At 42.3% G+C, this 144,179-nt stretch overlaps 3 protein-coding genes, 2 non-coding genes and 1 pseudogene across 9 annotated transcripts; 2 read left to right on the forward strand and 4 right to left on the reverse strand.

Annotated features, from left to right (window-relative positions):
* Positions 1 to 1,486: 1,486 nt before the first annotated feature.
* Positions 1,487 to 65,749, reverse strand: KIF3B (kinesin family member 3B). 4 transcript variants are annotated; one of them, XM_077111669.1, is made up of 9 exons: positions 62,279 to 64,570; positions 35,056 to 36,521; positions 31,268 to 31,369; positions 30,931 to 31,053; positions 30,704 to 30,822; positions 12,083 to 12,196; positions 11,173 to 11,278; positions 6,926 to 7,104; positions 1,487 to 5,983 (listed from the first exon to the last, which is right to left on the reverse strand). In XM_077111669.1, exons 2-9 carry the CDS (start codon positions 36,457 to 36,459, stop codon positions 5,887 to 5,889), a joined length of 2,244 nt encoding a protein of 747 aa, XP_076967784.1. In that variant the 5' UTR covers positions 36,460 to 36,521; positions 62,279 to 64,570; the 3' UTR covers positions 1,487 to 5,886. The 4 variants fall into 4 exon arrangements, with proteins under 4 accessions (XP_076967784.1, XP_076967801.1, XP_076967794.1 ...); XM_077111686.1 differs by lacking the exon at positions 62,279 to 64,570 and adding an exon at positions 46,663 to 47,198; XM_077111679.1 differs by lacking the exon at positions 62,279 to 64,570 and adding an exon at positions 41,856 to 41,936.
* Positions 55,873 to 55,979, forward strand: LOC143653071 (U6 spliceosomal RNA). Its single transcript, XR_013161074.1, has one exon. It is a non-coding gene; the product is annotated as a U6 spliceosomal RNA (small nuclear RNA).
* Positions 65,750 to 87,859: 22,110 nt separating the features above from the next.
* LOC143652846 (U1 spliceosomal RNA) lies at positions 87,860 to 88,021 on the reverse strand. Its single transcript, XR_013160903.1, has one exon. It is a non-coding gene; the product is annotated as a U1 spliceosomal RNA (small nuclear RNA).
* A 2,394-nt stretch (positions 88,022 to 90,415) lies between these two features.
* On the reverse strand, positions 90,416 to 92,219 carry LOC143680196 (uncharacterized; annotated as a pseudogene).
* Positions 92,220 to 97,555: 5,336 nt separating this feature from the next.
* POFUT1 (protein O-fucosyltransferase 1) lies at positions 97,556 to 124,082 on the reverse strand. Its single transcript, XM_077111712.1, has 7 exons — positions 123,861 to 124,082; positions 122,092 to 122,213; positions 114,615 to 114,797; positions 113,364 to 113,476; positions 105,424 to 105,616; positions 103,703 to 103,945; positions 97,556 to 100,871 (listed from the first exon to the last, which is right to left on the reverse strand). Exons 1-7 carry the CDS (start codon positions 123,991 to 123,993, stop codon positions 100,683 to 100,685), a joined length of 1,176 nt encoding a protein of 391 aa, XP_076967827.1. The 5' UTR covers positions 123,994 to 124,082; the 3' UTR covers positions 97,556 to 100,682.
* A 107-nt stretch (positions 124,083 to 124,189) lies between these two features.
* On the forward strand, positions 124,190 to 134,915 carry PLAGL2 (PLAG1 like zinc finger 2). 2 transcript variants are annotated; one of them, XM_077111698.1, is made up of 3 exons: positions 124,190 to 124,294; positions 129,651 to 130,022; positions 132,837 to 134,915. In XM_077111698.1, exons 2-3 carry the CDS (start codon positions 129,763 to 129,765, stop codon positions 134,065 to 134,067), a joined length of 1,491 nt encoding a protein of 496 aa, XP_076967813.1. In that variant the 5' UTR covers positions 124,190 to 124,294; positions 129,651 to 129,762; the 3' UTR covers positions 134,068 to 134,915. The 2 variants fall into 2 exon arrangements, with proteins under 2 accessions (XP_076967813.1, XP_076967816.1); XM_077111701.1 differs by lacking the exon at positions 124,190 to 124,294 and adding an exon at positions 125,099 to 125,222.
* The last annotated feature ends 9,264 nt before the right edge of the window (positions 134,916 to 144,179 follow it).

A 144,179-nucleotide genomic window follows, 5' to 3' on the forward strand; every position in this document is an offset into this window, starting at 1 on the left:
ACTAAAGCAAAGAAATAAATATTTGCAAGTTGGGAAAAGGGCTAAGAAGGAAGCAAGGCATAGTGAGAGAGACTACACAGACAAGAGGAGATGGGAGAAAATGGCTTTAGAATGGTTTAGTATGGTTGGGGAAGGCTTCTCTGAAGAAGTGACATTTAAACTGGTAGCTGCTGGATGAGTCAGTCAAGCAAAGATTAGGGAGAAAAGTTTCCAGGCAGAAGGTACAGCCCATGTGAAAGTGCTGAGGCAGGAAAGAGCGTGGTATAACTCAAGAAGCAAATGGAGGCATGTGTGGTTCCAGCCTCAGGAGGGTTGGGAGAACGGTGTGAAAGATGCAGGCCTTCTCATAGGTATTGCTTGTTCTGAACGACCGTCCTTTGTGTTTCTCCTCCGAAGGGATGGAACATATTCTATTCTTCTGTCTCCAGTACAGAGCAAAACACCTGGTGCACAATAGACATTCAACAAGTGCCTATGAGTGACATTTTCCTGAGACCTCTCACACTGCCCATTCCCCCACCCCAACAGCAAGTCCTCAGCTGGCTCATCTAACTGAAGCACCCAGGGGCCGGTTAACCACAGACTGGTGGTAGAAACAGCAGCAGCTGTGAGAGCTACAGTTAAGTTCTTGATGAATGCCACTGACAACTCAGTTGGCAGAGGTAACCACTACATGGTCCTTGGAGACCTTGGACAGCAGATTCTTGGGGTAAATTTCAACCAGATGGTGACTTCAGTACGAGAGCCTGCCAAAATTATGAGCCCCAAGACTTAAATCAGCAGTTTAAAGTCCCAAGTAGTTTCCAAGGTTTGAATAAGTTTCTTGGTTTCTGTGTGTGTGTGTGTTTGTGTTTAATAATCCAGAAGATGTAAAGACCACTGATGAGTTGGCAGGAATTTCCAAGTTGCCCAGCTGCCCTGCTCTGTACCATCCCTGATAAAACAGCGTCAGGCCTAACCCCAAATTCTATCGTTTTCAATAATACATTCACAGTCTTCAAATCACACTTTGCACTCTGATTTCTGGCTAATGGATTTTGAACAAATCTAAACTAATCAAACTATTTAGGCTAAGCTAAACTATGGCTGTTAATGCTTTTTAGAAAGAAAAGGAGGTAAAGGAACACTATATATCATATGAAGACAGACTATGAGGAAATCCAATTAAGGATCTTTTGCCTAAATCACATAGGCCACTGTTCTCTTTGTGTCCTTTAAATTTCTTGTTGGTACTTTACATCTTTACTCTTATACTGTAATCTTTTCTACAGTAGTTCTCCATGCTTCCCTCTAGTGAAGGTAAAAAAGGACTGCAGAAACTTCTCGTGAAATACTCCTCTATTTACAGAAGACCTTCACAATGCTATTCTCTTCACAAATTCCTTTCCCCTCTCTCTTGCCCAGCTAAATGCTTTTTAGCCTTTAGATCTCACTGTAAATGTCATTTCTTCAGAAAGTCTTTCCTTTACCCACCCACCCCAATTTAAATTATATCCCTATTATTCTCTCATAATATCTTGCAGTATCATTTTTCATGGCATTTTTTTTTCACAATTTGTAATTATTTATCTGTATGCATTTGGTTAACATTTTCCCCCACCTCTTTAAAGGGCAAGCTCTGTGTGGGCAGGGACCAGGTTTGTGTTGCTCACATCAACCTGTGCCTACAACAGCTCAATAAATGTCTGTCAAATGGCTAACAGTTTTTCTATATGGGCTTAGGATTTTCTGGGGATGGTATGCCCAGAACTGGCTTCCAGTTTCTTAGGATACAGGTGATTCATGGTGTCATGTAAATACAGGGCCCCATCACAGAAATAACCACATTTTTTAAAGGTCTACTCTGAACTGCACTACTGTGCTTGTTGCTTTGAATGTATTTTTAATCCTCCTGCAAGGTGGGGATTATCACCCCATTTTACAGACAAGAACCCAAAGGCTCAAAAAGGTAAATTAAATTCCTCGCAGTTACACAGCTACTAAGTAGAGGCAGAACCAGAATTCGAAACCAGCTCATATTTCAGAGTCTCTGTTCCTTTTACTCAGTCTCTGCTTCTCAACTGGGGAACACAAACCCCCAAGGGTAAGCTCCAGCTGGCCTGGGCTTATGAGAAACCAGACAAACATGTGAATTTTTGGTGGTTGTTTTTTCCTGATGGTAAAAAAAGCATAAAATATTTTTGTCTTATATAAAAAACAAACTTAGATATATTTTAAAGTAGAATGTGTAATAAATTTAAAGGAACTTAAAAAACAAAACATAAATTCAAAGAAGTTTCATGCCTGTTGTCCAAGCCCCCGTCTCAGGAAAATCCGTGGAAAAACATGGGAAGTACATATTTGTCACTCTACCTTTCTTCATTTTACGTCCCTTTTCCTTGTTGCTACATATTATTAAATGCAGGCATTTCAACTCCACCTTCAGTTTTCATTCTCCTTTCACCAGAAAAATTAAAATGTTTAAAGAAAGTGGCAATGTGTCAGCCACAAGCATGGTGTTTTCAAAAGTAATAGTCACTTATGAGGACACCTTTTTGTAGGTACAATAAATCTGATTGATTTTTATTACACATCTTAGTTTAGAATCACTTTTACATTCCTAGACAAAGAGATGATACAAATAAATATCAATTGTAAAACTTAGAGCCCCAAGTATTGGCATATTCTTTGTCTAATGGTAGCCAAAGAGAAGGTCAGGATCAATAGTGACTCCAAGGAGCCACGAAGAGCATTGCCCCTGCCAGCCCCAGGATCACTCCTTTCATAATCTCCAAAGCATTTCATTCCAGAAGCAAGGGCACGGAGAAAGTGGCAGATTTCTGAACAGTGCAAGTCAAAGCCTTGCATGATAGATAATAGCCAGGCCCGCTGCTATTCTTATCTAGTTCCCTCCGAGCATTTTTGTTATGGCTTTAGAGTATATTAATAGCCCCATTTGTCCACTGGTGGTGTTCAGATGGTCCAAGGTGATGTTTGCAGTAAGCCTTGACCTCAAGTGGGAAATGTGAGGCAGAACTGATATCCTGCATTAACAGGGAATCGACACTTCTCAGAAACTTGGCAACAATGCTACATTCGGTGATGGAGGGCTTGACAGAGTCAGACAGAAAAAAAAAAAGAGAAGCCCATGCCTGAACTGCAGAATTCTCTGGCGCCCTTGGTCATGGAGGTGTGGTTGGAGCAATTCAAGCAGCATGCAGGCATTAGGGGACAATCCAGCCTTAGGTCAGAGTCTTAAGAAAGTGCTTCATGCCTATGATTTGCGGCCTTGAGTTCTGAATCCAGGGGTCTGAGAAACATGTGACTTTAAAATATAAAGCCAGATACATTCCTACTGGTGAGAGAAAAAAAGGGGTCTGATGAGGGTCACACACACTGTCTCAAACTCCTTCTCCGATGGATCATCTTAAATCCTGTTAGACTTGCTTCTAGACTTCACTAGCTGCTGCTGGCAAGAAGGCCCTCAGATGGCTGGAAACATTCTAGCATGACTGCAGATATGCAAATCTGGTCCCTTAGTGGGCTTGGTAGGTCCTCTACACATTTGGCGCAATTTAGAACCTACAGCAGCAGCTTTCTGGTGGCAGCAAGACATTCTACCATCTGCTTATTAAAATTTTCATCAGATCCATTTTGAGAGAAGAAAAGCACCAGAGACTATTTGGGAGGGGCAACTTCACCTGCCACACAGCTTTCCCTTCACTGTGTTTCCACAGAACAACAGGAGATAAACACAGCCGAGTACAAGGCAAGCTTGTTTTAATAATCCCACCTGTCAACTTAGCTCTCTTCTTAGAAAAGTTCTGAGGGCCACTCAACTAACCTTGGTCAGAATAGCCACCTTGAGACATTAATGTTAAGGTAAAGTGTTATCTGCAGTTTTCAATTCTTGGATTTGCTAGAATGAATATTTTCAGCTACAGAATTTAGACTAGCTTTGAGGAAATGCGTGAGAGACAGTTGTAACCTGCATTTAACCACCTAGGCTATATACCTCATCATTTCATTTCAATTCAAACAGGCAAATTCTTAGTAAACCAGAAAGAAGCAGGGTTTGACCCTGAGAAAAGATGACAGAAGGCTCCATTATGTGCTGGGAACTGCTGACAAGGGCTCTGGGTTCAGAAAGAATGGTTACTAAAAAGGAGACATATCTCCCCTTTGCAGAACACTAAGACATTGCACTTGGTACCTCCTCTTTCCCACAGGTTCTGATCCAGAAATGTGCCCTGGGAACTAAGCAGCTGAGTTAAAATATAACCCAAGACCCACCTGAGTCACCACTTCCTGAGGCACCATGCCAGCAAGGTGCACCAGTGTGGCAGACCTGGGGACTCATACTGTCCCTTCAGGCTTGGCTCGTGGACTCAGACACCCATGTGGGAGTGTTTCCAGCCTGGATTAGCCACTTCATAAGCCTTTAACACAGACAAAAGGCAACAGCCACACATTAGTGTATTTCCAATATTGGGCAAGTTCTCGGTCTCTCTTTCTCTTACAGACACTCATGGGCACACACAGAACACAAGCCACCACTGTGCTCGCACACCCACACACACTTGTGAGCTTCTCTTCGGGGAACAAATGAGTAACACCTAATGACCAACAAAAATGAAAACTCTGAATCTCAATAATACAAAGAACTAAAACTTACAAACCAAACTAGTATATGTAAACAGGAATCTCTAACTTTCCTCTCTAAGCCTATTCAAGCACGTCGGCACTCCTTGCCACCATCTTAGGCTCTTCCTGGAGGGAGCCTGTGATTCTAGAATTGGGAAAGTTTTCTGCTGAAGGAAGGCAGGATTCCTTTGCTTGCATTTGCTATGTCTCCCCTTACCACAGCACAGAATCTCACATCTCCTTATCTGCATCTGCCTTATCACCCTCACACCGATATGGAACAAAATGAGAAACTCAACAGTGCCACTCCACCTCTCCTTCTCCCAACCCTAGTTCCATCAGAGAAGGCGGAGCCAGCCCGTCTTCTGTCATAAAACAGTCCCAGGAAAGAGCTTGCTCTGGAGGCAAAGGTTGGGCCTAGCTAGGAACGCTCAGAGTACACATATATGGGAATAAATGGTAACGAATGAGAGGAAAGCAACATGGTGTGTAGATATGGGATCGGCTTACGGACTTAGATCTTTGACAGGACAGTTACGGTTTTGAGGTTTTAAAGAAGCTTTTCCCCTAAACTCTCAAAGGAGGCAAAAGGAACGTTATTTCTATTGCCTCTTCAGGAGCAGAAACTGGGAGCTTCCTAGAAGATTGCCTCATGCAACAGGTTTCAAAGGCAGATCTACTTGTTAGTGAGGAAACAAGCTCACTGATCATGCCCAGCTGGAACTCGGATCTGAATGAAATTTCTCATTTCCACTTAAGAGAACAAGCACTCATTCAAGATCTGGGGCTTTCACTTTTCAACCTCACTCTCATTTTATCCTGACACTTCAAAGACTTGGTCCTGATAAGGTGACTCTTGATTCTGCCCTATTGTTCAACAAGAAGGAAGCCCAGTATAAAGAACAGGCTGGAAAAAGGAGAGGGGAGAGGACGGGAGGAAAGGAGAAGGGAAAGGAGAAGGTGGCAATGGAGAAGGGAAGCAAGGTCACTGGTCATTCTCTTGCTTTCCACTTCAACTATAGCACTTTACCTTACCCCATGCATTTCTGAGATGCTTATTAAAAGTGGTTTCTCAGAAGAGCTGAGTGCCAGGTTAGGACACCATATTTTGACCAGATTAAGTCAGTTAATCTGCAAAGAGACCATTGCTTCTCCTCAGGGGAACAATTCTGAGTTTGGGCTCAAGTCCTCTCTGCAAGTTTTTGTTTGTCTCTTCTCTCAGAAGCAAATGCTGTTTACGCCCTGGGAGAGAAGGAACTGGCTTTACTTTGGAACCAGTCCCCGAGACTGTGGATAAAGCTGAGATGCGGGGGTTCCTGAGGAAGACGACGTAGATCCCGACTTCCTTCCACTTTTAGGCCTGCAAAAGTCAAACACATGTTTATATCGCATGTCTCCATCTCTGCCCCTGACACAGCTTAGACCCTTTTCCCATTGAGTGTCATTAACATTTCAAGGTGGTCTTTCCCCAACAGCCTGAAAGCCAGTATACTATCAACTATAAAACCACTAGACGGGCCCAGCCTGACCCTCTGGGTGTGGCTGACATGGAATGCCAAAAGAGGTGTGAAATCTCAGGGCAGGGACTTCTATTCTTCCATTAAAATAAAATCTTGACTGTCTTCTCCAAATTGGTAAAAAATACTAAAGTCTGACAGGTACAATTTCTTCCTTTTTTGGTTTTCCATCCAGTTGTTTTCCTTAATCTCTAGTCTTATCCAGAACTTAATAAGATAAGGTTTTAATTTAGCACCAAATTAAGTACTTGGTTATTTTAAAGTATGAGGTAAATTTAGCATTGAAGCTGAGCACCTGGGTTGTAGGTTAAGAAAGACCCAGGTTTGAATCCTGGCTCTGCCACTTACTAATTGGATTTCTTTGGACTTGGCTAGTTTCTCAAATTCTCTAAGTCTTGGTTTTCTTTTCTGTAAAATGGGATGGATGGAAATGTTTACCTCATAGGCTTTTACAAGAAAGCATTAAGGGAATGCTCTTAAAGCACTCAGAACTGCCTGGTTCCTGGTGGGAACTGAAGAACTGACCCCTATTCCACAAGACTACATGCTCCTTATAGGCAAGAACTGGGTGCCTTAGGTTGTCTGGTATTCAGTTTACCTGGCATAGTGCCTGTACCATAAATATTTGTGGAATAAATGAATAAATATAGGAGTAATATGATAACACTTCTTGGTATGGTCTTCTAAGCGTCCAATGATAAATAAGCACTCTTAACACCCTACATCTTGGTCTGTCCTTTTGCAAACATGTTCTGTTCAAACATAGGTCATCAAATGCCATTCACCTGGCCTTGGATTTCTTATTCGCAGTGCTTTCAAAGGATGATGCATCCACCTGTATCTCATCTTCATCCTGCAGCGCTGCATCCAATGCGGCCTGGACTTTGGGGGCTATGGCCGGGCCCTCATAATCTCTGGTGGTCCGGCTGGGCATGTCCAGCTCTAACAGCACGATGTTTTCTGCCTACAGAAGCATAGTTGTAACCATGCATGTTGGCTTCAAATCAGACACAGAAAATACAAGCAAGCTATATCCCCTGTAAGAAAAGAACTGCAAAATGCTGGCCATTCAGAGTCAACCAAAAGCCTATCTAGAAGAAATGATGCCGTTTTATTATTGTTTTCCTGGTGGGATTATTATTTTCTTCCCTATGATATTTAATTTTTTTCAGATTTTTATTTTCTTTTCTGTGTTATTCTATATTTTTTATTCTTTTAAAATAATATGTATTATATCCTCAGGAATAATCAGGGAGAAATGATAAACTAATTAAAACTCATTTACTGCAGACAAGGTGAAAATACAAAAATGCATAAAGAAAAAAATTGGAAATTACCAATAATTTCACCACCCCTAGCAATTTTCATGAACATTTCAGTTGCAGAGGAGCAGGGAGGCAGGTATGGTATGTATATGAGTATGGTAGACTTGACACTGCATGTGCTTGCAACCACATCTTAAGAAATCAGACTGGACACCTGCCATGTGATTAGCCTTGTAGACTGATTACTTCCTAGTTCCTAAACACTTAAAGTGAGTAGAGGGAAGACCACCCAGAGTGAGACATGCCCATCTTCTCCTCTGGCTCCTCCCAGTCAGTGGAGTTCTACTGTTGGATCAGGGTAGGTCCCTGGAAGCCCAACATATCTGAGTTGTGGGCTTTAAAATCGTGTTTTTGGCTTCAGACACAAAATAACTGGCAAGATGCTCAATGTCCCTGGCCGTTAGAGAAATGCAAATCAAAACCACAATGAGATATCATCTCACACCCACCAGAATGGCCATTATCAACAGAACAGAAAATGACAAGTGCTGGAGAGGATGCGGAGAAAGAGGCACACTTATCCACTGTTGGTGGGAATGTCAAATGGTGCAACCACTGTGGAAGGCAGTTTGGCGGTTCCTCAAAAAGCTGAATATAGAATTGCCATACGACCTAGCAATACCATTGCTGGGTATCTACTCAAAGGACTTAAGGGCAAAGACACAAACAGACATTTGCACACCAATGTTTATAGCAGCGTTATGTACAATTGCAAAGAGATGGAAACAGCCAAAATGTCCATCAACAGACGAGTGGCTAAACAAACTGTGGTATATACATACGATGGAATATTATGCAGCTTTAAGACAGAATAAACTTATGAAGCATGTAATAACATGGATGGACCTAGAGAACATTATGCTGAGTGAGTCTAGCCAAAAACTAAAGGACAAATACCGTATGGTCCCACTGATGTGAACCGACATTCGAGAATAAACTTGGAATATGTCATTGGTAACAGAGTCCAGCAGGAGTTAGAAACAGGGTAAGATAATGGGTAATTGGAGCGGAAGGGATACAGACTGTGCAACAGGACTAGATACAAAAGCTCAAAAATGGACAGCACAATAATACCTAATTGTAAAGTAATCATGTTAAAACACTGAATGAAGCTGCATCTGAGCTATAGGTTTTTTTTTGTCTGTATGTTTGTTTGTTTGTCTTTTTTTTGTACTATTATTATTATTATTATTTTCTCTATATTAACATTCTATATCTTTTTCTGTTGTTTTGCTAGTTCTTCTAAATCAATGCAAATGTACTAAGAAATGATGATCATGCATCTATGTGATGATGTTAAGAATTACTGATTGCATATGTAGAATGGAATGATTTCTAAATGTTGGGTTAATTTCTTTTTTTTTCTTTAATTAATAAAAAAAAATTAAAAAAAAAATAACTGGCAAGATATGCACCATCTAAAACTGCCAGAAAAATGCTGCTAAGGATTCTGTCTGATACAACAAACATTTTCCACTGTATAGAGTCCCACTATAAAAATAAATCCTTTTTTCTTTTGCATTTCTTATTTTAAATAACTTAATGGCAGAAAGAACATAATTTGAAGAGCTAACTAGTATTGATATATATATTTTTTGCTATGGCTTCCAAGGGAGACTCAAAAACATTAAGAAAATTTTAAGTGATAATCTTTCACTATGAAAAGAACAGATGATCCTCACTGACTTATAAAATACAGATAAGCCAAAAGAAGAAAATTTTAATTGAGTGTACTTCTACCAACTAGAGATAATCAGTTCAAATTCTGATACATTCTGCACCAGATGGTTTTATTAGTATATACACATCTGGTACAAACTTTTTTTTTTAATTTAATTTAATTTTTTTAAATACAAAAAAACACCAAATAAATGCAAACATTCCTATTTTGATCATTCCGTTCTACATATATAATCAGTAATTCACAATATCATCACATAGCTGCATATTCATCATCATGATCATTTCTTGGAACATTTACATCTATTCAGAAAAAGAAATAAAACGAAAACAGAAAAAAATAAATTATACATACCATACCCCTTACTCCTCCTTTTCACTGATCACTAGCATTTCAAACTAAATTTATTTTAACCTTCATTCCCTCATTATTTATTTTTATTCCATATGTTCTACTCATCTGTTGACAAGGTAGATAAAAGGGGCATCAGACACAAGGTTTCCACAATCACATAGTCACATTGTGAATGCTCTATCATTATACAATCATCTTCAAGAAACACGGCTACTGGAACACAGCTCTACATGTTCAGGCAGTTCCCTCCAGCCTCTCCATTACATCTTGAATAACAAAGTGATATCTACTTAATACTTAAGAATAACCTCCAGGATAACCTCTCGACTCTGTATGGAATTTCTCAGCCATTGATACTTTGTCTCATTTCACTCTTCCCCCTTTTGGTTGAGAAAGTTTTCTCAGTTCCTCAATGCTGAGTCTCAGCTCATTCTAGGGTTTTTCTCAATCTCTTGATGCTGAGTCTCAGCTCAATCAACGTGGGATTTCTGTCCCACGTTGCCAGGAAGGTCCACACCTCTGGGAGTCATGTCCCACGCAGACAGGGGGAGGGTGGTGAGTTTGCTTGTTGTGTTGGCTGGAGAGAGAGGCCACATCTGAACAACAAAAGAGGTTCTCTTGGGAGTGACTCTTAGGCCTAATTTTAAGTAGACTTGACCTATCCTTTCTGGGATTAAGTTTCATATGAACAAACCCCAAGACTGGGGTCTCAGCCTATAGCTTTGGTTGTCTACACTGCTTGTTAGAATATCAAGAATTCAACTTGGGGAAGTTGAATTTCCCCCCTTTCTCACCATTCCCCGAAGGAGACTTGCAATACTTTTTTATTCACTGTTCAAATAACTCCGGGATTTATCGGGGCATCACTCTGGACAAACCAACAAAATCTCATGTCCTACTCAAGGTTCCACATACTTATGGTGTTCAATTACGCTGCCTATATAAGTTATATTAGGAAATGCACTAGTCAAAATACAAATTTTATACGAAATAAACATTTTTTGCTTTAGTCTCACACATAAGTTGAAATCTTACAATATTAATTACCATCTATTTTCAGCACCCTGCAGTAATGACATTCCTTTGATACAAACTATTTTACAACTCGCTTCCTCCACTTAATAATACACTGTGCCTCCTGGTTCCTCCACTTACCAGCAACCTAGCCTTTAAGCAACGGCAATGACTGCATAAAGTAGATGGAAGTCTTCGGTAAATAAGTAGCAAGCACTTACAAATGGAAGCTCAAGATATTTTTACTGTTAAAGATTTTGGGGTCATTAAACAGTGCTCAATTATGTCACTTTCAGTAACTACATGGTATTATGTTAAATGTAAGTATCATTAGTTCTTTAACACAGCTCCATCTCCTGACTTGGACATCATATTCTTTCCAGCTGTCTCACAGAGCTATCATGAGGCTTAGTGTTGATGTTTATTGGCCATTATGGACAGTATGTTTGTACTCTTCTTCTTCCCTAATCCTGATTCACTAAATTACATTCTATTTTACCTTTCTATTTAATATTTTATTATAAAAAAAATTCTCAACCACCTCTGTAAAGAGTCAGGGTACAAACACTCTGATTTTGCACAAAGGTGATTAAGGGTTTATACAAATCTAAATTACTCCAAAAGAGGAAGGAGACAAACCCAACAACAATCTTCTTACCCTGTATCGGGCCTCTGGACGAATCATCATGGACATTCTTGCATGCTGGCTCAATGGTCTCTTGTATCCCACAGCTGAGACTGGACGCTTCATCATCTGCTGGTTCCTGAAATTGAACTGCAGTGGTTAAAGCCCTGGCTGAAGCATGTTCCACAGCCCCAGGACTGGTCCTGTTGAACCAGCACGCAGATGCTTCAGACAGAGCCCAAAGTAAACAATTCCCTAGACTGAGGGCTGATGTTTAAATAAGAAGCTACCTATATTTTCTGTTTGAATTACCTTCTGATTAGATGTGAATGTAATGCCACTTTATTTTTTATATATACATTTCTTTTTTCTTTCCTCATGGACAGGCACCAGGAATTGAACCCAGGTCTCCAACATGGCAAGCGAGAAGTCTGCCACTGAGCTACCATCAAACCACCCTGTCACGCCTCTTTTAAGCTGGAAGGCATTTTAGTCATGACCCAGTTCTTAGATGGCAGACATGAAGTATGACTGTCAACACCCCCATTTCTGCATCTTTGACACACAGCTCCCATTTTTCTAGCATGACAACTGAGAATCCTTCTTAATATATTCTGTCAGACTGGAACTAACACACAAGATAGCACCTATGTACTGCCCCTAATTTGGCCTAACATTCTACATGTTGATAGTTGGGAAAGCTGCAATGCAGGAATTTGGGGAAGGTCATTAGTTCACTGGTGGCAAAGTCTCACAGTTCCCAATAGCATAATCATCAACAGACTTTTACCTTGCGTACCTAAGGTATTGTCTCAGAAATACAAATGATTCAAATTAAAGGAATCCAATGGTTTTCTTACCAGATGCTCTGACCAGGTCCAGCTATCAACATTCTTTCATTCTTTTCCACCCCAAGCCTCCCTAATTAACAACAGTGACTTACTCCAGCCTGGTTATAGGATGTAATTTCCAATGATCTTCCTCTTCATCAAAGAAGGATCTATTCATAATTTTACTTTTTTCTTCCAGAGGGATAAAGTTTTCTATGATAAGATGCCTGTAAGAGCACACAAACATGGATGAATACCAATAGGGAAGGAGGTTTAATTCGACAGTTTTGACTATGTGGCCCCAAACGTAGTAAGCAATTAGGTAAGAGTGAAGCGCCAAGCAAACAATTACTGAGCAGGTGCCATGGGCCCTCGCACCACACAAAGAGCCTGGATACAGATAGAAATGACAAAGGGGTAATAATGTAGCACTCCTAGGTATGACAGGTGCTGAAATGGTCTGCCCTGGGAAAATATAGAGGTCACTTCTCTTGAGGATGTGAAAGGACTGAAGAGGAAGATGATAGCGACCTACACTGGAATGAATGCTCGCTAATCCAAGTATCTTCTGGAGGACCACTGGTGTTGCTTACCCAGGTCATTAGAAACTGCCCTCCTCCAACCCCAGAGATTGCTGCCCTAGCTGGAAAACTCTACATTCTAATCCACCATGACAAAAAGCAGGACCAAAGGGATTTCCGACCTTAGAGTGCTGAGGCTGGAGACATTCCTGAGAAGAGTCTCCACCTGAGAAGTGCCTAGGGAACATGGAAAATGCTGAAACTGGAGCCCATTGAACTACATCTCTACACAGTGACATCTGTCTCCTACCACATCTCTGTCCTCACGCTTTCAAATCTCTGTATAAAACAATGCCAAAGAGGTGTCAACATAGGAGAGGATCAAAACAAAACACCACAGAGGTCGAGGTACTGCTTGTGAGAACAGGTTGGCTCACTATTTATACAAAAGATATAAATAAAAGATATGATAATGAAAATGGATTTCTTAGGGAAAAATACTTGGGGAAGATAAAATTTTATTTCTTTTGTTTGATATTTAAGAAATTATTTTTCATAATATGTAGTTGGATTTTTTCTGATTATAAAGGTCCTACTGACTTGTTTTAGAAAATGTGAAAAAGATATTTATCCATAATTTCCCCATCAGATATAACTATTATTAACATTTTGAAATATTTTTTTCTGATCTTTTTTCTAGGTGTAAGGTAAACACACTGAGAAAGAGGACTCATACACACATTTAATTTTTTACACGGTGAACCGAACCCGGGTCTCCAGCATGGCAGGCAAGAACTATGCCTGCTGAACCACCGTGGCCTACCCCATACATACATTTAATTTTAAGGGTGCTTTCCAAATTCAAAACTTGGCCCTTAAAGAGAATCCCTTTTGAAAGTTCTTCAAAGGAAAATTCCAGCTTATAATGTTAAAGGACTGACACAGAAAAACTCCATCTTGTAACCCCTAATGAAATAATGGTTCCAGACAAAGATCGTTGCTGATTGGCACCATTAGCTCACTTTAACAACACCTACAGAGTTTTTAAAACTATCTTGCTCATGTTGCAAGCAAGACCAATGGTTCTCAAAATGTGTTCAGCAAATAAGCAGAAGAAGCAACAAACCTGGAACTTGTCAGAATTGCAAATTCTTGGGCCCTACCCCAGACTTACTGATCTGAGTCTAACTGGGCCCGGAAATCTGTTTTAAATGTTTAACAAGGTGATTCTGAGGCTTGCTAAAGTTTGAGGACCACAGGCCTAAACCAATTAAATCAGACTCTCTGGGGTGGGACCCAGGCATCACCATTTTTTTTTTTTGAACTCCTCAAACCTCAGTGCTTCAGAGCTAGCATTCAGTTGAAGGAATAAAAGGAAAAGAAACACAAATTAAATGATTTGAAGCAGACTAACAAATCCAGAATGTAGGACTTTTCTTCAGGTGGCTTGACCCAGTTTATTCAGCAAGTAAACTATGGAAAGTTTTTTAAAAGGAAGAAGGGACTGCTCTAGATTAAAATACATAATAACCAAAAGCAATGTGTAGTCCTTATTTAAATCTTGATCTCAAGAAGCCAAGAAAATCTGAATATGGACTGTAAATTTGAGAAATTTAATGTTACTTTCGTTAGATATAAAATACAGCATAGCATAATAAAATTCAATTGTTCTATATACTGGAAAGAAACATTCTGGAAAAATTAAGAAAAAATTCCATTTACAAGAGTATAAAAAATACTTAGATAAATTTAATAAAAGAAGTGTAAGACATACACTAAAAACCACAAAACATTGTTAAAAGGAATTAAAGACCTAAATAAATGGAAAGATATCCCAAGTTCATGGATTGGAAGACTTAAAATTGTGAAGATGATAATACTTTCCAAATTGATTTACAACAGCAACACAATCCCTATCAAAATTCCAGTTGGCTTTTTTTGCAGAAACTAACAAGCTGATCTTGAAATGTGTATGGACATGCAAGGGACCCCAAATCGCCAAAACAAGCTTGAAACAGAAGAACAGAGTTAGAAGACTTATATTTCAAAACGTACTACAAAGCTACAAGACAGTGTAGGACTGCATAAGGACGGACAAAGAGACCAGTGAAATAGTATTTAGGGTCCATAAATCTTTACATTTATGGTCAATTGATTTTCAACAAGGGTGCTGAGACAGTGAATGAGGAAAGAATAACCTTTTTAATAAAAGATGCACTGGTTATCTAAGTGCAAAAGAATGAAGTTGAAACCCTACCTCATACCATACACAAAAGGAATCACAGACCAAAAATTATAAAACTCTTAGAAGAGCCAAAAGAATTCAAAACTTATGGCTACACAAAAACTTGTACATGAATGTTCATAGCAACATTATCCACAATAGCCAAAAGCTGAAAATAACCTAAATTCTACCAACAGAGGAAGGGATAAATAAAATGTGGTATATTCATACAATGGAATATTATTCAGCCATAAAAAGGAAGTACTGATTCATGATACAACATGGACAACCCTTGAAAACATGCTAAGTGAAATACACCAGTTACAAAAGACCACACATATGATAGCCATCTAAATGAAATATCTAGAAAAGGCAAATTTATAGAAACAGAAAATAGATTAGTGCTTGATGATGAACATTCACAGTGCTCCCTGAGGGCAGGGAGGAATGAAGAGTGATTGTTAATGGGTAAAGGGCTTCTTTTGGCGGACACAAAAATGTTCTAAACTTAGATTGTGTTGATGGCTATACAACCCTGTGAAAATATATTTTTAAAACAATTGTTCTAGTTTGCTAGCTGCTGGAATGCAATATACCAGAAACGGAATGGCTTTTAACAAGGGGAATTTAATGAGTTGCTAGTTTACAGATCTAAGGCCGAGAAAATGTCCCAATTAAAACAAGTCTATAGAAATGTCCAATCAAAGGCATCCGGGGAAAGATACCTTGGTTCAAGAAGGCCGATGAAGTTCAGGGTTTCTCTCTCATCTGGAAAGGCACATGGCGAACGCAGTCAGGGCTCCTCTCTCGGCTGGACAGGCACATGGCGAATACGGTATCATCTGCTAGCTTTGTCTCCTGGCTTCCTGTTTCATGAAGCTCCCCGGGAGGCGTTTTCCTTCTTCATCTCCAAAGGTCGCTGGCTGGTGGACTCTCTGCTTCGTGGTGCTGCAGCATTCTCTGCTCTCTCTGAGTCTCTCATTCTCCAAAATGTTTCCTCTTTTATAGGACTTCAGAAACTAATCAAGACCCACTCAGATGGGTGGAGATATGTCATCCCCTAATCCAGTTTAACAACCGTTCTTAACTAAATCTCATCAACCAGGGAGATGATCCCATCACAGTCCCAAATACACAGCATTGAATAGAGACTATTCTACCTTTAAGAAATGGGATTTATATTAAAACATGGCTTTTCTTAGGGGGCATATATCCTTTCAAACCAGCACATTCCACCCTCTGGCCCCTAAAAAAGACATGTTTTTCCCATATACAAATATATTAACTTCATAACAATATCAGAAACCTTAAACCTTTCAGTAGCAATACAATGAAGTACAAAATTAGAGACAGTATAAAATCTCATCAAATCAGTTACAGGCATGGTCTGTCCTAAGGCAAAATTTTCTCCATTTGCTTTGGACCTTTGAAAACTCATAACAAGTTATTTGCTGCCAACATACAAAGAAGGAACATTTACAGGATACATAGACACATTTCCATAGGGAGGAAGGAACACAGGGGTCACTGGACCCATACAGTTTCGAAAACCTGCAGGGCAAAGTCCATTAGAGTTCAAAGTCTGAGAGTCATTTATCCTCAGGGCTTTAGAAAGTGGCAGTCCCACCCTTTCCAAATGCCTACGCCTGCCTCTCTCTGAATGCAACCTTGGGGGATATTGGGGAGACCACCTTTCTCTCGACTCCACCCTCTCCAAGCATGGGGGCCACACCCGGGCTCTCTGCCATCTCCGGGGCATGCACTCAACCCCTCCATGTGGTGGCAGCCAGGCTCTCCCCACACCCCAAGGAATGTGCTTCACCTTCTCCAAGGCCTGAGGCGGCATGACTCTTCCACTGCAACGAGGTGGAAGGCCCATTCTCTGCCTTTGGGGCAAACTCACCCTCTCCACGGGCTTGGGTGGGTCCACTCTCCTGGCCCGAGGCTTCCTGACTTCAGGCCTCAGCCTCCACGGTTTTGCCTCTGAAGTTATTTTTCCTCCAATGTGTCCCTTCTCTGAACCCCTCAGTCCAGACTGGCAGCAGCTCTGTTTATACAGGTCCCACAGCACTCTCGTTGGCTTTCTATGCAGTAGCCTTGGATCATGCCCATCAGACATAAGGAGTTTCCACAAATCTTTCCTGGATAACTCCATGTCCGATCCTGACTTTCTCTGAAATGGCTGGTTGGCTCCACATTTGGTTAAATCCACACTATACTCTGTAGTCTCCCTTTCTGTAGGCCCAGAATTTTCCAGGACCTCAACTTCTGGTTTCTTTTTACTCAAGAGTTCAGTTTTCAGCTTATCTCTTTCCTTTCGCATTTCACTATAAGCTGTGAGGAGAAACCAGGCTGCACTTTCAACACTTAATTTGGAGATCTCTTCTGCTAAATATACAAGCTCATGGCTTTTACAATCTGCCTTCCAGCCAAAGCCACGAGTCAATTTTGCCAGATTATCTGCCATTTTAAAGCAAGGCTCACTTTCCTTCCAGTCTACAATAACGCGTGCCTCATTTCTGTCTAGGGCCTCATCAGAGGTATCTTTAGAGTCCACATTTCTCCCAACAGTCTCTCCAAAGCATTCTAGGCCTTCTCTATCAAGCTTTTCACAACTCTTCCAGAATCTTCCCCATATCCATTTAAAAAGCCACTCCAACATGCTTGGTATTTGCAAACTGCAGCAGCACCCCACTCTCCGGTACCAAAATCTGTTCTAGTTTGCTAGCTGCTGGAATGCAATATACCAGAAACGGAATGGCTTTTAACAAGGGGAATTTAATGAGTTGCTAGTTTACAGATCTAAGGCCGAGAAAATGTCCCAATTAAAACAAGTCTATAGAAATGTCCAATCAAAGGCATCCGGGGAAAGATACCTTGGTTCAAGAAGGCCGATGAAGTTCAGGGTTTCTCTCTCATCTGGAAAGGCACATGGCGAACGCAGTCAGGGCTCCTCTCTCGGCTGGACAGGCACATGGCGAATACGGTATCATCTGCTAGCTTTGTCTCCTGGCTTCCTGTTTCATGAAGCTCCCCGGGAGGCGTTTTCCTTCTTCATCTCCAAAGGTCGCTGGCTGGTGGACTCTCTGCTTCGTGGTGCTGCAGCATTCTCTGCTCTCTCTGAGTCTCTCATTCTCCAAAATGTTTCCTCTTTTATAGGACTTCAGAAACTAATCAAGACCCACTCAGATGGGTGGAGATATGTCATCCCCTAATCCAGTTTAACAACCGTTCTTAACTAAATCTCATCAACCAGGGAGATGATCCCATCACAGTCCCAAATACACAGCATTGAATAGAGACTATTCTACCTTTAAGAAATGGGATTTATATTAAAACATGGCTTTTCTTAGGGGGCATATATCCTTTCAAACCAGCACAACAATGAATTGTACATTTTAAATACGTGAATTGTACAGTATGTGAACTGTATCTCAAAAAAGCTTTTAAAAAACAGCATTATGGTCAAATAACTATTAAGTATATAGAAGTGAAATAACATGAGATCTGAGATTGGCTTTACAATATTTTTATAAAAGACAGGTAACAAAATCTTGCCAATCACTGAATCTGGATGATGGATATATGGAAATTCATTATACCATTCAGAAAATTTCTATAATAAAAAAGCAAGTTAAAAAAAAATTATAGACTTCAGGAAGATGGCAGAATAGGATAGGCTGAGTTGACCCATGCTCCATGGAACAATTACAGAAGTGACAGAAAAATGACCAGGACAGCAGTTTTAGGGTGTGAGTGATCTAATAGGGTCTTCTACACTATATAGGGAGGTCCTAAATGAAAAAGCTTAGGTATTGGGAAACAGAAAACAGGAAGAGATGGCTCGGTTGTGATTCCACTGGGGACAGGATGCTGCAACCAGGAAAGTACCTATCCCCACAACTAGTTTGGGAGATCTGTCCCCTCAGCTCTGCAGCCCAGAGCCCCCTTGGGGAACCTGGAAGCCAGTCCCTGTTCATAGAGACCATCCAGCTAGTGCACAGAGCTACCACTTTCCCTTCCATCCCGGAAGCAAACCTTGCCACATCCATGCACCCCCACCCTAGTGCTGTGCCCTGCTCCATGCCTCCAGCCCCGTGAACCACATCGCACACTGCCCTACCTGAACCCTGCCCCCACAACCCCATCCTACACCCCCACATCCAGGACCCCGTGCCCCCGCACCACACCCTACGCTACTGTGCCCCACACCACACCCAGCTGGCAGGCATTTCCAAGTTGGTTATGGACAGAGGCAGCTGAAATACCTAGTCCCACAGCCCAAGGGCATTACAAGTAGTAACCTGGGGGCCATCAGACCCATCGGGCCCACAGGCAGAATCTCTACCGAGGAGCACATTGTCTAGGCCCCAACTCCAGGGTAGCAGCTTTCAGTGTGCACCGGGACCAGCAGACCTGGGGGGACCTGCACAGGGTCTCCATCCAGCTCGCCCAGCTGCCTCAGTCAAGGAGAGGTGGGCCTGAGGACAAGAGAAGGCCCAAGATCGCCATCTGCTGGGAAGAAACAGCAAGTATACTCTGGCAAACTGCCTATCTGTCTAGCTTCAAAGAGATCCTCAAGCAGAGCTGCAGCCCCTGCATGAGGTCCAGGCCTTGGTTTGAAGGGAAATTCCTGACAAACTAAGTGCAAAAGGAGACCTTTAATACAAACCTAAGCAAATACAAAACTTTAGACTGAGGGAAATCAACATTCAAAATAACCTTATCAAGATATTCAAATGCCTCAAGCCAACAGAGAATCACAAAGAATATGAAGATGCAGACAGATATGCCAGCCAAATGACCAAATTAAAACACTGGAGGAAACACAGAACAACTACTCAAAGATGGTCATACAAATCTCCTAAATAAATTTAATTGATTGGCTAATGACATAAAGGATATCAAGAAGACACCAGAAGAGCATAAAGAAGAATTTGAAAGAATAAATTTTAAAAATAGCAGATATTACAGAGATGAAAGATACTGTAGACAAAATTTTAAATATACTAGACACATAACAGCAGATTCGAAGAGGCAGAAGAAAGAATAAGCGAACTACAGGACAGGACAACTTAATTCAAATGTAAAAAAGAACAAAAAGGAGATAAATGGAAAAATTTGAATTGGATCTCAGGGAAATGATGGACAACACAAAGTGCACAAATAGAAGTATCATTGGTGTCCCAGAAGGAGAAGAGCAGAGTAAAGAGCTAGGGAGATTAGCTGAGGAGATAATAAGAGAAAACTTCACAACCATTATAAAAGATATAAATACACAAATTAAAGAAGCCCAATGAATCCCAAATAGAATAAATCTGAATAGGGCTACTCCAAGACACACACTAATCATTCTGTCAATTGTTGAAGAGAAGCAAGTACAAAGCACAGAGAGCAGCAAGAGAAAAGCAACTCACCATATATACGGGAAGCTACTTGAGACTGAGTTTGGACTATTCAACAGGCACCATAGAGATGAGAAGGCAGTGCTATGATATTTAAAATCCTGAAAGAGAAAGTCCTCTAGCCAAGAATTCTTTATCCAGCCAAGTTCTCCTTCAAAATTGAGGGAGAGGGTGCACGGGTGGTTTGGTGGTAGAATGCTTGCCTTCCATGTGGGAGAACTGGGTTTGATTCCTGGACCATGCACACCTCAAAAAAAGTTTAAAATTGAGGAGAGATTAAAATTTTCACAGGCAGACAAAGGCTGAGAGAAATTGTCAACAGGAGACCATTTCTATAAGAAATACTAAAGGGAGTTCTGTCAGCTGAAAAAAAGTAAAAATACAGGAGAGAGGTCTGGCAGAGGGCACAGGATTCAAGAGGACCAGTAAGGGCAATTCAAAGGATAAAAGAGAAAGAAAGAAAAGAATATATAGACCTGACAAAAAACAAAATATAAGGCGTTAAGTTCAAGAAATCCTTTACAGTAACAATTTTGAATGTTAATGGACCAGACCTACCAATTAAAAGATACAGATCAGCAGAATGGATTAAGAGACAGAATCCATCTCTATGCTGCTTACAAGGGACTCATCTTAGACACGATGATACAAATAGATTGAAAGTGAAAGGATGGAAAAAGATGTTCCATGTAAGCTGTAACATAAGAAAGCAGGAGTAGCTATACAAATATCAGACAAAATAGACTTTAATGACTTTAAAGGTAAAGATATCCTAAGAGACAAGAAAGGATGCTACATATTAATAAAAGGGACAATTCACCAAGAATAAATAACATCCATAAATGCTGATGCTCCCAATCCAGGAGCTCCAAAGTCCATGAGGCAAACATACACAAAGCCGAAGGGAGCAACAGATGTTTCAGCAGTAATAGTGGGAACCTTCAACACACTACTTTCTACAGATAGAACAACCAGACAGAGGATCAACACGGAAACAGAGAACTTAAATGCTAAATGATTCAGACCTAACAGACATATATATATAGATTGTTATACCCCAAAACACCAAGATATACATTCTTTTCTAGTATTCAAGGAACATCCTCCAGGATAGATCACATGCTGGGGCACAAAATAGGTCTTTATAAATTTAAAAACACTGAAATTTTTCAAAGCACTTTCTCTGATCACAATGGAATGAAGCCGGAAATGAATAACCACCAAAGAATGAGAACTTTCACAAATATATGGAGATTAAATAACCTACTCTTAAAAAATCAATGGGTCAAAGAAGAAATTGCTAAATAAATTAATAAATACCTGGAGACAAATGAAAAATTAGAATACAACATATCAGAATTTATGAGATGGGGCAAAGGCAGTGCTGAGGGATATTTATTGTGCTAAACACCTATATAAAGAAAGAAAAATGAGCAAAAATCAAGGATGTAACTGCTCAGCTGGAGGAACTAGAGAAAGAATAGCAAATTAACCCCAAAAAAATAAAAGGAGAGAATTAACAAAGATTACAGCAGAAGTTAATGAATTAGAGAACAACAAAAAAAAACAAGTAGAAAGAATCAATAAAAACAAAGTTGGTTCTTTGAGAAAATCAATAAAATCAAGGGCCACTAGTTAGACCAACAAAGAAAAAAAAGGAGAGAGAATGCAAATAAACAAAATGAAAAATGAGAGGGGGGTTATCACCACGGACCCTGAAGAAATAAAAAAAATTATAAGCTTTCTCCGCCGGCCCGCCCACCCTCCTTCTCCCCTCTCTTTCTCTGCCGGCCCGCAGCGCGGCGCCCATGCCCCGCAGCAGCCGACCCGCCCGCCCTCCTTCTCCCCTCTCTTTCTCCGCCGGCCCGCCGCGCGGCGCCCACGCCCCGCAGCAGCCGACCCGCCCGCCCTCCTTCTCCCCTCTTCCCCCTCCTGCTCCGGCGGCTCTCCAACCACCACGGTGCCCTCTTCCCCCGCCTTCACCAGCTCATCCGCCACCAGCCTCGACAGCCTTGCCGCCCTCACCTTTCCTCCTCCAGAACAGCTACTGGGGGAGTGGAGACAATACAGAGCAGCTCCCGGAGCCACGACGGAGATCAAAGGGACAGCGTAACCCATCCTGGAACGGCTGACTGTCTGGGAGAACCAGCTCCGGTGAGAACACCGAGGGACGCGGGCTTTCCTGGGCGGGACGGCAAGCGGCCGGAGTCCCTCCCTTCCTCCTTCCCAGGCCAGCTGGCAGAATTGGGCAGGCGGTCCCCTCAGGCCGCGGCGGCCGGTGTCCCCACCACGCGAGCCCCCCCGGACCAACTGAAAGAGTTGGGTCAGAAATCCCCAGACTGCGGAGAACGGTGACCGGGGGTCCCTTCCAAACACGTGACTCCCCGGTCCGCCTGGGAACAGTGCACTCTCCCGGGCTGCGACAGCTGGCGCCCTTCCGCCACGCTTGGCGCCCTGGGCCGACTAGGAAATTTGGTCGGGCACTCTCACGTGCTGCGGCGGCCGGCGACCCTCCCCGCGTTTGGACCCCCGGGCCGGCTGGCACTCTTCCAAGACGCTTCGGCTGCCAAACCTCCCCTACGGCGAGAGTTTTCCAGAGTTAAAGGACCCACAGCAACTTTTACTGGTGGATCCCGTAGACAAACGTGTGCCACGAGCGCCACCTACTGGGCAGGATAAGAAAAACAGAACCCAGAGATTTCACAGAAAAATCTTACAACCTGTGGGGTCCAACACTCAGGGAAATCTGACTAAATGCCCAGATGCCAGCAGAAGATAACAGATCATGCTCAGAAAATTGAAAATATGGCCCAGTCAAAGGAACAAACCAATAGTTCAAATGAGATACAGGAGCTGAAACAACTAATGCTGAATATACGAACAGAAATGGAAAACCTCTTCAAAAACGAAATTGATAAATTGAGGGAGGACATGAAGAAGACATGGGCTGAACATAAAGACGAAATAGAAAAACTGAAAAAACAAATCACAGAGCTTATGGAAGTGAAGGATAAAGTAGAAAAGATGGAAAAAACAATGGATACCTACAATGACAGATTTAAAGAGAAAGAAGATAGAATTAGTGATTTGGAGGATACAACATCTGAATTCCAAAAAGTAACAGAAACTATCCGGAAAACAATGGAAAAATTCGAACAGGGTATCAAGGAACTTAAGGACAATATAAACCGCACAAATATACATGTTGTGGGTGTCCCAGAAGAAGAAGAGAAGGGAAAAGGAGGAGAAAAACTAATGGAAGAAATTATCACTGAAAATTTCCCAACTCTTATGAAAGACCTAAAATTACAGATCCAAGAAGTGCAGCGCACCCCAAAGAGATTAGACCCAAATAGGCGTTCCCCAAGATACTTATAAGTTAGAATGTCAGAGGTCAAAGAGAAAGAGAGGATCTTGAAAGCAGCGAGAGAGAAGCAATCCATCACATACAAGGGAAACCCAATAAGACTATGTGTAGATTTCTCAGCAGAAACCATGGAAGCTAGAACACAGTGGGATGATATATTTAAGTTACTAAAAGAGAAAAACTGCCAACCAAGACTCCTATATCCAGCAAAATTGTCCTTCAAAAATGAGGGAGAAATTAAAACATTCTCAGACAAAAAGTCACTGAGAGAATTTGTGAACAAGAGACCAGCTCTGCAAGAAATACTAAAGGGAGCACTAGAGTCAGATACAAAAAGACAGAAGAGAGAGATATGGAGAAGAGTGTAGAAAGAAGGAAAGTCAGATATGATATATATAATACAAAAGACAAAATGGTAGAGGAAAATATTATCCAAACAGTAATAACTCTAAATGTTAATGGACTGAATTCCCAATCAAAAGACATAGACTGGCAGAATGGATTAAAAAACAGGATCCTTCTATATGCTGTCTACAGGAAACGCATCTTAGACCCAAAGATAAATATAGGTTGAAAGTGAGAGGTTGGGAAAAGATATTTCATGCAAATAACAACCAGAAAAGAGCAGGAGTGGCTATACTAATATTCAATAAATTAGACTTCAAATGTAAAACAGTTAAAAGAGACAAAGAAGGACACTATATACTAATAAAAGGAACAATTAAACAAGAAGACATAACAATCATAAATATTTATGCACCGAACCAGAATGCCCCAAAATACGTGAGGAATACACTGCAAACACTGAAAAGGGAAATAGACACATCTACCATAATAGTTGGAGACTTCAATTCACCACTCTCATCAATGGGCAGAACATCTAGACAGAGGATCAATAAAGAAATAGAGAATCTGAATATCACTATAAATGAGCTAGACTTAACAGACATTTATAGGACATTACATCCCACAACAGCAGGATACACCTTTTTTTCAAGTGCTCATGGATCATTCTCAAAGATAGACCATATGCTGGGTCACAAAGCAAGTCTTAACAAATTTAAAAAGATTGAAATCATACACAACACTTTCTCGGATCATAAAGGAATGAAGTTGGAAATCAATAATAGGCGGAGTGCCAGAAAATTCACAAATACATGGAGGCTCAACAACACACTCTTAAACAACAAGTGGGTCAAAGAAGAAATTGCAAGAGAAATTAGTAAATACCTAGAGGCAAATGAAAATGAAAACACAACATATCAAAACTTATGGGACGCAGCAAAGGCAGTGCTAAGAGGGAAATTTATTGCCCTAAATGCCTTTATCAGAAAAGAAGAAAAGGCAAAAATGCAGGAATTAACTGTCCACTTGCAAGAACTGGAGAAAGAACAGCAAACTAATCCCAAAGCAAGCAAAAGGAAAGAAATAACGAAGATTAGAGCAGAAATAAATGAAATTGAAAACATGAAAACAATAGAGAAAATCAATAAGACCAGAAGTTGGTTCTATGAGAAAATCAATAAGATTGATGGGCCCTTAGCAAGATTGACAAAAAGAAGAAGAGAGAGGATGCAAATAAATAAGATCAGAAATGGAAGAGGAGACATAACTACTGACCTCACAGAAATAAAGGAGGTAATAACAGGATACTATGAACAACTTTACGCTAATAAATACAACAATTTAGATGAAATGGACGGGTTCCTGGAAAGACATGAAAAACCAACTTTGATTCAAGAAGAAATAGATGACCTCAACAAACCAATCACAAGTAAAGAGATTGAATTAGTCATTCAAAAGCTCCCTAAAAAGAAAAGTCCAGGACCAGACGGCTTCACATGTGAATTCTATCAAACATTCCAGAAGGAATTAGTACCAACTCTCCTCAAACTCTTCAAAATAATCGAAGTGGAGGGAAAACTACCTAATTCATTCTATGAAGCCAACATCACCCTCATACCGAAACCAGGCAAAGATATTACAAAAAAAGAAAACTACAGACCAATCTCTCTAATGAATATAGATGCAAAAATCCTCAATAAAATTCTAGCAAATTGTATCCAACAACACATTAAAAGAATTATACATCATGACCAAGTAGGATTCATCCCAGGTATGCAAGGATGGTTCAACATAAGAAAATCAATTAATGTAATACACCACATCAACAAATCAAAGCAGAAAAATCACATGATCATCTCAATTGATGCAGAGAAGGCATTTGACAAGATTCAACATCCTTTCCTGTTGAAAACACTTCAAAAGATAGGAATACAAGGGAACTTCCTTAAAATGATAGAGGGAATATATGAAAAACCCACAGCTAATATCATCCTCAATGGGGAAAAATTGAAAACTTTCCCCCTAAGATCAGGAACAAGACAAGGATGTCCACTATCACCACTATTTTTTTTTTTTTTTTTTTAAAGAAAGGGAGGAAGGGAAGGAAAGACAGAGAAGGAAGGAAGGATAGAAGGAAGGAAGGGAGGAAGAAAGGGAAACATTTTCAAACATTTTCTTGTTTTATTATATTTTGTTTGTCCGTTTGTTCTTTACATGGGCTGGGGCCGGGAATCGAACCGGGGTCCTCCGGCACGGCAGGCAAGCACTCTTGCCCGCTGAGCCACCGCGGCCCGCCCCTATCACCACTATTATTCAACATTGTGTTAGAAGTTCTAGCCAAAGCAATTAGACAAGAAAAAGAAATACAAGGCATCAAAATTGGAAAGGAAGAAGTAAACTATCACTGTTTGCAGACGATATGATACTATACGTCGAAAATCCGGAAAAATCCACAACAAAACTACTAGAGCTAATAAATGAGTACAGCAAAGTAGCAGGCTACAAGATCAACATTCAAAAATCTGTAGCTTTTCTATACACTAGTAATGAACAAGCTGAGGGGGAAATCAAGAAACGAATCCCATTTACAATTGCAACTAAAAGAATAAAATACCTAGGAATAAATTTAACCAAAGAGACAAAAAACCTATATAAAGAAAACTACAAAAAACTGCTAAAAGAAATCACAGAAGACCTAAATAGATGGAAGGGCATACCGTGTTCATGGATTGGAAGACTAAATATAATTAAGATGTCAATCCTACCTAAACTGATGTACAGATTCAATGCAATACCAATCAAAATCCCAACAACTTATTTTTCAGAATTAGAAAAACCAATAAGCAAATTTATCTGGAAGGGCAGGGTGCCCCAAATTGCTAAAAACATCTTGAGGAAAAAAAACGAAGCTGGAGGTCTCACGCTGCCGGACTTTAAGGCATATTATGAAGCCACAGTGGTCAAAACAGCATGGTATTGGCATAAAGATAGATATATCAACCAATGGAATCGAATAGAGTGCTCAGATATAGACCCTCTCATCTATGGACATTTGATCTTTGATAAGGCAGACAAGCCAACTCACCTGGGACAGAACAGTCTCTTCAATAAATGGTGCCTAGAGAACTGGATATCCATATGTAAAAGAATGAAAGAAGACCCGCATCTCACACCTTATACAAAAGTTAACTCAAAATGGATCAAAGATCTAAACATTAGGTCTAAGACCATAAAACAGTTAGAGGAAAATGTAGGGAGATATCTTATGAATCTTACAACTGGAGGTGGTTTTATGGACCTTAAACCTAAAGCAAGAGCACTGAAGAAATAAATAAATAAATGGGAGCTCCTCAAAATTAAACACTTTTGTGCATCAAAGAACTTCATCAAGAAAATAGAAAGACAGCCTACACAATGGGAGACAATATTTGGAAATGACATATCAGATAAAGGTCTAGTATCCAGAATATATAAAGAGATTGTTCAACTCAACAACAAAAAGACAGCCAACCCAATTACAAAATGGGAAAAAGACTTGAACAGACACCTACCAGAAGAGGAAATACGGAGGGCCAAGAGGCACATGAAGAAATGCTCAATATCCCTGGCCATTAGAGAAATGCAAATCAAAACCACAATGAGATATCATCTCACACCCACCAGAATGGCCATTATCAACAAAACAGAAAATGACAAGTGCTGGAGAGGATGCGGAGAAAGAGGCACACTTATCCACTGTTGGTGGGAATGTCAAATGGTGCAACCACTGTGGAAGGCAGTTTGGCGGTTCCTCAAAAAGCTGAATATAGAATTGCCATACGACCCAGCAATACCATTGCTAGGCATCTACTCAAAGGACTTAAGGGCAAAGACACAAACGGACATTTGCACACCAATGTTTATAGCAGCGTTATTTACAATTGCAAAGAGATGGAAACAGCCAAAATGTCCATCAACAGAAGAATGGCTAAATAAACTGTGGTATATACGTACGATGGAATATTATGCAGCTTTAAGACAAGATAAACTTATGAGGCATGTAATAACATGGATGGACCTAGAGAATATTATGCTGAGTGAATCCAGCCAAAAACTAAAGGACAAATACTGTATGGTCCCACTGATGTGAACGGACATTCGAGAATAAACTTGAAATATGTCATTGGTAACAGAGTCCAGCAGGAGTTAGAAACAGGGTAAGATAATGGGTAATTGGAGCGGAAGGGATACAGACTGTGCAACAGGACTAGATACAAAAACTCAAAAATGGACAGCACAATAATACCTAATTGTAAATTAATCATGTTAAAACACTGAATGAAGCTGCATCTGAGCTATAGGGTTTTTTTGTTGTTATTTTTTACTATCATTACTACTTTTATTTCTTTTCTCTATATTAACATTTTATATCTTTTTCTGTTGTGTTGATAGTTCCTCTAAACCGATGCAAATGTACTAAGAAACAATGATCATGCATCTATGTGATGATGTTAAGAATTACTGAGTGCATACGTAGAACGGTATGATTTCTAAATGTTGTGTTAATTTCTTTTTTTCTTTTTATTTTTTTTTTATTTTTTTCTTTCTTTCCGTTAATAAAAAAATAAAAAAAAAAGATCTAACATCAGTCCTGCTCAAACTCTTCCAAGAAATTGAGGAAAAAGGAATGCTACATAACCATTTTATGAAGCTAATATCACTCTCATACCAAAACTGAATAAAGATACTAAAAGAAAGGAAAACTACAGACTAATCTCCCTAATGAACATAGATTTTCAACAAAATTTTCAATAAAAATTCTCAACAAAATCCTAGCAAGTCAAATCAAACAACACTTTAAAAGAATTATACATTACAACCAAGTAGGGTTTATCCAAGGAATGCAAGGGCATTTCAACACAAGAAAATCAATCAACATAATACAGGACTTTAACAAACTGAAGGGGGAAAAAATCACATAATCATATCAATTGACGCCAAAATCGCATTCAACAAAATTCAGCATTCTTTCCTGATAAAAACTCATTCAAAAGGTAAAGGTAGGAATCAAAGGAAACTTCCTCAATATCATAAAGGACATATATGAAAAACCCAGGGCAAGCATCATACTCAACGGTGAGAGGACAAAAACACTCCCAAGATTGGGAATGAGACAAGGGTGCCCTCTGTCACCACTATTATTCAACATTGTACTAGAGGTCCTAGCTGCAGGGATTAGACAAGAGAAAGAAATAAATGGCATCCAATTAGGAAAGGAAGAAGTAAAACTTTTATTATTTGCAGCTGACATGATCCTATACTGAAAAAACCCTGAGAAATCTACAACCAAGCTATTTGAGCTAACAAACAAATTCACCAAAGTGGTAGGATACAAGATTGATGTGCCAAAATCAATGTTTCTATACACAAGTAATGACCTATCAGAGAAAACCATTAAGAAAAAAATTCTATTCAAAATAGCAACCAAAAGAATCAGGTATCTAGGAGTAAGGCTAACCAGGATGTCAAGGACTTGTACACAGAAAATTACAAAATACTGCTAAAAGAAATTTAAAATTTTTTATATAGAAATAGATGGAAAGACATTCCAAGCTTATGGATAGAAAGGTTGAATATCATTAAGATGTCATTTTTACCCAAATTGATCTACAAATTCAATGCAATACCAATCAAAATCCCAAAAACCTACTTTGAAGACCTGGAAAAGCTTGTTATCAAATTTATTTGGAAGGGAAAGAGATCCCAAATAGCTCAAGCTATCCTAAAAAAAGAACAGTGAAGTGGGAAGACTAATACTTCTTGACTTTAACCTCACTATAAAGCCACAGGGGTCAAAACAGCATGGTACTGGCAAAAGATAGAAGTATTGAACAGTAGAATAGAATTAAGAGTGCAAAGATAGACCACCAAATCTATGGACAATTGATCTCTGATAAGGCCCCAAATCCACTGAACTGGGACAGAACAGTCTTTTCAATAAATGGACATGGGATAATTGGATATCAATAGCCAAAAGAATGAAAGAGAACCCTTATCTTATATCCTATACAAATATTAATTCAAAATGAATTAAAGACCTAAATGTAACACCCAGTACCATAAAACTTAAAGAAGAAAATATTGGGAAACACTTTCAAGATCTAGTAACACGAGATAGTTTCTTAAACTTTACACCTAAAGCACAAGCAGTGAGAGAAAAAATAGATAAATGGGAACTCCTTAAGATCAAAAGCTTCCATGCCTCCTGAAACCCAAAGGATTCTTCAAGAACATCAACTAGTTCCACCCCCTATTCCATATTATCAACACCTTTTTCCAACACGAAAAAGTTAGAAAGGGCATAGCCCAAATACCCCTAAAGACTGGGAGAAGGATCAAAGGAGAAGGAGGAGTTATAACAGAAAAGTTAGGATTTAACAAATAAGTGTGACTACTAAACCATTATCTTGCTATTTCTTTTAGTCTCCAGTATCTTGAAGCAGCTAGAAGGAAAAAACCTGAAATTGTGGAACAGTAACCTATACCAAACTGAAATCTGTTCTATAACCACTTGTTACAATGTACTGTGAAAATTATTGCTTTTTTGTATATGTTATATTTCACAATAAAAAATGCTAAAAAAAGAATTATAAAGGTGAAGTCAGAGCCTTTAAGAACTTGAAGAAGGTGGAACAAAAGGGAACTATCACCAGGTAAAGTCATTCATTTAACAGATGAGACCCAGAGAGAGAAAGTGACTTTCTCAGGGATAAACAAACAGACAGGGGCAGGAGATGAGCCTAAGAGGGGTAGACGGGATGTTATTTTCTTAGCAAACAAGACCACTGACCCAGCAGGAAGCCTAGGGACACCATGACAGCCTCAGCACTTACTTGAGTTTCAGTTCCCTGGTGAGCTCATTCTGAGTTTGCTCTAGCTCTTGGCGCTCCTTGATATGTTCTTCTTGAAGGTCATGGATCTCAGCCTTCACTGCCTGAAGCTTGGAGAAGAGCTGGAACCAAGGGGGGTGACACATGAGGAGGTCATCCATCCAGAGAATAGAGTTCTCCCTTTCCCCCGGGTTTCAAAGCACCTCTGCCCTGCTACATTCCTTTTATACCTTTTTTAGTTTTTTGGTCTTGATGTCCACCTCTTGCTGCAATGAGCTGTATGTCTCCTTAAGTTCCAAGGTCTCCTCATCTCGACTTTCCATCTGTTGCTGGATTTCTCTTTCTCGACGTTTCTAAGCAACACAACAAAATTCATCAATTTGCCCTAGAGACTATGTCTATATAAGAATGTAAGGCTCACTACTCCAGTTTAGGGTCTTCAGCTGGACAAGGCCAACAATCTTGTTTTCATTGCCTTTTATAGGGAAGTCTAATACAAAACAAACTTACTCTGTAGCATAAATACACCTTTTTCCACCCCTCTCTTCCTAAAGAAGAACAGGTTACCTGCTCGGCAATTTCTTGTCGTTTCTGCTCCAGGATCTTCTGCTGTTCATTTGTATGATCTACAATATTTTTTCCTCCAACAAGCAGCTTACTCTCCATGGCCTGAGTGAAAAACAAAGTAGAATCCAGCACATCAATGGTCTCCCTCAGAACATATCTCCTCATGGGGGCTCCAGGAAAGATAAAGAGCTTAGAACTGAGCCAAAGAGGAAGAGCTCTGAGGAAAAATATACTGTGCTCAGCTGTCCCTCTCCTACCCATGACATCACTGGGGGTGGGGCTGGGGGCAGCTTTAGTGGGGGCTTCACCTTGGTAACACTGGAGATACAGCTTCTCCATACTTAGGTAAATTTCAGCTTTCTTTAAAAATTTTTCCTTGTTTGTTCAAAAATATTAATCCTACTTAAAACACATGAAGTACCTACTATTTGCTAGGCACTGGGGCTGCAAAAGTGAATATGAATCACAAAACTTAAGAGTCCACTGAGGGACACAGACAGGCTCCTACCGTAAGGGTATCAGATGCCATCATGAGGGAAGAACGGGGTAATTAATGGGAGGGAAGGAATTCATATTTTAGGATGGAATCCTGGAAAGCTTCCTGTCTGAAGGAACATCTACCCAGAGAACTGAAGTAAAAACAGTAATTACTAAGGAAAAAAACTTTTGAGAAGCTAGATTAGGGAGTGGTGATACATGAAGCTGGCAAGGCAAGCAGGGATCAGTTCAAAAACCTCAAAAATAATTTTAAGAGAGATCAAATTTGATGCCGAGAGCTTCAAGGAACCACTGATATGTTCTTTATGTGTGAGGATACACAATCAGGTATGTTTTAGAAACATTCCTCTGCTGCAGTGGGAAGAGACTAGAAAAGGGCAGACTGAAGGGACAGCGAGCAGACAGAAGGCTGCTACAGGGGTCTAGGCCTGGGCCAGGGCAGTTGTGGAGGGGGCCAGGGAGGGACAGGCAGCAGGAGAGCAAGTGGTTGGGTCTAAGGAGCCCTGATGAAATAGGACTCAGAGGCCTTGTGGCCTGACTGGTCAAGGGAGAAAAGGAGCAGCTAGCAGCTAGCAAGGATAACCCCAAGGGTACTGGCTTCACTGAGATAAGGCAGGCAGAGGGGTAGGATCTGGGGTCTGGGTACATCTCAGTGGAGATATCCAGTTGGCAGAAGGTTCTTGAGCCTGGATGGTAGCACAGATCTCTGAGCTAGATATATAGATTGGAAGCCTTCAACATTTAGATGGTAGCTGAGGCCATGAGAATGATTTATATCTGAAAAATATGGAAATCTAAAAACTCTGCAACCTTGCTTTTAAGAAAATTAACTGTAGCCCTTCTGCCATCTTTTGGTGAGCCCTTTGAACCTGAGTCATCTCTCAAGATGAAGGGACTGGGATAGATGATTAAGCCCCCTCCCCTCACATCCAGCTACAAAATTCTTTTGTTCTATGATTTTATAACATTCATGCAGGGACTGAGAAAGACAGAACGTCATTCTCCCAGAGACAAAATGTCTACAAGATTAAGTGACCTTGAAGTAATTCTGAGTCTTGCCACAGCTGGCCTCTGAGAGTTCCCCAAACTCCTCAGGTTGTTTAGAAAGTCTAGGTGTTCCTGGCCTGAAATAACAGACGTGATATTTAAAAAAAGGCCTGCAAACCACACAGGGGCAAGTTACACTTCAAATGCAGGAGCATCTGACATAATGGAGCCCCACAGCAAGCCCCTCGAACAAAGTTACCCCCCTAACTGTGCTGTATGTGGCCCCATTTTCACATCAGGTCTAAGGGATTTCAGTCCCGGAAAAGACCTTCAAGGTTTAAAGGCCCCTGCCTCTGAAAGAAAATAGTACCCAGCTCTGTGAAAGGGTTACTGTGAAGCTACAGGTAAACATAGCAACTTCATGTCCTGGGGGCAGGATAGGTGAAGAAAGATATTTTTCCTTCTTAAATTAATAAACACGTATGCATTTTAGAGCAGAAATAAAAGTTGGCATGAATTCTTACTGATTGTATATGTAGAATGGAATGATATCTAAATGTTTTGCTAATTTTTTTTAATTAAAAAAAAAAAAAAAGTTGGCATGAATTCTATGAGAGAGACCCTAACACTTCAAAGGGATTTTGGCTTGTGGTTAGCCCAGGGCTGACCTCACTCCCCCAGGGCCACCTTTTCTCCTCTCCCTCTCCAGGCCCAGAAACCAGCCACAGATGGAATAGCACACTGCCACCAGAAATTTGCCTCAAAGTAACAGGCACCTCCAGACTCTAGACTACTGCTCAGTCACTGGGGAAGACATAAGATAGAGTCCAGAAATACACTAGCACAAAGGGGTTGGAGGCAGGAAGTGGGGGCGGTTTGACCACAAAGGAGGAGCAAGAGAAAATATGGGGGTGATGGAACTGTTCTGTATCTTGTGTAATCAAGGTACTGCATGTTAAAAATCACAATGACATAATATTTTATATTCACCCTATTTGTAAGGATTCAAGCCTGATCATCACAAATGTTGGTAAGGATGAGGAGCAACCAGAGCTCACACGCTGCTGGGAGAAGTGCAATTCCCATCATCACTTTAGAGGACAATTTGTCATTATCTAATAAAGGTGAAGATGCACAAACTCTCCAAGATGTAATGGAGAGGCTGGAGGGAACTGCCTGAAAATGTAGAGCTGTGTTCCAGTAATCATGTTTCTTGATGATGATTGTATAATGATAAAGCTTTCACAGTGTGACTGTGTGATTGTGAAAACCTTGTGTCTGATGCTCTTTTTATCTACCTTGTCAACAGATGAGAGGAACATATGGAATAAAAATAAATAATAGGTGGAACAAATGTTAAAATAGATTTAGTTTGAAATGCTAGTGATCAACCAAAGGGATCAGTAAGGGGTATGGCCTGTAAAATTTTTTTTTTTCTGTTTGTTATATTTTTCTATTGTCTTTTTATTTCTTTTTCTGAATTGATGCTAATGTTCTGGGAATTGATCATGATGATGAATATGCAACTATGTGATGATACTGTGAATGACTGAGTGTATATGTTGGGAATGTTTGTTTCTTGTCATTTTTTTAATTAATAAAAAATTTAAAAAAAAAAAAAGATGCACAAACTCTAGGACCTAACAGCTCCATAGAAGAAACTTGTACATACAGGTTCACTAGAAGCCAAGTACAGGAACATTCAGAGAAAAAGATGGAAATAACCCAAAATAATAGAGAATGGAATTCCACAGAATACTAAGAACAGTAATTATGAATGAACCACAGACACAGGCTTTGATATGGAAAAATCTCATGAACATAACGTTGAGCAAATGCAAGCAAACTGCAGAAGTGGGACTCCATTTATAGTCAGGTAAAATGTTAAGTGAAACTAAACAATTTTTTATTTGAAGACATATGCATAATGGTAAAAATATAAAGAAAAGTAGAGAAATTATAAGCACCAAATATAGGATAATGGTTACCTCTGAAGGAGGGGAATACAAAGAGCTTCTAAAGGTATGGGTGCTGTTCTATTCCTTACACTGGGTGACTGGTACTGGAGTGTCAGATTTATTGTCATTCTTTATATTGTGCACATATGTAATAATTTATTTCAACTACAAACAATATATCCTTTTTAAAAATGTGAAAAAAATCTATTTTATCTTAAGTAAATTAAAAAATGTTCAGTACTGGATATCTGTAAGAGACATCATTTCTTCTTTTTTTTTTTTTTTTTTTTTTTAATAAAACAAAAACCACTGAAAGAGGAAAGGGCCTAAGGAAGGGTATGGTACCTTGATTTTGGCGCCCAGCATCTCAGCAGCATCCTTCTCTCGCCGCAGGTCTTCCATCTTCTTCTCTTTTTCCTTCAGCAGCTTCATCTTCTCCTCTGCAACCAAGCTGTGGTCCTCTACAATGGCCTGCTTCTCAATCTCCAGTTTTTCTTGCTGTTCCCGCCAGTAATCATCCTTATCATCCCCTTCCTCCTCACCCTCTTCTCCCTCCTCCTCCTCCTCTTCCCCACCCCCACCACTGCCACCACCTTCCCTCCGCTTCTCTCGCCTCTTCCTTCTGCCAATGGATCGTTTTTCCAGCTGCGCCTTGAGCCGGGCAATTTCTTCCTGGAATTCTCGAAGGAGGGCATCCTTAGGGTCCTCATTGACCCTTGGCTTGTTCTTAATGTTTTTGGCACGGTTGGCATATCGTAGGGTGGTCAGAGTCTCTTCTATGTTGTAAGATGCAGGCCCCACATTAGCCACCATCACAGTTTTAGCATTGCCACCGAGAGAATCTTGGAGGAGCCTCGTAAGCTTTGAGTCCCGATATGGAATATGAGTGCTTTTGCCGTCCACAAGAGCAGAGATGACATTACCCAAGGCCGAAAGGGAGAGGTTGATCTTGGTTGCTTCCTTCAATCTTTCCCCTTGAGCACCAGTCTTAGCTTGCCGTTCGCTGCCAGCAAGATCTACAAGGTTCAACTTCCCTACACGGATATGGTTTTCACCATCAAGACCCACTTCACTGCACTCAATGGTGATAACGAAGATTGCATGAGAACGTGAACTATGCTCATTCATGTTGGTGGCACCAACTGAACGGTTCTGGTTGCCCACATTCATCACATGTTCTATCTCCTTCACACTCTTAGTGACAAAGGAAGACAGGTCTTTCACATATACTCCAGTGTCAGGCCTCTCTTTGAGCTCAAGCCTTTTGGTTTGATCCTTTGAGAGTAGATCTCGGATCTCCTCCTGGTAGATCTCTAAGTAAGAAGCCCTGACCAGGTACTGTTGATTCTGGGATCGAGAAATGTGGGTGAAGATATGGTCAAACGAATTAGGAATAACCCCTCTTTTTTCAGGGTCACCACGGACACCTTCCATAGTGTAGGTTTTACCAGTCCCAGTCTGTCCATAGGCAAAAATTGTCCCATTGAAACCCTGCAGGACAGAGTCCACAAGCGGTCGGAATGTTTCATCATAAAGTTCAAACTGCTTGGCATTCCAGTCATAGACTGCATCAAAGGTGAAAGTCTTAGGCATTTCATGGGCTGCTCCTTTTGGATTCTTCACAGATACCTGCCCTAGCTTTACATCCACATCCACCACCTTGTCATATGAAGCAGCCTTTTCTTTGCCATTCATGGGCCGACAGCGAACCACCACCCTGACTGACTCTGAGCTTTTTAACTTTGACATGATGAAATCTAGCTGGGTTAATCTTGGCGTTATGAAGCAAAACGACTCAGGATGCTAAGGTCCTAGGAAAAAAACAAAAGTAAGTAAATACAGTACAGATATCTTAGAGGCTGCTTGCAAGCGCCTGATACACCCAAGTCATCTTCATTTCACTACATTTCTCATAGCTATGGTTTTATTATACTGTATTCCCTCATGGGGTCTTAACTAACTTTATCAGGAAAAAGAAAAATTCCAGTCCATCAATATTGTCAACCAGCCTGCCCTCCTTTCAACCAGTATTTTCATCTTATACTACAGATTGAGGTAGCTGCAAACCTTTTAAAAGTCCGGGTGATCTCATACCCTTCTTAGAGTCATCTGGCACAATCAGTCAAAATTTAAAATGCACATACCTTTTGACCTAGCAATTATATTTCTAAGAATTTATCCTATAGATATATGTCTTATACAAAGACATATGTGTAAGGACATTTGTTGTGGCATCATTTGTGTAAGCAATAGACTACAGACAATTCCAATTCCAATCAAAGGGTGACTAATTAAATAAACTAAGTATATTTAATATAAATATACAGGGGAATCCTGTGAAGTTATTTTTTAAAATGTGGTAATCTAAACATAATCCTCTACCAAGATATATGATTAACTGAAAAGAGTAGATGAAAAATAGTGTATATATTTTATACAATGTGTAAAAAAGAAGACAGAAGCACCTTATATGCTTGATATACATGCAATATTTTTAGATGTATACACGCAAAAGTGATAACAGTGGCACCCTCAGCACGGGAACAATGGGCCTAGGGAACTTAGGGTCCAGAAAGAGAAAAGATTTTCTAAAATCATCGTTAAAAATTGGCATGTTAAAATAAACTGGGTAGATGGAAATACTAGTGGTCAGTGAGATGGAGGGGTAAGGAGTATGGTATATATGAGTTTTTTCTTTTTTCTTTTTATTTCTTTTTCTGGAGTGATGCAAATGGTCTAAAAAATGATCATGGTGTTAAATATACAAATATGTGATGATACTGTGAGCCACTAATTGTACACCATGTATGGAATACATGTGTGTGAAGATTTCTCAATAAAAGTATTTTAAAAGATAGCTGATGGAAGTCAAAGATCAGATTTGAAATAAAGTGAATATTATTCAGCCATGAAAAATGAATGAGGTTCTGATACATGCTACAAGATTGAACCTTGAAGACTTCTTATTGAGTGAAATAAGTCAGACACAAAAAGACAAATATTGTATTATTTCTCTTATATGAAATACCTAGAATAAGCAAATTCATAGAGGCAGAAAGTAGATTTTGGTAGTACAAGTTACCAAGGATGGGGTTCAGGAATAAATGGGGAGTTATTTCTTAAAAAGTACACCAATTCCATTTGGGGTGATGAAAAAATTTTGGTAATGGATGGTAGTGATGGTGGCACAATACTGGGAATGATATCACTGAATTATATACATATAAGTGGTTAAAATGGAAAATTTTGTGTTGTATATATGTTACCACAATAAGAATTTGAAAAAGAAAAAAAAATTGACCTGTACTTGTTCTTATGAAACTTAATTCTGTAATGGAGAAACTAAGCCTACCTATAGTTTGCTTAAGAGTTACTTCCAGAAAACTTCTTTGTTGCTCAGATATGGTCTCTCTTTCTCTAAGCCCAACTCTGCAAGGAAAATCACTACCCACCTCACTACGTGGCATATGATATCCAGGGGTGAAAGTCTCCCTGGAAACATGGGACATGACTCCCAACTATGTGCTTGCACTGACACCACAGGATTGACAATGCCTTCCTGACCAAATGGGGGAGAAAAAATGTAATAAAATAAGGTATCAGTGGCTAAGAAAGTCGAGTCTAGAGGCTATTCTGGAGGTTTACTACTCCTCCTACAGTAGTAGGTTTACTACTACTGTCATGGTTTGCCAAACCCCAACCAACATCATTCTTGTTGGGCTCTAGCTGAGATCCTATAAAAGTTGCAGACAGTAAGTTTACTTCTCACAAACCTAAAACCTTCAGATGGTTCCTTCGCCAGATAAGTCCTGAAACCCAGAGGTGCCAGAATCTCCAAGAACATCAACCAGTTCCATCACCCTATCTCATACCAGTGATACCTTTATTCAACATGAAAAAACTTAGAATGGACAAAACCCAAATATCCCTAAACGGTGGGAGAAGGATTTAACAAATGAGTATGACTATTGATCATTATATTGATACTTCTTTTTAGTCTCCAATGTCTTAGAGCAGCTAGAAGGAAAAAATATATATAAATACATATGTTATATTTCACAATAAAAAAGTTTTTAAAAATTGGCCTGTATACCTCTCTCTCTTAGCCAACATGACAAACTCACTGCCCTCCTCCCTCTACGTGGGACATGACTCCCAGGGGTGTAAACCTTCCTGGCAACGTGGGACAGGACTCCTAGAATGAGTTTGGACTCAGCATCAAGGGATTGAGAAAACCTTCTAGACCAAATGGGGAAGAGCGAAATGAAACAAAATAAGGTGTCAATGGCTGAGAGATTCCAAACAGTCAAGAGTTTATCCTGGAGGTTATTCTTATGCATTATACAAATATCACCTTTTTAGTTAAGGTATAATGGAGAGGCTGGAGGGAACTGCCTGAAAGCAGAGCTATGTTCCAGTAGCCATGTTTCTTAAAGATGACTGTCTAATGATATAGCTCTCACAATGTGACTGTGTTACTGTGAAAACCCTGTGCCTGATACTCCTTCTATCTACCTTATGGCAGACGAGTAAAACATGGATTAAAAATAAAAAAATAATAGCAGGAACAAATGTTAAAATAAATTTAGTAGATTGAAATGCTAGTGATCAATGAAAGGAAGGGGTAAGGGGTATGGTACATGTGAATTTTTTTGTTTTCTTTTTATTTCTTTTTCTGAATTGATGCAAGTGTTCTAAGAAATGATCATGATGATGAATATACAACTATGTGATGATATTTGTGAGTTACTGATTATACAACAAGAATAGAATGATCATATGGTAAGAATGTTTGTATTTGCATGTTGTTATGTTTAATTAATTAATTAATTAATTTTAAAAATTGGCCTGTATAAAATGTGTTCAAATAAACATGGATGTGTTTAGAGGTATTATGTATTTGTTCAATCACTAAGTTTAAGTATGAATGCAAATAAAACAGGTGTTAATTTTTTAATGTAAAAACAAAAAAAGAACTTTATGTGGTACTAGAAAACTCAGCAGAAGAAAGGATGATTAAATGGGTTCTTTTTTATTATTAATTTTTAAATTTTTTAAAAAAATATAACAACAAACAAACGCAAACATTCTTAACTTATGATCATTCCGGTCTATAAATATAATCAGTAATTCACAATATCATCACATAGTTGCATATTCATTATCATGATCTAATGGGTCTTTTAGAGAGGTAAAGCAAGGATCAGAGTAAAGAGGTACATAAAAGGATCTGAAATTCGCTGTTTTATATACATAACCTGATATTTAGAGATAAGAACAAACCTGAACAGGTTGGGGTTAAAGTAATTCAGAACATAGGGGTAAGGAAGACAGTATCTATATTTTAGAACCACACATACTCTTTGAGACCAATGGAAGAAAGGTTTATTTGGTCTGGAACTGAAATTTTCTGTAAGGCATAATATAACTCAACCTATCTGTATAGCTCATTTGAACAACTGAAACACAGGGAGCCCAAAATAAGAAAGAGGTCCTTTAATCCTGCATAGAATATTGTAATGCCTGAAAACATCTTGGAGTATATTAACCAGATTATCAAGAAGTATTGGCAAAGTTCCCTGCGGGATGGGAGAAAGAATATGGAACTATTAAACCTTACCATAAGGGAATCCCTTGATGCTGTGTCAAACTTAAGGGACACCCAAATCAATAAGCCAAGCCCTTGATCATGAGGCTTACTCTTGTGAAGCTTATATAGGTAGCGGAGAAGCTTAGACTACCTATAGGTATGCCTAAGAGTTACTTCTGGAGGACCTCTGTTGTTGCTCAGATGTGGCCTCAGTCTCTCTAAGCCCAACTCTGCAAATGAAATAATTGCCATCCCCACTATGTGGGACATGACATCCAGCGATGAAACTCTCCCTGGCAACGTGGGAGATGACTCTGAGGGATGAATCCAGCCCTGGCATGTGGGATCAATAATTCCATCCTGATCAAAAGGGGGTAAAGAAGTGTAGCTAATAAAGAATCAGTAGCAGAGAGAGTTCAAATAAAGTCGAGAGGCTACTCTGTAGGTTGCTCTTATGCAAGCTTCAGTTTGACCGTGCTACCTACCATAACCTGTCAACCCCCAACCAGGACCATTCCAGCCAATCTAAAGAACACTTAGGGAAATATATAAGAGTCCACAAGGGTTCCAGGCACTAGTGTAACTTTTCAGAAACCTACAAGCTCCAGATGGGTCCCTGGTCCAGATAAGTTCTGAAACCTAGCCCAGCCTCTCCAGAACATGAGATAGTTCCATCTCCCTACCCCATATTAGTGACAGACCCTTCCAGTATGAAAAATTATGAGTTGCAATAGCCCAAACACCCCCTAAAGAGAGGGATGGAAAAAAGATCTAACGTGACGGTGGAGTTGTACAGAGAAGATAGGATTTAACAAATGAATATGACTGCTGAATCATTAAATTGTTATCTCTTTTAGTCTCCAGTATTTTAGAGCAGCTAGAAGTAAAAACCTAAAATTGTGGAATTGTAACACATATCAAACTCTGAAATATGTTTTATAATTAATTGTGGTGCTGTGCTTTGAAATTTATAGTACATATGTTATTTTCCACAAAAAAAGATGGAAAAAGTCAATTGTGATGATAAAAAAATATTTAAGCCTTCTAGCCTCCTATATTCTGGAGCAGCTAGAAGGAAAATTCTGAGAGGATCATATAGTAGCCCATGACAAACTTGGGGATCTGTCCTGTAACTATCCATTGAAGGGTACTTTGAAAACTATTCCTTTTTCATGTCATATATGTCATACTACACAATAAAAAAAAGTTTAAATACTTGCAAATCGAAAAAAAAAAAAGGGGGGGGAGCTTAAAGTCCAGAAAAACTCAGTTGCTGTTGTTGTTGTTGTTTTTGGGTACATGGTCCAGGAATCAAACCCAGTCTCCCACATGGAAGGCGAGTATTCTACCACTGAATCATCCGTGCACACTTGTTTTTTTTAATAGACAATTTGTATGGTTCTAGATTCAAACAGCTCTTCAGTGCTAGGCCTCTCTTCCATACCTGTTCTCTAGCCACCCAGTTATCCTGTCCACAGCCAGTGTTATAAGATTCCTCAATCTGTCTTTCCTGAGTTTATACATCACAAGCAAATATGTATTAATGCATACTTACCTTCCTTTTTTGCACACACATGGTAGCATGTTACTCAAGAGTAATATACAATGTCATGCATCTTGCTTTTTTTCACTAAACAACATATCTTGGCATTTGCTCCCTCAGTAAACAGAGAGCTGCTTTATTCTTTATGACAGAAGCACAGTGCTCTACTGTAGGGATGCATCATGAGTTTTTAACCACTACCCTTTGGATGCACTTAGGCTGTTTCTAATCTTCTGCTCTGAAAAACCTAGGACCCCCCATACTTTCATATGGGGGCAAATATATCTGTAGGATAAATTCCTAGAAGTAGTACTGCTGGATCAAAGAATATAAGCATTTGTAATTTAAAAAGCTACTTAAAATGGTAGTAACACTGATTTTTTTTTAGCTATGAGTATTACCCATGAAGATATCTCCTGCTAGCAAAAGGGTGGGAGAACATGAAGCAGTGATGGGCCGCTTTGACCATATATGCTGTAGATTAATAAACTGACAGAGTCAATTTTTCCCCATTGCTCTTATATAAATTGTTCTGATAAGCACATGGCAACACAAAAAGTAGCCTTTCACATTTGTAGTTGCTACATGTAATAAAACAGTGTAGTCTTAGAATGGAAAACCAGAAAACTACTTAATATCTCCACACCTGTTTTCTATAAAATCATTCCTATGGATGATTGTGAGATTAAGAGGTGCTTACAAAGGGGGAAGTTGCTTTGTAAATTAATATAATGTAGGACTAAAGTTAATAATACAGATTCATCCAAAACCTTTATCAAAGGGTCATTCCTGAGATCCAAATAAACTCTAATTTTACGCATTAACCATCACTAGAATAACATTTTTTATTGTTCAGTTCATAGTCATCACCATTAAAAAAAAAAAAACAGACTGAGATCCCAATACTTAACTGATGTTCAGTAAAAACTAAACCTCAAGCCGTTTAAAGAAAATTGCAAAAAGAAAAAGAAAAGGCAGCCCTTCAGTTCATTCATCACCCTCCAGATGCTATTAGAATTTTGCCAGATGAGATCAAAGAACCAGATGTTAGAATGGCCACTTTGTTTACTGTGTGTCCTTTTCATTTCAAGGTGAATGGCCTTTGAGCTGTAGCTGTGGCCAATTCCCTTGCCCGTCTCCTCTTCCATTTCAACAGAGGCCAGCAAAAGCTGGCTGAGACACAAAGCTAAAGGAGCTTCCTTGGGGGAGGTCTCTGCTGCAGTGCAAAGGATGATCAGACAAGATCCTAGACGTGAAGGACAAGAAATGTGAGGGTGGGGGAGGATGGGTCACTGGAGGACTAATTCTTCTGCATTACATCCCCCTGAGGAGGCACAGCTGTTCAACTTTTACCTAATAAAACAATGAGGTCCTAAGTCTGTTTAAAAAAAAAAAAGTGTGCAGCAAGCTGACCATGACATTCAGCTGCTTCTGGTACAGTCTCATATATATTTTTCTAACTCTCTAAAATGGTAAGAACAAAGGAATGACAATGACTTACAATAATCTTTAAAATCTTTTAAAAAGGAAGGAATTCCCAAATGCAGGAGTCCTCTTTAATTAAATCTTCCGGCCTCTGAACACAGAGCATCATTTCTTTTTTGTGCTCACTTCGCTAGACTGGACTAGTCATGTATTATTGACGTACTATTTCAGGAAGATGAACTAATTTAATTTCCTGCCATCAGGGCTTAAAATCTTGTTTTGGGTCCTCCTCGAAGAATAGGGTTTTCTTGGACGAAGGCCCTGACACTCTTTCTTTACTTTATTACATTCCTTATTCTTCTTCTAGTGGATCTAATTACAGTGATAAATCTCTACAGGAGCTCAAAGCACTGGCAGGAAAGAAGGTGCCACAGGTCAGCAGCTCATCGCCTTCATCCTGAATACCTCTGTTGCTAAAACTTGTCATTTTGATGTTAACACCCACTGTCTAAATGGCTATTACATGTGAAAAATTAAGAGTTTTTCCCCAACTTCTTCTCTTTCATCTATTGAAGAAATCAGGTTCACATTTCTCACAACAGCCACCCGCTCTAGACAGTTTTCTAAATCTTTCACGTTTAGATTTGTGTATCCTCACCTTTGCTACCTGTCAGAGCCTTATCACAAATTCTAGAAATAGGTATGATTTACTTTCTCAATAACTGTTGGCTTCCTACAGAGATACGAGGACAGAAGTCACAAACTAGTTACATTCTACTTGAAGTGCTTTATTTGGCCCATTTGGTACTTAAAAAATAAAAATTAAAAAAATCTCAGCAATTCCACTCCTATGTATATATTCTGGTGAAAAACCTTCACACGTGCACAAAGAAACATGGACAAGGATGTCTCCTGTTGTAACAGAAAAATTGGAAACAATCTAAGCATCCATTTATAGGAGATTAGAAACATAAAATAGGGTATAGTCATATTATAGACAGTATACTATTCAGTTGTTAAAAGGAATAAATGAGAATGGGGTCAGCAAACTATGGCCCACGGACCAAATTCAGCCTAGCCTGTTTTTATAAATAAAGTTTTATTGAAACACAGCTACAGCCATTTGTTTATATATACTATCTATGGCTCCTTTTGCTATACAATGCAGAGGTGAGCAAGTACAACAGAGACAGAATGGCCCACAAAACCTAAAATATTTACTATCTGGTCTTTTACATAAAAAATTTGTCAATCCCTGCACTAGAGTTACATATATTGACATGGATAAATAAACAGGTTGAGTGAAAAAGCAAGATGCAGAGTAAAAATTGTGACTAAAAACTTACAAAACAATATGGTGCTTATGGACTTGCATTTTTGTAGGTATAAGTATCAAAAATGGACTGGATATACAACAATTCATGACGGTGACTGCCTGAGCTGGGGAGGGTGACGTGTGGGAAATGGGTCTGAGGATGGGCAAGATATTTCAACTTTACCTGTAATATTTTATCATTTCTCTTCATGAAAAAACAAAACAAAACAGGAAACAGGCCTGAAGCAAATAAGAGAAAATGTTCACTACCATCAATTCTGGATGTTCCTATATTATTCTCTGAATTGCTAAAATTTCTAAAAAAAAAAAACTACCACAAGCAATTTCACATTAAAAAACAAAACAGATTTTCTGCTTTTCTGGAAGGATGGAAATATCTGACAGCCCATGTGGCAACACTAGCAGCTGAACTGCCTCTCTGGTGCACCCAGGCTCTCCAGTCCTTCACAGCTCCCACTCCCTACAGTCTCACACTCATAGTGCTTTGTTCATTTATACTTCCTTCCTGCTCCAGTGGGCCTCTGTGTCTGTGACCAAATTCATGTACACATGATGGAATTTAGAAATTTATCACCCTCCAGCCTGCCATACTAGTTCATCTTTTTCAATGACATTTACCAAGATTCTGTGAAATCATGGAAAATGCTTATCATAAGTGAAAGATAATTTATAAAATTGAATGACAGTACATAATCACAATTATATAGAAATAAGACATACATCAAAACATCAGTAACAGTTCACTCTGGGTGATAGGACAATATGTGATTTCCTCCACTCTTTCAACATTTCTGTATTTTCCAAATTTTTGTTCATGGGCATGGACCTTCAAATGTGAAAAAGCAAAGGTCTGTGAATTCACCAAGAACAGCTCTGCAAGAAGCAATCTGCAAGCACACACAGTGCATACTAATGCATCTCTAATCAATGCATTCCACCTCAATGTCCTCTAGGATCCAGCAGGCAACCACCTGCCAATTGCCTGGCCCCAGATTCAAGGATTCCGAGTGCCTGACATGCAGTCTGAGCCATAGATCACAGCATGGTCCATGAACCATCAGAAAAGCACTGCAACATTTAGGCAAGAGGATAAAAGCAACTCCCTGTTAACCAGTCCAAACCCAACTCTGTGCAGGCTTCTCTCAAGGGAAGCAGCTGTTTCTCCTGTTTCCACCTCACTGCCATCAACATTGCTCTCTTTCACAATCGTTTCTAATTGTTTTGAAGCATCAGGTCTCCTTGTTTGCAATCTCTGAACCACACCAAGAGAGCAAATCCAGTAATGGTTCTTTGGTTCCTATGAGGACCAGTTATCACAATGGGAATTACACACTTTCAAAACAAGATTATTCATCTTCAATTGAAAAATAACACCACTGCCCTGCAGAACTTTAAAACTGACATGAAATTTGTGTCAAAGGAATAGTTCTATATTTGTTTATATGTCAATAAAATATATCTGGGGGGTTAGGCCAGAGCCAGATAACAACTGACTGCCTGTAGGGAGAAGAGCCTAGAGGCTGAGGAGCAAGGGTAGCAGGAAGACTTTTCACTGTACATCCTTTTATACCTCTTGAATTATGATTCATGTGAATGAATACCTGGTCAAAAATAAAATTAAGGAAAAAGAAGATAGAAAAATTTTGTGAAATTAAGTAAACTAATATCCAGGTGTCAAAATTCATTTTTTTCCCATTTTGTCCATCCATTCACGAAATTTTTACTGATCATCATGAATATAAGGTACTAAAAAATTTTTTTTCAAATGATGAACTAAGGGTCATATGAGTAAAATTACTTGTCCTAACTTTATGGTGAAGTTTCATAAAAAGAGAATCTACAAGAACTACGGCAATGGAATTTTTACTTTCTAATATCAACATCTGACGTCATGTAGCCTCAGTCGCAAAAGGCATTCAGAGGAAAGGTGTCAGAATAACAAGCTAATAAATGACACTCTGCTGTTATTGATGGCACTGCATATAAAATATAAGGTCATCTTTTTTATAAGCTCAACAGTTGTATAAACTACCTAAAATGTTTTTAAATGTTTCTTACCACACATATGAGAGCCACAGCATCTTGAACTGGCAGAACTTATTTGAGGGTAGTTGAGTAATCAATACCAAAACTCTGAATGGAACATCCCTTGAAACTCCACTTCTTAGAATTCATTTTAAGGACATAACTGTGTATTGAACACATGTGCAAAGATGTGTGTGCGTGTTTATGTTTATCATAGCACCGTTTCTCACCATGTAAATACTCATCAATAAGGGACTACTGAGATTACAGTACATATATACGAAACTATGCAGTCATGAAGAATGGTGATGAAAGAGGCCTTTAAGTATTTAGATATGGGAAGATATCCAAGACATACTGTTGAGCGAAAAAAAGCAGGCTACACAACAGAGGGATTACTATGATGCAATTTTATGCTTGTGGGTGTACACCCATGTGCAGAGAGAGATGTGGGGAAGATAGAGTCAAGTCATGGGTAAAAACAAAGGTTTTGTGTTCAAAAGATCTGAGGCTGAATCTCTACTCTGCCACTTAAAATCTTGAAAATTATAGTTTCTTCATCTATAAAATGAAGGTAAATAACAATACCTACCTTAAAGTACAGTTAAGGATTAAATGAATAAATGTTAAATGCTCAGCCTATGACAAGGTACATAATAAATAATCAGGAAATGCAAGTGATGTGATCTCTGGGTAGTGAGCTAACAATTTTTTTTCCCTTTGGACTTTTTGATAGGTGCATGTATGCTGTCTTTTATAATCAGGGAAAAATGCAATAAAGCTACTTTCTGTTCAGAAAAAAAAAGTCTAGCACCTCGATTTCAGCTTAAGTATCTTCAGAAGACAAGCTACTTCTCTGGAAAAAAAAGGAGAAAGGTCACAAACAAGAAACATGAACAAATAAATTCCTGCCCTGAATTCAAACCGACACCATGCTTTATTCCCTGTCATCTGATGACATGAACAGGCAAACAAAGAAAGCATTTATCTGGGGTAAAAAAAAGAAGGAAAGAAATCCTTTCTTGTATCTGATGGTGAAATGTTCATAAAAGACATTCAAAAAAATGGATCCGAGTCTGGAGGACAAATCCCATTCAGAATCAATGTGGGTCTAGGATTTTGTTGTATTCAATAGTTATAACTCCAGTGTATCATGAGCTTTATGAGCATTCTACTTTTAATCCACTAAATCACCTTATGAAGAAGGTAAGCATTAACCTCATTTTATAAATAAAGACCAGAGGCTTAGAGAAATTAAGTCATTTACCCAAGGTCACACAGAAATTAAGTGGAACAGTCAGGATTCAAAATCACGTTTGCCTTACTAAAAAACCCCACATATAAACAAACTCACATATTTAAAAAAAAACATTTTCATATATACAGATATACCTACATGCATGTGTGTGTGTATGTCTATGATACACAGGTTAAAACAATTCAAACTGTACAAAGGAACATACAGAGAACAAGTTAATCTCTCTCCTACCCCTGGGAAGATACTTGATGCATTACATATGCATATGTGTACCTATATTACTCAAGTGAAAAGTCTACTATACACCATTCTACATCTGCTTTATAGATCTTGAAAATAACCCTTCCCTCAATAGCTGCTTAGATACCATGGTATGTTTATCTCATAAAGTACTATCAGTCCCCTCTTGAGAGACATTCCAGATTGCTTCTGGGTTTGTTCTTTTCTTTTCTATTTTTTCTACTGCAAACCATGCTGCAGTGAATAACTTGGACATGCATCTTTAGGCACATGTCACATGTGGGTGCAAACTAGTAGAATCCATTCCCTCCCCAGGCTGCGTCACTTATCATCCCACCAGCAAGTGTCCCGGGTTCTCCATACGCTCACCACACAGTCCCTACTCTGAGCCACCACCAAGCTATGAAGCTCAAAAGCCTTCCTGCCAGGAACTTCCTGTTCCATGTACCAATCCAGGAAAGAAATGAAGCTGAGGCCATTTCTCTGCCGAAAATGTACACCACGACTTACATACTCTTTGGGGCCCTTATTTAATCTTGAGTCAAACAAACCAATTGTTAAAAAATTTACAAAACAATCAGGGATATATGGACACAGAAAATTAGATGATGTTAAGGAATTATCGTTCCTGTTTTAGGTGTGGATACGGTAATGTGGTTATGTTTTTTTAAAAAGGTTCTCATCTTTTAGAGGTTAATACAAAAGTATCTTCACATGAACTTATATGCTGACTAGGATCTGTTTCAAAATAAGCCGAGTGTAGGGGGAGAGGGTATAGGTGAACAAAATTACCAAGTGTTGATAAGTGCTGGAGGTGGGTGATGGGTTCATGGCTTCTTATACTATTTTACTTTCATGTATACTTGAAATTTTCCAAGATGAAAAAAAAATTCCCCTCTGACTAATGACTTTTCATTTTAATCAGACTGTTATTCAGCTGAGTAGAGGGCCACAGAAAAATGTGTATTTAAACAGAAGAGACAGGAAAACATCAGCAGCATCACAGCAACAGCAGGATTAAACAAAGTGGGGAAGGACAAAAGTTAAAGAGAGGTTTAGATTTCCTATTTGATGAGGGTGTGTTTATTGGTTATATTTGTCTTGGGAACAATGAAATTATCTAAAATTGAAAGTGTTGATGGACTGTGGACACTGGGCATTGTATATGATGCCTAATGAATGCAGGTGGTTGATGGATGCACTGACTGAGAAGTAGATTGACGAACGATGGTGTATAAATGTGATCGGATATTGTGCTGCTACAAAAAGAAACAAAGTCGTGAGGCATGCAACAATGTGAATGAAACTGTGGAGCATTTGATAAGCAAAATAAGCCAGAAATGAAACAATTATTGTATGATGTCCTTTTTAAAATGCTTATAAGAAAACAGGGGCCTAGATTAAGCTCTTAGAGCAGATACATTTAGTCCAGAGTGGTAATTATTATTTTTGGATTTTGAGAGGCTATTTTATGTATGTATAACCTGGTATTTAGAGATAAGAACGAAGCCAACTGTTCTAGTTTGCTAGCTGCCAGAATGCAATATATCAGAAACAGACTTGCTTTTAAAGGGGAATTGAATAAGTTGCTAGTTTATAGTTCTAAGGCTGAAAAAATGTCCCAATTAAAACAAGTCTATAGAAATGGCCAATCTAAGGCATCCAGGGAAAGACACCTTGGTTCAAGAAGGCCGATGAAGTTCAGGGTTTCTCTCTCAAGTGGGAAGGCACATCCTGAACATATTCAGGGCTTCTCTCTCAGCTGGAAGGGCACATGGTGAACACGGCGTCATCTGGTAGCTTTCTCTCCTGATTTCTGATTTCATGACGCTCCCCAGGAGGCATTTTCCTTCTTCATCTCCAAAGGTCACTGGCTCATGGACTCTTTGCTTCATGGTGCTGCAGCATTCTCTGCTCTCTCTGAATCTCTCATTCTCCAAAATGTTTCCTCTATTACAGGACTTCAGAAGCTAATCAAGACCCACCCAAATAGGTGGAGACACATTTCCCCTAATCCAGTTTAACAATCACTCTTGATTGGGTTACATCTCCAAGGAGATGATCTAATTACATATAGTATTGAATAAGGATTATTCTGCCTTTACAAAATGGGATTTTGATTAAAACATGGTTTTTCAAGGGTACAAACATCCTTTCAAACCAGCACACTGATCATGTCAGCATTAAGGTAATTCAGAACACAGGGTCAAGGAAGACATTGTCTATATTTTAGAACCACACCTACTCTTTGAGACTAAAGGAAGAAAGTTTTATTTTGTCTGGAACCTAAATTTTCTGTAGCACATTAATCTAACTCAACCTGTCTGGATAGCTCATTTGAACAATTGAAACACAGGGAGCCCAGAACAAGAATGAGGGCCTTTAATCCTGTATAGCTTAATGTAATGCCTGGATACATCCTACAATATATTAAGCAGATCATCAAAAAGTATTGGCAAGTACTGGGGAGCGGAGAAAAAATATGGAACTATTAAACTTTACCATAAGGGAATCCTTTGATACTGTGTCAAAAACTACGGACACCCAAATCAATAGGCAAAGCCCTTGATCTTGAGGCTTACTCTGGTGAAGTAGGCAGTGGAGAAGCTTAGCCTACCTATAGGTATGCCTAAGGCTTACTTCTGGAGGACCTCTTTTGTTGCTCGGTTGTGGTCTTCCCCCCTCTAAACCCAACTCTGTAAGTGAAATCATTGCCCTCTCCATTACATGGGACATGACATGTAGGGGTGAGAGTCTACCTGGCAGCGTGGGCGATGACTCCCAGGGATGAGTTCGGCCCTGGCACCATGGGATCAACAATTCCATCCTGACTAAAAGAAGTGTAACTAATAAAGAATCAGTGGTTGAGAGAGTTCAAATAGAGTCGAGAGGCTACTCTGGAGGTTCCTGTTATGCAAGTGTTCTAGTTTGCTAGCTGTCGTAATGCAACACACCAGAGACAGATTGGCTTTTAATAAAAGGGGATTTATTTTGTTAGTTCTTCAGAGGAAAGGCAGCTAACTTTCCACTGCGGTTCTTTCTTACGTGGGAAGGCACAGGATGGTCTCTACTGGTCTTCTCTCCAGGCCCCTGGGTTCCAACAACTTTCCCCAGGGTGACTTCTTTCTGCATCTCCAAAGGCCTGGGCTGAGCTGCGACTGCTGAGATGAGGAATGCCGAGCTGCTTAGGCTGTGCTACGTTGTCTCTCATTTAAGCACCAGCCAATTAAGTCAAACATCCTTCACTGCAGCAGGCACGCCTCCTAGCCAACTGCAGATGTAAATCAGCAACAGATGAGTTCACGTACCATTGGTTCATGTCCGCAGCAACAAAACTAGGTATGCTCACCTGGCCAAGTTGACAACTGGATCTAACTACCACAGCAAGCTTCAGTTAAGACATTGCTACCTATCATAACTTGCCAACCCCCAACCAAAACCATTCCAGCCAATCCTAAAGAACACCCAGGGTAATAAATAAGATTCTACAAAGGTTCCATGCACTAGCATAACTTTTCAGAAACCTACAACTTCCACATGGGTCCCTGGTCCAGATAAGTCCTGAATCCTAGAGAGCCCAGACTCTCAAGAACATGAGCTAGTTCCATCTCTCTACCCCGTATTATTGGCAGCCCCTCCCAACATGAAAAATTTAGAATTCCCATAGCTCAAATACCCCTAAAGAGTGGGATAGAAATTTCAAAGGTGATGGTGGAGTTATACAGAGAAGGTAGGGTGTTCTGGTTTGCTAGCTGCCAGAATGCAAAACACCAGAAACGGATTGGCTTTTAATAAAAGGGGATTTACTTCATTAGTTCTTCAGAGGAAAGGCAGCTAACTTTAACTGAAGCTTGCATAAGAGCGACCTCAAGAGTACCCTCTTGACTCTATTTGAACTCTCTCAGCCACTGATACCTTAGTTGTTACACCTTGTCCTAGTTTGCTAGCTGCTGGAATGCAACACACCAGGGATGGATTGGCTTTTAATAAAAGGGGATTTTCTTCATTAGTTCTTCAGAGGAAAGGCAGCTAACTTTCAACTGAGGTTCTTTCTTATGTAAGAAGGCACAGAATGGTCTCTGCTGGACTTCTCTCCAGGCCTCTGGGTTCCAACAACTTTCCCCAGGGTGATTTCTTTCTGCATCTCCAAAGGCCTGGGCTGAGCTGCGAGTGCTGAGATGAGGTATGCTGAGCTGCTTGGGCTGTGCTACATTGGGCTCTCTCATTTAAGCACCAGCCAATTAAGTCAAACATCATTCACTGCAGCAGGCACACCTCCTAGCCGACTGGAGATGTAATCAGCAACAGGTGAGGTTCATGTACCACTGGCTCATGTCCACAGCAACAGAACTAGGTATGTTCACCTGGCCAAGTTGACAACTGAATCTAACTACCACACAGGGTTTAACAAATAAATATGATTGCTGAATCACAAAGTTGATATTTCTTTTAGTCTCCAGTATCTTAGAGCAGCTAGAAAAAAAACCTAACCCTGTAGAACTGTAACCCATACCAAATTCTTAAATCTGTTCTACAACTAATTGTGCTGTGCTTTAAAATTTATTGCTTTTTTGTAAATATATCATTTTTCACAAAAAAAAGTATTGTGATGATAAAAAATAATATTTTTTCCTTCTAGCCTCCAATGTTCTAGAGCAGCTAGAAGGAAAAATCTGAGATGATGGTATGGTAGCCCATGACAAACTCTGAGATCTATTGTGTAACTACTTGTTGAACAGTGCTTTGAAAACGATTTCTTTTTTTTCTTTGCTTTGTATATATGTTATATTATACACTTCAAAAAGTTAAAAAAGAGACACAGCTTGGAATAACAAAGAAAAGATTCAGACACACCTGAGATTGAAATTCAGCTTTACCACTAGCTCCAGAGCTCCATGCCAGTCTTCACTCTTTTGAGCCTATTCCTTCACCTATAAAATGGGAACAACACTCATACCCTGTTCCCTGCTGTGTGTGAGGATTAAGTGAGAACAAGCACAATAGTACCTGGTTCATGGGAGGTACCTCCTGCTCTGCTCCAGTTTACTGGAGAAAAAACCTGAGACTTTCACAGGGAAATAACATGCACACAGAGTTAAGAAATTGCAAAGCAGGCAGAAACCAGGCCTACCTGGCTCCAAAGTCTATGGTCTTTTCTCCACACCAGCATGTTTCAAATGTCTATCATGTGACTGTCCCCTCACAATTTTTGCAATAGCCATGCACCACCTGTCCTAACCTAAGATTTTTCTTTAAATCAACTTTATTTTTCCCTCTACTATTTAATTTTTAATCCATATTTTTTCATCATTCTCTTTATTTAAAAAAAATTTTAATATTTAATAATGCTTTTAATCAGTTTCACCAGAAATACATTTCTTGCTTTGCAAATGAGGTTTCCCTATCATAGGTGCTTATAGATGGCAATTTTTCTTTTCCCCAGTGAAAATCTTGGGAGGTTGGTTTGATTGGTAAATGATTTTAGAATCATTAATGAATTTTAGTGACTGACAACATAAGGTAAACAAAAACAGTACCGCAATGTGTTTTCTTGGTAAAGTTACTCTAAAAAATGTACACATTTTCTTAAATTTCACTTATTATAGGCAAATATATTTACATTTTGATGTCTAGTTTATGTGATTCCTTGTATAGCCGAACCACTTTAATTGGCATATTCAGAAGTTGTAGAAACCAATAGTACTAAAGAGAAATCCAAGTTATGGCTCACAAGCCATAAAGATCCTTTCAAGTCATGATTAGATTGGGAATTTCAATTAGTTCACTATGGACCACGGATGATAAGATTTTCTGAGAGCAAGCCCACCATCATGGTACCTCTTTCAGTAAGTGTAAACAAAAAACAGCCAGGTATGCCACAGCTGGAAAAGGAGATTAAACAAAGAGAGAATATGATATAAATTATTGTTGAAAAGCAAGATTTTAGGATAAGTTAAGAGTTGGTGCATGTTCAGCATGAACTACCCATATTTCTTAATCTGACCAGTTCTCCCCATGCTCACTATGAGATGCTTCCAGTGGGGATGTCCCAATTGGGTCTTTTTTTTAATTTTTAAAAAATATTTTTATTGATATACCTTCACACACATACAGTCCATCCAAGGTTTACAATCAGTGGCTCACAATATCTCACATAGCTGTTCCTCATTCTGTTGTTTTTTTTTTTTACTTTTTATTGATACAACGTACAAGCACATACATTTTAAACATAGAAACATTCCATACATGGTATACAATCAATGGCTCACAATATCATCACATAGTTGTATATTCATCACCATGATCATGTTTTAGAACATTTGTATCACGCCAAAAAAAGAAATAAAAAAAGAAAAAACTCATACATACCATCCCCCTTACCCCTCCCTCTCATTGACCACTAGTATTTCCATCTATCCAATATATATATTTTTTAATTTTAACATTTGTTTCCCCAATTATTTACTAATTTTTAATCCATATGTTTTACTCATCTGTCCATACCATAGATAAAAGGAGCATCAGACACAAGGTTTCCACAATCATGCAGTCACACTGCAAAAGCTATATCATCATACAGTCATCTTCAAGAAACATGGCCACTGGAACACAGCTCTACATTTTCAGGCACTTTCCTCTAACCTCTCTAATATACCTTAAGCTAAAATGCGTAAGAATAACCTCCAGGATAACCTCTCAACTCTGTTTGAAATCTCTCAACCACTGACACTTTATTTTGTCTCATTTCTCTCTTCCCCCTTGTGGTAGAGAAGATTTTCTCAATCCCTTGATGCTGAGTCCCAGCTCATTCTAAGTTAAATCAATTTAATTTAAATTTTCTTTTTTTTTGCATGGGCAGGCACCAGGAAGCGAACCCAGGTCTCCAGCACAGCAGACAAGAACTCTGCCTGCTGAGCCATAGTGGCCCAAATCAATTTATATTTTAATGCAAATTTATTTTAAAAAGAAACTTTTATGCCACTATCATGAATGAAAACTCAATACCACTAATCATAAATAGAAGGTAACTGTAAAAATAAATAAAAGGACACAAGCCAATATTATTATATTCCAGCTAGATGCTGTAGCTTACCCAAGGCCTGATTTCTCTTTGTTCAAAAGGGAGCACTGCAAATGTTAAGAAACAGACTAGCACCAACCAAATATTCTCCTTGACACAAAAGGCTCAAAAGCGCTTAAAAGGGAATAACTGCCTCACCATCTGATTCAACATAATTTAAGATATTGCGTTTCAGTGTTAGTGAGAATCTTCTGTTCCACCTTGTTGAACCTTGCCAAATCCAAGGTCCCATATCACATCCCCTGAATCAGAATCAGATTTTATCAAGATCCCTGGGACACTCATGTGCACATCTCTGAGAAGCTCTGCTACATAGGCTACTTTTATAGTAGACAGTTCCCAAAGTTGATCAAACAATTTCCTATAAACGACATGATTCATTTCAGTAATATGATGAATTAAAGACTTCTTTTTTAAAAATCCTTCTCCAAGAGTCCATTGGATGGGGGGGCGGGGGACAGTACAGGGTATGGGATGTATGAGTTTTTTCTTTTTATTACTTTTCTGGAGTGATGCAAATGTTCTAAAAATGATCATGGTGATGAATACACAACTATGTGATAACATTATAAGCCACTGATTGGAGTCTGTATGTGTGTAAAGATTTCTCAATAGAAATATATATATATATATATATACACACACACATTAAAAAACACATCGGGTGCTTGCTTCAGCAGCACATATACTAAAATTGGAATGATACAGAGAAGATAAGCATGGTGCCTGCGCAAGGATGACACACAAATTCGTGACGTGTTCCATACTGAAAAAAAAAAAGGAATTGCATTGGTTCACTGACCAATTTCATAATGCAAGCCTTATTCTCACAACTCATACAGTGTACAAAACCGAATACGTACATACTGTATTTCTGGTTAATGTTGCCAAAGAACAGTCTATTCAGAGAATAAAGAATTTAAATGCTAAAGGTCCATATTCTGGGTCCTACTCATAAGAAATCTGCGTGAGAAAGAAAAGTGATTAAAGAAGTAAAAGAAGGCTAAGACCCGATAAATCCCAGAGTGATTTGAACAGTGAATAAAAAAGTATTTGCAAAGTCCCCTGTTCTAGTTTGCTAGCTGCTAGAATGCAATATACCAGAAAAGGAATGGCTTTTAACAAGGGGAATTTAATGAGTTGCTAGTTTACAGTTCTAAGGCCAAGAAAATGTCCCAATTAAAACAAGTCTATAGAAATGTCCAATCAAAGGCATCCGGGGAAAGATACCTTGGTTCAAGAAGGCCGATGAAGTTCAGGGTTTCTCTCTCAAGTGAGAAGGCACGTGGTGAACACAGTCAGGGCTTCTCTCTCAGCTGGAAGGACACATGGCAAACACAGCGTTCATCTGCTAGATTTGTCTCCTGGCTTCCTGTTTCATGAAGCTCCCCGGGAGGCGTTTTCCTTCTTCATCTCCAAAGGTCGCTGGCTGGTGGACTCTCTGCTTCGTGGTGCTGCAGCATTCTCTGCTCTCTCTGAGTCTCTCATTCTCCAAAATGTTTCCTCTTTTATGGGACTTCAGAAACTAATCAAGACCCACTCAGATGGGTGGAGACATGTCATCCCCTAATCCAGTTTAACAACCGTTCTTAACTAAATCTCATCAACCAGGGAGATGATCCCATCACAGTCCCAAATACACAGCATTGAATAGAGACTATTCTACCTTTAAGTAATGAGATTTATATTAAAACATGGCTTTCTTAGGGGGCATATATCCTTTCAAACCAGCACATCCCCTTTGGGGAATGGTGAGAAAGGGGGAAAATTCAACTTCCCCAAGATGAATTCTTGATATTCTCACAAGCAGTGCAGATAACCAAAGCTATAGGGTGAGCCCCCAATCTTGGGGTTTGTTCACATGGAACTTAACCCCACAAAGGATAGGTCAAGTCTACTTAAAATTAGGCCTAACAGTCACCCCCAAGAGAACCTCTTTTGTTGCTCAGATGTGGCCTCTCTCTCCAGCCAACACAACAGGCAAACTCACCACCCTCCCCCTGCTTCATGGGACCTGACTCCCACGGGTGTGGACCTTCCTGGCAACATGGGACAGAAATCCTAGAATGAGCTGGGACTCAGCATTAAGGGATTGAGAAAACCCTGGAATGAGCTGAGACTCACCATCAAGAATTGAGAAAACCTTCTCAACCAAAAGGGGGAAGAGCAAAATGAGACAAAATAAAGTGCCAATGGCTGAGAGAGTCAAAATGGAGTCGAGAGGTTATCCTGGAGGTTATTCTTACGCATTAAGTAGATATCACCTTGTTATTCAAGACGTAATGGAGAGGCTGGAGGGAACTGCCTGAAAATGTAGAGCTGTGTTCCAGTAGCCATGTTTCTTGAAGATGATTGTATAATGATATAGCTTTCACAATCTGACTGTGTGACTGTGAAAACCTTGTGTCTGATGCTCCTTTTATCTACCTTATCAACAGATGAGTAAAACATATGGAATAAAAATAAATAATAGGGGGAACAAATGCTAAAATAAATTTAGATTGAAATGCTAGTGATCAATGAAAGGGAGGGGTAAGGGGTAGGTACATATGAATTTTTTTCTGTTTTTGTTTTATTTCTTTTTCTGAATAGATGCAAATGTTCCAAGAAATGATCATGATGATGAATATGCAACAATGTGATGATATTGTGAATTACTGATTATATACGTAGAATGGAATGATCAAAAGTTAGGAATGTTTCTATTTGTTTGGTGTTTTTTGGTATTTTAAAAATTAATAAAAAAGAAGGCTGAGAAAAACTATTAAAAGGTACTTTATGGTGTACGCATCATATCTCAAGTTGTTTTTTTTTAAAGATCCTTTAAAGGGAGGATCTTAAACAAATTTTAAGGACAATGTACAGTTCTTTAGAATTTTTATCAAGTTCTATCATTTCCCAAAACTTCATTAGAACTGTTCTCTTATGAAACTGAGAGAGAAAAAAAAGATGTCTTTACAGCAATTAAATGTAATTATTAACAAGCTGGATACCACCTAAATACCCAATACTTTATCTGCAAACTATTAAACATGGAAACATGGAAAAATGGTTACAAAATGTTAAGTAAGCATTTCCAAATACAAAATGGGAAACACACTTTGAACACATCTATCTAAAAAATAAACAGCTCCAAGAGGACAAGTAAGCTAAAAACTGTTAGGATACCATTATCATGAGAAATTTCCCCAGCTCCCAATTGCAATTTCTGTCTTTTCAAGGTTATTTATTTAAATGCTGCCGTGTAATAACATAATTTAAAGAGGCTGGCTTTTTAATCAAAATGGTTTAATGATTGAAGCATCTAGTTTAAAGAAATCACCAGACTTGGGAAGGAATAAAAAAATAAAAATCACCAGAAATGTAGGCCAAGTTTCATGCAAGGATAATCATCAAGATGCTCTCTGTAACATTGTTTGGTAACATTAAAATGTTGAAATTAGCCTAAATATCCAACAATTGGGGGGAAAAGGTAAGAAATGTACATACATCCATAAGATAAAATACATATAGAAGTATATTTGCATATGGAGAATAAAGTGTGAACAGTGGTTATTTTTGGGCAGTGGGACTTAAAATGAATATTATTTAATCTTTTCAGGATTTTTCTCATTTTTCCTCAAATGGAAATTTACCATTTTTATAATCAGAGACCTTCTATTTTTAAAAATGCTAGAAACTGCAAAAACAAAGGAGGAAAAACATTGCATATGGTTGTCAGGCTAGAATCTGACACTTTATTGCAAATCTTCAAAACAAGTAACTTTCCACTAAGGATTATCTTCTTGTGGTTATTTTAAGTAATTTGAGCTGATGTTTCATCTCACCTAAATACACTCTTTTATGATTTACCAGCTAGATTTTCGCTTAGGTTCTAAAAATGTGTTATAAATTGTGTCTCCTGAAATCCACTAAGCTGCTGAAGATTGTGTCTATGAGCTCTTAGTTTCTGTTTAATTCATATCACACACAAAACCCCAAGCAAGTTCTTCTTCCTAAAACCACTGCTGAAGGTGATATGGACTCCAGGGTGGGTAACAGTGCATTCAGGTTCCAAAGATCTAAGACACGTTTCTAGTCCACGGAATCCACTTCCGTTTACACACCACCCTCAAGTATAACAAAATGAAGTGCTGCAAAAATTTTCCCAAAAACATTAAATGTAAAGCCACACCGATCACAATCATCAGTTCACTGTCCAATGCAAATTATGATTTAGATAAATCAACATAATAAAGATAGACTTGCCCGTGTGTGAGGAGCTCAATGTTAGCAATCAGTGTGACAATGTGAGGAGACACAATGTGTCATCATGAATAGCTGAGCCTTAAACACCCACATTCCAAGCTGCAGCGCAGATGCATACTGCTGATAAAATGAACAGATTGTAATGCTAATTGCCAAGAAAATCCCTCTACCAGCCCCACCCTGGAAGGTCTGGGAGAAACTCCCTATGAAGTCACCAAGGAAGGTCATCAAGGAAGTCACCCACCTTGAAGCTCAGTTGGAAGGGCCTTGGGAAATGTCCCATATTCTTACTTGGCATGTAGACTGAGGACCAGAAAGGTTGAGTCTTCCCCAGCCCCAAGGTTACAAAGCAAGTGGCAGAATTTCCATTAAAATTCCTGTCTCCTCCCTCATCCCACTGCCTTTCCCTCTAGAATTTCTTGTAACAGCAGAGGCCTGAATCAAGATAGAAATCTTTCTAAGACTCTATGGGGATAAGGACATGTCAATAGAAAAAGTAATGAACATACAGGGCAGAGAAGGAAAATTGAGACACTGGGAGAGTGAATCTTTTTAAATTAGTCAGCAGGTGTTTTTAAAACTTCAGAGCACCCTAACGTTCTCTTCTGTCCTAATGCAGATATTATTCCCAGAATCAGGAAAGAGCTTAGGGCTAAATGACACTGGTTCTCAGATCCTACCTGCTTTAGCTGTTTAGGCCCTGGAGTTAGACTACTAAGAAACATGAGAGGCAGACTTAACCAAATTGAAAATCTGTTTGTTGCCTCATCAGTCAAGTAACTGATCGCGACAGTTATGCTAAAATAGTGCAAAGGTTTTTTTCCCTTGATTTCCTCAAACATTCTTTGAAGTCACTTTTTACATCAGCATTTAAAATTAGTTACCCAGGAACTGAAAAGAAAGGCCTTTGACCAGTCATCCAGGGATGTGATTTTGGCCCACCTAAAAAACAGATGAATGAGTGATAGCAAGAGACTTAGAATCAGTCAATCTGGGGAAGTTATTTGACCTTTCTGTGCCTCTACTTTTCTCTTCTAGAAAACGGGATTAATAATAGTACCCATAATATGCAGCTTTACTGTGAGGATTACATGGGACAACATATGTAAAGTACTTAGAACAGTGCTTGGCTCAGTCCTAGTTTTGCTACTTATTACCTGGAGGAGTGCACCTCAAACTTTAAGGGGCACAGGAAACACCCAGGAATCTTGTTAAAATGCAGACTCCGGTTTATTAGATCTAGGCCGAGATTCTTCATTTCTAACAGGCTCCCACCGGACAGGGTGCTGCTGTCCCACTGAACAAGACAATTTGAGCAGCAAGGGCTGACCTAATCTAACACCCAGCAGGTGCTTAATATTATTGACAGAAATGAATGACTTTTCTACATGTCAATGTCCTTTCCTGTAAATTGGGGATAATACATATTCCACATGATCTCAACTGACTGAAAATAGGTAAATGAGAATGCCCAGGAAAGAGGCTTATAAACTGGAAAGTTATACAAGTGGTAGTGATAGGATTATTTATCTTAAAATTGAGCATGTACTGGGGTTGCAAGAGTAGTTCAGTGGTAGAATTCTCACCTGCCATGCTGGAAACTTGGGTTTGATTCATGGTCCACGCACTTCCCAAAAAACAAACAAATAAAAAACAAACAAACAAAAAAATTCAACAAACAAATGGTGCTGCAATAACAGGATACTCCCATGGAAAAATAATGAGATGTGATCCTGCCATACAGCATACAAAAAAAAAAAAAAAGCATGTACCAATTAGTGCAATTATTGGAATATATGAAAAGGAGACTTGTAGTTAAGGATCCTCTAGGAATTCTGGCAGACTAGAATGGAATTTCAGAAGATTCCCAAAGCAAAAGCTCTGAAACTTTAAATATGTCATTCAGTGGCCAAGGAAAGAACCACTTTGGCAGGGAGTGTGGCATCGAAGGCACCGAGGATGAGTTTCACTAGTGATTCTACTCTCTCTTCCAGAATTGGCCAGCTTTCTTCCAGCCTTCATCAAGCCAAAGATCCTAAGTCAAGACAGCAATGCCAACAGCACAAGACAGATGGGCACTGCCTAGCAAACCCACGCCTGCCTCTCCACAAGCAGGCAAGGAGCCAGCGTGTAAGAAAAGCAGGGTTTAGGAGGCACAGTGAAGGCTTCAATTAGGTGCACCTGGCTGTCTTCCTTTACCTTAATCAGGGATATCCTCCCTAACCGACTATAAGATATGATGTTCATAACTTGATTTCTCCTCCAAGGGGTTCAGAGTAAACAATAGCTAATTCTCCCTTACAGGGCACTTACCAAAAAGCTCTTTCATCATTTTAGAGACAGACGGCACCACCACCATCTACCTGACTGCTCAGGCCAAAAACCCAAAAGTCATCCTTGAGTCCTCTCATTCTCTCCCCTCCCCTTCACCATCCTGCTGGTTCTACCTCCAAGATACATCCTAAATCCATCCATTTATCCTATTCTCACTGCCACCACCCTAGAGGGCCACCATCACCTCCCTCCTGGCCTCCAAACTAACCATCTGGCTGCCACACTTACACCCCTTAAAATTCACTGGTCACATAAAAGTCAAAAAGTAGATCATGTCACTTCCTTTCTTAAAAGCCTTCAATGGCTCCCTAGTGCTTTTAGAATAAAACCCCAACTCCTTACCCTAGCCTACAAGGCTGTATATGATCTGAGACCTCCCAAACCTCCCATGTTCACCCACCTCTTCCTCTTGCCCCTCTCCCCGACTCACTCACTCCAGCCATTGGAACCTCCTTGCAATCCCTGGAATTTACCAAGCTTGTTCCCACCTCAGAGCCTTTATCCTTGCTATTCTGTGTGCCAGATCTTCAAATGGCTGGCCCTTTCTGAGCAGCAAGTCTCAGCAAAAATGTCACCACCTTAAAGAGGGCTTCTCAGACCACCCAATTAAAGAAGCAGTCCTCCACCCCCATCAGGAAGTTACTCTCTATGACATCACTATACTATTGTTTTCATAGCACTTAACCTTATTAGATTACCTTGTTCATTTACTGCTTTGATTGTTTGCTGCTACTAGAATAAAAGCTGATGAGAGCAGCGACTATGCCTACCTCTCCACCATTATGTCCCCAGGGCTTGAACAGAGCCTAAGATATAAGGAGCTCGGCAAATGTTGAGCAAATGAAACTGAGGCAGCATAGTGGCAAGAGCACTGAACTTAGGGCCAGAAGACCTAGATTTCAATCAGAAACGGCCCACCTGCTCGCAACATAACTTCTCTTAAACTCAGGTTCTTCTACTGTACAATGGGGATCTTAATCTGTACCTCACTTCCTCACAGGGTTATTAATAGACCAAATGAATGAAGACACATGTAATTGTAATTTTGCAAGCCATCAGTTACCATACAAACAGAAAGCACTGTATCATTAAACGTCACAAGAGCAGGATCTTTCTCAGGGACCCACAATCAGCAGATAAAAGGTTTAGAGAGCAACCTGAGGATTCTAACCCAGGCATCCAGCAGAATCCTATGGGCACAACAGAAGTCTGAATCAGTGACTTTACAGCCTGAGTAAACACAAGATATTAATTCACTTAAATAAGTCAAATCATTTCAAATGCTAGTTATTTTGCAAATAAAGATCTAGGTTATTTGAAGGATATGGAGATGGGTCTGATCTTCATAGCTCCCACTGTGCTTGACAAAGAGGGCTTTAGTAGATGTTTACTGAACTGGGTGATGGTAACCAAACCTGGCATCTCACAGCAACCCTTTATTCTTCTTTTCAACCCATTCTGGCATGAGATTGCAGGTTCCAGGTACAACCTTAAAATAACAGCTACATTGATATAATACTATGACAGCTACTGGTTCATGCTCCTAATGTCCTTGTAATGTTTACTTTAATTTATTTCATCAAAAATAAATAAAATATAAAGCATGGTACAGATGCTTTGCGAAGCTCAAATAACAATAGTAACAACAGCTAACATTTACCAAATATGCCGGGTACTTTACATGAATTAGGCTCAAATAAATCCTCACAATTGTCATACATGGTTGATACTATTATACCCATTTTAAGATGAATAAACGGCCACACAAGAAGTGAAATAAATTGCTCAGTGACATGCAGCTTGGAAGTGACAGAGCCAAGAGTTGAACCTAGGAAGACTGATTCCATGCCTTTAACCACTAGTTGCAATCAGAATTGTCCAATAGCACGGAAAGGGCCTTTGGATATCATCTAGTCTACTTCCCTCATTTTAAAGAGGAGGGCACTAACGGACAAAGAGTTCCCCTTTTAAATATCCCAGCTCTTTTCTGAGGTAATTACTTATGGTTCACACTCTGGATGCTGTGATGGTTAGGTTTTGTGTCAACTTGGCCAGGTAATGGTGCCCAACTGTCTGGTCAAGCAAGCACTGGCTTAACCATTACTTTAAGGACATTCGTGGACTTAAATCATTAGTAAATTGACTGTTATCTATGTGATTATATTTACGATCAACTAAGGAAAGTGTCATCAGCTATGAGAGACATCTAATCCAATCAGTTGAAGGCTTTAGAAGGAGAAGTCAGAAGAGAATGTTCATCTCTACTTCAGCCAGCTAGCTTCTCCTGGGAAATTCATTGGAGACCTTCATAGGAGTTGCCAGCTTGCAGCCTGCCCTAAGAAATTTGAACTCCTACATCCCATAGTTGCCTTTATAAAATCTCATATTTACAGATATATCCTGTTGGTTCTTTCTCCCTAGAGAACGCTGACTAATACAGATAGTATGTATTTAAATGAAGCTTTATGTGAGATCTTGTTTCCTTGGCACTGGAAGAAAAGCCTCTAGCCATAGCAGTTAGAAGTTATAAAAGAACACTCTTGAGGCTTTGTAACAGCTACTGTTAAGAAATCAGAGAGACATCATGGTGTGGTAGAGAAAATAAAGGATTTGCCTGGAAACATGTCCAGTTCCCTGGAAACATGTCCAGTTCCAACATTTAATAGCTAAGCTTACTGGGCAAGACAACCAGGTTTCTGAAACTCAGTTTTCTCACTTGTGAAATGGGGATGACATCACCACTTGCCCAGCAAAGACTACTTGAAGATTAAATGAGTTAAAAAAAAAAAAGTACCTTCTTAATCATATACTTGTAATAAGCTATTACTGCTCTAAGTACTTTCCAAAAGACATAAAGACACCCCTTTTCTTCTGGAAGGATCAACAAGGCCCAACTAGGAAATAAGAGCATAACCCCAGCCATCTAGGAGGACTTGACCTCAGAGTTTCCCTAACCAAGGCTACTTGCAGAAGTCCACACCACCTTCCTTGCTCTGAGCAGAAAGGAGAAATAAAATTGAGACAGGGGTGTCAGCAGCAGGAAGAAAACCCAAATGAGCTGGCGCTTTACACAGCTAAATCCCACCTATCCCAATGTCATCTTCTGGAAGCCTTGCCTAACCCACCCTTCTAGCCTCATAATAGCTTGTAGAGCACTGACTAGGTGCCAAGTTACTTCACATAATCTGTCTCATTAGGTTCCCACAGTGGTCCATTATCTCATTTTATAAAAAAGGAAAAGACTCAGAGAGAATAAGTAACTTGTCCAAGGCCACACAATTACTAAGCGGAGATGTAGAGGCTCAAACTCATGCACTCAGATTTCAAATTGGACTCTTGGCCTCCATGCTAGGCTGCCCTAAGAATTCTCCCTCTCCCCATTTAGGTCACTTTCACATACACGTCTCATCATCTGAACGACTCAGAGCGGCAAGTGTCAGAACTCCACTGGACAAATAGGTCAACTGAGATCAGAAAAGGAAAGTGACTTGCCCAAGGTCACACAGCAAGCCAAGAGTAGCGCCGAGGTTCGGATCTAGCGCTCTCGTTTCCCCGCCCTTCTCCGAAGCTGGGGTCCTGACCACAGCTTCGGGTCCGCTAGATGGACCCCGACGCCGCATATGGCCGGGTCTGGGAGTCGGGCCGCGGCCCCGCCCGAGGAGAAGGGGCGAGGCCGCCTGGCCAGTGGGAGGATGCCGGAGAGGCAAGACAGAGGATGCTTCGGCGTGCGGAGCTGCAAAGACAGGCGGCGGCACCAGCGCCAGCCGCCGGCAAGACCCCAGGCGGCTGGAGGGACTGGGCCCTGCCCCGCGGACACCCAGGTTCGTCCCCGACTCACCTGCGGCCGGAGCCGAAAGCCGGCTGCGGCGACGGCTGCAGGGTCGGCCAGGTCGGCGGCAAACCCCGGGCTCAGCCATTCCTTTCTGCCCCGGATGGGGAGAGAGGCCTGCTGCTCACTTCCTTAGCAACCCGGCTCAGCGACCCACTTCCTTAGCAACCGGCGTCAATTTCAATAACTTTATTGGTACGTGTGCAGCCTACCAGGAGAGCCGGGCTGGTGGAGCGCTGCCGGGCGGGACCTGGCACCCAGCTGGTACGTAGTAGCTGCCCGAAGCACCTCGGTTCTTCCACCCACCAAAGGTTCAGAGACGAACGCGACGATGCTTGACTCCATCCGCTGGCTATCCCGTGCCTCAGTTTCTCCATTTATAAAATGGAATGCACTGTTTTGGTCGCGCCAAGAGATCTCAGCCGCCTTTTGATCGTTCCCAAAGCGCTGTCATATACATTACCTAACTCGGGTCGCGCAAACTGCCTCTGAGCTAGGTGCCATTTAGGACCCACCCAGGGACTCAAGCCGAAAGCTTAGGAATCATTATTCGTATCGCTTCCCTCTCCGTCGCCCCCCACATCCAGTCAGTCACCATGTCCCTTTGTCCACCTCTCAAATATTTTTCCTAGCTATCAGTTTTCTCCATCTTAAGTACCACCACACCAGCCAGGTCACTCCCATCTCTAGTCTGTCTTCAATGTCTGGCCTCTCGGCTTTTACGCTTTTGTTCAACCCTGACCTGCCAGTCCATTTTCCAGAACGCAGCCAGTGATCTTTTTTAAAACATAAAACAGATCATGTTCCCTTTCCCGCTTAAATCCTTTAGTAGAGTCCCATTGTTCCTAAAATTACATTCAAAAACTCCTTCATATATGCTACAAAAGCCCTACATTTCTGTTCCAGTACACTGGCCTCCCTCGGAAGTCATACCTGCTGTTCCCCCTCCATGAGAGCAGGGTCTGTCTATGTTCGCTGTATTATCTGCCATACTTGGTCCATAGTACCGAATAAATAGGTATTGACTATTGAATGGATGAATACCTGGGATCCTCTTCCCATACCACCACCAACTAACTATATGTCTGGGATGGCAGATATTGCTGTGCACTCTTGAAAACTTTTCTTCCTGCTCCTGGACGCACAGCTAGAATACATTCCCCAGCCTCCCTCACAACTAGGACCAAGTTCTGGCAATTGAATATGATGTGTGCCATTTTCAACCTGATCCATAAAAACCTTCCACACAAAAGCTAAGTATAGAGTTGCCTTACTACCCAGCAATCCCTTTACTCAGGATATACCCAGAAGATCTGAAAGCAGGGACACAAATAGACATTTACACACCAATGTTCACAGTGGCATGATTCACAATTGCCAAAGGATGGAAACAACCCAAGTGTCCATCAACAAATGAATGGATAAACAAAATGCAGTATATGCATAACGATGGAATATTATTCAGCTGTAAGAAGGAATGAAGTCTGAAGCATGCGACAACTAAATGAACCTTGGGAACTCTATATTAAGTGAAATAAGACACAAAAGGTCAAATATTGTATGATCTCACTGATACGAACTAATTATAATATGTAAACTCATAGGCATAAAATACAAAATATAGGTTACCAGAATATAGAATGGAGTCAAAGAATGGGGAACGGTTGATTAATAAGTGCAGAATGTTTAACTGGGTTGAACATAAAGGTTTGGAAATGGACAGAGGTAACAAGATCAAGTTATTGTGAGAATAATTAACATTGCTGAACAGTGTGTGAGTGTGGTGGAAAGGGGAAGTTTAGAGTCATGTATGTCACCAGAAAGAAAGTTGGAGGTTAAAACATGGGAATGTAAAAAATAATAATTAAAAAAAAACATGGGAATGTATAATAATGAATTTTGTGATGGGCAATGTCCATGATTAACTGTACAAATATTAAAAATTTTTTTCATGAACTAGAGTTGATGTACAACACTATTACAAGGACTTAATAATACAGGGATATATGGGAAAAAATTACCTATTGCAAGCTATAGACTAAATTAAAAGTAATATTTGAATGTTCTAAGAAATGATGAATATGCAACTACGTGATGATATTGAGAATTACTGATTATATATGTAGAACGGAATGATATGTTATTGTTTTTGTTTGTTCTTAATTTTTAAATAATTAATTAATTTAAAAATTTTAATGTAATATTTGAAGACTTTCATTAACAGTAACAACTGTACCACACCCAGACTATGGGTCAATAATGGGGGAGGGTATGGAGTATAGGAGGATTTGGATTTCCTGTTTTTATTTCTTTTTTTGAGTAATGAAAATGTTCTAAATTTTATCATGGTATTAAAACTATGTGATGATACGGCAATCCAGTGATTGTATACTTCAGTTGGTTTCTATGGTGTGTGGATTTATCTCAATAAAATTGCATTAAAAAAAAACCTCCCACATAATCTCTCACACTTTCTCTCTACTGTCCACGGGCTTAAAATGAAGAACTCCAAGGCCCTAGGAAGTAGCTGAGTTGCTGCAAGATGTAAGAACCCTAGATCAGTGAGATATCGCTCAGAGAGCAGTTAGCCAGAAAGCAGGCTAACCTGGATCACTATATATAAGTTACAATACAACTTATTTTATACAATACTGCAACTTGTACGGTATTGTAATAAAAGTCCCAATTTATTTCCCTTCCGTTATCCACTCAATTAACCTCCCAAACCCCCATTATTTGAAATAAAGTCAATAAGCAATATTTACCTTATTATAACTACCAATATTGTTCTCTACTGAGCCAAGTAAGCCAGTGTATTTATGTTTTATTTCTTCCACCTCTTTTGGTATTTTCCAAGGTTAATAATCGCCTCAATTTTTTTTCATTAATTTTTTTCATAACTATTGTTAATTATTTTCTAAATGTCAATAAATCTGTTAAATACTCAGCAGTGATTTTTCCAGGTGTTAAACACAATAAATAGTCTATGATGGTTTGGAGTTGCATGTACCCAAGAAAAAACATGTTCTTAATCTTAATCCATTCCCGAAGGTTTGAAACCATTACAAATAGGACCTTTTGATGAGGTTACTTCAGTTAAGATGTGGCTGGCCTCAATCAGGATGGATTTTTAATCCTATTACTGGAGTCCTTTATGAAAGAATGAAATTCAGATATATGTACAGAAAGCCAGAGAAGGAGCAGGCAGAAGCTGAATAGCAACAGAATTCAGAAGTGAAGAGGCCAAGAGAGGCCAGTACGTACATTTTCGTGACAAAGAAGTCCTGGACCAGGGATTGCCAGCAGCCAGCCCCAGGACTCCAGTATTTGAGAAGAAAGCATCACCTTGATGTCTTTGGACTTTCTTTTACCCTCAAAGCTGTGAGCTAATACATTCCCATTGATTAAGTCAATCCAATGCATGGTACTTACTTGGCAGCCAGGAAACTAAAACATAGTCCATGAGTTTCTTTTTCTTTTTCCTTCAAAGACCTTGGTTTTGAAGCTTTGTGTCCATCTTGTACTAATCTAGACTAGTGCTCTCAAAGCCTGTTACTCAATTGTTGTCCTCCGACTTTTCTGCATCCTTCTCCTAAATGGATTTCCTATTCCCTGGATCCTATGTCTTCCAGCTGTGAATTTATTCCCTTCATCTCTTTTTGAATCAACTTTTTCAGTAGATCCTTGAGAAATAGAAATAGGAAGCAAATATATTTAGTTCTTGTGAATCTGAAGATATCTTTATACTGTCCTCACATTTGATTGGTAATTTGGCAGGATACAGAAATCAAGGTTGGCAGTTATTAAGGTATTGTGCCATTGTCTTCTAGAATCCAGATTGGGGCATTCTAATGCCATTCTGAATCCTGTTTCTTTGTATATGACCAGGTGTTTTGCTGGTGGTTGCTTTTTTTAATCTTTGGAAGGTATTAGGTTCTTTTCTTTATCCACACTGTTATGATATTGCATCATAGTTCCTCTCAGTGAGGGTTTTTCACCCATTGTTGTGTTAACTGAGCCCTTTTAATCTAGAGACTTTATGTCTTTCTGTCTGGAAAGTTTTCTTATATCATTTTTTTGATACTTTCCTCCTCTCAGTTTCTTTCCTCTGGTCTCTCTTTGTGGGACTTCTTTTACTCAGAGGCTGTATCTCCCAGATGGATCTCCTAATTTTCTCATTGTTTTTCTCTTATTTTCCTTCTCTTTGGATTTTTTGCTCTACTTCCTGGGAGAGTTCCTCAACTTTAGCATCCATCTCTTCTATGGGGGATCTCTAGGGTCACTTTCCAGCCATCAGTATTCCCCTCTGCAGATATGTAGGTCATAAATTCCTCCTCCTGTTAGGTAGTTATAACTCCCCCTTCTGTCTGTCTTCCAAAAGCTTGCCAAGATCTCCAGGCCACTAATAACCCCTCTCGCATTGCAAGTTTGAAGGAGGAGAAACATGGGTGCGACAAGGGGGAAGAGACGAGTGTGGCTGGGATGAGGGGTCCCAATCTGGAGAGGCCACGTGAGTAGTGGCTGAGACAACCTCTCCCACCCCCCACTCCCCAGCCTCCCCTAGAACAAACTCCAACCTAGAAATGATCTGATCCAATTCCAGTCCATTCGGGGTCTTCCTCTCAAGCAATAGAACCAACTCTGACATGATAGTAGAAAAGAAATGCATTGCCAGGGAAGTTCACAAAATCACCAGGAAGTTTCTAGAAGTGGACAGGAATGAGGGACGCCTGGTCCTGTGGCTCATATGCTGTTAAACACTGGATGCCCCAGCTTTCAGCACGGACATCAGGCCATGGGTGCTGTCTCAACTCCACGGTCACCTCCCTCCGGGTAAGAATTCTCCGCAGTCTTATCTTCTTTGTAACCCAAGGTCTGATTGGTTGAGCCTTAATCCCATGCACATTGCCTCGCGGCAGTTGAAGCTGCAAACACCTGAGCTTTTGGCTTCTCCATGGGAGGCAGCTCTGCCTTCCATTCACGTAGGAAGTGTTCTTTGCACAACCAGACATCTGCTTGCTGAGAGCTGACATTCCTTTTCCTCACTGCCACTCAGTGAAGCATCCCCTCCATCATCCATCATCCCCCAGCCAGAGTGAAGCCCACTGCATTGTGAAACTTTCCTCAGTCTCCACCTGATTTATGCTACTAACCAGTAGGTGCTCAATAAATGGTGGGTCTCCTTCCTTCCTTTCCTGGGTCGGGGAGCCCGATAGGTCTGGTGTCCTCCAGGGAGACAGTAATTGCAAATGTAAGGAATCCTACTGGGAAGAAGGCTCCAAATTCTGGGGAATTTAATACTCTTTGGGGAAGAGGGCTAAAAAGGGGGTTGTATAAAAAGACTACGAGGAGAATTATTTATTAGAATGCAAGGAGGTGGATCCCGGAGCCCTTTCAGGAAGAAACAGGATACCGGGCTTGGACAGAGGCCAAGCACCTGAGCCCCACTTGGCTGAGCGCCTGGGTTCGGTCTGGATGAGCCTCTGGGACCCGACGGAGACTCTGAGGGCTGGGAATGGAGCTAATGGCTTCTAAATTCACATCTTTGATGTTTTCTGAAAAAAAAAGCCCTACAGGGGTTGGCTGCTAATTGCTTCCTCCTCAGGCATTTAACTGGCAGCATGACCTCGGGCAAGTTCCTTCCTCCCTTTGGACCTCATTCCCCTCCTTGCCTCCTGCAGGGCTGCTATGAGAATTTGCCCAGATAGTGGACGTGAGGCTGCTTTCCAGGCTGTAGGACACCGAACAAAGGTGAGGGATGAAGGGAAAAATGATGATTAAAATCTTAGATCCACAAGGAATTGATGGAATGTGTCTGCCTCGCTATGTGACAGAGAATGGACTTGAACCTAAGTCCCAGGACTGGGTCTTTGTCTTATTTTATTTGTGTGCTCCATGCTTAGCACAGTGCCTGGTACCTAGCAGCACCTAATATACTTGTTAAAAATATATCTGTTAACAAATATGTATCATCATTCACTTCTCAAATTGGCATATTTTTAAAAGCATAGTACTCAATAATGTTGGCAAGGGTAGCCAAGAAGCACTTCCATCCCACTACCGATGGAAATGAACAATTGGCACAAATTGTAAGGAAAATTAACATTAGGACCAAGAGCCATTTGAGTCTGCAATTTCACTTCTAGGAATCACTTCTGAGAAAATAATGAGAGATGCTCCCAAGGATTTAGACAAAAGTTTGCTCATCCCTGCTCTATCTCCAACAAGGAAAGGAAATGCTATGATGAGTATTAGGGGAACGGATAGGTAACCTAAGAATGTCAGTAGAAGGCAATAGTATGCTGACACTGAAAATTCAAAAAAAATGCTTTTGAAGAATATCCATTGATATGGGGAAATACTAATGAAAATATAAGGGAGAAAGTAGGCCACCCGTATCCATTTAGAAAGTTTGTTTTGTTTTGTTGTTTGTTTGCACCCATTTTATTTTTCAGAATCCTTTGATATCTGTCAAGGGCAGATACCTGCATTTGCAATCATTTGCATGCTCCATCAGGAACATTAGTTTCACTTTTAACATTTTGGTGGCCACAGTTGCTCTTTTAATTTTAATTTTTATTGTGGAAACACATCTACAATATGAAATTTCCCATTTTGATCACTTTCATGGGCACAGTTCAATGATAATAAGTACATCCGCACTGTTGTGCTGCCATCACCACTGTTTTAGTTTGCTAGCTGCCAGAATGCGATGTACCAGAAACAGAATGGCTTTTAAAAAGGGGAATTTATTAAGTTGCTTGTTTACAGTTCTGAGGCCATAGAATGTCTAAATTAAAGCCAGTCTATACTAAGTTCCAAAAAACAATAGGTTACCTTCACTCAAGAAATGCTGATGAAGTTCAGGGTTTCTCTCATAACTGAAAGGGCACATAGCGAGCATGGCGACATCTGCTAGCTTCCTCTCCACACTTCTTGTTTCATGAAACCCCCCCAGGGGTATTTTTCTTCATCTCCAAGGGTCCCTGACTGCATGGGCTCTTGTGGGTCTCGTGGCTCTCATCGATCTCGTCATTCTGAAACTTTCTCCAAACTGCTTCCTCTTTTAAAGGATTCCGGTAAACTAATCAAGACCCACCTGGAATAGGTGGAGTCACATCTCCCTCTAATCCAAGGTAAAAACTCACAATTGGGTGAGTCACATCTCCTTGGAGATAATCTCATCAAGGTTCTAACCTATAGTGCTAAATAGGCATCAAAAGGAGTGGCTGTTCCCACAAGATTGGGTTAGGATTAAAGCATGGCTTTTCTAGGCACATAAATCCTTTCAAACCAGCACAGCCACCATCTAATAACAAAGTTTTTGATTCCCCTAACAGAAATTTTGTATCCATTAAGCAGTAATTCTCATTATTCCACCCCCCACCCCCCCACCCCACCCCATACACTTGGTAATCTGTAATTTACTTTCTTACTATGTATTTGCTTATTCTAAATATTTCATATACGTGAAACCATACAATCTCTGTCATTTTGTGTCTGGCTTATTTGACACAACATAATGTCTTCAAGGTTTAGTCCACATTGTAGCATGTATCAGAATTTCATTCCTTTTTATGGCTGAATAACATTTCATTATACAGATATACTGCATTTTATTTATCCATTCATCTATTGATGGACATTTGGGTTACTTCCATCTTTTGGCTATTGTGAATAATGCGACTTTTGTGAACAATAGCGTCCATTAGGAAAAAATTTTAACTGCCCCAAAGTGGTAATCAAGGACAGTCTCTTTCCATCCTTCTACTCTGCCATTCTCAGCAAGTTGTCCTTGCACTTTTTATCCTTGCACCTGTCACCTCATGGTTGCAAGATGGATGCTCCTGGCATCACACGTTCACACCAGGGTCTCAGACAGAAAGAAGCAGGGACAGAGGCTTAGTCATGATGAGGCGCTGTCTTTCTACCCAGGTGGGGAGCCCCACTGGTCTTTTCCAACAGAACTTTCTACGATGCTGGAAAGGTTTTTTATCCATTCTGTCCAATAGTGAAGCTGCAAGTCATAGGTGGCTGGTGCAGCTGAGGAACTGAGTTTTAAATTTTATTCAATCTTGCTTAATTAAAACTTAAATTTAAAAAGCCACTTATGGCTAATGACAACAGTATTGTACAGTGCAGCAGGATAGTCCGGAAGTGAAATAAGATTAGCATCATTGGTTCAGACCAGTTGCAATTCACCTCCTGGCATGGCATGAACACCCTCCGAAATTAAAGGCGCTGTTCCCCTACCGAAAAATAAAATTGGGGTTCTGTGAACAGGGAAGAAGGGGCAAGTGTGTGTATTGAGTAGCCAACCAATAGCACCTGCCACAGATTTGCTACTCTAGTTACCATATGAATGCGTATTTTATTTTTTTAGTGCATGTGTGCACGTGTGTATAGGTGTGGAAAAATCTAAAGGAAAATACACTAAATATTTACAGTGGTCTTTGTTTTGGGGCATAGAGATTATAGTTGACTCTTATTTTCTTCTTAGTGCCTTCTCATATTTTCTAAATTATAAATGACAAGCAGGGATTATGCTTATTGTTAAAACTAACTAGCTCTTTCTGGTCTTAATGAGCTCTCATCAGCAGCCCCACCATCCTGGTCCTGGATTGCACTTTTCGGTGGTCACCACCTGGAAGGGGATGAGGGTCTCTCAGAACATGGTCACTGCCCTGTCCCTTCCCTGGGCTGTGAGGCCATATCTGGTCTATTTTTTTTTTTACACATATTTTTTATTTTATACTTTTTTTTTTACCATATGATCATTCCATTCTTGTTATATAATCAATAACTCACAGTATCATCACATAGTTGTATATTCATCATCTTGATCATTTCTTGAAACATTTGCATCAGTTCAGAAAAAGAAATAAAAAGAAAACAGAAAAAAATTCATACATACCATACCCCTTACCCCTCCCTTTCATTGATCACTAGCATTTCAATCTAAATTTATTTTAACATTTGTTTCCCCTATTATTTATTTTTATTCCACATGTTTTACTCCTCTGTTGATAAGGTAGATAAAAGGAGCATCAGACACAAGGTTTTCACAATCACACAGTCACATTGTGAAAGCTATATCATTATACAATCATCTTCAAGAAACATGGCTACTGGAACACAGCGCTACATTTTCAAGCAGTTCCCTCCAGCCTCTCCATTACATCTTTTTTTTTTTTTCATTAATTAAAAAAAATTTTTTTAAATACCAAAAAGCACCAAACACAAACATTCCTATTTTGATCATTCTGTTTTACATATATCATCAGTAATTCACAATATCATCACATAGTTGCATATTCATCATCATAATCATTTCTTGGAACATTTGCATCTATTCAGAAAAAGAAATAAAAAGAAAACAGAAAAAAATTCATACATACCATTACCCCCAACCCCTCCCCTCACCAATCATTAGCATTTCACTCTAAATTTATTTTAATATTTGTTCCCCCTATTAATTATTTTTATTCCATATGTTCTACTCCTTTGTTGACAAGGTAGATAAAAGGAGCATCAGACACAAGGTTTTCACAACCACACAGTCACATTGTGAAAGCTATATCATTATACAATCATCTTCAAGAAACAGCAGCATATGTTTTTAAGAACTAACTTCCCTTTTAGTCTCAACTTACTGTTTCAACCTTTACTTTTCCTTCACCTTGGTTTCTTGATTTCTTTGTATATTATTAATCATACTACTCTACTGTTTGATTTCTTCTAAGCCTTCTCAAATCCCTTTTGGAACACAGCATGGGGAAATAAATTCATACATAAATATTTACATAAAGGGCTTGGTTCCAAGGACTGGAGAGAAACACAAAATAATTAAGAGGTGTAATTCGCAAGTTTTCTTTTTCTCTCTAAGATGATCAGGTTAAGGAGATAAAGGACTGAACCATTTTAATGTCTAGGATGCAACAGCTGTGAGTGCATGCCCAGGCGCCCCCAAGGCAGCCTCAAAGCTTTATTTCCCACTCTTGTTTTAAAATATATTTTAAAGTTTTATAACTAAATGTGGCAGTTTTTTGAAAGGGCTGCAGATTCTTGACACCCCTCCCAGTAGGAAAAGGGACGGTGTCCTCTTTTCCTGACCCTGGGTAGGCTTGGGGCTGATTTGACCAATAGAGTATCATAGAATTGATGGTATGTGACTTCTCAGGCTGTGTCATAAGAATAAATGCTGCTCTGTCTGGGTCTCTTGGAATATTCTCTCCAGATGCCTCTTCCTGGGGTCCTTCCTCTTGGAACACAGCCTCTGTGCTGTGAGGAGGCTCCAGGTACACTGAGAGACCATTTGTAGGTGTTCAGTGGCCCTAGCTGAGCCTGGCTTTCTAGTTACTCAAGCCCAGCTGCCAGAATTTGTGAATCCCCACAACGCCGTTTCAGTCTCGCAGTCATTACAGAGCAAAGACACACAGGACCCGCTGTGCCCTGTCCAAATTCCTGACCCACAGAATCTGTGAGGATAATAAGAGGATTGCTGTTTTTGCCTCTAAGTTTGGATAGTTTTTAAAAAATTAGAACAGTAACCCCTAAAACATATTAAAAACAATTAAAACCATAAAGAAAAATCTAGAATACAAGTGGAAAGTTTCCATTCACATCTTTCCATTCTACCTCTCCTCCCTAAAGGTAACCACTGCTAACAATGCATCCTTTCAGATCTTTTTCTACACATTTACATATACACGTACAAATGGAAATACATAGGTTGTTTTTCTTTTTTGTTTAAGTGAGATTATAGATTTTAAAAATTGCTTTTTTTCTGTTAATAATATACCTTGGCATCTCTTTAAATTTACAAAAGAACTGGAATAGGTCATTGTGATGGTTAGGTTCCGGTGTCCACTTGGCCAAGTGAAGGTGCATGCCCAGCTGTCTGGTCAGGCAAGCACTGGCCCAACCATTGCTGCAAAGATATTTCATGGCTGGTTGATAAACCATCAGTCAGTTGAGTACGTCTGTGGCTGATTACATTTTGTGGTTAACTAAGGCACCTCTGCCACCAATGAGATAATCCAATCAGCTGAAGGCTTTTAAGGAAAAAGAGAGGCTTTTTCATTGCTTCTTCAGTCAGTGAACCTATGGATTTTAGACTCTTCTGTTCTCACGGCTGCATGAGACATCTTTATAAATCTCATATTTACCGATGTCTCCTATTGGTTCTGTTCCTCTAGAGAACCCTGACTAATGCAGCTTGATACCAGAAGTGGTTCTTGAGAAATGGAATCTTAAAAATAGGTTTTTACAATTGGTTTTCTACTCTGATTAGACTCAGAGGCACTAATGACTCTGTTTCCAATAATCAAGATAGCACTGGCAGTCCATGGGGTGAGTTGGCAAAAGAGATACTTAAACTGTCACCATTATATTCTGCTAATTGTATGCTTATACGAGGTAAGGCTCTGAGAGTGTTTTTTTTAATTTTTTTTTAAAACATAACAACATACAAACACGAACATTCTTACCATATGATCATTTCATTCTTGGTATATAATCAATAACTCACAATATCATCACATAGTTGTATAGTCATCATCATGATCATTTCTTAGAACATTTGCATCAGTTCAGAAAAAGAAATAAAAAGAAAACAGAAAAAAATTCATACATACCATACCCCTTACCCCTCCCTCTCATTGACTGCATGAGTCAAATGATACTAGTCAAATGACTAGTATTTCCATCTATCCAATATATTTTAGCCTTTGTTTCCCCAATACTTTTTCTATACCCCTTACCATTCCTTTTCATTGATCACTAGCATTTCAATCTACTAAATTTATTTTACATTTGTTCCCCCTATTATTTATTTATTTATTTAATATTTTTCCAGTTTTATTTATTTATTTATTTAACTTAACCACATACAAACACAAACATTCTTATCATATGATCATTCCATTCTTGATATATAATCAATAATTCACAATATCATTACATAGTTGTATATTCATCATCATGATCATTTCTTAGAGCATTTGCATCAGTTCAGAAAAAGAAATAAAAAGAAAACAGAAAAAAATTCATACATACCATATCCCTTACCCCTCCCTTTCATTGATCACTAGCATTTCAAACTACTAAATTTATTTTAATGTTTGCTCCCCCTACTATTTATTTATTTTTAATCCATATATTTTACTCGTCTGTCGATAAGGAAGATAAAAGGAGCATCAGACACAAGGTTTTCACAATCACACAGTCACATTGTGAAAGCTATATCTTTATACAATCATCTTCAAGAAACATGGCTACTGGAACACAGCTCTACATTTTCAGGCACTTCCTCCAGCCTCTCCATCACACCTTAACTAAAAAAGTGATATCTATATAATGCATAAGAATAACTTCCAGGATAACCTCTCGACTCTGGAATATCTCGTCCATTGACACTTTATTTTGTCTCATTTCACTCTTCCCCCTTTTGGCCAAGAAGGTTTTCTCAATCCCTTGATGCTGAGTCCCAACTCACTCTAGGATTTCTGTCCCACGTTGCCAGGAAGGTTTACTTCCCTGGGAGTCATGTCCCGCATAGAGAGGGATAGGGCAGTGAATTTGCTTGTCTTGCTAGCTGAGAGAGAGAGAGACCATATCTGGGCAACAAAAGAGGTTCTCTCAGGGTAACTCTTAGGCCTAATTTTTATTTTATTTTATTTTTTGAAATACCAAAAAAACACAAAGCAAATGCAAACATTCCTATTTTGATCATTCCGTTCTATATATATAATCAGTAATTCACAATATCATCACATAGTTGCATATTCTTCATCATGATCATTTCTTGGAACATTTGCATCTATTCAGAAAAAGAAATAAAACAAAAACAGAAAAAACAATTTATACATACCATACCCCTTACCCCTCCCTTTCATTGATCACTAGCATTTCAAACTAAATTTATTTTAACATTTGTTCTGTTGACAAGGTAGATAAAAGGAGCATCAGACACAAGGTTTTCACAATCACACAGCCACATTGTGAAAGCTATATCACTATACAATCATCATCAAGAAACATGGCTCCTGGAACACAGCTCTACATTTTCAGGCAGTTCCCTCCAGCCTCTCCATTACATGTTGAATAACAAGGTGATATCTACTTCATGCGTAAGAATAACCTCCAGGATAGCCTCTCGACTCTGTTTGGAATCTCTCAGCCATTGACATTTTGTCTCATTTCACTCTTCCCCCTTTTGGTCGAGAAGGTTTTCTCAACCCCTTGATGCAGGGTCTCAGCTCATTCTAGAGTTTTTCTCAATCCCTTGATGCTGAGTCTCAGCTCATTCTAGGATTTCTGTCCCACATTGCCAGGAAGGTCCACACCCCTGGGAGTCACGTCCCATGTAGACGGGGGTGGGGTGGGGTGGGGGTGAGTTCGTTTGTTGTGTTGGCTGGAAAGAGAGGCCACATCTGAGCAACAAAAGAGGCTCTTTTGGGGGTGACTCTTAGGCCTAATTGTAAGTAGACTTGACCTATCCTTTGTGGGATTAAGTTTCATATGAACAAACCCCAAGATTGAGGGCTCGATTTATTGGTTTGGTTGTCCCCATTGCTTGTGAGAATATCAGGAATTTTCCACATGGGGAAGTTGAATTTTCCCCCTTTCTTACCATTCCCCCAAGGGGACTTTACAAATACTTTCTGATTCACTATTCAAATCACTCTGGGATTTAGCAGGGCATCACTCTGGACAAACCTACAAAATCTCATGCCCTATCTGAAAGTGTTTTTGACACCTTTACAAAGTATTGTGGAATTAAGACGTATAACAATGTTGGCTGGTTGTTGTTAGATACACTGGATATGGTGATGAGGGAAAGGAATGAGCTGAAGGCTTCAAATTTGCACCTTAAGCCCCGTATAAACGATGTAATAGTTTCCATGTGTGCCCTGAAAGAAAATCTTATTTCCTGAGATCTCTGAAAACCAGACACGGTGCCTCATTGTGTGAGTAGCATATTTACAATATAAACTAAAATCTCAATTGTGTAGGGTGTCAGCTGTTAAAGTAAGGACTTTGACTGGAAAAGAATGGGCTCCTGAAACATGGGATGGGATATATGGCTTGATAATGATGGCGATGGGGAGACGGAATCCCTGAAATCTGCTGAGACCTTGCTAGATAGATCTGTATTGGACTGCCCTGAGGAAAGAGCTTCCTGACCTCCAGCCTGCCTTGAGGAAGCAGATTCCCAGTCTCAAGTCGCCCCAGAGGAATCTGCCATCGTACTCCACTGATTAACCCTTCAGTGCCTGCTAACCCTGTAACCAGCTCCACTGGGAAAACAGCCTCACTTCTCTGTCTGGAGCAACTAATCCTGTTTCACCAGATGAAACTGCAATGTAATGCCCTGAGGTAATTGACTTGAAAGACACTTCTATTTCTTTTCAGGACCCAACCCCACCACCGAATTTTTTTTCAAGACCTAGAACTAGACTAAAGTCTCAACAGGCCCTGAAAGGTGAGGTACAAAGTGTCACCAATGAGGAGGTACAAGATACTCCAAAAGAACTGCATGATTTTTCCAATCTATATAGAGAGAAATCAGAGGAATATGTGTGGAAATGGATATTAAAGGTGTGGAATAATGGTGGAAGGAATATAAAGTTGAATCAAGCTGAATTTGTTGATATGGGCCCACTAAACAGACATTCTGCAATCAATGTTGTAGCTTGGGGGATTAGAGAGGACATTAATAGTTTGTTTTGATGGTTGGCTGAAACATGGATCAAAAGGTAGCCAACAGGGTGGGCCACGGTGGCTCAGCAGGCAAGAAAGCTTGCCTGCCATGTCAGAGGACCTGGGTTCGATTCCCAGTGCTTGCCCATGTAAAAAAATAATAATAATAAGGTAGCCAACATTACCTGAGGCTGAAATGTCAGAACTGCCCTGGTATAATGTAGATGAGGGGATCCAGAGGCTTAAAGAGATTGGAATGTTAGCGTGGATTTATCATGGAAGATCTGCTCGCACACCCCAGGAAAGTCCAAAGGACCTATCTTTCACCAGAACCTTGAGAAATAGATTCATGAGACTAGCTCCATCATCCCTGAAGAGTTTTGTAGTCATCCTTCTCTGTAGGTCAGATATTACTGTGGGAACTGCTGTCACTGAGCTGGAATCCTTCAACACAATGGGGACGATCAGATCCTGAGTTGGCAGAAGCCATGTGGCGACAGTTAAACAACATAGACAAAGTGGGTGTGGCTGCCATAATGGACAGCAGACTCAAAACAGCCGTAAAAATAATCTGACTTGCAGAGGCTTGTGGCGTTGGCTAGTAGATCATGGGATACCTAGAAGTAAAATAGATGGGCAGTCTACAAATTCTTGTTTGAGCTGTATAAGCAGAAGAATTCTAGGTTAGGTGGACAGAAGTCTAACTTGAATTACAAAAACAGAGAGTCATGGCCCTTTAATCAATTCCCAGACTTGAGACAGTTTGCAGACCCAGAGCCCCTTGAATGAGGGGACAGACAGATACCCTTGGGGAAGAATTGTTTCCCACTGTCCAAAATTTACACTGTTAACCTTCCTCCCAGCCTTCCCCAAGAGACCTATTGCCTTTTACCAAGGTGACTGTGCTTTGGGGAAAAGGAAATTATCGCATATTTCAGGGATTACTAGACACTGGCTCCGAAGTGACACTAATTCCAGGAGATTCACAACATCACTGTGGTCAACCAGTCAGAGTGGGGCTTATGGAGGTCAGGTGATTGATGGAGTTTTAGCTCAGGTCCATCTTATAGTGGGTCCAGTGGGTCCCTGGACCCATTCTGTGGTCATTTCCCCCATTCTAGAATGCGTAATTGGATCAACATACTCAGCAACTGGCAGAATCCACACATTGGTTCTCTGACTTATGGAGTGAGGGCTACTGTCATAGGAAAGGCCAAGTGGAAGCCACTATAACTGTCCCTTCCTAGCAAAATAGTGGATCAGAAGCAATACTGTATTCTTGGAGGGGTTACAGAGATTAGTGCCACTCTTAAGGACTTGAAGGATGGAGGGGTAGTAATTCCCACCACGTCCCCATTCAACTCTTCTATTTGACCTGTGCAGAAAACAGATGGGTCCTGGAGGATGACAGTGGATTATCATAAACTTAACCAAATGTTGACTCCAATTGCAGCTTCTGTTCCAGATATGGTATCATTGCTTGAACAAATCAACACATTACCTGGTACCTGGTATGCACTATTGATCTTGCAAATGCTTTTTTCTCAGTAGCTGTCATTAAGGACCACCAGAAACAGTTTGCATTCAGCTGGCAAAATCAGCAATATACCTTCACTATCATGCCTCAGGGGTATATCAGCTCTCCAGCCCTACGTCACAACCTTGTCTGCAGGGACCTTCATCATTTCTCCCTCCCTCAAAACATCATACTAGTCCATTATATTGATGATATCATGTTGATTGGAGCTAGTGAGCAGGAAGTAGCAACTACCCTAGACTTACTTGTAAGACATTTGCGTGTCAGGGGTTGGGAGGTAAATACAATGAAAATGCAGGGGCTTTCCATCTAGGTGAAATTTCTAGGTGTCCATGGTGTGAGGCACGTAGAAATATCCCTTCTAAGGTGAAGAATAAGCTGTTGCATCTGGCCCCTCCTATGACCAAAAAGGAGGTACAAAGCCTAGTTGGCCTCTTTGGATTTTGGAGGCAACATATTCCTCATTTGGGTGTGCTACTCTGGCCCATTTACCATGTGACCAGAAAAACTGCTGGTTTTGAGTGAGGACCTGAACAAAAAGAGACTGAGACAAGTCCAGGGTGCTGTACAAGCTGCTCTGCCACTTGGGCCATGTGATCCAGCAGATCCAATGGTTCTGGGAGTATCAATGGCAAATAGAGATGCTGCCTGGAGCATTTGGCAGGCCCCTAGAGGGGAATCACAACCCAGACCCTTACAATTTTGAGCAAAGCCTTACCATCTTCTGCAGGTAACTACTCTTCTTTTGAGAAATAGCTTTTAGCCTGCTACTGAGCCTTAGTAGATACTTGAATGCTTAACTATGGGCCACCAAGTTACCATGAAATCTGAGTTGCCTATCATGAGCTGGGTGTTGTCTGATCCACTAAGCCATAAAGTTGGGTATTCACAGCAGCACTCAACCATAAAATGGAAATGGTATCTAAAAGACTGGGCTTGACAGAGATCGAAAGCAACAGAACCCAGGGGCAAGGGACCAGCAGATGCCAGCCACTTGACTTTCTAGCTTACAGAGTGTTCCATACCCATTGGCCTTTCTTGAGTGAAGGTAACTTCTTGTTGATGTCTTAATTTGGACACTTTCACTTCTTTAGAACTGTAAATTTGTAACTTATTAAATTCTCTTAAAAAAAAAAAAAAAAGATTGGGCTTCAGCTATTCTTGAAGGCACAAGTAAATTACATGAGGAAGTGGCCCTAATGCCCATGGCCCCCACTTCTGCCACATTACTTTCTTGTTCCCAGACCAGAACTAAGGCCTTTTTGGGAGTTCTTTATAGTAAGTTGACTAAGAAAGAGAAAACCCAAAAGTGAACACTGCAGCACTACAACCCCATTATGGGATGCTTTTAAGGGACAGTGTTGAGGGGAAAAAGCTTCCCAGTAGGCAGAAATTTGAGCAGTGCACCTGGTTGTTCATTTTGCTTGGAAGAACTGGCCAGAGGTACATTTGGGCTGTTTCTAATGGTTTGGCTGGATGGTCAGGGACTTGGAAAGAGCACGATTGAAAAATTGTTCACAAAGGTCTGGGGAAGAGGTATGCGGATAGACCTTTCTGAGTGGGCAAAGAACATGAAGATATAGTGTCCCATATGAATGCTCATCAGAGGGTGAACTTCAGCAGAGGAAAATTTTAATAATCAAGTGGATAAGATGACCTGTCCTGTGGATACAAGTCATCCTCTTTCCTCAACCACTCCTTCCATTGCCCAATGGGTTCATGAACAAAGTGGTCATGGTGGTAGGGATGGAGGTTATGCATGGGCTCAGCAACGTGGGCTTCCACTCACCAAGGCTGATCTGGCTACAGCCACTGCTGAGAGCTGGATCTGCCAGCAGCAGAGACTACACTCAGTCCCTGATATGGCACCATTCCCTGAGGTGATCAGCCTGCTACTTGGTGGCAGGTTGATTACATTGAATCACTTCCATCACGGAAGGGGCAGTGATTTGTTCTGACTGGAATAGTCACATACTCCAGATATGGGTTTGCATTCCCTGCACGCAATGCTTCTGCAAAAACTACCATCTATGGTCCTATGGAATGCCTTATCCACCGTCATGGTATTCCACACAGCATTGCTTCTGGTCAAGGAACCCACTTCACGGCAAATGAATTGTGAGAATGGGCACATGGTCATGGAATTCTCTGGCCTTAACATGTCCCCCATCATCCAGAGGCAGCTGGGTTGATAGAATGGTGGAATGACCTATTGAGGACCCAATACGGTGCCAGCTAGGGGGCAATATATTTTTCAGAGTCATGTTCTCCAAGAGGCTGTGTATGCTTTCAGTCAGCGTCTACTGTATGGTGCTGTTTCTTCCATAACCAGGAGTCACGGGTCCAGGAATCAAGGAGTGGACATGGGAGTGGCACCACTCACTACCACCCCAGTGATCCACTAGGAAAACATCTTAAGCTCTGCTGGTTTACAGGTCTTAATTCCAAAAGGAGAAGTGCTCCTACCAGGAGTCACAACAATGATTCCACTGAACTGGAATTTAAGACTGTCACCTGGCCACTTTGGGCTTCTCATGCTAGTGAATAAACAAACACAAAAACTGTTCTATTTGGTGGACAGCACAATACTACCTAATTGTAATGTAATTATGTTAAAACACTGAATGAAGCTGCATCTGAGCTATAGTTTTTTTTGTTTTTTTATATATTTTTTACTTTTATTTTTTCTCTATGTTATCATTTTATTTCTTTTTCTGTTGTCTTGCTATTTCTTTTTCTAAATCGATGCAAATGTACTAAGAAATGATGATCATACATCTATGTGATGATATTAAGAATTACTGATTGCATATGTAGAATGGAATGATTTCTAAATGTTGTGTTAGTTATTTTTTTAAATTAATAATAATAAAAAAACTGTTCTATTTGGGGTGATTGATCTTGACTATCAAGGGGAAATAGGAGTGCAGCTGCACAATGGAGGTAAAGAAGAGATTTCCTGGAATATAGGAGATCCCCTAGGGCGCCTCTTAATACTACCACACCCTGTGATTAAAGTTAATGGGGAACAGCAACAACCCAATTCAGGCTGGACTACCAATGGCCTAGAAACTTCAGGAATGAAGGTTTGGGTCACTTCACCTGGCAGAGAACCATGGCCAGCTGAAGTGCTTGCTGAGGGCAAAGAGAACATGGAATGGGTAATAGAAGAAGGTAGATATGAACTCTGACCACGTGACCAATTATAGAAACGAGGACTGTGATTGTATGAATGTTTCCTCCCTGTTTTGTTATGTTTGCATTTGTACATAAGGAAATATTTTGCTTTCCTCTCATCATGTGACAAGTTGTATTGTTCACGTTATAGTATCTAAGTTATAGGATATGAAATTGACTTGCACCCTATTCTGGAGAGATGTAGTGCATTTCTAGTTGTATGCAGGGCAGTTGAGTATTGTTAGGTGAATCATATGTCTGTTATGTGCTCTGTTTGGAAATTAAGTGTGTTTCAAGGTGATGTGTATAGCTGCCCAATTGACAAGGGTGGACTGTGATGGTTAGGTTCTGGGGTCAACTTGGCCAAGTGGTGATACCCAGTTGTCTGGTCAGGCAAGCATTGGCCTGACTGTTGCTACACGGATATTTCATGACTGGTTGATAAACCAGAAAGCTGGTGCATTAAATCATCAGTCAGTCGATTGCATCTGTGGCTGATTACATCTGCGATTAACTAAGGCACATCTCCCACCAATGAGATAATCTAGTCAGTTGAAGGCCTTTAAGGGAGACTTTTTCACTGCTCCTTCAGTCAGCGAACCTCTCCTGTGGAGTTTGTCTAGACTTTTTCATCTTAGCTGCCAGCTTCACAGCCTAGCCTATGGATTTTTGGACTCTTCCATTCCCGCAGTTGTGTGAGACATCTTTATAAAGCTCATGCTTACAAGATATCTCCTATTGGTTCTGTTTCTCTAGCGAACCCTGACTAATACCTATTTCATTCTCATGATGTGGGAACCAGCCTCTGAGATGGTCCTGAATGACCCCCACCTTCTTACATTCATATCCTCGTACAGACGCCTCTTACTTTGTACCAGGGATGTCCTGTGTTGTGATGGATTATGGCAGAAATGATGATATGCCATTTTCAAGATTAGGTTACAGAAGATACTGTGGCTTCTGACTCAGTGTCTTGTTCTCTATCTCTGGATCCCTTGCTTTTGGGGAAGCCAGCTCTGATGTCCAGAGTGGTCCTATGGAAAGGCCCACGTGGAGGATAACTGAGGTCTCAGGCCAACAGCCATGTGAGGGGCCATCTTGGAAGTGGACCCTCCAGCCCCAGCCAAGCCTCCAGATGATGCAGCCCTTGTCAACTTCTTGACTGTAACCTCATCAAAGACCCTGAGTCAGAAGAAACACCCAGCTAAGGTGATTCCAGATTCCCAATCTTTAGAAACAATGTGAGGTGATAAGCGTTTATAGTTTCAAGCTGCTGAGATGTGCGGTAATTAATTATGCAGCAATTAATAAATATGGTCGAAAAATGTTTTAAATAGAAAAAGGAAGATAGCAAAAGCTCTCTATCACTCCTCCCTCTAACTACCTGGTAGCCCCCTCCTTCCCCTTGCTGCCTTTGCTGGTTTGAATCTGTGGTGGACCCCTGAAAACCATGTTCTTTAATCTTCATTCAGTATTGCTGGGTGGGAGTTCTTTGATTATTGATGGAGATGTGACCCACCCAATTGTGGGTGGTAACTTTTGATTAGATGGTTTCCATGGAGATGAATCTCCACCCATTCAAGGTAGGGTTGCTTATTGGAGTCCTTTAAGAGGGAACCATTTTAGAAAGAGCTTTAGAGCCACGAAAGCCCAGGCAGACAGAGTCCTTTGGAGACAAGAAGGAAAACGCCCCCAGAGGAGCATCATGAAACAAGAAGCCAGGAGAGAAAGCTAGCAGACTTTGCCATGCACCCTTCCAGCTGAGAGAGAAACCCCGAATTTCATCAGCCTTTCTTGAGTGAAGGCAACCTCTTGTTGGTGCCTTAATTTGGACATTTCTATGGACTTGCTTTAATTTGGACATTTTCACGGCTTCAGAACATGTAAACTTGCAACTTAATAAATTCGCCTTTTTAGAGGCCGTTTCATTTCTGGTATATCACATTCCAGCAGCTTTCAAACTAGAACACCGCCCAACTCACCGGAAAGATTAAGAAAATGTTCAGAGCAGACATCCCATTGGTCCCATCACAGATTGTCTGACCCAAGAAAAGCTGAAGTGGTACGGTTTTCCCTTTCAATAGCTGTAAAATCGCAACCTTCTTTCTCCGCAGGAACTGGACCAGTGGCCCTTTCAGTTTAGATGCCACCCTTCTCTGCTGAGGTGCCAAACACCTACAAGCATCCCCACATCCTGTCTCAGCTGGGGGTGGGGGCCTCCCCTCCTTGCACTATAGTGGAAAACACTACCTGGCCCCTTTCTTCAGCCTACAGAAATCAGACGTCAACCACTCACCTTCCCATATCTAGTCCCAGCCTGTTTCCCTGCCTTCTCTCCTGTGGAACCTCACCCTTCATCCTGGTCCAGTGCTGTGCCCTTCACCCCAGACAGCTCCTTAGGCTTTAGGATGGAGAGACGGAGAGTAAGAGACCTTGACTGAGAGAGAAGGGGGAGAGAGGCTGCAAAGAAACCAAGACCCACACTTTTATTTTTAATTTTTTAAATTAATTTTTAAATTAAAAAAATATTGCAAGAAAGAAACACAAACATTCTTACCATATGATCATTCCGTTCTACATATATAATCACTAATTCACAATATCATCACATAATTGCATATTTATCATCATGATCATTTCTTAGAACATTTGTATCAATTCAGAAAAAGAAATAAAAAAGACAACAGAAAAAGAAATAAAACTAAAACAGAGAAAAAAAATTATATATACCATACCCCTTACCCCTCCCTTTCATTGATCACTAGCATTTCAAACTAAATTTATTTTAACATTTGTTCCCCCTATTATTATTATTTTTTTTTCGGGGGAGAGTGCGCACGCAGTCCCCACTACCACAAATTACGCAGTCGAGTTTCCTGCATGTGGGGAAATCGCAGGGGTCAGCACGCCCGCAGTGCAATGGACAAGCCTCACCCTGGGAAAACTACCTTCGTGATCATGGTGTCACCCCTGCCAGGTAAGTATCCCCTATTATTTTTTATTCCATATGTTCTACTCGTCTGTTGACAAGGTAGATAAAAGGAGCATCAGACACAAGGTTTTCACAATCACGCAGTCACATTGTGAAAGCTGTATCATTATACAATCATCTTCAAGAAACATGGCTACTGGAACACAGCTCTACATTTTCAGGCAGTTCCCTCCAGCCTCTCCATTACATCTTGAATAACAAGGTGATATCTACTTAATGCATAAGAATAACCTCCAGAATAACCTCTCAACTCCATTTGGAATCTCTCAGCCATTGACACTTTGTCTCATTTCACTCTTCCCCCTTTTGATCGAGAAGGTTTTCTCAATCCCTTGATGCTGAGGCTCAGCTCATTCTAGGATTTCTGTCCCACGTTGCCAGGAAGGTCCGCACCCCTGGGAGTCATGTCCCACGTAGACAGGGGGAGGGTGGTGAGTTTGCTTGTTGTGTTGGCTGGAGAGAGAGAGGCCACATCTGAGCCACAAAAGAGGTTCTCTTGGGGGTGACTCTTAGGCCTACTTTTAAGTAGGCTTGACCTATCCTTTGTGGGGTTAAGTTTCATATGAACAAACCCCAAGACTGGGGGCTCAGCCTATAGCTTTGCTTGTCCACAGTGCTTATGAGAATATCAAGAATTCAACTTGGGGAAGTTGAATTTCTCCCCGTTCTTACCATTCCCTGAAGGGGGCTTCGCAAATACTTTTTTATTCACTGTTCAAATCACTCTGGGATTTATTGAGGCATCACTCTGGAAAAACCAACAAAATCTCAGAGTCCTACCCAAGGTTCCATGTGCTTATGTTGTTCAACCAAGCTATCTACGTAAGTTATATTAGGAAGTGCACTAGTCAAAATAGAAGTTTTGTACCAAATAAACATTTTTTGCTTTAGTCTCACACATAAGTTGAAATTTTAAAATATTAATTACCATCTATTTTCAGCACCCTACAGTAATGACATTCCTTTGTTCTTCCTCATGCAAAAACGTTTTTAAAATTTGTACATTTAGTCACTATCATTATATACTCTAGGCATTCCTAGATTATACCATCTCAATCTTTATCATCTATCTTTCTTTCTGATGCCCCTAGCCCTCCTCCATCTATCATTCTCACATTCAGCTTCATTCAGTGTTTTAATATAATTGTATTACAGTTAGGTAGTATTGTGCTGTCCATTTCTGAGTTTTTATATTCAGTCCTGTTGCACAATTTGTATCCCTTCGGCTCCAATTACCCAATATCTTACCCTACTTCTATCTCCTGATGGTCTCTGTTACCAACGAAATATTCCGAGTTTATTCACTAATGTCAGTTCATATCAGTGAGATCATACAGTATTTGTGTTTTTGTTTCTGGCTAATCTCACTCAGCATAATGTCCTTAAGGTCCATCCATGTTGTTACATACTTCATAACTTTATTCTGTCTTACAGCTGTGTAATATTCCATCGTATGTCTGTAACACAGTTTGTTTAGCCACTCGTCTGTTGATGGACATTTTGGCTGTTTCCTTCTCTTTGCAATTGTAAATAATGCTGCTATAAACATTGGTGTGCAGATGTTCATTTCTGTCCTTGCTCTCATGCCCTTTGAGTAGATACCTAGCAATGGTATTGCTGGGTCATATGGCAATTCTGTACTTAGCTTTTTGAGGAACCACCAAACTGCCTTCCACAGTGGTTGCACCATTTGACATTCCCACCAACAGTGGATAAGTTTGCCTCTTTCTCCACATCCTCTCCAGCACTTGTCATTTTCTGTTTTATTGATAATGGCCATTCTGGTGGGTGTGAGATGATATCTCATTGTGGTTTTGATTTGCATTTCTCTAATGGCCAGGGAAGTTGAGCATCTCTTCATGTGCCTTTTGGCCATTTGTACTTCCTCTTAAGACCCACACTTTTAAACCACCCTTGATCACTGACTCCTTGGGGCCCTTGCCCTCCTCCTTGGGGAGGTATGATCCCCACCCAAATCTCGTTTCTCTGGTATTAGGAAGTGAAATCAGACCATGTAGAAGAAGAAAAATGGTTCCTGGGGTTGGGGCATGTAAGAAGACTGTTCTTTTGCAGGACAGGAGGCTGTTTGCATGGATGGCTCCCTTCTCTCTGATACCTGGGAGGAGGGCCAGTGTCTAGTCTTCTATCAGCCCAAAATTTGAGGGGGAAGAGCATAAGGAGAGGGTAAGTGCCCACGTGGCACAAGCTTCTGTGGAGTCATAGCAAATCCCTCCCTTGAGCTCCAACCCCCCACTTTCAAAAGCCACAGTGGAAGGGGAGGCTACAGAATTACATAGCAACTCAGTATTCTTCTGCCAATCAGGAGGGCTGAGGTTCCTTTTGAAAAGGAATTGGGAATAAAGATGATATCCTGTGAAGGAAGTCCGGGTCTGAGGCCCAAGCAGATGGAGCCAAGGCCTGTCAAGGAAGAAGAGGACTTTTCCCATGAAGAGGAAATGGAGTACAAAAGGACCAGAGCTTCTTTCCCCTCTCCCCAGTGGGTGGCAGTATGGGTCTCTACGAGCGGGCCAGGTACTCCACCTGGAAGGTACTGGTGGTGACAGTGAGGCAGTTGTCTTTACGATGTTCTTCTGCCTTCTAGGGAGTCAGGTCAAAGGAACACCAGGGTGGAGGGTTGGGGGTTGCTGTCCCCATCACCCAGGAAAGTGGAAGTGCAATAGCTGCTGCTGCGTTGCTGGGGAGGCCTGGCCCTGTCTGGGCTTGGGCCATTGCTGCTGCTCTTGCTGCTGCCTGCATTTCTTGCTGGAGATCAGGAGGATCGTGCCTGCACAAATGGTTCATAAGGTACGTTGCTGACATTTATGCCTGACTACAGAGAGTGCAGAGACACACTGTGACATGCATAGATGGGAGCCTCTTGAGTGAGGCAGTGACTATATTTAACCAATGATAATTATGGCACTTGAAGTAGTTTTTTTTGTTGTGCTGCTGTCAGCAGGACTGCAGGTTGGAGAGTAGTGTAAAGGCTTTCTCATAGCCTGGATGTGTGCATGTGTACACGCTATCACTGCTGTGGATTTGGGTGTGCTGCTGAAAGTGGGACAGCTGGCAGAAGGATTTAGCCCTTGAGTAGATCCAGATGTGCTGGGCCAGGTCTTGGAGTAGTGTGGACATTTGTGGGGCTTGGTCTCTGTGTGTGGCTTGAAGCAAATCTGCATCTCCCACTTTGAGTAGAATGTCCGTGAACACGTCAGCACCTGTAGGTTCTTGCCATCTTTCTGATGGTCATTGTCATCCTCAAGGGAGAGGACATAGAGTCATTCATCTCAGGAAGCCCTGACTCCAGCATCTGATCCTTCTTCTGGCCCTGGGTGACTTAGAGGCCATGGCGCTATCTCCACCACCATCTCCACCTCTTTCCTCTGTCAGGGTTGATGCTACCTTTTGGGAGAGGTCAGCGACCACCAGCAGGGCTTGTGAGCCAGGGGGAGGAGCTGAGCCAAGCATGGGAGCTGAAATGGGGAAGGTCTGAGCTGATGATTTAGGGGTCACAAGAGAGCCAAGGGACATGTGATTACCAAATCTGGACCCTTTGATTGAATCCCTTTTCTTCTCCATCTCTGAGATCAGAATCCAGGTTTGGTAATCAGCTCTGCAGATGGCAAAAAGAACACCATGATATACTGGGTAATGGGTGCCTGGTTGGCTGGGGTCAGCTGGTCTGGCTTAGACTCTGTGTCCACACCGGTGGGTGAGGACAGCGATGCTGGGGCAGGTGCCAGCAGCAAGGTGGGGTAGTGAGGTGAAGCCAGCCCATTGCCCTTATCTAGCAACAGCTGGTCCTTCGTCTTGATGAACATCAGGTTCTCAATCTGTCCTATATTTAACCAATGATAATTATGGCACTTGAAGTAGTTTTTTTTGTTGTGCTGCTGTCAGCAGGACTGCAGGTTGGAGAGTAGTGTAAAGGCTTTCTCATAGCCTGGATGTGTGCATTTGTACACGCTATCACTGCTGTGGATTTGGGTGTGCTGCTGAAAGTGGGACAGCTGGCAGAAGGATTTAGCCCTTGAGTAGATCCAGATGTGCTGGGCCAGGTCTTGGAGTAGTGCGGACATTTGTGGGGCTTGGTCTCTGTCCTGGGCCTGTGGGGACAGAAGTCCAGAAGCATGGGTTAGAAATGAAGTGAGACTTTTCTATTCTACCCTCTCTCTGTCTTTGTCCTATCATCTTATTTCTTCTCCTTTTCAGGGCTCCTAAACTTTCTGGCAGCAATGGCTATGGCAAGTATACCAGGGAATGGAAGGGGTGGCAGTTCCTGGGAAAGGAGGAAGAGCCAAGTGGGGTGGGGACCAGGAGGGAGTGAGGGGAGGGGAAAGAGTGCAAGGCAGAGCATGAGCACACACTTAGGGAGAGGCCCCGTACTAACTTTTTGAGACTCATGTTAGTTAGTGGCTAAGCTGGGATATGAGACCATGCCTCTCATGCTACAGGACAGAAATCAAAATGTTCAGACTCAAGATCAGTGCCTTTTCCCTAAGCCACGTAAAAAAACAATGAAGGCAGATGGTGTACGGGACAGGCAGTCACCAGCTTGGGAGGATGAATTGGTACAACTTCTTTGGAGGGCCACGTGATGGTGCCTATCAAAATTACAAATGTACATATCCTTTTGACTCACCAATTCCACTTCCAGAAACATATCCTACAAGTGTATTTATATATGCGGGAATTTTAAGTTCCCCATTGCAGCGTTGTTTGTGATGGCCAATGACATCAACAACTTAAATATGTCAAAATAGGTTCAATGCTTTACAGTCCACTAATATTATGGAATATTACATAGCTGATAAAATAACGAAACATCTACATATCTGTATCAGAAAAACTCTATAAAGTATATTAAATGCAAAGGCAAGAGCCAGAACAGTATGATTTTTGTGTGTGTGTGTGTGTGTGCGCGCGCACGCGTGCTCACGTGCACACATGTTTTGAAGTATATACTCAGATGTATGCCTAAAGATGGCATAACAGATGTCCGGAAGGCTTACAAGAGACTGCTAGCAGTGGGGAAGGGTCTTGATTGGGAGGAGGACTTATTTTTTACTCTACAGGTACATCTTTTGAACTTTTTGAGTTTCTTGCCTTCTGCATGAATTTATTTTCAAGAAAAATTTGAATAATTTACACAGCCAGAGTCTGCCTTCAAAGGACACCATGGACATCTTCACTCATAGATGGCTCAGGTAGCCCTGGCCCCTGAGCCCGGAAAAGCCCTGTCCCCACCCTCTCCCTCACGTGCTTGTTGTCCCTGATCCAGAAACAGCCCCTACAGTCTGACCTTACACCCTAAAGCCTCCTCTGGCTCCCCAAGGCAAGTGCCAAGCCTCAGAACCCTCAGACCTTCATATTCTGACCCATTTGGATTTCTGCCTGCCCCATACTCCCCATTCAGCTCTTTTCCTGCCTTTTCACTTTATAGTCTTTCCCCTCAAAGTCATTTTGAATCCACAGTCAGGCTATCCAACCTAAAGCCCAGTTCTGATTTGTGTCACTGACCTTGCATCACAGCCTTCAACCGCTCTCCATTGCTCCTAGGAATACAAACTCTGGCATGTAAGGGACCACCCCATCATGTTCTGAACCCGACCAAATTTCCAAACACTTCCCCCAATCCAACCAAACTAGACAATTCATTATCCCCAATCTGTACCTTTCTCCAGGCAGTTTCCTCCACCTGGAATTCCTTTCCTTCCTCCCCACGTGTACCTACTGAAATCATACTCATCACTCAGCTCTTATCTCTCTCCGTGAATCCTTTTTGCCTTGTCAACCAGAAGTCATCTCATCTTCCCAGTCGGCTTTTCTGCATATTAATTCATTTGACCCATATAAAATAGGCACCTTTATAAGCCAAGCACTGGATTAGGTGCTAGTGTAGGGAAACATGGTCTCCGAGATAGGGAAAGTATGGTGGGCGGTGGGGGAACAGATAAGCTAACAACATTCTATGATAAGTGACATGAGAGATGGCACAGCACAGGGGTTATGGGCACTAACTCTTGTACCATACTTCCTGGGTTTGAGTTCCAACTCTCACTCAACAAGCTATATGATCGTGAGCAAGTTATTTCACCTCTCTGTGTCACCATGTCCTTATTTGTAGAATAGAGATAATAAGAGGACCAACTGCATAGGGTTATTCTGTGAATAAGCTGAGTTAGTTTTAGGGCAATAAATAAGATTTCAGAAGGGTTCCATGCACTAGCGTAACTTTTCAGACAGCTACAACCTCCAGATAGGTTCCTGGACTAGATAGTCCTGAAACCTAGAGGGCCCAGCCCAGAACAACAGCTAGTTCCATCTCCCTATCCCATATTATTGACAGACCCTTCCAACATGAAAAAGTTAGAATGGCCATAGCCCAAATACCTCTGAAGAGAGGGACAGAAAGATCAAAGGTGATGGTGGAGTATTACAGAGAAGATAGGATTTGACAAATGAGTATGATTTCTGAATCATTAAATTGACATCTCTTTTAGTCTCCAGTATTTTAGAGCAGCTAGAAATAAAAACCTAAAGTTGTAGAATTGTAACCCATCCCAAATTCTGAAATATGTTCTACAACTAATTGTGGTGCTGTGCTTTGAAATTTATTGCTTTTTTGTATGTGTTATTTTTCACAAAAAAGAAAGAAAAAAAGTCGATTGTGGTGATTAAAAAATATTTATTCCTTCTAGCCTCCTATATTCTGGAGCAGTTAGAAGGAAAAATCTGACAGGATCGTATGGTAGCCCATGACAAATTCTGGGATCTGTCTTGTAACTACTTGTTGAAGAGTGCTTTGAAAATGATTGCTTTTTAAAATTTGTTTTGTATATATGTTATACTATACAATAAAAAAGTTAAAAAAAAAAAAAAAGATGAGTTAGTTTATGTAAAGGGCTTCAAACATAACCTGGTACATGGCAAACAATACATGTTGGCTATTAGGACTATTTCAAAATTGGCTATTTCCAGTTTTGGGAGCTCCTATCTTGCAATCACCTGGAGGTGAAAATGAGGGCGGTAGGAAAGGGCAGTTGTTTCTCTCTTACAGTAATTTCAATATTTATCCCCACCGGACACCATGAGCCTCTGAGGTCTGAGCCGTCTGCAAGGCTGGGAATGAAGATGAGGCCAAGCGAGGGTCTCCCGAACCTCAGGCCCTGACTGAAACCTCCTCTTTGTAACTGGTGCCATGTTAGAAGAACACCCAGGTTATCATTTGCTTAGTATTTTCCTTTAAATCAACTCACTTTGTGCAACTTCAATAAATTTCTTAAAAGGAAAACTTAAATCACTTCTGTAAGTGGAAAATCATATATACAAGGCACCGGTAAAAATAAGTACAATGAAAGCAAAGCAATGCTATCAAGTTCCCGCTAGTTAAGGCGTACTCTCAATTCCTGACTGAGGTCTGCTCACTGTTACAAGGACAGATTATTAGCAAGCGGCAAGAGAGGTGTTAATGAGGCGCCAGCACCAAACTAAGACTTTCTCTTGCATTGTTAGCAGGATTGAGAAGAAACTGAAAAGAAAATCCTCTCCTTCCGCTAGTGTCCTGTACCTCCTAAAACATCTTGTACACCAAGAGAGGGGAGTACATCACCCATACTCTAGGGAATGTGTTTGGAGAACGGTTCAATGTGTGGCTTATTCTCAGAGAAGGATTGGGGAGGCGGCAAGGAGGTTTCCAGATAGAGTATCTCCTCCCCCATCCCCACCCCTGGCTCAGCAACTCAGGTGGATGGCCAGGCTGACCCCCTCCTTCCCCCAGATTGGCACTTTTCCTGGCTTCTGCTGAGTCACTTGGGTAAGGTTGTTTCTGGGAAATGCCTTTTGTTTCTTTCCTTCCTGCTGTTTACCTGGCTATGCTTGGCATCCTCGGCTGAAGATCAATAAAGGATTAGATGCAAAAACAAACCAAACCTGCTTGCCCTTAAATAATGTTATTTAAAGAGAAAGGTCCAATCCCGAAATAAACCAGGTTTCAAACAAGAGTTTGAATTAATTCTGACAACATAATCCACAGAGCAGGGTTTGCCTTCAGGCTTTGGTTTTCTTCTGTCAACTCTACCGAGGACAGACAGAGAACTGAGAAGGATCTTTATTTTCAGGCCAATGAAAGTTTTCTTCCTCCTCCTTTTCTTTTTCTTCCTAGGCACTAAGCTTCTTTTGGAGGCAAAAGAAATTGGAAAGGACAGCTCAACTAAATCTTTTTCATGCTTTCTCTGTCCCTTCTCTCCTTCCTTCTTTCTTGCTCCCTCTTCCACATTTCTGAAGGATTTAGAGTAGATCAGGGCAGTCTTGGTTCATTTGAACACCAGCTTCTCCATGTCTGCTGAATCCACAACCTACCTCCAGTAATACTTACTTAATATTCTTCTTAAATGCCTTTATCTTACATATATAAATTTGGCTCCATCCTACGATAAAATCTATTAAGTCAAAGGGTTTGATAATCTCATTGTATTTTCCCTCCAATACACAAGAAAAGAAATCAGTGTTCCAATGCAGACTGAGCAATGGTCCCCTCCCAAGAGCAGCTTGTTGACCATGCTTAATGGAACCCTCCAGGCAACGTCTTCATGACCCCACAGCATCCCCAGGGCTTGCCGAGAAGGTCCTCCACAGGCACCTGCTGGCTGACCACATCCTTCAGACGGGCCCTTCGAAAACTAGCTCCTGGTGGGCTTGTTAAAACCGAGTCCTGGGCTCCATCCCTAAAGAATCTGATTCAGTCAGCCTAGGGTGAGGCCTGAGAGTCTGCATTTCTAACAAGCTCCTAGGTGATGCAGCAGCGGCTGCTCTGAGGACCACAATGTGAGCAGCATTAAAATCACTTGTAGGTGCTTGTGAAAACGTAGACTCCTGGGCACCACCTCCCAGATGTTCTGATTCCTTAGGGTGGGTCCTGGAAATCTCATCAGTCAGCGCGTCAAGGAACCTCGGGGGACTGCCCTTGAAGAAGCACCGCCTGGACTACCATTACTACCTAACCCACAGGCACGTATAAAGAGGTGAGATGGTCTGTCTTAAGACCACCTTGCAAGTCAGGGACCACTCCATTCTCCCTCCTGCTTCTGCCCGCAGCCTTGAAGTATCCTCGACTCCTCTCTTTCCCTCTCTCCCCACGTTCAGTCTGTCAGCAAATCCTGTTGGGTCGTCCTTCAAAACATATTCAGATTTTCTTTAAAAGACTCCAGGAAACAAAAAGACTTGGGGGCCAGAGGGTAAATGAAGCAAAACTGGTAAAATGCTGATAACATTTCATTACTCATAATTTTTATGCATATTTGAATTTTTCCATAACAAAGTTTTGAGTTTTTTTTTTTGTTGTTGTTTGTTTTAAAGTCTTTGACCCAAGAAATCCACTCCTGGGAATTTAACTTAAGGAAAATTTTAGATACAGAAAAACCTTTATAAATAAAAATATTTTTAAAATAGTAATAGTGAAAATTTGGGAAAACCTGAAATTCTAATAGGAAAAGGACAGAGTAAATTATGGAACACCTTCAACAGAATTTATCTTTAAAAATGTTTATTCAGGCAATATGCTAATGTGGAAAATATATTATAATACTATTAAGTAAAAAAATCCAGGATATTAAATTGTATATACTACATGACTAAAAATATACGGATATATATTTTTAAAAGACTGGAATTAAAAAAAAATTCATATATCCAGAATCAGACCATTTCCCACCACCTTCAATGTGACCTCCTTGCCCTCTAACAACCCAGCACAGAGACCAGTCTCCTTGCTTGTCCCTTCCTGCTTTCTGCCTCTTCTCCATGCAGCAGCCAGAGGGGTCCTTCAGAAATATAAACTGGACAGAGTCCTCATCTGCTTGGAACCCTACAAAGGCTTCCCATGTCTATCTTAATAAAAGCCAAGTCTAGACCTTGCCACAGTTCTCCAGGTAGCAGGACGTCCACCTGGCTAGCCCTGATTTGCTGCAGCTCTACTCCCTGCCTCAGCCCTGCCTCCACGCTGGCCTTGCTACTGTTCAAACACAGACCCTTGTTTCCTCTGCAGGAGTGCTCTACCTCCAGCTATGGGCAGGAGCCTGCTCCCCGCAACAGCAGCTCTTCACAGGCCTCCCCTGAGCTTCTCATCTAAGACGTAGGCCCCTCTCTCTACCCCCATTCTCTTCATTTTTCTTCATAGCGTTTAACACCTCCCACAGTACATTTTTTTTTTGTCTCTTGCTTTCTAGAATGCCAAATCCTCGAGAACAAACAGTTTGTTTTGTTCTCTGCCATATCCCTAGTACCTTGCACAGAGCTTAGGTGATCAGTAAGTAACTGCTGAATGAGTCGAACTAAATTACCACCCAAGGAAACTGCAAGCTTCCTGTGGGCTGTTTCTTGGGTGATCTCCTCCCTGAAACTTGCTGCCAGTGGCAAGCACACAGCAGGTGTCCAGTGGAAACTAAGATGGCTGATCATTTCTTCCATCAGCGGCTTCTGCAGCACATAGTGCAAGCGGCATACTGGAGCTGGCGGCAGTAGGACATGGTGGCTGACAGATGGGCTTTGGGAGGTCAGGCCCTGGCTTAACACCATCAGCTAGACAGCCTTGGGCAAATTATGGAATTCTCTGAGTATTAATTTTTCCGTGTGTAGAAAATCCTAGTTCCCAGGGCTGGAGTCTAAACGAGATAATACCCATAAGACTCTTAGCAAGCACAGTGTCTGGCCCAGAGTATGTTTGTAACAAGAGGCAGCCAGATTAATCAATAGCCACACCCACGCATTTGTCTCAAATTTACAAGGTACTTTTGTATATATCCCTTATCTGATTTGAGCCTTTCAACAATCAGGTTGGTTTCATCACCATCTTTATAAGTGACAAAACTGGGTGGAAAAGGGTAAAGTACTTTCCCACAGACCACAACGGCATCTGATAAATCCGTTGCTCACTGCTCCAGATATACAAGCTGTTATTACTGCTGATGCTAATAAGCCAGGCGATGTGGATGGCCCATTAGAGGCCCACACTCTACAGTGTTTCTCATGGTTAAGGCTGTGAACTGCAAATGAAACAGCCAGTGAGCTCCACTTGCCACTCCCGACTACCCCCTGGAGGCCAGTGGCTCCTGTGTCTGGACCCTTTCTCTGAATGAGGATTGACAGGGAGTCTGGACAGAAAACTCATCTCAGAAGTCAGCCCACGATTTAAAAAACTTAGCTGTTTTCTTGAGAGGGAAAAATACATAAGCTTTTCTGTACAGTTTTATCCATTTAATTAGGCAGCAGCTCTGAGAGGCACTTGCCACCTTTGGTGTTTGAGACCCCTGTCATTCCCCAACCTTTACCTCTGTCCCAGTTTGTCCTTGACAAAAAGGCATTTCCTCCCAAAGGCAATCAAGGGGAAGCCCCCACTTGGGGGCTCTGGGCCTGGACCTCCATCAAAGCCTCCTCCATCTTTCCAGGACCCAAGGCTGAGGGAGGTCCCATGGTAGGGAAAAGATCAGCAGGTGTTAGACAAGGAATCTGAAAACCACTGGGTCAAAAACTCACAGACTCTCAGGAGTCATAGATTATTAAAAACTCAGCATCTGAAGAGACAAAAACTTATAATTTCTAACACCTTAAGCCACATGGGGTTGGCAGAGATTATACTGGATGGGAAGAGGCTGATTCCAAACTGGGAATTCCATTCTGGAGCCTGGCATCTTCTATCTGATCAGAGCTTTGACCAACACCCCCTGTGAGAATACGGTCTGGGGATTCTGGCTTCAGGAGGAGACCAGAATGAGAATAGGCTTTGGATGTCCACAAAATTGCAAAATTCTACCAACCGGGCCCCTTGGGAAAAGAGATCCTAAGGGGAGTAGGCAGCCTTCAGAAGGAGCCTGCCAGGCCAGGAAGCCCTGACTCTATAATGCGCTCTGAGACTCTGATGGTATCAGACCTATGGCAGGCCACCAACCACCAAAAGACTTTGATGGCAATATAACTGCCTGGCATGGTGGCATGTGCCCCCTGCCTAGCCTCAGGTTGTCTGTGGAGCACTACATGGCACCACAGATCATTTACATCTGCACAGTGTTTATAATAGAGGGAGGTGTTCATGCCCCAAACCTCAGAAATGGCCTATGAAGAAGGAGATGACAATAGTTCTATGGTCTGGTAGTGGGGTTGCCTAAGGGCTACTTTGGGGATCACCTGGAAAAGTGGCCAATATACCCACTCCACCCCTGGCCTCATCTACATTCAGTTAAGGTCACTTTAAGTATCTATACTAGTGGACTTCACTGAGTTTTTAAAATGAAGGAGAGTTCCATGGTCACTATGACTTTGAATCAAAGCTATAAAAATCTCTCTCTATAAAAATAAAGAGTCTGACATCCCAGGCTGCTTAGAGCAGGGCACACAGAGGTTTGACTGCTCTGCTAATATAAGTTACCAGAAGAAATGGCAGGAAGCATGTAAGGAGGCATGGGTACTCCAATCCTGAGCAGAATCCTGTGCTCTGGGAGACAGAACCTCTTTCTCCTCCAGGAGGTCCCTGGTGCTTTTCTTGTCCCTGGCAGGTAAGAAGAGGAGGCTGCACACTTGGGGATCAATCCTGGGAGCACCATTGGCTGCCAGGCTTGGCTGGAGGGAACAGCTTAGACTGGTGATGTGCTATAGACAGGATCAGAACTCATCCCGCAGCTGAGGGGGTCTGTCCATGCCAAAGAAAGATGATGACCGCCCCTGGAGGTCCCGTTCCCGCTTTACGAAAGCCGTGAAGGAGGACACACAGTTGCCAATAAAGTGCTCTGCTTGGCTGAGGATGTATAGGTCGATCTGGGCCACCTCAGGCTTTAGGCTCACCACCTTTACCTGTAGGAGGAAGGAGAGAACACATCAGCCAGGCTGGCTACAGGCCAAGGCCCGCAGTACATCCCCTCATCTTCTTCCCCTGAACTGAAATCATGCCACGAAAGGAGGAGAAGAGATAACTAAGAGGTGAGGCCAGATGTGAAGAAATGTGCTGCCCAGCTGCTGCCCAGGCCCACATGGCACACCTTGCCCCCAGGACTCTCCCCCACCTCCAGCCTCAGCTCCAGACATACCACTTTCATCTCTGTACCTTTACTTGTGCTGCTCCTGTTTTTTCCCCACCCATTAAAATCCTGATCATATTCTCAAAGCTCAGCTCAGGTTCCAAGTTCTCCATAAAGCCCTGGTCTGATAGGATCCCCCCAAACCTATGATATGACCAAACAGCACCACTGCCCATCAGGTCCTACAGCTGGCTGCCTTCCTCTCCTGTGAACTCCACCTCCAAACCGAGTCTATCCACCCTCTCCCTGAGACACTCCCCAGAGGTGAACCTTGCTCTGGACTGGATTGCCACTCTGCGGTCCCAGATACCATCATCCACCTGAGAGACTAGGAGAGCCTTCTTGATGGTCTCACTGCCGTCTCTCTTGCCACTCCCCATCTGCTCACCCTTGTCCCCTCCCTCCCACTCTTACCACAAGCCTTCAATGGTGCCCTCCTGCTCTTCAGATAAAAATGACAAATCCTGAACATGGCCTACAAGTCCCGTGCTCAGGCTGCCTCTACTTTCTCCTCTCAGGCCTCCTCAAACCATTCCCTGAGCTCCAGCCACCAGCCACCAGCCACCAGCCACCAGATCCTCTCCCTCTCCAGGACCAGTGCATGTTCTGTTCCCTCTGTTTGGGCTACACCTCTCTTTGCCTGGTTAACTCAACTTTATCCTTCACTTCTCAGCTCAAGTGTCACCTCCTTAGGGAAGCCCTCCCTAGCCACTGGGTCTCGGTCAGCTCACCTGCTCCACACTCTCACCGAATCATGTTACTTTACTTCAGAGCACACATCTCAATTTGCAGTTTTCACTCTTTTGGGATTATCTGATGAACGTCCATCCCCTGTGCCTGACTAGGCCCTGGCACAGAGCCCACCTCCAGAAAAACATCCACTCAACAGGCAAGTGAATGAATGAACCTCCACAGCTTCTTAACCTTTCTTCTGGCACGTATTATAGTTCTCAGCAACGTCTCTTGTTGCTGAGTCTAGACTGTGAGCCTAGAGGACAGGACCATATGTCATTTATCAGGATCCCCAGCTCAGCAACAGCTCGGCTTGGTTCAGAAGGAAGGGTGGGCCTTGAGCCCCTGGAGAAGGGAGCTACAGAATGGGGAAGGGCAAGAGCCGTGCATGGGAACAGGAAATAGAAAACGGCAAGTAGCTTAAGGCGTAACAAATACATCAACTCAAAAAACTCACATAAAAACTCCCCGGGACTCTCCAAATGCTTCACCTTAGTACAGAGGAGGAAGGGGAGGTGTGGGCAGAGCTGGGGCTGAAAGTGCTTTGCTGTTATATGGAGAGTTCTGATGTAACAAGAATCATGATCATTTCATTTGGATTGTGGCAAAGAAATAATACTTGTTCAACTATGGCCAAAATCCCCCAAACAATTCTACCCACGTTTTGAAACTTACTCACTCTGTGTCATACCCACCATAACTGAGCTCTGGGATCTCTTGGGTAAATTCTATCCCTTCTTGGGGCTTTGCTTTCCTCAGCTATAAAATGCAGGGGTTGGGTTAGAGAGCCCCCAAGACTCCCAGCTCTCATATTCCATGTATAAAATAGGTGGGTAAGTGACCAGAGCATCCTGTCTCAGGACTTCCTCTACAAGGTGGACTAGAGAAAGGGAGTCCCCTCAATATAAAGCTAAGGCACCCACTGGCAGAAAGCCTTTTAAGGTCTACAGGAGCATTTAGGGCTTTCATTCATTCAACAAAGTCTTACTGAATTATTTTATCAAAACATACTTATTACCTATTCTTCATTGATTTTATTATTTATTCATACATTGCATACCTACTATTCAATGGTTTCCTTAAGCATTTACAAAGCACAAAAGAGCCTTCTCTTTATTCACCAACCATCTACTTTTACTATTGATAACAGCAAACTTTATTGAGCACTTCCTTTGTATCAGGAAATGCTTTAACTGCTTTTTATCTGGTCATCATAATGGCCCTGAGACAGGTACTATTTTCAGTCCTGTTTTATAGATGAGGAAAAATAAGCACAGAGAGGTGAAGTAATCTGTGCAAAGTTGTACGGTGAACAGAACTAAAGTTCTCTGGCTCCAGAGTCCACACTTTTAACCCTCCATGGGATCTCTTCCAAGAACCCACTCTTTATGTCCTTATTCAACAAACATTGCTGAGTGCCTGCTGTGCGTCCTAGACACTGATGATGGTAAGGCAGGGTGTCTGCCTGGAGGAGGTTAAAGCACCAGGCTAGACACTGAGGACTATAACAGTAAACAGCTTTGGATCCTGCCTTTGAGGAGGCCACACCTCATGAGAAGAAGTCAGATATGTTCCTTCAATATTCTCATACAGTTCAGAAAGTACATTAGGGGAAGTGATCTGTAAGATCTTCCAGAAGGCACACTTAGCTCCAGGAGTGGAGGGAGAACTGGGGAGAATCTGCAGAGGAGGCATTTAAGCTGGGGGCTGAAGAGGAGGAACTGGAGAGGAACTATATATCCAGGGAGAACTTTAAGTCCAGCCCAGGCAGATGGCTGGTGGTGGGAGAGTAAGAGGCATGTAGTAGCAGCAGCAAGCCCACCCTGGAGCTTTCTTTGATTCATTCCTGCTGCATTCCCTCCAGCCCACACATACCTTCCCTTCGAAGAGCTGTTCGATCTCAGGCATGTAACTCTCAGAATCGGTGGCGATGTAGACCGACTGGGCATTCAGCGCCCTCACCCAGAGATTCACAGCCCGCTTTATTTCTTTCAAGTCAGGGAGGCACATGGTCATGGTGAGTGGGGCAGCGGTGCTGCGGCTGTAGCCCACACACTGTGGAGAGGCCATGAAGTGCGAGCCCGCAGTGCCGTCCTTCAGCATGGCACAAGCATTCTTCTACAGGGGGTGGGGCAGTGGGGGACAGAGTTAAAGACAAGCAATTGTCCCTGGAACCCCAGGAGCAAGAATTGGTAAAGGAAAACGATAAGCTATACAGGAGGTGCTCCACTATGGGTTTTTAAAAAAGAGAGCACTGAGGGAAGAGGGAAATGTATCAAGACAGTAACAGTGGTTATTTCTGGGTGGTGGGACATTGATGTTTTACAAAATTTATTTTTCTCCTTCTTATGGCATTATCTGGGATTTCCAGTAGAATTCTGAACAGTAGTGGTGATAATAGGCAGGCTTATCTGATTCTTGACTTCAATGGGAACATTTCTGATAGCTCCCTAAGAAGTACAATGTTTGCTGCGGGTTTCGGAGTGATAGGCTTTATCAAGTTGCCCTTCTACTCCTGGTTGGTTAAGAGTTTTATCGTGAAAGGGTGTTGACTTTTATGAAACGCTTTCTTGGCCTCTACTGAGGTGAACATGATTTTTCTTCTTTGGGTATTAATACAGTGAATTTCATGGCATTTCTCGGATAAGTTTTACTTGTTTGTGTTGTGTGTTCCTTAAAACACTGTTCAATTTTACCTGTTAATATTTTACTTGGGATCTCGCCATCTATGCCCATGAATGAGAATCAGCTCTAGTTTTCTGAGTTGACCTTATCTTAGCTGGTATTAGTGTTATACTAGCTGTTTACAAAATGATTAGTATCCTGTATCTTCTTATGCTCTAAGAAAGTATAGATAGGAATTATCAGTTCCTTGAAGGTTTGTCTGAAACAACTGATTACATAGTCTGGGTCTGGCTCTTTTTTTTGTGTGGAAGAGGGACAGGAAAGGACTGTAGTGCGTATGTGTGATAGCCTCTTTAATTGACTATGAGTGAATTTTAATCTAATTTCTATACTTTTTCATTATTTTCCAAGTTTTCAAGAATGAGCATTTCTAACTTATATTAAAAATTTTTTTCTTATGTAAATTAAGGAGACTGTCTACATTAGGCCTGCCCATTTTTACATGGAGGATAATCCAATGAAGTTCCTGCATATTTAAGCAGCCTCCAAATTCTGCAAGGATGACATCTTCATTTCTTCAGGGTTCCACCCAATCTCCAACAGCTTGTCTTTCAACAAGTAGTTCAGTGACTAAACACTAAGCTGGGGCAGAGGACTCCTACACTACAGACCTCTCTCTAGCTTGCTGCCTGACATGGGGTCTAGCTAGATACCCCAGTTTACCCACCTGCAAAACAAGGATAAAAATGGCAACTGCTAAAATGAGAGTTGGTGAGCAAGCACTCAGGGGACACATTTCTGATGTGTGCTGCAGCAGGATGCTGGGATAAAATCCTACCGACTTGGCTGAGTCAGAGCTCTGTATGCCCTGGTTGGGACCTGGTATCAAAAGCTCAGTTTTCAATCCTCACAGGCACGGGCCCTGCTCAGGGACATGACCAAGTCAATCTGTGAGAGGAAGGGGAAGTTACCCAGTCGGAGCCAATGCGCAGATGAACACCCACGTAGGGCCGGACAAGGTGGGCGCTGATCTGGGCCTCTCCTGTCCTCACCATCTCATCTGACCACACCATGTACTTCTGGAGTGGCCTGTGCTCCTCCAGGACAGGAAACTGGGCTGGGGCCCCTGGCAGGGCGAGCACTGGATGTTCCTTTGGGGAAAATCTAGGCATAAGATGGAATGAGGGGAAGTCAGACAGAGGACACACAGAGAGCCGCTGCCACCCCCACGGGAAAAAGGATGGCATTGCACCATGCCCCAGAGACCCTGCAGAGGGGCCCCTGTAACATGCAAGAAGCACAAGAGGTTGTGAAATCCCAACGGGCTGATAAGAAACCTTGGCAGCGACAGGCACAATTTGCAATACTGTCCCGCCACATAGAATTTACAACCTTCTTTGCTTGTTTAACAATTAAAAATTTACAGTAGAGCATTCCAATCTTTTATATGTCATGCTGGCTTCCAATCTGTGGTATGATAATCCACTCCTGGGTGGGATGTCTGGACCAAGCCTTTGCCCTTTTACCCACAGCAGGATTGGGACGTGTAGCTGCTTACAGAAGAGACGGGTCATACTAACAAGGAATGTGTATATCTAATCAACATTTAACAAATATTTACTGACTGCCTACTATGTGCTGGGATCTGGCGGAGAATGAGACAGGCATGGTCCTGTTCTCATGGAATGTACCAGAGATCTACAGCTCCCCTTATTATGACTTGCCCCACCCCCACCCTCAGGGACTCTCTATGTACACTCGGCACCTTTGTAATTATATCATGTCTGTCTTTCCTGCTGGATGCTGGCCTCTGGATGCAGTGCCTCCGGGGCACCTAGCACAGTGTCTGGCATATGGAAGAGCTCAACAAATTCTTGTTGACTGAATGGGGAGTAAACCTTCGTTCCCTCTTCAGTTAAACCCAATCAGTATCTCAGAAACATGAAACACCTTGCTGCCATATGAACTCTCAATGCACCTTCCAATTCCAGATCTCTGCACAGTTCTTCCCTCTGCCTGGAATACTTCCCTTGGCCAGTCAAAATCCTTTTCTTAAAATTTATGAAATAGGTACAGCTGCTCTGGAAAGTAGTTTAGCAATTTTGTATAAAACCAGACATTCAATGACCATGTGGCCTAGCAACTGCACTCCTGGGCCTTTAATACCAGAGAAATAAAAACTTACATTTGTACAAAAATATGTACGTGAGTGTTCACAACAACTTTATTTGTAATACCTCCAAACTGGAAACAAGCCAGATGTCCTTCAACAAGTAAACAGGTGGACAAACTGTGGTATATTCATATCATGGAATACTACTTGGCAATAAAAAGGAACAAACTATTGATACTAGCAACAACTTGGATGGATTTCAAGGGAATTATGCTGAGGTTACATAATGTATGGTTCCATTTCTCTAATGTTTTTGAAGACAACATGGAGAAGAGAATAGAGAGAACAGATTAGTGGTTGCCACAGCTTGGGGACATGGTGTGTGTGTGTGTGTGTGTAGGGAGGTGAGTATGCTCATAAACGGGCAACACAAGGAACCTTGTGACAATGGAACTGTTTATCTTGACCATAGTGATGGACACCTACATGCAAAATCAAATTGCATAAATGACATACACACACTTACACACACACACATCTGGGTGTAAGTAAGACAGGAAATCTGAATAAAGATAGATTATATCAATGTCAGTATCCTGGTTGTGAAATCGTGTTAAAGCTCTGCAAAATGTTATCCCTGGGGGACACTGAATAAAGGGTGCACAGATCTCTCTGGATTATTTCTACAATTGTACATAAATCTACAATAAAAGCTCCAATTTAAAAACTGAAATATTTGAAACCACATAGGAAAATACATAAAATAATTTAACAATCCATATACTTGTGGTCCAAATTAGCAGATATTAATACTTTGCTTTGTTTCAGGTTTTTAGAAAGATGCACACCTAAATAAAGATCTTACCATCTCTTTTCCTTCTCTTCTTCTCCTTCCCAGAAGATAATGTGTTTTATTATATATATGCCCCCAAATATCATAGCATTCTGGGAACTTTCTACATGGTTTAGTAGTGAGAGCATGGGCTGGTGAGCCAGACTGCCTTGTTCTAATGTTGATCTGATATTGACTATGCCACTTTCTAACCTGGGCATGTGACTTAACCACCTTGTGCCTCAGTTTTCTTATCTGCTTAATATAGCTGATAATAGTTCCTACCTCATAGGGCTGTTCATAGGATTGAATGGGCTAAAATAAGCAAAGCACTGAGAACAGTGCTTGGCACACAGAAAGCACCAGAAAATTATTATTATTATTATTATTTTGCACATAACCTATTTCAGTTTCGTTTTTTCAACTCAACTTTGTCTTGGAGATTTGGGCATGTTGATTATGTGGATCATGTAATAATATTAACTTCTCTTGAGTTTCTCATTTTATATGAATAGACATAATTTATTTATCTTTTTCCCTCCACGGACAGTAAAGTTGCTCCCATTTTTCACTCATATGACAGTGCTGCAACGGACATGTATTCATTCTTCACCATCAACCCAAATAACTGGCTTGGCAAACTCCTTGCAAACCTCCGAGACAAACCACCACTCCCAAGCCTCCGCTATATGGGGAGGGCCCCTGGTCTCACTTTTCTGATGAGGTTCTCTGCATACTGATGTGCTCAACAACCTTCTCCCCTGTTCAGATAAACTGAGGATTGAACTGTTAAGCAAAGAAACCACCAATGGATGATTTAGAAAATTCTCAGCTTATCCAGATAGTGCACTCTGAGACTAGGGCCAGAAGTGGTTCCATGAAAGACCTGAGTTTTCGGGAGGTAACTTCCCAGAGGACAGGGCTGCACATGAGGGTTTAACTGAACAACCTTTCTCTAAAGAGGGCGTAGATGAATATGGATGTGTCAGCCATTTCAGTGGATGTGAAGATTGGAAATACAGTTATTCAGGAAGGATCTGTGGAAAGTTCTGTTGTCTGATGGTCTGGACCCCTGGAATTGTATGCAAAGCAACAGGTTTTTGTGAAATTTGTATGAAAAGAAGCAATGCCTGAAGGGACACAGAAAAGGGACAAACTGAGGAAGAATGACTTCAAGGGCAGAGCCACTGATCAAAGAGCTCCTGGGCCAAGAAAGTGGGCCTATTCCAGTGTGTGGACAGGGCAGATCCGCCGCCCTGTTGGAGGAGAGTGCTGCTATCCCAATATTTGTAGAGCAAGATTTGGGAACGAGCAGTTGGGGAGGAGCTAAGGCTCCATCAGGCCTGGAGGACAAAGAATCAAGCCACAGATGGCTCTCAGAATTTGAAATCTAATGGAATTTGTCCTGCTGGGTCACAGACTTGTTTGGGACCTGTTACCCCTATTTTCCTTCCAGATTCTCCCTTCTGCAATGGGTATATTTATCTAGGCCTGCTCTACCACCATATATAGGAAGCAGATAACTTGTTTTCTAGGTTTCACAGGTCCATCAGACAGGAGTTTTGCCCCAGGACTGATCACACCCATAATTGATTCTGATGAAACTTTGTACTTAGCATTTTCCTAAAATGGCTTAAGGCTTTTGGGATATTGTGATGGAATGAATGTATTTTGTATGTGGGAAGAACAGGTCAGAGGGCAAATGCTGGGGACTGAATCATGCTCCCCACAAAACGTATGTTCAGATGTCCTATGGGCGTGAATCCATTATAAATAGGACTTTTAAAGATGTTATTAGTTAAGGTGTCACCACCAAACTGAATGAGGGTGGGCCTTAATTCAATATGGCTAAAGTCCTTATAAGCAAAGGAAATTGGATACAGAAATAGAAGCCATGGGGAGCAGCCAGAAGCTGGAATTTCTCTATGCACAGTGTCCCCTCAAATGCCCAGTGCACATCTGTGGACCAGTAGATGAACAGCAGGCTGAATGCAGAGGGACATGAAAAAGATAGGGCCAGGTTCACAGGAAAACCGTGGCCTGGGAGAACGATAAGGTATGCACTCAGATACCTGCTATTTTTACACCACAAGGATGGTTCAATATGATGGTCCACAGCTTTCCAACAGTGAATGTGCAATAAATTTCTGTTTCCACCAATATATTCACAGCTCAGACACACAGAGCTGACAGGATCCTCAGAAATCCCTTTCTCCATTCTTGCAGAACATGATTTTCAGCTGGGCACACAGCAGACCAGAATAAGCCATTTCTCAGTACTCCTTGCAGCTGGTATGGTCTGTGTGACTAGCATCGGCCAATAAGATGTAAGCAGAGGGGTTATATGGAACTTCTGGGAAGGCGCCCTAAAAAGGTGGGGATGTGCTCTTCCTCTACCCCTTCTGCCATTCCAGGTGCTGGGGCGAGGATGAGATGGCTGGCACTCTGCCGCCATCTTAGCCCGTGATGTATCATTGACGATAAAAGCAATTAATGGGACGGCTGAGTAGAAAGATGGGAACCTGATTCCTAATGACACTGTGGAGCTGCCATCCTGCCCCTGAATACATATCTTGGTACTTCTTCTGTCGGGAAAACAATAAACTTCTAATTTAATCTGCAGCAATTTTGGAGTTTCTGTTACATGTGGCCTAATTCTAGCCTAATATACCTAGACCTATGGTCTGCAAACTTCTTTTACTTTACTCAGAACCTTGCTACACAAGAGAGGTAATGGCAGAAGTTGGTGGGGAGGGGGAACTAAGCCCTTCCAACTTGGTCCTCCGTTCTAGTCCTCCGAAGGCCCTAGAGGCACTTTACAAGGACTATGAGGAACAATGTGAAAACCACTGATCCTGGTCACTCCCTTCATTTCATACAGATGGAACCCTGTGGACAGAGACAGGAAGCAAACTACCTAGACACACAGCCAGTGAAATTTCACTCTTACCAATTCCATTCTGCCATATCCACTTACAATCTCCCCTTGTCCCCAAAGGACAATTTTCTACGCGTGCCCATTACCATAAAAATTGCTTAAACTACATGCTCTTTCAAACTCACCCTTACTAATCCTTCACAGACTGCCTCACAATGGCCAATAAAGACCTGGATGGTCTGACCCCCTAGTCACCTCTCCAATCTCATCTCCTGTGTGGCAGATTAAAGATGAGAACCAATTCTTTGAATTTCCCCCCACAGGGTGGCATCTGCACCCCCTTTCAACAGCACTTAGCGGAAGGGAAACCACTGGTTTTAAGGGACCAGCAGCTTCCATTTCCTGTCTCCTGGAATACTTCCTGTATTCTTTGCACATACCCTCTAGAATTCCAGTTGCCACCTTACAGAAGCCCAAGCCACAAGGCAAGGCCATGGGTGTGCACGCCAGTTGATAACCCCAGCTGAGCTCCCAAAAGACCCAAAAAAGGCTGGTACCACCTGCCAACCAAGAGTGAGCCTATTTGGACGCGCAGACTAGTGAAACCTTCAGATGTCTGCAGTCATGGAAGACCACCAGCAAGAACGGTCCAGGTGAGCCCAGCCAACTCACAGAAATAACAATAATATATTCTTGTCAAGCCACTAAATTTTGGAGTGGTTTATTATGCAGCAATAGATAACAGGAACATCCTATTACTTGTTCATTCCAAACCAGCCATACTGGTTTCCTTTCTGCCTCTTTACCATATCAAGCTTGTTCCCGCCTCAGGGCCTTTGCTCTTGATGTCCCAACCAGGAAGAACTAACTTTCCCTCCAGCTCTTTCCATGGCTGGTTCCTTCTCATTCTTCAAGTCTCAGCCCTGCCAATCACCTATTGTGTTTATGTCATTCAAAGTAATTATATCATTCTGGAACTATCTTAAATAAAAGTTTATTCACTGTCTCCCCCATTACACTATTTCATAAGGCCAGGTGCCTTATTTGCCTTTTTCTTTCCTGTATCCCCCAGCATCCCGCCCAGGGCTTGATGCCTAAGAGGTACTCCTTAAGTGTGTATTGAAAGAATGAGCGTAACAAGACAAGCTGCTCAGGTGATCCTAACTCTCTCATACTGCCTCCAGGGACCTCATCTTCCTACGAGTCTTTCTTTCCCAAAAATGTAGCTGTAAGGCACATACTTCCTCAAGCCTCATGCAAATCCCACTACACAATGAACTCAAACAGGACTATCGGGCAATGAACAAGCTTTGGGACAATGAACAAGCTTTCCGGCAATATTCCCAACTGATACATCCATGCAGCACTGTCCCTTTGCTTCTAATTATGATTGTGTTTTTTTTTTTTGGCTTTCTGGAACTTTGTTTTGGAGCTGGTGGCATGTTTCTTTTTCCTGGCATACTGTAAATAGGGGTAAATCTCCATCCTCTGAGGACTGGTCTGCTTTTCTGGCAATCACTCTAAGCCATTCAAAGCCAAATGGGGAGAACCAAGTAGGGGATTAAATGGGAGTACCCTGTTTGGGCCAGCAATAAGGGGAGATTAGAATCTGCCATGACTATCTTCAGTAGTTCATGAACTAGCTCAGAAGGCAAGTCTCAAATAGGAATTGGCAGCTATTAAAGGCACATCTGTTTTCTCCATGGTGATTAAGAATGAGTGCTCTGGAGTCCGACTGCCTGGGCTCAGATTCCGGCTCTGCCACTTCAAGCCGCATGGCCTCAGACAAATATCTTCACCGCTCTTTGCTTCCAACTACTCACATGTAAAGCACAGATGGTGAAAATACCTACCCCACAGACTTACGGAACAATTAAATGAGTTACTACCTGTAAAGTCTTAAAACAGTGACTAGCACATAGTAGGAACTAAATTGATATTAGCTCTTATTATTATTAAAGATTTACATATAGATCCCAGATGCCCACTCAATAGCTGTACGATTTTGGGCAAGTTATTTAACCTCACTGTGCTCAGTTTCCTCACTGTAAAGTGGTAACTGATAATATCTACCTCATGGAATTTTTCAAAGGCTTAAATAAAATAAAGCATGGACGCAGTAATAATAACAGCAAACATTGGTTGGCTACTTACTATGCATCCTGCACCCTATGAACTAGGAGGTACCACAGCGCTCCTTCTATTAAATTATGGAGGAAATGCAGGCTGAAGAGCTCAACTGGCTTGCTCAGGGTCACCCAGCCAAAAAGAGGCAGTGCTGCATCAGAACTGAGGACTCTCACACCAGAGCCTGTGCTTATTTCTCTGCATCGATCTATTTCCAGTTTATTGAATGCCAAACGCCATGCTATGTGTTTACCACATATGGATTCATATGCTCCTCGCAGCTTCTGACCTGGACTGGAATCCAGGTCTGACTTCCAAGCCCAAACTTTTTCTCCCATGCCATAGCATCAAGGTCAAGTGCACTCACTATGTTAGTTATCATCATCATAACTAGACTGTAGCTCCTGAAGGCCGAGTCTTCCTTATTTTTTTATCACTTGTGGCCCTTAAGTACTATCTGTTATATGTGGTAGACGCTCTATAAATATTTCACAGCCTGTGCCCATACCCTGCTAACCTATTTTTTTTTAAGAGGGCCTACTGGAGTGCAATTAATGAAGCACCTCCAATAATTATCAGAGTGACATCACTACTCAGTCTGCACCTAAAGTTGTTCTCTAGAAGCTGCTTCCTATTTTTACCTTGTGAAGAGGAAGGCAAAAGGGGAGTGATTCTCACGCCTAGAGGAAGAAACTGAAATTCATGTGACTGCACAATGTTCTTTTTATGACATTCCTTATCGGCTAATAAACTCTTGCTCAACCTCGTGGCAGGTCAATGTTCCACCATGTCAGGCATTGAGATGGGAAAATATCACACAGGATCCTAAGTTCAACAGACAGAGTAGCCGCACCTTTGGTCTCATGCATCAGGGAGGAGTAGGGGGGAGAGAGCCAGCAGTAGGGCCTGCCATGGCCTCATGGCCCTTCCCCAAACCCAGTATGCAGTCCCCTCCAAGTACCTTTGGATCCACTGGTCCTTGTAGGAGGCACTGAAGGAAATGCCCCCAAAAAGCTCAGATTTGTTGAAACTCACATGAAATTGATCCCAGAATGGGCCAAAGGGGTTTCCTTCCTGCAGAAAAAGTAGAAAAAGGCTTACTGAGGGAGACAGAAGGCCATTTGGGGATGGGGCCAAAGAACTGTGGGAACCCTGGCTGAAACACACCTCATATGATGGCCCAGTAGGAATGTTACTTTGTAACTGCTGGGCTGGTGGCTGAGAAGAGGAAATGTGTGCTAGACTATCTGAAGGAGCATTTCTCTCTCATATCCTACATACTGCCCACCTTACAGTGCCTGTGAGAGTCTGGGGAAGAAGGAGACCTTGGACTGAGGACCACAGACTGCAATTTTCAGTGACTTTTTAAAACAGCTAGTTCAACATCCTCATTTTCAAGATGGAAGCCAGGACCCAGAGAGGGTAAGGCATTTGCCCACAGTCACACAGCAAGCAAAGGCACTATTGGGGCTATAAGTCAGAGGTCATTTTTCTCAAAGTTCATGGTTCCTCCAAAACCAGTCTACTCAGACTTTAGTATAAGCTCTGAAAGATTTATTTGGAGATTATCTTATTCCCAAAGTATCAGACATTTACAATCTTCTACTAAAAAAATATGTCACCCTTTCATTACTTGCTGAGAGGCAGGAAAGTATACCTGTTAAGAGGGTAAACAATGGAGCCAAATTAAGTTAAACTGAACCTCTGGTCCACCATTTGTTTGTTGTATGACCTTGAGCAATGTATTGAACCACTCTGTGCTGTACTCAGTTTCCTCCTATAAAGTGGGGGTATTAATAGTCCTTTTCTCATAGAGTTGTTTGAGAATTAAATGAATTAATATATATAAAGCTCCTAGCATGATATCTGCACATAGTAACACTATGTGAATATCAGCTACTGCTATCGTTACCAATATGACACTTTACAGTCTACAAGCACTTATTCCTGGCCCTTATGACACTGTCTAAGAGAAGCAGAATGGGGATTAGCACCTTTATTTTGTAGGTAGAAGTAAAGGTCCAGAGAAGCAAAGTCATTTGCCCAAGATGATACCACTGCTAAATGATAAATAGCTTAAATGGACTTAATTCTCTGTGCTTCTACTCTAAGCCTTTTGGTGCCTTCCCGCACAGTACTGCCATCACAGTGTTGCAGGGGCCTAGAGGACAAGGAACAGCCAGAAGGTGCCCTCCAGAGCCAAAGGACCCACCTTCATAGGGCACGTCTTCTTATCAGGACTCCGTTGGGCTGCTACCTCAAAGCAGTATGCTACTCGCCTCTCAGGGGGCCAGTGGATAGGTGCCAGCTTCTCCATGAAGTCCTCCAGGCTGATGACCCGATGGTAGGCTTGGAGGGGCTCTAGCTTGAAATATTTCTGGTAGGACACATGGAGCTACAGGAAAGAGGGAGAGTATCCAGTGGCTGTTTTAGAGACTTTTCTTAAAACCCAGACAGCTCAGGCTATATAATAATGAACTACTTTTGACAAAAGACACCAAAGTTATATGCAACTATGTGATGATATTGTGAATTGCTGAGTGTATGTGTTGGGAATGTTTGTGTTTCTTGTCATTTTTTTTAATTAAAAAAAAAGACACCAAAGTTAAGTCAGAAGAGAGCCTAGGAGAAAATATGTGAGAAATAAAGAACAATTGATAATATCCCTTGTGTTCAATATACCTGCTGATCTATAAGAAAAAAGGCAAATGACTCAAGAGACTATAGGCAAAGGATAGGGGTGAGCAATTGTATAGCAGAAGAAACCCAAACTTTCAAAAGACCTGCAATCTTAGTAATTAAGAAAAAGCAAATAACCACTGTAATGAGATGTCACTTGTCATCTATTGAGATCGGCAAAAATTTAAAAGCTTAACCCTGGTTGCTGGAAAGGATAAGGGGAAACAGGCCCTCATACATGGCTGGTACAAGTGTGTATTTTAGAACAACCACTTTGGAATGCAACCTGGCAATATCTAAAACACTCCTTCAACTCCTAGGTATTTGCCCTGGAGAAATGTTTGCATCTTGTACCAGGAGACAGGTACAAGAAGCTCAGTGCTGCAGTGGAAGTATCGGAAAGAACTTGGAAACAGCCACACCAAACACACTAAATTCAGTGTAGTACTTGCCTCAGGGCATGGAGGGGAGACTAGGATTAGGAGAAGGAGCCAAGAGACACTTTATCTTTAATCAGTTTTATCTGTAACATTTTATACCTTTTATTAACAAAAATAAAAGATGGCACAAAGATGAGAAATGTTAACAATGATCACTTTTGGTAGTGGGTACTAGATGGTGATTACATTAATCTTTATATTTTCCCAGATTAAAAAAAATTCCTTAGAATACCATGGAAAAAAATTTGGACTGTATCCTACAGGTCAGGGTTCTTCAAGTATGTTCTACTAGATCAGGCAGATAAAGGGTTCTGCAATAAAATGGCTCCAGAGTCAAACTGGCCTAGAAAATGCTAGGTTAAGGGTTTCCTTATTGTAGGACTTTTCAGGGCCTCTAATATGCTAATGTGAGTTTCAAATCTGCACGTTTGGGGGTATGGGGAATTGAAAATACAATTTTCCAAACTGATTTAACAAAAGAACCCGTCCTGCATGAATCTTTAGCGTTCCAATGAACAATGAGGTATTGTGGGAGGATTTTAAATAGAAATACATGAGGGTCACCATTTTGAAAAATAACTCTGATTGCAAAGGAAAGAACGTATTGATGGTAAAATTAGAGGTAAGAAGGGGAATTGGCAGGACACTGCAATGGTCCTTTTATTTGTTCAAGTATTCATTCAATATGTATTGATTGGGCACCTCCCATATATCCAAGTGAACACCAGACAGGCAAGGAAGGGTAGAAGATGTAAAAAGAGGTTTGGGGTCTGAGTACATAGGTAAAGGAAGGCATTTAGGATGACCTCTAATCTACTGGCTTGTTACTCAGATGAATAGAGGTGACAAACTAAGGCTGGGAAGCTAGGTGACACAGGTTTGAGGGGAAAGATGTTGTGTTCAGTTCTAGCTTCATGAATGTGAAGTATGTATGGAGCACCCAAGTAGATTCAAGGGTCTAGGAGTTAGAAATACAGGCCTGTGGTCAGAGAGGCTGGACCATGGATAATTTGGGAGGTATCAGGAGAGTAGTGGAAACCACAAGAGTCAACAGACATTTACAGCAAAGCAAATAATGGTAAAAATAGCAATTAAGTAATTTAGAAATTTACTAATTAAGAAAAAGCAAATAACCACTGTAATGAGGTGTCACTTGTCATCCATGAGATCAGCAAAAATTTAAAAGCTTAACCCTGGTTGCTGGAAAGGATAAGGGGAAACAGGGCCTCATACATGGCTGGTAGAAGTGTGTATTTTAGAACAAGCAGTTAATATTTACTGAGTGCTGACTTAGCACCAAGCATTGTTTTCATTGCTCTATTAGTTAGGGTTCTCTAGAGAAACAGAATCAACAGGAAATATTTGTAAATATAAAATTTATAAAAGTGTCTCAAGTAACTGTGGGAATGTAGAGTCCAAAAATCTGCAGGGCAGGCTGCAAGGCTGACGATTCCAAAGGAGGGTCTGGATGAACTCCACAGAAGGGGCTCACCGGCCAAAGCAGGAAGAGAGCCTGTCTCTTTTGGACCCTCCTTAAAAGGCTTCCAGTGATTAGATTAAGCATCACTCATAACAGAAGACACTCCCCTTGGCTAATTACAAATGGAATCAGCTGTGGATGCAGCTGATATGATCATGATTTAATTCTATGAAATGTCCTCATTGCAACAGACAGGCTAGCATTTGCCCAACCAGACAAACAGGTACCACCACTTGGCCAAGCTGACACATGAACCTGACCATGACAGTCCACCCCTTGTCAACTTGACAGCTATACATATCACCTTAAACCACAACCTAATTTCTAAATAAAAAACAACAAAACACACATTTTTTTTCTTTCACCAAACAATACTCAACTGTCTTGCAAATAACTGGAATTACATTAAATCTCTCCAGAATAGGGTACAAGTCCTTGGGTAATATTCATTCTTAAACTTGATATCTTACAACTTAAATAGCATAACAGGAACAAAACAGCATTACAGTCCTTGTTTCTGTAACTGATAGTTCATATAGTTCATATTTATCACTACCTTCTTCCACTACTCATTCCATGTTCCCTTTACCCTCAGCAAGCACTTCATCTGGCCGTGGTTCTTTGCCTGGCAAAGAAGAATGAAACGCAAACCTTCATTCCTGGTTTCAGAGCCACTGGTAGTCCTGCCTGGATTGGGTTGTTGCAGTTTTCCATTGATTTTAATCACAGGGCATGGTAGTACTAAAAGATACCCTAGGGGATCTCCTATATTCCAAGAAAACTCTTCTTTACCTCCATTGTGTAGTTACAGTTCTACTTCCCCCTGATAGGGTCAATCACCCCAGCCAATAATGTAATACCCTTCTTGGTTTGTTGATCCAGGGGCATGAGTAGCCCAAAGTGACCAGGTGGCAGTCTGAGATTCCAGTTCAATGGAATCAATTGTTGTTTCTTCTGGTGGAAGCACTCCCCCTTTTGGAACTAAAACCCATAGACCAGCAGAGCTCAGGGTCGCAGGGGTAGGAAGCAAAAATTTTCCTAGTGGATCACCAGGGGTAACTGTGAGTGGTACCACTCCCATTTCCACCCCTTGGTTCCTGGACCCATGGATCCTGGCTATGGGAGAAACAGCACCATACAGCAGACGCTGATTCAGAGCATATACAGCTCCTGGAGAACATTACCCCAGCCCTTCAAGGAATTGCCACCTAGTTGGCACTGTAATTGAGTTTTCAAAAGGCCATTCCACCGTTCTATCAATCCAGCTGCTTCTGGATGATGGGGAACATGGTAAGACCAGAGAGTTCCATGAGCATGTGCCCATTCCCACACTACATTTGCTGTGAAGCGTGTTCCTTAGATCAGAAGCAATGCTGTGTGGAATACTGTGATGACGGATAAGGCATTCTGTAAACCCACGGATGGTAGTTTTGGCAGATACATTGCATGCAGGGAAAGCAAACCCATATCCAGAGTATGTGTCTATTCCAGTTAGAACAAATTGCTGCCCCTTCCATGAAGGGAGTAGTCCAATGGAATCAACCTGCCACCCTGTAACTGGCTGGTCACCTCGGGGAATGGTGCCATATTGGGGGCTGAGTGTGGGTCTCTGCTGCTGGCAAATTGGGCACTCAGCAGTGGCTGTAGCCAAGTCAGCCTTAGTGAGTGGAAGTCCATGTTGCTGAGCCCATGCATAACCTCCATACCTACTACCATGACCACTTTGTTCATGAGCCCATTGGGCAATGACAGGAGTTGCTCGGGAAAAAGGCTGACTGGTATCTACAGAACGAGTCATCTTATCCAATTGATTATTAAAGCCTTCCTCTGCTGAAGTCACCCTCTGGTGCATATTCATATGGGACACAAATATCATGTTTTTAGCCCATTCAGAAAGGTCTATCCACATACTTCTTTCCCAGACCTTTTTGTCACCAATTCTCCAATTATGGTCTTTCCAAGTCCCTGACCATCCAGCCACACCATTAGCAACAGCACATGAGTCAGTATATAAACGCACCTCTGGCAGTTCTCCTTCCAAGCAAAATGAACAATCAGGTGCACTACTCGAAGTTCTGCCCACTGGGAGGATTTCCCCTCACCACTGTCCTTCAAGACCAGAAAGGGGTTGTAGTGCTGCAGCTGTCCACTTTTGGGTGGTACCTGTATATTGTGCTGAACCATCTGTAAACCAGGCCCCAGTTTTCTCTTACTTAGTCAATTCACTGTAAGGAACTCCCCAAGAGGCCATAGCTCTGGTCTGGAAAAGAGAAGATAATGTGGCAGGAGTGGTGACCATGGGCATTTGGGCCACTTCTTTATGTAACTTAGTTGTGCCTTCAAGACCTGCTCTGGCCCTATCTCGTCTATACCATTTCCATTTTACAATAGAGTGCTGCTACACACACCCAACTTTATGGCTTGGTGGGTCAGACAACATCCAGCACATGATAGGCAACTCAGGTTTCATGGTAACTTGGTGGCCCATAGTTAAGCGTTCAGTCTCTACTAAGGCCCAGTAGCAGGCCAAAAGCTGTTTTTCTCAAAAGGAGCGTAGTTATCTACAGCAGATGGTAAAGCTTTGCGCCAAAATCCTAAGGGTCTGCATTGTGATTCTCCTACAGGGGCCTGCCAAAGGCTCCAGACAGCATCCCTATTTGCCAACACACTCCATGGATTGGGAGTGTCATTCTGATTATGGGAATCAGAGTCCTTAGTGCCTTTGAGTCCAGTCAGAGTAGAAAACCATTCATAAAAACCCATCTTTAAGATTCTGTTTCTTAAGAACCACTCCTGGTACTAAGTTATATTAGTTAGGGTTCTCTAGAGAAACAGAATCAACAGGAAACACGCACAAATATAAAATTTATACAAGTGTCTCACGTAACCGTGGGAACGCAGAGTCTAAAAATCCCCAGGGCAGGCTGTGAGGCTGATGATTCTGATGGAGGGTCTGGACAAACTCCATAGAAGAGGCTCACCGGCCGAAGCAGGAAGAGAACCTGTCTGTTCTGAATTCTCCTTAAAAGGCCTCCAGTGATTAGACTGAGCATCACTCATTGCAGAAAACACTCCTATTGGCTGATTACAAATGGAATCAGCTGTGGACGCAGCTGACATGATCATGATTTAATTCTATGAAATGTTCTCATTGCAACAGACAGGCTAGCACTTGTCCAACCAGACAAACAAGTACCACCATTTGGCCAAGTTGACACATGAACCTGACCGTGACAATTGCTTTCCATGGATTTGATCATTAAAATCTAAGAGGGAACTCAGGCATACAGACCATAGATTACTCAACTGAGGTCACACAGCTAACAAGCAAATTGAAAGAGGAGACACAACAACATTTAAACAGTGGGTGGGGAAAGAGGAGCCCCCCATACAGTGTAAAGAAGAAATGCTGAGAAGCCAAGGCTGAAGCAGGAGCAAGTGGCATTCGGGGAGCCAAGGAATGTTCAGGAAAGAAAGAGGCTTATGGGGCCAGATGACAACAGGAGGCCAGGTGAGACAAAGTCTGAGCAATGACCATGGATTTGGTGATTCTGAGGTCTATGGTAACCTCGGTGAGAATGGGCATGGTAGGGAAGGGGGAGCCCATTGAAGCAGGCTGAGTAATCCATAGAAAGCAAAGAAGTGGAGTCTCTTGGCTAAGAAGGCAAGGGGGCAGAGAGCAAGTAAGCCAGAGGGAGACAGATGGGCAATGTCTAAACTGTAATAGTTAAGTATAAAAACTGCATCTACGGCTCCTAGTTACTGAAGACTTCATGTCTCTAAGGCACTTTACAGTGATAAGCTCATTTGATTTTAAGAGGAAGGCCTACAATGCTCAAGACATGTTACAATCGCTAGCTCCCTTAGTCCTCACCCTGGGAGGGAGCAGCAATTATTACCAATCTATTTTAAAGACCAGGAAACTGAGACACAGAGAGATCAAGTACTTTGCCCAAGTCACCAAGCTGGGCTATGATCTCAGGTACTCCAGCTGAGAAACAGGCTAGAAGACAGAAATGCAACGTTTTGAACAAAGTCAGTATAATTTTTGAAGCCTATTTAAAAAGTTTACATCAATTTATTAAATATTAATTTAGCTCCTAAGTGCTGGCACCTTAGAATAGAGTATGAACAAAGACAGACATGGCTCCTGTCCCCCTGAGCTCTCAGGGCAATGGAGGACACTAAGAACAAGTAAGGAATTCAAGGATGTGGCAAATCACCAATGGAGACAGAGAATATCAAGGCAGCCCCCAGAAAGGGGCACTAAACCAACTAGCTATTATGGCTTGGGCTGTTCCCAAGGCAGAGGCATCTAAGTGGCAACTTGATAGATTAGGAAAAGTTAGTAGGTACAGATGGCAGGGGAAGAAAAGGGGTGCTCCATCTAGGAGGACCAGCATACCCGAAGGCCTGCTTTCTAGATAATGAAGAACACAAGGAAGGGATAAAGATGGCAACACACATGCTTACTTTGCCCCAGGTACTGTCCTAAGCCTATTATATCTAAGCCCAGTTATCTCAGCTAAAACCTTCCCAACAACCTTTTGAGTTTTATAGATAAGGAAACTGGGGTTCAGAGAAATTAGGGAATTTGTCCAAGGTAGCACAGTTTGTTAGTGGCAGAGAAGAATTCAAGTCCATATTTGTCTGACTCCAGAGCCTGTGTTCTGAACCTAAAGCCTCCATTTCCAGCCCTGGTTGGCCTCATCCTCTGTGCATACCATTGGTCCAAAGGTGACGGGCTGAGAGGCAGCGCTGGAGGCAGACTGCCTAGGTTTGTGGCCATGGGCAAGTTATTCACTAACCTGTGCCACAGTTTCTCTTTGAAAATTGATCATAGCACACTTACCTCAAAGGGATGTGATGAGGGAGAAAGAACTAATCATCATGCAGTGCTCAGAAGAGTGCCTAGCACACAGCAGGCACTGCATAAATGTTAGCCATTGTTATTCCAGGGAAGATAGTACAAGGTAGGGCAAGGCTGGGAGAGTGGGAGGTAAAGCCCAGAGAAGGACTTGGGAATTGAGCAGAGGCAAAAAGATTTAGGAAAGAGTGGACAAGGACCAAGGTCAGAAGGAGGTACTTACGTTGGTGAAGGGAGGCTTGTGATGCTGGTACTCAATCCAGGGGGGTACAGCCAGGGTACGGTTCAACAGCTTTGCAAATGCCAGGGAGCCCAAGAAGTGATCAGCCTGATTCCCAAAGCGTCCTAGAAATGGCACACTGGGGGTGAGGTGAGGCATGAGGCATCCAGGGGTTGCGTATGCAGGGCTCAAAAAGGACGTGGAGGCAGGAGTAGGGAGGGAGAGGAGTCCAAGAAGAGTCAGGGGAGCTGGCAACATGGAACCCAGTTTGGACTCTTGGGTCTGGTATTGGAGGTCGTTCAGGGACTGCCCCCACTGCCTCAGCCATTCCACGGTCCTTGGTGTTTCTCAAGCATGCTATGTTTGTCTTATCCTCATCCCATGTCTCCGTTCTTGTGGTTCCCTCAGGGGTGCCCTTCTAGCTCTGTCTCCACTCATCTGCGAATTAAGGGGCAACTCCAGGGCATCACTCAACGGGATTTTTCACCAACCCTACACCTAACTCACTCCCCCTCCTCTACCTTCCACATTGGATTTGAGTCACTTATAGTCCTTCCCCTTTCCTCACATGTTCTTTCCTACTTCCTGGCCTTCACACTGGCTGTTTTGTTAGCCTGTAGATGCCTCAGGAGTAAGGACCCTGTCTGACTCTTGTTGTTAGCCTCAGCATGGCATCCATTCTTTCATTCCACAAATATTATTGCGAGGCTATGATGTGCAGGCTCTGTGCTAGGTATCGGATACAGGAGTGAGTAAGAAGTACAAGATCTTTGCATTCAAGGCACTCACAGTCTAGCTGGGGGGGGGGGGACACTAAACATGTAGGCAAATGAATATATAATGATAAATTTTGATAACTGAATGAAAGAAATGAAAAACATTTGGTAATGGCGAATGAGGCAGTTACTTGGGTTGAGGTCAGCAAAGTCCTTTTTGGTGACATTTAATTTGAGATGTGAAGGATGGGAAGGAGACGGCCTTCTAGGCAGAGTGGACAGCACATTCGATAGCACAGTCTAGAGGACCTGAGAATATCTGAAGAACAGAAAAGGAGATCAGTGTGTTAGAAGCAGAGGCCGTGGTGATGACCACCAGTGGCCAAATCATCCAGAGCCTTTAAGGTCTAGGTCAGGAATCTGAATAGAAGGAATGACTATTACAGTGATGTTCTAGCACCCTATTTAAATTACACCCCTCAACCTTCCCTCTCCTTGCTCTATTTGTTTTTCCATAGCATTCATTGCCTTCCAAGATACTAAGTAATTTACTTATTTTTTTATGCCTACTTTTATTGTCTCCCCAGACTAAAATGAAGGTTCTACAAGGGCAGGGAGTTTTGTGGTCTTATTCACTGCCGTATCCCCCGGGGCAGAGAACAGGGCCAGTACAGAGTAGGAACCCATATATATTTGTTGAATGAACGAAAGAACTGCCCAGACCCACAGTGGGTCAGTGACATCAAGTCCTGCCCCATTAACTCCGTTTACTGGACTAGGGGCTGGCTCAGATCCATAGCTCCGCCCATGACAAACTGCAGGCACTCTCACAAGATAATAACCTCTTCTGGCCTCAGTTTTCTCGTCTGTCAAATGGAAGGCTGGACGTGCGGATCTCTTCAGTGATCTTACAACTGGGACACAGAGGAGAGGAGCAGACCCTGCCTCCACGTGGGTTCGCTCCTGGACCTGCCAAGGTGTCGCAGGACGCTCGGAGGAGTGGTCTTTCTGCGGGCCTCAGTTTCTCCTGTGAGCAGAGGGCTCGGGAAGCCTTACCCATGCAGGGGCAGTAGAGCAGGTAACCGGCTGGGTCCCAGGAGCCCACAGGCAGCCCCGGGAGCGGCAAAAGCAGCAGCAGGAGGGAAAGGCGCAGCGATAGAGTCGACGGTGCCCACGCGGCGGCGCCCATGTCTGCTCCGGAGCACTAGAGCGCCCCGGAGCGGAGGCGGGAAGCGATGGAGGGTCGCCAGCCTCCGCCCCGCTCCCGGCTGCCCCCGCGCGCCGCCCGCGCACCGCCCCGGCCGCTCTAGCCTGCAGGCGAAAAGGACCATAGAGAGACCGCGGCACCGCCCCCTCCACGGCCCGAGCGCCCGCTCGCGCGGTTCCCACAATGCACCGCACAATGGCCCGACCGCCGCCACTACCGGGGCCTGAACGGGCCTGGCGGAGCCCGAGCGCGGCCCGGCCCGCAGCGCGGGGCCCTGAGCGCGGTGAGTGCCGGTGTGGGCCCTGGGGGACGGCAGGGAGCGGGGCGGGGATCCGTCTCGCTGCGCCCGCGCGCCCGCCACCTGAGCGGCGGCGCCCCTCATCTCGGGCCCCTGAGCGCGGTCATCCATACCGCGACCAGGGGCCCCCTCCGCGCCAACCCGGGCCTATATACACCCAGGATGACGAAAACCCTCCCTGGACTCGATACTTGGATCTGGAGGGACCCGAATAAGCCCTGTTGGCCCTTCTCTTCCTAGACTTGGAGACGTAGTCCTGAGGGTCCCCCAGTCCCGACCCTTGAATCTCCCTGGAAACCCAGATAACGCACTGCTGACCTGCCCAGGGACCCGGGTCTGGGGGACGCAGATAAGCTGCACCTGCTCCCTCTCAGACACGCCTCCTCGGAGCCACATAACCCCTCTCCTGCTCGGAATGGTTCCCTCTTTACTCTCATTTTGTGGACCCACATAACCCATTTTTAGGCTTTCCTCAAATACTTGGGTCTAGAGAACCCAAATAAGCCCTATCTGTAGTTCCCTCTTCAGCGACCATACCCCCAAACCTTAAACATCCATCTGGATACCCATTTTGAGTGCCTCTTGAAATTCAGGAAATTCATTTCTGATTGTCTTCAATCTCTGGAGTCCTCCAGCCGTCATAATCCTCCAGTTGCTTTCTTTTGGAGGTCCATTAGAAACCCAGATAACATTCCCATGATTCTTTACTGTACTTGTCCTTCCTACCCAGTCTTGACCCCCCCCCCCCCCCCCCCCGCCACACGCACTTCTGGAATTTCCATCCCTTCTTCTGCAACCCACTCCCTTATCCCCCAGCCTCATGGGAATTTGGCCGTACAGTGGGATGGTAAAGAAGCTGGCCTGAGAACCAAGCTGGGTTCCCTCCAAATCCAGGCTCACGCTATGGCCCCAGGTTGGTGTAGAAAAGGGACCTGTAAGCAGAGGATAAGGGAACAACTGAGGCATGCGGTTGTTGGTGCTTTCACCTGCAAGTGTAGCCTGTCCCATGCCTTGTGTGTTTTTCCATCAGTCAGCATGGAACTATGATAGTGACTGATCTAGCCTTGGGTTTCTAACTACCCTTCCTGAACAAGGTGAGGCCACCTGGTGGGCAGGGCTGGTGTCTGATCAGGTTTCTTCCCCTGGAAAGTGGGGCTGTAGTTAGCAGCCATTTGCTCAAGGCCTTTTCAGGACTGGGAAGCAGTGGGAATCAGAGGAAATAGTGAATCAAAGAGACTCCAAAGCGTACGCTTTACGTTGACAGAACTACCAGCCTGAGAGTAAATCTAACCCCAGTTAATCCTGTTTGATGTCTGTTGGAATGATGCAAGTTATAGAGACTTTCCAGCCTCTCTGTAATTTAATTCTCCCACCTCTCTAGACTGTGTGTGTGTGTGTCTGCGAGTGAGGAACATAGCTGTTCCCATTCTTCCTTTCCTTCCTACTGTTTTCCAGCCAGCCCGTGTGTCGTTTGGATTTGCTTCTGGTACCCAGGTTAGGGCCTGTTTTTCTCTAAGTTTATTTATAATTTCCATGTTGCTATTTTGAGTTCCGCTTAAAGGAAGTTTCTGTCCATCCCAGTGAGCGTTCCTGGGTATGTTTCCTCCTCAGCAGGTGTTGAATTGAGTTCTTTAGATCCCCAAGTAGCTCTTGGGCAGGAGGGATAAAAGCTATTTTAGGGTAGTCACTGAAGTGGAGCTGTTAATCCTCTGTAGGTCTTTCTGGTTAAGAATACTCAGAGATTAACTCTTTCCTTGCTGTAGAGGGCCTATCTCTCAACAGTTTGGAAGGGGGGCCAGGATTCCAGTGAGGCAGCAGAAGGTGGAAACATGCAACTCAATACAAAAACAAAGATAATAGCCGCCTTTTGTTGGTCACTTAGAGCAGGCCAAGCCTTAGGCATACCTAACTAAAATAATCCTCACAACAAGCTTGTGAGGTGAGTATTTTTAGCTTTACAGATGAGGAAACAGGCTAATATAATGGAGAAAGAACACAGTTTCTATAGAGATGATGTAACACCATAAAAACTATAGTTTCATCAGAGGGCAGCAGGCATCATGGCACACAACAGAGGACAGACTGATTAGGGAACAATTTGTCTCCCTTTCTCTTTCAAACACAGTCAAACAGAGTTTTGACAGGCATTCCTCTTTGGGATATGGAGCCTTAATAATCTAAGGGGTTCCTAAAGTAGGCATCTGAACAGGAGAAAACAGTGGCCCAGGAGATGGTGCTGGAGGGAGGTAAAGTAAGGGGGTGTTGGTTAGAGGGGATATGCTGAGGGTTAGTTGTGAAGGAAAAGGGGAAGGCCCTATTCTGGGGAGATGTTGGGAAGGGAAGGAAACATGAGGCCCGAGAAGTAACATAAAGGCTGGGTGGGGGGGTGGGGAGAAGTCTCATGTCCCATGCGGAAAACAGGCGTTTGCAATGTAGTCTTTAGAGAGGGCATTCCATGTATTCAGCACATATTTTATGCCAGACACTTTCAAGAATATTACTTCACATAATTCTTCCCAGGAATCCTATAGGTAGAAAGAAGTCTCTTTTAGAAATTGGGGAAACAAAGGTTCAGAAGATTAAAGTTAATCTACCCATGGTTTCATAGCCAGTAAGTGGCAGCTTTTCTGACACCAAGTCCAAGGTTCTTTCCGTGCTACCTCCCCCTTCATCAGGTGCCAGGAGGAATCTTAAGGTGAAAATATACTGAGTTGTACTGGCAAATGGGAGGGATCGTGTTTGTTTTATGGGAACAGGTTTTGTCAGCTTCTCTATAGTTGTTAAGGTTAGAGTATGAGACCAGAAGAGCAGCTTTGAAAGAGAAGCAAAATTCCTTCACATTTTAACGAGGAGGCAGAAGTTTAAAGGAGTAGGTCTTCTGATTATGCGAGACAAGCCCAGGAATCTCCCTTGGATCACAGGAGTTTGCAGACAAAGGAAGGGAAGAGAGATCAGACCCCCAAAATGGTTCCCAAGGTAACACTAGCAGCTTTGGTTGTCCAACAGCCTGTCACTGAACATAGGTAAAGACTTTGCTGTGCCTTTTAAAAGCTTGGGAGAGTAGGATCTGTGTGTTTCTGTTTTCTCTTTAAAGCTGCAGCCCCATTAAAAGCAGAGCACATGGCTGCCACTCTCCTCGATTGGTTTTCTGTATCAGTACAACCTTGTGAGCGCTTCTTAGCCACCACCAGCCTTTCCTAGAAGCCCATTACTCACCCTTTCAGTAACAGCATACTAAACTGCTGTCTTGTTTGTGCTTGTTCAGGAGAACAGATGAGTTGGTCTGTGTGGGAGGTGGGAGGCATATCATTCTCTTTCTGAGTTTGCGCGGAATTTCCAGTGCTAGGCTAACCTCTCACATCAGCCAGAGTAATGCGACTTACTTCCTTTTGACTATCATTCCGAACTTCCCAGAGGCTGAGGGGCATGATTTCAGAGATCAAGGGGGACCAGAATTTGACTTTGAAGGTAGGGGGTAAATTCCCTCCAAACTAGAAGTGCACACTCGTGCTTGCTCTGTACCTAATTCCAAGGTGTATAGTAATCACTGGTATTTATTATAAATGGGTAATTCTACCCTCTTGAGAATGAATAAGGGACTTAAACATTGAAAGCTAGATATTAGAGACCTTTGAGGTTTATAGTGAAGCAAGCATATATGCCATGATGATCTGAAGGCTCATCAGATCATCAATTTACCCATCTCAAGTGGGACTAGTTTTGAGTACTACCTTCCTTTCCCCAACATGTGACTCACACAAAATGCAGCCACCTTTGTGAAGATCTTTCTAGGCAAATCTCCACTTGTGATAGGGAAATGTTTATCCTATTACATTGCACTGTTTCTTCAAAAAGAGGAGTGGTTCCTGAACAGGACATAGCTCATGTTAATGATGAGCAAAGCTCTCTGGGGCATGAACCGCTGATCCCATCATCTTGTTCATGGCCAGTCTGTTGGATGGAAATGGTCGCTGTAAGCAGCAGGTGCTAATGAGCTGAGCAAGCATTCTGTTGCCCACAGCTAGTCTGTGTGATTGGAGCCCTCCCCAGATCCTTGTGGACAATCCCCAGACACCCCGTTTGTTCCCTTCACATGGAAAAGCCTCATGATCAAATTTTGGCATGACCTCTTCAAAGGGAATCTCCCTGTTGTAGCAGGTTGCGTTATGGTTGGTAATCTGTGGTGAGCTTGTGAGTATGAATGTGGGTCTGTCATCCCCCTTTTGAGAGTCAATACCGTAACTCCCATCCTCTTTTCTTCTGAGTTGGTGCCAGGATAGGAATCATGTCACCCTTTGCTCCAGCCTTCCCCCTCCCCACTACCATTTCTACCCAACAAGAAAAAGAATCAGTATTCAGTATTTTGGTTATCTACATTGGAAGGGCTGGGAATCTAATTTAAACCAGAACTTCATGGGCATAAGTTAACCTCTGAGAACCAACTTGCATTCATTGACTAATTTACCCATCTCAAAAAAAACCACATTGTGTCTCCTTTTCTAGGTGCTAGGTTTATGGTGATGAGAGAGAGAGATGGTCCAAGCCCCTAAAGAATTAGTCTGATGGAGGAGACTATAACTCTAATAAAAGTTTTTCTTATATTGGAGAAATCACGTGTGCTATTAGGTCCATAGGAGGTGCCACTCAGCACCTTGGGATGTTAAGACAGGTTTTGCTAAACAGGCATGGTCTGGCCTCCACGAGACCCCGAGTGGTGGTTAAGGTCGGGGTGGAACCAGTACTGGTTTAGGGGAAATGCTGAGTGACATTACCTCCTCTGACAAAACTTCCTGATGTTGATGTGCTGCTAAGAAACAGATCCAGCTCCAGTTCCTAGAACAAGGGCTGATTTTGCAGAGTGTAAATTTCCTAAGTAAAGCCTTTCTCTGTTGCCTTTTGGACATTTTATTGCTCCTTAGCACTTCCATAAGGAAAGTGTTGGATGAAGGGGATTTAGGGGGGGCAGGACTGCTACTCTAGGAAGGCATGTAAAAATGAAGTCAGAAGAGAAAGGTTGGAGTTTTAGGGCTTCTACTTCCTTTTTATTTCATCAGGTTTTTGTGTCTCTTATTAGCCCAGATGGTACTAGTAATAATGGTTATCACTAAGCACTTCTGCTGAATGTTTTACATTCGTTAATTAATTTAATCCTAAAAACGTTCCTTGATTTAAGGGATTATTAAGCCCATCTGAAAAATGAGAAAACAGCTCAGGGAAGTAAGCTGAAAGTCACAGAGCTTCTAAGGGGAAGGGCTGGGATTGGAACGGGAATCTGTCTGCCTCCAGAGCCTATGCTTTTAAGGCATTGGGCTCCCTAACACCAGGTGTTCTGATGTTTCAGGTGAAGAGATTGTTTTCTGAAGGCTGCGTTGGAGGCTGTGACAACAGAGAGCCTGTGTGGAGCTGTTGGGGAGGCTTTCTGAATAACATGGCCCTTCGCCATTAGCCTTGCCATGACCACATTTTTCACCAGCGTTCCCCCCTGGATTCAAGATGCAAAGCAGGAGGAGGAAGTGGGCTGGAAACTAGTTCCCAGGCCTCGGGGCCGGGAGGCGGAGAGTCAAGTGAAGTGCCAATGTGAAATCTCTGGGACACCCTTCTCAAATGGGGAGAAGCTGAGGTCTCACAGCCTCTCCCATCCAGAGCAGAGACCATATAGCTGTCCTCAGCTGCACTGTGGCAAGGCTTTTGCCTCCAAGTACAAGCTGTATAGGTAGGTGACATGCTCACACCTCTTCCTGCCCTCAGGTTCCCAGAGGACAAAACCAGAGAGACGCCACTGAGTGTGGGACTTTATCTGTAGCAAAGGAGTGAAGGTTAATTTGTTTCACAAGTGTCCCCTGAAAACCAGCCATTTGAGATCACTAACTAAAAAATAATGGTGATATTTTTTATTCAAAAACTAGTCTGAGGGTGCACAAGTGGTTCAGTGGTAGAGTGCTCGCCTTTAATGCAGGAGACCCGGGTTCGATTCCCGGACCATGCACCACCCCCCCCCCCCGAAAAAAAAAAACACAAAACTAGTCTGGGGTGCATGGGTGGTTCATTGGTAGAATGCTCACCTGCCATGTGGGAGACCCAGGTTCGATTCCTGGCCCATGGACTCAAAACAACAACAACAACTAGAATCTGGTGGGTATAAGATCAGCCAGCCATAAACAAACCAGACTGAACATTTTTTTTTAATGCTACTTTCTTTATGCCTGTCAGTGTAATGGTCAGAATATTAGCTGGAAGTTAGAAGTCAGTCTTAGAGTTTTAGAAGGGAAAGGAGAACCTTTGGTCCAGCCTGTAAATTTTAAAGTGGAAGCTCAGCGGGGGGTAATAACTTACCTAAGATCGCATGGCTTCTTAGTTGGCAAGTTCAATTTCAGATCCTGCAGTGCCTCTGCTACTGACCCATCCTGTTGATCCAATTATTCTGTCTCTGTAGAGTTCCTGGTGTACTCTGGGTCAGTAGCTTTTCTGCAATTTATAAGGTCAAGAATCCTTACTTAAAGTGAAATAGAATGTAAAGGCCCTGGTATAAAGCTGACATGGCAGAACAGCTTTGATTGCTTTGGCAGGAAGAGAGGCCTGGTCTAAAGCTCTTTTGATTCTATCCTTGCCTTTCCTTCAGGGATCTGTGAACATGCTCTTCACCAATGGTGCACAGTAATCTAATCATCCATTCATCTATCCCAGCTACCACTTACTGAGCTCCTGCTACATACCAGATACTGTATTTGGTTCTAGGGACAGAGTAGTGAGCCAAACAGATGGTGGTGCTGGCTTTCCTTGAGTTTACACTATAATAGTAGAGAAAGACAGCAAACAAGTAATTGTATGGATAAAATGACTGCAGAAAGCCTCAGTTCCTTGTCTGAAAAACGTGGTTGATAATGAGGGAACTAAAACAAGTGATGGGACAGTGTGGTGGCCAGGACTGGCCTTGTGAATGAAAGGGCTCTAGTTCTCAGGAATACTTTGATTCTCCATGTGCTCCTCTGTCTTAGGTGAACTCCAGTCAGGGCTGTCCTTTTAGACTTTCTTAGTGATACTCTGTCTGGGTGCCATTGGGAGGATGCAGGAAATGTTCTGGTCCAGGAGGCAGTAGCCCTGACTCCACCCGTAAATCACTGCATGACTTTAGGTGAGTTGCTAAACCTCTTTGATCCTCAGTTTCCTCACCTGTAAAATGAGGGAAATAGTTTGTGGATCACTCAGCTCCTCTGCTCATACCTTATGATGATGTCAGTTATGTCACAGGAGGTTTAACAGCAGCCCTCATAGGCATGTGCACTCTGAGCACTTGCATGTAGTGTGAGGTTAATGAATATGTTTGATACCTTCCAGATAGGAAAGCTACTCTGTGCCATATTAGAGATAGTCTTGGCATACCTGAGTAAACCCAGGCTCAAGAAGGTCAGTGTTTAAATCCAGCCTCTGCCACTTACTGACTTGTAGGTGGGGCAGCCCTGTTGTTGTTCTTCAGCCTCATCTGGAGAGCAAGTCTTGCTGAGTTGATTTTGAATGTACTGTGGAGCTGTAAAGTACAGTTCCTGAGCTGTTTTCCAGGCAGGCAGGAGAAAGTAAATCAGGGGACACTGAAGTGCCGGACCATTAAAACACTTAATTTTTTACTGGTTACATGGTAAACAGTTCAAATAGTACAAATGGGTATGCAGTGAAAATTAATTGTTTTCCTCCCTGAAACCGCCATTCCCTTCTCTTCTCCTTCCCAAAGGCAGCAGTGGGGCCAGTTTCTTTTGTATCCTTCCTTTCTAAGACATTCAGATATATATTCCTTTCCCTTTTTTTTTTCCCCAAAAGAAATTGTAAATTACACACACTATATGTAATCTTCCTTTTTTCACTTAGTCCCATGTATCTTGGAGGATTTTTTTAGACCAGGAAGTTTAGATATATTTCATTTTCTCTTTATTGGCGTCATTTTTTATTTTTTTAATTTAATTTTTTGAAAAGGAAAAACATTCACATGATTCAAAATTTCAAAAGCTTCCAAAATTCAAAAGATAGCAAGGTATAGTGAAAATTCATCCATCCCTAAGCTGTCCAGTTCTTCTCTCCTTAGACAACCATTGTCACTTTCTTGTGTCTCCTTTCAGAAATACTTTAAGCCCATCCAAGCAGTCATGCATATATTTTTCTCCCATTTTTCTATTTTTATATTCCATTTTATATGCAGTATTCTGTGTGCTTTCTCTTTTCTACTTATTATATCTTAGGCGTTTATCTCCTTTAGGTATGTTTTTTAAAAAGTTGGAATTTTATGGACTTTGCATAATGAATTTAACCAGTCCCCTATTGATGGACATAGAGGTATTCCTGATTTTTCGCAAAGAATATGTGATTTTGCAGGTGCGCAAGGATACCTGTAGAATATAATTGGCATTGTATTCCATTATATGGCTCTACTATCATTTCAATATCAAATTCACTGTAAATGAACACCTCAGTTGTCCAGCCAGCCCTTGTGATCTCCCCTCTTTGTGCTTTCTCCTCTGTCCTCCAACCCCACCCCCAGGCACATGGCCACTCACTCGGCCCAGAAACCCCACCAGTGCATGTACTGTGATAAGATGTTTCATCGCAAGGATCATCTGCGTAACCACTTGCAGACCCACGACCCCAACAAAGAAGCCCTCCACTGTTCTGAGTGCGGTAAGAATTATAATACAAAGCTGGGCTACCGGCGCCACCTGGCCATGCACGCAGCCAGCAGTGGCGACCTTAGTTGTAAGGTGTGCCTGCAGACCTTTGAGAGTACCCAGGCCCTGTTAGAGCACCTGAAGGCCCACTCACGCCGGGTAGCAGGCGGCGCCAAGGAGAAGAAGCATCCCTGTGATCACTGCGACCGGAGGTTTTATACTCGAAAGGATGTGCGGCGGCACCTAGTGGTACACACAGGCCGGAAGGACTTCCTGTGTCAGTACTGTGCCCAGAGGTTTGGCCGCAAGGACCACCTGACACGGCATGTCAAGAAGAGCCACTCGCAGGAGCTGCTCAAGATTAAGACAGAGCCGGTGGACATGTTAGGTTTGCTCAGCTGCAGCTCTACAGTCAGTGTAAAGGAAGAGCTGAGCCCTGTGCTGTGCATGGCTTCTCGGGACGTTATGGGGGCTAAGGCCTTTCCTGGCATGTTGCCTATGGGCATGTATGGTGCCCACATCCCTACTATGCCCAGTGCGGGCGTTCCACACTCCCTGGTGCACAACACTTTGCCCATGGGTATGAACTACCCTCTGGAATCCTCACCTATCTCTTCCTCAGCTCAGCTCCCTCCAAAATACCAGCTTGGATCTACCTCATACTTGCCTGACAAATTGCCCAAAGTGGAGGTGGATAGTTTTCTGGCAGAGCTTCCAGGAAGTCTGTCTCTCTCATCGGCTGAACCCCAGCCTGCCTCACCTCAGCCGGCAGCAGCTGCAGCCCTCCTAGATGAAGCACTGCTCACTAAGAGCCCCGCCAACCTCTCTGAGGCCCTCTGCGCTGCTAATGTGGACTTCTCTCATTTACTGGGCTTTCTTCCACTCAACTTGCCTCCATGTAACCCACCTGGGGCCACAGGAGGCCTGGTCATGGGTTACTCCCAAGCTGAGGCACAGCCCCTGCTCACCACTTTGCAAGCTCAGCCTCAAGATTCCCCGGGGGCTGGGGGGCCACTGAACTTTGGCCCTCTGCACTCCTTGCCTCCTGTCTTCACCTCTGGCCTGAGCACCACCACTCTGCCTCGTTTCCACCAGGCATTCCAGTAGCCCCCAAGGAGGCCACCCCAGCTCGTTCCTTGGCTCTGTCAGGGAGCCTCAGTACCCACCCCATCAACATCCCCTGTGAAGGCAGCTGAGCTTTCAGAGCTGGGTTTGAAAAGAAAAACTTCCAGTGTCTGTATGGAGCACTTGGTTGGGGGTTTGGGCTCCAAGATCAATTCCAGGAAGAGCCTTGAGTCCCAACCCCATGAAAAGATTGCATACCATAGGACTTCAGGTATTTTTACTTTTATTTTTTTGATCTGAATCGGGAGCCACACTTAGCCCTCTCCCTTTCCAAAGCATCAGAACCTCCTTCTCTTTGGGGGGAAAGATGGAGGCCTCTAAGAGATGCAGAAATGGTGAGGGTTTCACCTTGGAAGACCTTGAGAGAAATAGCCCAAGAAGCCTGCCTTCTGGTGCTGACCTGCAGTTCTTACAGAAGTCAGTTGGCTAGGCCCTGCTGCAGAGGGTCACTTGGCTCCATCTCTTGCCTCCATCCAGTGGGTAGGAGAGAGGGCCTGTTTTCTTCCCTATCACCCCTATCCCTCCAGTACCAGCATCTCCATTTTCAGTCAGTGTTGTCCAGCAACGGTACCGTTTACACAGTCGCCTCAAACACACCATTTCACCTCCCTTGCTGAGCTGTTAGCCTTAGAATGATTGCAGTGAACGTTGTTTACACACCGTGAATCCATTCCCACCAGTCCATTCCAGTTGGCACCAGCCTGAACCATTTGGTACCTGGTTTTAACTGGAGCCCTGTTTACAAGGCGGAGTCGGGTCTCACTGACTTCTCTTCACTTGAGGTCACATTTTTCCCCTGTGGGGAAATAAACTGACTTTGGACTGCTTCAGTCTCTGCCTTCCTCCATGACTGCATCTGTTCCTGCCTTCCCAGCAGTGTCCACAGGAGACAGGCAAGAAGATCGGAGCAGTTTTCTCACAGGTCTGCAGTTCTGTTTTCCTCCAAGTACATCATGACCCCCTCCTTTTTTGAACTGGAAAGGAGAAGAAATGAAAGGCATGCCCCCTACTATCACGTCCCCATTCCCTGACCCCAACCCTGAACATCATGAGCTATTATTACTAGTCTTGGAAGGAGGGACTCTGGGTTCTAGTATGGTGTGAATAGCAAAAGAGAGGGTGTAAACCCCTCATTTGTTGCTCTCCTATCTGTCACTTTTCCAGGAAGCTGGAATTGTTGGAAGAAGAGTTTTCAAAAAGTTAGGACTGAGCAGCTGGTTGAGTTCTAACCTGTGAGTGCATTGTTGCCTCCAGTACTAAACTTTTTCTTAACCATGATGTTTCTCCTTTATCCTCCACTTTGCAGTCCGCATGGACTCAGGGCCACCGCACTTCTTTGCTCTCTGTCAAAAAAATTCTAACTTGTGGCCTCCTTTGGTTTTGCTCCCAGTACCCAGCAAGGTTTCTTGCACCAAATGATTAGTTCTCTTCTGACTTATGAGGCTTTCCTGCCACAAACAGCAGAACCCTTGTCCAGAACCCAGCCCAATCTGATTCCTGCTTCATCTCAGTTCTGCATGGGCTTTGCTGTTCCCATTTGTGGGAGGGAGCTCAGGGACCACCTCTTGAGACACCTCCTCTGATTCAGAAACACACTTCTACCTCTTTACTGTTAACTCCTACAAATGCAGCCAGCAGTTTCTGGGCACTTTTCTCAGCGGTGTGTCTCATGCTGGTTTCTCCAAGCGTTTCAGAACAAACTACCAAGGAACTGCCTTGTCACTCAAGCCTCAGCTTCCTCCCAGTCTCCTGTCCCTTCTGTCTGCAGATCACTTTGGTTTATTGTCAGGAATTTAGCAGGTCCAAAACTCAGGCTTCTTCTCCATCCCAGGCCAGTACTCCTTGTTGGAGGTGAAAGCCTTAAAATTTAGCCCCCCTGGCCCCTGTTTGGAAGCAATGGAGTGAATAACGTGTTGTGATTTAGGCAAGGTAGCTTGGTATACCTTTAAAAAAAAAAACACATAAAAATGTCTGGCAAGTTTAGAATCAGACTTGGCGATTTGCTTCTAAAAATCAGTTCAGTGAGTCCCAGGGACTAATTAAAGTTTATTTTTAAAAGAGCGTCCACCTTGGTACGCAGCCACCTCCTGCATGCTATGCATGTTTTTGGGACTCATAGGAAATGGTATATGAGAATCCAAGAGGGACTTCTTATGGCCATTTTCCTTATATCTGGTCTTCATCACTAGACCCACAACCCTTCTCCTATTCCCTGCCATCCTTCCTGCACCCTTGGTTCACAGACGTAAATGGGCCTCTGGCCCCAGACTTATAAAGTCCTGGGCTGCTGTAAGAGGAGTCCTCTCCTTTCTGCCTGCTCTTTACCATTCCTTCCTTGAATTTTCCTGTTAGTGATGTTGATAAACTCATAGGACAGACAAAGCAACTATTTAAAACCTCATAACTGGGGTCTTGTCCCTTTTCTCTGACACGTCTTTTCTCCTTTCCTTCCTTTCTCCTAACTGCCCCTTTCTGTTCTGTCTCTTCCTTCCTTTTCCTTTAGTATCCTCACCACCCACTAGGAGTTTGCCTGTCACTGTGAACTTTGCTGGTACAGAGGAATATCTGCCTTCACCTCTTTTTTTTGGATCATGGCCACCCAGTTGTTTCTTAATTCTCCCTTCCCAAAATTAAAAAAAAAAAAAAAGCCTTATTGGCCTGGTTGTTGAAAAGATAATAGCTTTATCCTACACTCAGTACCTAAACCCACTTTAATACCCTTACTGAGGCCATGAGAGCCTGAAGGATGGGAGCCATGGTGGTGAAGACCAAACCGGGACCGGAAACGAGGGGTGATAACTCCTTTCCCTGCCACCTCCCCCATCCTCTACCAGTCATGAGCTGCCCTCAAAGGGGCAGTGCGCTTCCTGTCCTGCACGACAACTGGTCAGGTATAGATGCAGTCCTTGGGGGCCAGGCTCAAAGAATCTCTGCACCATCTTCTAGAGGTGAGAGGCAGAGAAAGGAACACCAATGAGTTTTTTTTAAACCTTTTACAGATGTCATTTTTTTGATGGAAATCCAGGAACCAGGTGTGATTACTTTTTTGCTGGTAGATATTGTCCTAACTTGGAGTTCTGCCCTGAACTTTCTCTAGTAGCCTTTTAAATCAATTCCCTCCCTTTTGGTAGCTGTTTTCCTCAACCCTTTTCCGCTTCCCCTCTTATCTAGGAGCTGTTTCTAAGCACGATTTTTTTTAACAGTTTATATTGTACAGGATCAATATTTTGCTTTTTAACAAGGATATTTATGTAATAAACTTTGCCTTAGGCAGGTGTTGGCCAGAAAAGTCCAGATTCCTCTGGGACCTCACCCTGGCCTCTCCTGGAGCTCTGAACCTGCTGTGGAAGGAATTGGCTGTGACCTTCACCACTGGAGAGTAGGGTTTGTGGCAAGGGAAAAGGGTGCTCCAGTCCTGACAGGACAAGGATCAGTCACCATGGTCATCTAGTGCCTCCATGGAGGGGTTTGGAAGAAGTATTCCAGGCCCATCTCTTCAGGTATCAGCTGACTTCCTTAGCTGATTCTCCCCGTACACACCCCTCCACCTCTAGGTATCTGGCACTAGGACTCCTGAAATACCACTCCTCCTCTCTCCTTTCCAGTGGTCGAGGCTTTGCAGTCACTCTTTCAAAACACCAGATTATTTAAAGAGAGTAAAATACAAGACAAAAACCTAGCACTTTGTAAACAGTGAATAACCTCTTGGAGTATTTTTGGCTTTATATAAAACAAGGTTTCTAATTGTAAAATATAAGTGCCATTAGAAAATGCACAAGGCGTATCTTTGTTAAAGTAGATTTTCAATGTTTTACAGAATTACATTTTCAAAAAAGTTTTTATAATGAAGTTGTTTATTAAAAACTTCTGAATGATGTGTTTGGAAGTTGTGAACCTGTCTGACTGGGAAAGGGGTGGAGAGAGACTGGAGAAGAATTGGAATATCCAGACATCTTTAGTATCCAAGGGCGTGGTAAGTGTAGGACAGACAGTTACAACCCCTCACATTAGCACCTCTATAAACTACTTTGAAGTGAAAGATCTTAAATGGAAGTCTTTGAGTATGTGGCATTATATCAGTTAATCTTAGATGCAAGAGTTGAGAAAACCCAAATCAAATGGGCTTAAACGGTGAAATTCCACAAAACTGGAAATGCCAGATGTAGAGCAGTTTTGAGGTTAGAACTCATCCAGCAGCTCCAGCATGCTGGGCCTGAGCATCCTTGTTTTTCTTTGCTCTGTTTTGTAAGTTGTGACTTGATCCTCAGGCCCTTCAAAGTGCCTTCTCCCTTTGTGAAGGAGTAGAATGCTGTCATCCACATTTTGCTCTCACACAGTGTTGACCAGGAGGAGAAAGGGACCCTTTCCAGGCTCTCAGAAGAAAGGGATTTCTTCATAAGCGGTCCAGTAATGTCTCATGGGCCCTGATGGAGTTCTCTTGCTGTCACAGAACCAGTCATGTTAGCATGTGATGTCAAGGCTAAAGCAAAGAAAGGAGTGCTTTCTTAAATTCAGGGTACTATAGGATGAGGAATGATTGCTGGTTGTCTAAGAAAAGACAGATGTCTACCGTGGTCGCCTACTCCCCAAGGTGCACTGCTGGTAAGTGACAGAGCTAGGACCTGACCTTGCTCATACTTGTGCCCAACCACTGTTCAGACTGTTGAGAGCCTGACATGGCTTCACGTGATGGCTTTGCTTAGCCAGTCCCTAATAAAAGTAGTCATCACTATTCTGGGAAGCTCTGTTCCTTGTGCTGAGATACTCCTATCCAGGGCTCAGACTGAACTGGCTTTTCTGTAGATTGAAGCCAGTGTTTATAGACATGCAGTGCAAGTCATTCCCAGAATCCAGCCCTACAATGCATGGGGCATTAGCAGTTTAATTGGCAGTGAACTGGCTCTTCATCTCTCTGGCCTTCCATGTATTTGACAAACATTTGCTGTCCACCCCAGTGGGTCAGACCCCAGGCTAGGACCTACAATAAGGTTGTCTCGGAGGGTTATACTTGGGTAGCAGGAGGCTGAAGGCTTTCTGGAGGCCGTGGCAGTGAGTTCCAGGCTGAAATGAGGACAATGGCAGTACTGATTCCCACAGGTCACAAGTTTGAGAGCTGAGACTACATTAGCCCAGCCAGCTGCTTTTGCAAGGACAGGACTGCGTGGGGCAGGTCCATCCAGGCTGTCAAACTACCCAAGGATAGACTCTGCACTCCAGCATAGAGTTAGCATTTATGAAATGGCTGGCACAGAGCAAGGGGATATATACAGCCCCCTGGCTCCTTGTTTCAGTCACCAACCTGGGAAGATACTCCTTTAGTGGGGGAAACCAGGAGGATATCCACTTGTTCACTGGTTTATGGTGTTTAAGACCCTTGCCCCAGGGTGGGCCATGGTGGCATGCCAGAGGACCCAGGTTTGATTCCCGGTGCCTGCCCATGTAAAAAAAGATTTTTTTTTTTTTTTTTAAAAGACCCTTGCCCCAGATTCTTGCACTCTGACCCTTTTCCTTAGCCCCGTTCTTTCTCCATTTGTATTTTGATCACCTCCCTTGTGCCGGATAATTACTATCCCCCGCGACCCCCAGTTTAAGTCTGGTCAGTTTTTGCAAGGAATACCTCTTGAGCCCTTAGCGTCTGCCTGAGTAAAAATATCCTATGCAAGACTGCAAATATACAGCTGTTCCCAAGCCGCTGCGAAGTGTGGGAGCCTGGCTGCTCTCACCTGCCCACCGGCGATGCTGGGCGGTGACTGTGACGGGGAGGTTCTATCTGTGCATCACCAGAGGTTGGGCCTGTCTCCTGGTGCCTGTTCCCAACGGCCCCTTGCTGGGTTCGCCCCTGCACTTCCCACTTTCACCCCAGCGCCCTAGTAATCTGATACCAGTTCTGTCTGTAGCCTGTGTCCCATTCCCACCAGGTAGCCCTTGCAGCTCCACCGAGCTTCCAGGCCCCTTGACCCCCGCAGCCGAAGGGACCCTTGAGAATTACCTCTCGAAAGCAGGGAGTGGCGGAGTGCGCCCAGGAGGAGGAGACCGCGCCCATCCCACCTCCCTTCGTCCACAGTGCCGCAGTCAGCAGCTACCGCTGGGTACCCACACCCCCTTTTGAGGAAGCCACGATTTTGCTTTCTTGCTTGCTCATTCTGAGCCCCGGCAGACCACAGGTCCCTGCAAATGAAGGCAGGCTAGGGTGCTGGGCGCCTGGGAAGTGCAGCGTGCCCCCGCGGCCCAGGCCCGAGAAGCTGGAGGCACAGGTACTCTGTCCCCGCAACGGGGCCTGGAGTTGCCCCTCCGGGTGCAGGGAAGTGGGCTCCGCGGCTACTGCCGGAATCCGGGAAACGAGCCTGCCAAGGCACAGACCCCAGAACCATGTGGCGCAGAAGGGTGGGGGGTCTCGAGAGAGAGCCGGCGGGAAGGCCGAGAAGTGTCGAGATAGGAGGGTGCCATCTTCATGGGGGAGGCTGAGGAGGAGGTGGAGGACCTGTAGGTGGAGGAGAGAGTGGGGATGGAGAAAATGGGGGATAAGAAATTGGAGGTGGGGAAGGAGAAGGGCATGTTGGAGAAAGTGATGGAGAAGCTAGTGGAGGAGTAGGAGGGCCCAGGGCCCTTGAAACTTGATGGCCCGGTCAGACAGGGCCTACCTCTGGCCTGAGCGCAGGTCAGGATGTATGTGCCGGTTGCTGTAGCCCATAGGAACTTCGTCATCGAGGGTATTCCTGACTTCTGGGTCACAGCCTTCCTGAACCACCTGCAACTATAAACCAAGATCGGCCCCTGAGATGAAGATACCTTCTGCTACCTGATGAATTTGGAGGTAAGGGAGCTCAGGCATGCCAGGATGGGCTGCAAGTTCAAGTTTTGCTTTGAAACAACCCCTAGAACAAGTTGATCCTCAAGGAGTATGAATGCAGATCCTCAGGCTAGGTGATGTCTATTGCCATTTGCATCCAGTGGCTCTGGTTACAGAGGAATTGGGATATCGTCCACAGCTTTTTTTTTTTTTTTTTTAAACATGGGCAGGCACTGGGAATCAAACCCCTGGCATGGCAGATGAGAACTCTGCCACTGAGCCACCGTTGCGCACCCTGTCCACAGCTTTCTCAGCTGGTTCTTACAGCACAGCCTCCCAGAGGCTGACAGCTCAGATTATTAAAGTGGACCTGTAGCCCAGCCCCCTGCAGTACTGCCTGCTGGGAGATAGGCCCTGCAGAGCCAGGCGAGGCCTAGTAAAGTGGCCCATAGGGGGCCTGCATAGGCCTTACAGGTTCCACTTCAGCTAAAACTGGTAGGTGGGCCCTACATAGGATTCCCTTCTGCCCCGCCACTGTGAACCTGTATTTAGTCCAACAATGGATACTCTGCCAACTGCTTTATATTCTGCACACTGTGAACCCTCTTGAAGTGCATTTGACTCAGTTCCAAGATTGTGGCCTTTGGGACTAATCTGTTTCCATGTGGCCTTCATGCTGTTCTGTGTCAGTATCACATGGGCATCACATGCCACTGTGTCTGTGCCTGGCATCTATGCCAAGCACCCGTGCTGTGGGCATGTGCTGCCATCATTGTCAGGACCTGAACCTGTCAGGGCTATGGCCTTCCCATCATTGGTGTGGGCACCTCCAAGCTGTTGCTTGGAGGATCAGTGCATCTTTGAGGCCTACTTTTCAAGGCATAACATGCTGGGTTTCACATTCATGCTGGCCATGCACATGGTAACCCCACACTGTGGCAAATTGAGTCTCATCATCCAAAATGAAGCAGGTGCATTTTTGGTGCTGTCAACCAGACTTGGACATTCACGGCCTCAGGAACACAGACCAGACTACCACCAATTGGACTGCTGGGCTCTCTGGCAGACTGGGCTTGCAGCCAGCCCATGGAAGTCAAGGCGTGAAACACTGGGCAACACTCTTTGCGATCGCACTGCTCTTCCTCCTCTTGGCTGGTGAAGGTCTGGCCACGCCCCACCAAAGCCTGGCCATTGCTTTTCCAGTGGGGTTTGCCCAGGCTGCCACCAATTTTGTGGGCTGCTCTGGTCTATGAGGATTTTGAGAACTGCCTGTGGATCCAGCCCCTGCAAATGCACAGGAGAACCCCCAGTCTCCTAGGAATTCTGCTGGCCTGGCACATCTGGGTATGTGCTTGCGGCAGAGGCAATGACCATAGTCTCAGGAGCCACCTTCCTGAGCCCCAGTCACTGGACCTAAACAGAGTCCAGACCCTTCGCCAGCTCCTCCTGATTCCACCTCAGTGTCTTCAGGCTGCCAGGCTCAGGGTGCTGGAGAAGAGGTGTTTCTTGTCATGGGGACTGTCTACACCTGCCCATATCTCACACCTCTTTATTTTCTTGTACGTTACAGCTCAGAAACAAAATCACCAACGGAAGAAACTAAGGAGATAGGCTTTCTTGGTGACTTTGCCTGTCTTTGCCTCCAGAGAGAGCGGTTGGCCAGTAAAACAGACCCACAGTGTTCTCTTTGGCCCCTCTGCTCCCATGCCCCCCTCCCTGCACCTCCCCCACTCTCCTCCCCCAACCTCCTTTAACAAGGCCTAGAAACTTCAAAGGGGGAACATGCAGGGCTACTGAACAGTAACCAGGAGGTCTGGGTCTCTACGCAGGGGTAGCTAATTGTTTTGTTCTATGCTGTATTCTTTTAGATTGACATTAGTGCCAGCTCCATTTTCTTCTCCCTCCACAACATTCAAACTTTCCATGAGCTCCTGGGGGTAGAGGAGCCGAGCTGCCCCTCTGCCTTCTCCATGCATGTGAAGCTGTTTCCATCCGTCTCATTTATTAGGGGGGTGGTGATGACTTTCAGGCCCCTTCTCATGGAAAGCTTTGTTCTGTACTCCCCAGGACAGGGGGAGACCTTAACCCAAAGTAGTGGGGAGGGTGCTTTTGGCAGGGGTGTACAACAGAAACTAGAGCAACCTGGAAAAGCAGGGATGGCTGAGAGCCTGTGGAGTGGAGAGAGTAAAGCCTCTGATTTACCTTTTTGGACTTACCAGTACGTTTGTAAATTAGAAAAACCAGTAATAGATCATTGCAACTTTAGAAGTTCTTTCTCTCTTCCCTGCCTTCCCTCCCTCCATCCTTCTCCCTCTCCATCACCCCCCATCTCCAGTCCAGTTATGACCTTGACCTTGAATATGTAGAAGGTTAATGCTATATGCTTTTTATTTTGCTGCTTTTTAATAAGCTCCTATGCATTTCCTTCTCCATGTCCAGTCACTGGGGAGACTGAACTGTACTGGCCTGCTTGTTGCTTTTAGTTGAGAACATGTGCAAGAAAATCACATTATTTTTTCTATGTCATTTGGAAACATGTGACTGTTCATGATTGTTACCAAGTTGTTGTGGCCTGTTAATATAACCCTGTACTTAAAGTAGAGTTTAAGGTGATTTTGTAGGACTTAAGACTGGAAATTCTTATCACAGTCTGTAAGAACAACCTCCAAGAAGAAATCTGTAATTCCAGATGGTCTCAGTGAGGTTGAATGTCGTGGCCATGTTGCAGCTGGCATCTCTATGATTGACATCTCTGCTCCTAAATATTTGTGAGGTGGCTTTGTCCAAGAATAAGAAGATTTGTGGCACTTTTGTCTTCTATATGCATGAAGAAAAAATTTTAAAAAACTTTGAATCTGGGACATAAATAATTTAGGTCATGTTACTCCTCAGTCCAGAATGTCCATTGGCAATAAGTCCTAATTCCTTATCATGGCCAACAGAGCCCTGCATTTTCTGGTCCCTGCTGACCTCTCCCATCAGTCTCCCCGTTGCTCCCTTGGCTCCCTTCATACAGGCCTCTCCACTTCTCCTTAAGCACAACAAGCACACTGCAGCCTCAGGGTTTTTGCACTTGCTTTTCCTTCTGCCTGGATTTTTCTTCCTCCAGATATCCTTATCTCTGGCTCCCTCCATTCATTCAAGTCTCAGTTCAAGTGTCACTTCACAGGCCTTCCCTGCCCAGCCCAGCTGAAGTAATCCTCTCTCCACTTCCCATGTCTTCTAGTTCCCTCATGATTTTCTCCGTATCGTCACCCTCTGAAACGATCCAGTTTTCTTATCTTCTCCCGTCCCCCTCTAACAT

Source organism: Tamandua tetradactyla, chromosome 1, assembly GCF_023851605.1.
Source record: "Tamandua tetradactyla isolate mTamTet1 chromosome 1, mTamTet1.pri, whole genome shotgun sequence".
NCBI lineage: Eukaryota > Metazoa > Chordata > Mammalia > Pilosa > Myrmecophagidae > Tamandua > Tamandua tetradactyla.

Coding starts and splice junctions, on each gene's coding strand:
- KIF3B (XM_077111669.1), bottom strand. CDS start 36,459: ATGTCAAAGTTAAAAAGCTCAGAGTCAGTCAGGGTGGTGGTTCGCTGT. Junction 31,054..31,267: donor GACAAGAAATTGCCGAGCAG/GTAACCTGTTCT, acceptor TGTGTTGCTTAG/AAACGTCGAGAAAGAGAAAT. Junction 11,279..12,082: donor CATCCTATAACCAGGCTGGA/GTAAGTCACTGT, acceptor GTTCAATTTCAG/GAACCAGCAGATGATGAAGC.
- POFUT1 (XM_077111712.1), bottom strand. CDS start 123,993: ATGGGCGCCGCCGCGTGGGCACCGTCGACTCTATCGCTGCGCCTTTCC. Junction 114,798..122,091: donor ACAAGCCTCCCTTCACCAAC/GTAAGTACCTCC, acceptor TCTTTCCTGTAG/CTCCATGTGTCCTACCAGAA. Junction 103,946..105,423: donor TGCGCATTGGCTCCGACTGG/GTAACTTCCCCT, acceptor CACCCCCTGTAG/AAGAATGCTTGTGCCATGCT.
- PLAGL2 (XM_077111698.1), top strand. CDS start 129,763: ATGACCACATTTTTCACCAGCGTTCCCCCCTGGATTCAAGATGCAAAG. Junction 130,023..132,836: donor TCCAAGTACAAGCTGTATAG/GTAGGTGACATG, acceptor CCCCACCCCCAG/GCACATGGCCACTCACTCGG.